The following is a 144179-nucleotide window of genomic DNA, read 5'->3' as shown; positions in this document are numbered from 1 at the left end:
GCCACAGGGTTCTTCCTCCTAAATATCCATTTGCAATACATATTTTTAAATAAAGGTGTTTTACAATTCTCACCCACCTGCTTATAGGCTTTGAATCATATTTTACTTGATTTATTTCTTGCTCTGCACTTTTAGTAAAGTAAATCTGCCAGGTTTTTTCTAACAGGAGCTTTAGGATAGGCTTTGATGGAAACAGAAGTCTAATTAGAACTCATTTTTAGTGCAATAAACTATATAACGATGATATTTTCACCTCATACGTATAAGGAAAGAGGAGAAAGCACAGTTTTGCACACAGCCTAAACCAGTCTGTAGCTCAAAGATAAAATCACAAACCATACTTGAATATTCCACTTAATTTAATCCTCCATTTAAAACTTCTCAATACTCAAGTCAATCACTCTGCATAGGTAACATCTCTAAAATTATGGATGGTATAGAAGCTTTCAAACACAACTCCGGAATCATATGTAACAATATATTTTTGCAACATTCAACGATTTCTGTACTAGAGTGTAATATTATGAACCTTCCTATTCGCTGTACCAGCTTTTAATATTAGTCCCTTCAGGAAATGTCTGTCAGGTTAAAAGTCAGTGTGTTACCATAAGCACTATGTAACACCTCATGTTGTTACGGAACAAAATAATAATAATAAAAACAACAAAACCCAAAAACACAACAAAAACCCAGCATGTGTTCTATAGTAAAAGTGGATGGTACAGATATTTATGATGCACTACAGAATAGAGTTTACTCTTGCATGACTTCAGATTTTTAAAATGCATTTTTCAAAACATTGTAGCGTACAAGTCCATGGTTTCCATAAGCACCATGAACTCTTCCCTTGCCCCTTTTCTGACATTTTACTGTTAGGCCTTAAGAGAGAATTCATCGGTTATCCATCTAATCACAAGAAACCCATACCAGAAAATACAATCACAGATAAACCTCTTGATAAAAAGAAAAGCCAAACGTTTGGAAATTACATGTTACTCACTTAAAAAAGTGTTTCATCAAATGTGAAACTGTGTGTTATTACACAGGTAGGCTGAGATTTTTCAAATCTGCATGTGTACACTGGTTTCTTGAGAACAAAGCATTCAAACCTCTGGAGCATTAAAAATTTTATTCACTTTATGCAGAATTATGGCAAACATTCATTGCGAGAGATAGCTAGCACAGCTAAATCATTACAGTTCTGGATGTCAGTAACATTCTGTTCTCCAGGTGTGAAAGGAAAAAATCATATAGGAACACTCTATTTAGTTTGAAAAATCCAGATAATGCCAACAAAAATTATTCCATTTTATCTTACTGAATTATGCAAAAGAAATAACATCTACTTACCAAATCAGTCTGTTGGAATATGAATCACACTTCAGGTTCAAACATTTTTGCTAAAACAGCTTTCCAGTCATGTAAATGCACTCAGAGATTCTGGGGAGACAATACAGAGGCAACATCAATGTTTTTGCAAGGTCTGTTGTTTAGGAGTGTTACAATATTTCAGTGTATCATAGATGTTAGCCCCATGACAATTTTGAAAACCTCTTTTTTAAACAAATGGCAATTTCAGTATGTGTTTCATACAGAGTCAGTCCGTCAACTTTAGGAGCACCGCGTCCTGGAAAATGTGTTATTCTTAGTTATTTATTTATTTATTTTTAAACAAGAGAACAAGAATTTTCTATTTGGTTACAATACTCGATTTCCATTCGTCAAACAATGAGCAATTCACTAGGGCAACATAAGCAGGAGATTGCTTGTATATATTCATATTGTCTTCTGCCTGAAAAGAGTTAAATAGAGCATATAAATGATGAATACAGAGCATCTTGGGATACAAAACAACTAAAATGGGTTAATTAGTGAAAAACATGCATCAGAGTATAAGGCTCAACTGTCAATGTTATGAGTTGTTTTTTAATCTATTATATCTGCTGTTGGTATTCATCGTTATGGATAATATAAAAATAAGAGATGTTAATTTTCGAACAGGGTTGAGTAGAACATATTGAGGAGTAGGAAATATTCATTGTTTGAATAAGAGTTCAGATGCATTCACATTAAACATACATTAGTGAATACATTTCTTTGACATGCTCATATTTAAGCATAATGTGTAAGTGACCTAGAAAATACAGACACCGTAGAATCAGCGACAAAAATATGGAGACAGATAAGCCCTGAGATCTTTGATCAAATATATTCCTTGGCAGATAAACAAAACATGTTATCCCAAGAAAAAATATTCCTTGGAGTAGTGGCAGGGTGAGTTCTGTGAGGGGCTGTGCAGCAGGCCTGTCAGCAGCGACGGGGAGAGAATCCTGACCTGGTTCATGGTCCCCCCGTAACTGCCGACCCTGTGCTGGGAACAGGCCAGTTCCTGGCCGAGGCTGCCACTGGCAGCTTTCTGAGCAAGGACCCGATATCCCTCTGTGTTTTGTCGTGGTACACAGAGCTGACCTGGCTGCTGGCATTTTGACAAACGAGACATAAACTCTCAGGCTGGTAAATAATACGTTGCATGCAGAGAAATAATGATCTGATTCCCCTCTATTCAAGTACTGGCAAGGTATTTTAGGATTTTAAGGACTTTTTTTCCTTATCTAAAAGGGTCCTCCCCAGTGTTATAGCTGTTAGATTTGTCTATGCTGTGCTTTCCACCAAATTAGTCAGATTTGCAGGTTGGCTGAAATGAATACTAATATGCCATTGGTATTTAATCTAAAATACTCTGATTTTTCTCCTAGGCCTTTCTGATTGGTTTGCTGTGTACATGTGTGTGGGCTTCTGAAGGAACAGGTATCAGAATACTTCTTTAGAAGGGATAAATCTCTTCAAAACTCTGTAGCTGAAGACGAGAGACTCATGAGAGCCCAAAATACACTAATTCAAGATAATAACAGCCCTTTGGTTAAAACAACTTTCTGGAACTGAGAAAAATCACAGCCATAACACTGTTTCATAAAGTCTTTGAAATATAAATCATCATGACAGAATTATGTGGTTATCAATGACCTGTGATCATCTTGTTGAATTTATCTTCTGCATGATGTGCTCATACAGAACCCTAAACAGGAGAGAAGTGCAATGCTGATAGAAAACAAACTTGTCAACAGAGCAGTAAAGTTTGCTGCAGTTAAAGAATTAGTGAAGCTTTCAGTATTTAAGAAATACTTGTGATTTTCAATACCAAGACCAAATAAAAATTGCTAAGTCGTCTTTTTAACATATGAATTTTTAATGTAAAAACCACATAACAATTCGAAACACATAGACAGTCTTTTTTATATGGATGTTCTCCATTTGTGTTAGGCAATTGACATTTTAAATACGGGTTGGAAGAGGATATACATCAGAGTATGCAGATAGAAATGTGAAAATACATATTTTATTTTGACAAGTAAAAGCTCTGTCAGAAGGTCTCTGATTCACAAAGCTGGAATACATTCATAGTTTTGAAATATGATCCTCTATCACAGTCATTTCTTAGGTTAATGTCTTAAATACAAACAAATGCACATCAGACAGAATCCTAGCCTGATTTGCTTGAGGGGCTATAAGAATAATAAGAAAAAACTATTATTAACTAGAAGTACCATGAAAGGGACTGATTTTTTCTTTTTCAATTTTTACCTATTTGTCTGAAATAGAGCTCATGTCATTGTGTCTAGTATATGATGTATCTAATAAACACATTCAAATTAAAACTTCTTTCATTCAAAGGTAATGTCTAAATATTTACTGTTGTCCAAACGCAATTGGACAGTGATATTCCAAACAAATATATTTCAGTGCAACCCAAATAAATTCATCTGACAATATAATAATTATGGTCACTACTGAAATATTTCCATTGGAGAAATCAGACTGTAGCTGACACTCAATAAGAGGCCTTTTTAAGAGAAATATCAAATCACTGCATCTTCTGGAAATGCCACTTTTCTAGTGCTAACAGTATTTCAAACCCTTTTAAAATACTATAATTGCAGATTTTTTTTCTTTTTTTTTTTTTACATCTGATTTTCAGTCATCTTGTAAATAATCCAGATAGATCCAATATTTAGCTAAGTATGTCATAAATACTAAGAACATAACAAAAGTCTGGCTTTGTTTTTTTTTCTGCTCCTCTGCAAGTAAACACCTTTCAAACAACTGAGTATGTGCCACCCTCAAACATGGTGTGTAGCTCCGCATTCCACCCCAGGACCACTCCTTTACTTTGAGTAACAATGGTGTGAACTTTGTACCATGAGCACAAGCTATCAGGTCTTCAGGGCCTTTTATTTGTTGTCTTCACTAACAGGCAACATAATCACATATTAGATAGTTTAAAATTTCTTGTAAAATTTTGCTGATATGTTTATAACAGGGTCTCAAAGCTACAAATTTGAGTAAAAATATACTGAAACCAGAGGCCAAGCTGCACGGTTCCTGTGACTCTGATGTCTGAACAAGATGCAGCAGTACAGTGGTTTGTGATGACAGCATGTAATAAGAAAAATGGATACAACAGACCAGAAGTCTATCCAAGGAATTTGTATTCCCCAAGCACAGACAAAGTCACTAGATAGCATTTTATCTGTGTTATTGTCAAAGACATCCCAATAAATACCAACATTCTCAATGGCCCATGATGGGGAATCTTTGAATTAAACAAATATAGTTAAGTAACAGGCAGGGAATCTGCTCAGATAAAATTTCCACTACAGTTTTCTGTAGGAGGTTTCAGAAATGTGATTATCTGTCAAAAATCTGTATCATTTCCAGCCCTTAACTTAAAACATGACTTGCCTCAAGACAGTTCATTACAGTGTAAGCAAGCACGCACCCAAACCACCAGCAGATGAACTACTGAAAGCAATCTCTCCTTCTGTTCCATGTCCTCGTGTAGTGAGGCATGAACTGAAATAAAAGTACCAAGACACTCCAAAACCAGTCAGAGCAATGAAGGGACTTCCCACCTCACATTTAGGAGACAAAGGTGAGCTTTGCCACACTGATATCGCCTTCTTTAAGTCAAAACTAAAGCCAGGTTTTCAAGAGCAAATATATTTTTAAGTCACAAACTGAATAAAAAGGTCATGCACAGCCCCAAGAGCAAAATCTCTTCTATCCCTGTACAATCAGAGTCAATGATCTGTTTCTTACTGTAAGATTGTATAAGGACTGAAGATTTAGGTAAGCTCACATAAAGAATCCATTGAGATGACAAAAATATCAGCAGGTGTAGGAATGAAATCAGACAAAACATGAGCTGGTACACAGAGAGGTTAATCTGGTTTTATCTCCACCGTAAGGCAGAGGGAAGGCATGTGGCTCAGGCTGGCCAGAGCCCCTGTCGCTGTGCCAGAGCTGTCGGGGCTGATGGTCAGAGGTGGGATGTGAGGGAGGGCTCTTATCCCCAGAACTGTTGCTTGGCTGGAAAAATCAGAGGTCACGTTGATTCTGTGGCCTTGTAGAAGTCAAAAATAGGCAGGCAAAGAAGCAGAAGGATATGAACTGTAATGTGAACACAATGAGGCTTCACTTCTGGGAGACAGGGTGGTGATAGTAGGTTATTTCTGCAGCCATTGGAGAAAGAAAAATTCCCCTGTGCTTTCAGGAGGATTGTTGGATGTAGAGCCCTAGTAAGATGATGGCGCTAGATTGTGTGCCTCAGTGTCAGTTTTTGGGCAATTCCCACACCAAGTACAGTGTAAACTGACATTTTTTCCAGAGGCATGTACAACAAATGAATAATTTTTTTTGCTATGCAGTTAGACAGGAGTCAAGATGCCCCACACCTGTGCAGTGAAACTTCTCCCAGCACTGCAGCACATGTAGCTACTGGCCCAATCCCACGGCACAGCCAGGAAGAACCGGCATCACCTTTCTCAGGTAATGGGAGTTAATGTCTCAGGACATAAGTAGCACCTGTCTCTTTGAGTCAGCCTTTTTTCTATCTTGCTGCCTATCAGTCTGATGACATTGCAGAACAGGACAGCCCTCTACAACAGCTCATGGACTGTATAGAGGCATAACAAGTAGTTTTTTATATTTCGTTGTATCTCAGAGGAGCCCACAAAATCACCAGAAACAGACCTGTTCTCATAGGTAACTGTTTCTTTAGGAGTCAACTAAGTCTTTCTGGAATGGATAAAAACTTTACCGCACAATAGAAGAGCTAAATAACAATAACCTTATCTTATTCTAGGCTAAAGACTCCTGTCAAGTATCAGCTTTTATATTAGTATTCAAAATGAAGAAACAAAACCAAGTGGCCTATATAAATTGTCTACTAGAAACAGTACAATTAAAAATATGACCAGAAATAACCCTGCATTTGAAAAAAACGTTAAGTTTGCCTTATTAAAATGAAATGTCTTAACCACAATGAGTCTGGATTTTAAATAAGAAAATTTTTATTTAATTAAAAAAAAATTCCATATGAAAAACAATTTATTTGCTGCAACCAAATTTCAGTAAGCCTCTTATTAAAAGTAAATGCAATAATTAATTAAATGCAAAGAAAAATGAGAGAAAAAAGAAAACAGGATGTAATGTTAGCAAACTCACACTCCAGAGTGTTGACTTTTCTTGTAGATAATTAATATGCTCATACTATTTAATTGAAACATCATGCATCCTGCCACTTGTTGTTCCTTAACCAGTCAAGACATATGGACTAAGCTTGTAGGATAGAAAAATCCTTGGGAATCACGGGTTTTTATAGTGAGATGAGTATGACAGATGCATTTTTAAGTAAGGAAGGATATATAGGACTGGGGAATTAGCAACGGTCACTTTAATTAAAAGCATGACCATATGATGTGTTTACTTCGCACAGGAGTATTATGAAAGATTTAGACAAATGTTTGTATCTTCAGTTTTCAGACTTTGTCAGATTGCATATAAACTCTAATTCTAATAAAATACATCACAATACTTTGTGACCACTATGACAAAAAGCCTTATAAGTGGCCAATTAATGCTATTATTCTCTCTCAAATTTAACTTCCCCATTAGTGGTGGTGCAATCTGACAAACTAGGGGAACAAGGCAGGTCAAACATTTTGGTTCAGCTTATCATAAATAAAGTGCCAATCACAAAAAGAAAAAAAAAAAAATCAAGTCCCAGGACTGCATTCTAGTAATTACCATGTCTGAAAAACAAAAGGGTTAAATCACAGAATCACACAGAATCACAGAATGTTAGGTATTGGAACGGACCTCGAAAGATCATCTAGTCCAATCCCCCTGCCAGAGCAGGAACACCTAAATGTTTTACTTCATAACATTTTCTACTAATTACAGTATGTTTTCATAATTCTTATATCAGAAATACAGACCCTTGTCTTGGTGTACAGCTACCTCAAGACAAACATGCTGCCAACATATATCCAGCACTATGATCTGAACCTGCACGCTTGAGGACTAGCAGGTGTCTCCTCTGCTCCTATCCCCATGTCCTGAGCCTGTAACCACCATTCACAATGGTGGGATAGGGGCATAAGCTTCCAAGTGGGAAAATGTGTTTCTGCCTTTGCTCTTCCACACAATACAGCCTGTTATCTAAATGTGGTTGGCTTATAATAAACCATCTTTCAGAAAGCTCTATTACATTCACCATGTGAAGACAGGTTAAATTAAATAAGTGCAAGTCAACGATCATATTTTAACTTGGGGAGGGAAAGACTCAGTGATTGATACTAAATTTCCTATAGAAAATCAGTGGCCTCTTTTCCTCTTCCCTCTTGGAAATTTTTTGTTTGTCTGAACATGGTAAGGATTTCTCTGTCCTGTTTCACCAAATACGATCTTCTATAAACATGAATGAACCTTTCCCCCAGGAAATCGTCTGAAACTATGTTTCAAAAACAATCTTTCCATTGCTAACTCAACAGCTGGCAAACTCTGTATTGACCTAAAACCAAAAAAGCAGATGTGAAAGTCAGAGAGAAGGCACTAGGAATAAAAATGCAATGTAGCAAGAAGGAACATGGTTTGTATCCACATAAAGGCAACAAACCAAAAGATGTAATCCTGTTGTCCTGCAGTCGCGTGATCCTCACTCAGAGAGCACCACTGTTGTCATGTAAGAGGAGAAAAGAGGCCCTAGGTTTCCTTGCAGCTTACACTGATGTAAAGGGAGACAGAACAGTTAAACATACTTGGCAAATTTTGAAGGAACTCAGTATGTCCCGAGGGTTTCTAATTTTGCCTAGTAATTTTATAATAAACTGTAGAGAGCCTTTTATCTGTGCTTTGTGTTCAGTGAAGTCACATCAAAGGAAAAAACAGATCATTTACATCCATTTGGAAACTACTCACCATACGCCTGGGCAGCAGATAATATAGCACTGCTAAATATCCTCTCCTCAGCCTCCATCATTGAGAGCAAAACTTGTGAAATCAAGCTTCAGGAAATGCCCAGGCAGCCCATGCTCCCCTTGTTCATCTCTAACTACTACAAGCCTGCATCCTCTAGAAGCCCTGACAACAATCACCACAGTCTGAGCTCCAAAGCATCTGCCCAGCCATTTCATCTTTGTGCTATAGCAAGGTCTTTACATTAAAGCAATGAGATGTAACTGTGTGACTGACACCTTTGACAAGGTGATTGATCACCTTCGTACTGCAGCTGGGTCACACTGAGGTCATTAAGCTCACAAGGTTCTCCTTGACTGTACATGCAACTCCAGAGGAGAGAAGGATGAAAGTTTTGGGAGAAATCTCTCTTAGGAAGAAGTCTAACAAGAAAGGAGCAGAGTTGATGCAATGCCATTTTCCAAGTTCTAATGAAGTTCTTTTTTAGAAAAAAAGATGACCGCTTTTTTGCAGGGGAGCATTTCTCCCTCTGAATTAGCACTGATTTTAGAGCCTCCACTGAAGCGGTGAAACAAGGGGGCTATTATAACCTCTGGAGATCTTCAAATCCTAAGTACACCTCCTGGTCTAGAAGAATCAACTCCACAACTAGATGTAAATTAAATAGCTCATCAAATTAAAAGTAAAATTGGCTGAGTTCACAGAAAAGCTTTTGGTGAGCCAAAATCAAAACTTCAGTTAAAGACAGGAACTTTCTCATTCTCTTAGTTATGAAGGTTACATTCCATATTTAAAAGGTAGTGTTGTCTAAGAAGCAGCTAGTGGAAGCAATAGCTCTGAGAGAGATTGATCGTGTCCCTTCACCAGAGGGAAGAATTAACTTCAAATCCATTTGATCAACTGAAATATTGATGCTAAAAGAAAATTATAATTTTCTGATGCACTGGGTTCCAACATAATTTTTATTTTTCAGTCCAATTCTGGAATACAATACAAGCAATATAATGTTCAGCACTTGAGGACTGAGCTCAAAGAGACCATTTTGGAGACAACAGCTACAGTGACGGAGCAAAGATGATGTTTGAAATTATGAAGTGTTCCCTGGTGCAAAGGTAACTACTGCATGTTCTCTCTTCAGAGCCACACAGAGGATGTAGGTGTTGGAGGTAAGAAATGATGTTTTCTAGTAGTAAGCATGAAGGGACACCAGATACTCCTTGGCCATCTTCCATACCAGCTCACTGTCATTACTACTGAATCACTGATAGCAGCTACAAAGTTGTGACATAATTCTGGGGAATGTGAACTTAGATATATTCTCTGACCCAAAAAGCAGTCTAATTAAAAACACAAAAAATAAACAGTGATGTCCTTCCTGCAAGCCACATCATTCTCTACCCAGAATCCCTTCTACACCTCCAGTCACAAGTTTAGCATTCCATCTACCTATTCAAGTTCCTTGGTGGTTTCCACCCCAAAATTATTAATAAAGCTTGGTCTTTGTCAATGTATGTCTGATAGATTAGATGCATTTAAATTTTCAAATTATATTTCAGATCTCTTCAAGTTATATTTCTCTACAGCCCTAGACAGAATCAGAGTATATTAATATTTCCCAATTTACTCATATTATTAAGAAAAGTCTCATAAGATAAAGGACCATCAAACATTTCTAAATTATTTTGTCTCCATCTAAAAATATATTTACTTATGTAGGTGTAAATGATACTTAAATTTCCAATAAAAGAACATCTTTTGATAATTTTTTTTTTTTTTTTTTTTTTTATTTTCCATTTTTAGAAAGGGGAAAAAGAGTTCTCTCTGTGTTAGGTGAATTTGGTCCCTTCAATCTTATTTGTACTGAAGACAAAGTTTGATAAGTCAGGATTTTAGAATTTTGCTCGGGAAAGAAATATCGATACACTACATTTTAATATACTATTGAAACTAAGTTTCTAACAACAGTAGAAGTTATTTTTGAGATATGAATATAATACAAGTAAAAACAAAATGACAACATAGATGTGAAATAAAAATATTGACTTATTGCTAAAATGTATTTTATAAGTGAAAACAGTTCCATCAAAACTGATTCATTCTTCTTTCCTGTATAACTGCATTGCCTTTCTGATTTCCTGTATATTTTTACATTTCATACCTTCCAATCATTATAGGAATTACTGATTTAAAGAATTCAGGGGACCATTATCGCTATTCACTTTTTTTTTAAACACACATTATTCCATAAACAGTTTCCCACATAATATGAGTGTTATAACCAACAGTCATTCATGAGCTATAACAAGATCTTTCAAAAGGGCTTGAGATTTTCACAGAAAGAGGAAATTTCATACACCTGTAAGTAAAATCACTCAACGTTTACATAATACAAAGGAGGTAAGGTCATTTTCTGATATAGGAACACATATCAGTATGATAATAGCAATCTAAAGAATTAAAATTTATAATTTCAATTTAGATATAAAATATTTATCTATGCAATTTAAAAAATGTAAATAAGTATTATGCTAAAGCTGATTAAAATAGAATATACAAAAATAAAGTTCAATAACTATTACTATAATCAAATGTCACTTTCCTGTAATTCTCTTTTTGACTACTAAAATATAAATTAGAGATGTTGTGAGAATTAAGAATAAACTATGGCTATGCTAAGTATTTTTAAAAGTTTCAGAAAATGATACGACATTTCCCCTAAACGTCAAATAAAAATGAGTGTGACTATGTATGCCCAGAAAGTAAGGCATGTAAGTCTTCAAAAGCCAACAACATTCATAACAATAAAATGAGCTCTTCTGAAATAGCAACAGCTAAACTGTGAGCCTTTTTGGCACTGAGCACATGAGAAAAAAAACAAATGTAACTCCAGCCACGGTAGCAGTGATACGTTTTCACAACTGGGAAAGGTAGTGACTGGTTCTGCTGAAAAGCAGCCCCCGAGTCGGGCTGTGCAGAACAGAACGGCGCCTTTGTTGTGCTTGGTATGTGCTGACAAAAGACTAATTCTTTGCATTGTCAGAAGGAGCGACTGCCGTACAACAAACCACCACTATTCCTACTTGTCAGAACAAGCTTGGAGAGAACTAGATAAGAGCACTTGAGTGATCTGTACACAGAAACAACCGAACTGGAAGTGAAGTTACATACACGAAGGGTCTATTGTGTGGTGCAGCTTTAATTGTCTGAAACAATTCCTTGGTCTTGTTTGTAGCAATGATATTCCATTTACTAAAGCTCTTGTTTGATGGATGTTTCAAGGGCATACAGCTTGCATGCCAGTGGTCTTTAACAAATAGAACACTGGCAACATGTGATGACAGGTACTTCACATACAGTATGGAAATACTCATTTCTGAAATACACAAGCTCATTTGAATTTAATTTTAAATGCTGCAATTTATGATTTTAAGTAACTATGCCACACAATAATCCCTGTACAACACATGATATTTAGGAATGGCTATAGATGGAGCTTTCCCATACAAAAAAGACATCATTATGGACTGCACCTGTTTCTACCAGCCAGACGATCTTGCACTGTAATTCTTATGTTCCACTAATAATTATCAGAGTAGTATTTAACTGTTCTAACCCAACAGTTGGTATAAATTGAGGCACATAACATCTCTCGAGATTTGAGCCAGCAGCAACTTAAGCACATGCGTACTTGTCATTTCATTGGGATGTCAAACAAACTTTAAGCATAAAAGAGAAAGGTATGTTCAGAGAATGAGGGGCCATCTTTACACCTCTGAAGCTCTGGTTGGAAGAGGCCTTCAGGGAAAGTGAGTTTTCTCTGTACGTGAGATAAGGGTGGAGATTTTTATTCAAGTGACATAGAAAGAAGAGAAGTGGGGGGGACCGTGAATATAGATCAGACATAAAGATTAAGAAATAAAGCATAAAATTGTTAGCAGTACTTACTTTTCAGCAAGTACTACCTTAATTAGTTGTATATTATGTGTATATATTTAACTCTGGTTCATATTTATCTGAATAATACATACAATAATTTCTACTGTCTGGGTACTAACACATACAACTGGATCAAAAAATAGCTTTCAAAATAGTTCAATGCACCAGCACTTCCATACCAATAAGGACTTCATGCTTGGAAAACAACTAGAAATGTCATTTGAGCATCTGAAATGTTATGTCAGTAAACTTCTGTAAACCAATGCATTACACTGTATTATGGCCAAATGGGCAAAGAGTCCTGCACACAGAAAGGTGATATAATAAAATCTGCTATAAAGTACCATCAGTGTTTGATGTTTTTTCCCAGCCTTAGGAGAAAACTTCAGACAATTTCAGAAAGGTTTGTTGGGTTTCGTCTTAAGTTCTTGAGGATTTTTCATTTTAGCTATGAAAGGGTAACCTCCTTACCTCATATTTCTTAGTACTTTTCTTATGTGATTGATAACACAAATTCAGGGAGAACAGCATGTTTAGGTTAATACATGTTTTCCTCATTATAACTATTTTCACAGGATTGTAGATGAATTATTGTATTTTAAAGGTTAATAATGTGCAGAACTCTACATTCATGGTACACTTTACAGAGATCCAAGTAAAATAATACAAGTTGAGGCAGGGGTGTGTATCCCAAATTTTAAGGGGAATCTTCACCCAAATTTAATACTAATGTGTTTAAAAAATATATAATTAAACTCTCATCTTATGTTTCATGCCAATTTCCTTTTATGATTCTAATTTGCTTTTATTGTGGGAACATAGTAACTGACAGCTTATTCATGAATTAGGTCCCACATACTGTTTTCGACAGCTGTAGACTTGAATCATCCTCTGTGTGGGGAAAACACAAATTTCCTAGACGTGCATCAAACTGCGTTCAACCTAAATGTGAGTGAGATGACTGTTAAAACTAAAGCCCCCAAGCCTTCAGCAAATGTAAAGCCTGTCATGTGAAATTCAATGTGGATCTCAATGCATGGTGTTATATTGAGCTACTGTACTTGATTCAAAACTAAATTTAGGTATCAGAGAAAGAAATTATAATCACAAATCCTTAAGGAGAAAGAGAAAAAACAAGATTAAAACAATTTTTTTCTTTCTGTAGTGGCAGTGAAGAACATTTCCATATAACATCTTCTCTTTTTTTCATAAAGATCTACGGCCAAGTTTATTCCTAATATTACTCAACTCATTTCATTCTTGCTGCTCCTTTAGTCTGAACTGACAGTGCTAGCATTGACCACCTTTGAAATAAAAACCAAAACAAAACAACAGTGCCTTGTTTCATACATGAAATGAATAGGCTAAGACAGGAAAGAAAAAGAAATAGCCTTCCTGATTTTAGTCATAGTGGACAAAAACCTCAGAGATCTAAAAGTCTACTGTAAGGCTGATTGGAAAAGTGTTCATGCATAAAAAACCCAAGTCAACTTTCTGCAGAAAGCTTGAGTGTTTCCAGAACATCACTCAAACCTGAGATACAGTATACAAACTTAAGATATGGTATAAACTTCCATTGGTTTATGGCTATATTAAAGTGCACAAAAGCTTTGTAAAATTTTACTGAGGCTGAAAAGTATCAGTGATTTTACACCAAAGCTTCCTCATTCCTTCCAATAAAGGGAGAGAAGTTATGTGATTTAATACCACCCCCAGCAAGCAGATAGACATTTACTTTAAATCAGCCATTGCTGTTAGGTGCCAAACACAACTCTGTGCTTCTTAGTTTTCCAATATTATCAGCTTTCCCAACTCTGATACATCTACTCAGTGCCACTATAATTTAAGATCTGAATGCACTGCAATGCCCTCAAAAGTTGTGGGGAAAAAGCAAATAAAAACCCTGCAAAAATTTTAAGTGTATTTCAGGTTTGTTTGGTCTTTATGTGTTTTTAAAATTTTTAAGAATTAAACCTATACTGTCATTTACACCGCACCCATAGTTAACAAATGTATTAATAATTCAGTAGATTTCTTTTCAGCCCTGCAAGTCTCCAGCATGGGGATACCTGGAAGCATAGCGAAGGGGCCAGAGATAACAATATATGAAGCAGGGAAAGTGAATGGAAATGCAAAATAAGAGTAGAAGGAGTTTAGTGATGTGGGATGTAGATCCATTGCATTTACAGGGTCCATAAAACTGCACTCTGTTGTTCATAGAACTTGTCAGGGTAAGCCACATTCTCAATGGCATAGCTTCAAACATGGCAAGATACCTAAATCCTATAAAAATGCACAAAACCGCACTAGATCTATGCCAGCTATAACTGTGCTCCAAAGCTATTTCCGTCGCAGTTCAAGAATCACTATCTTTAGAACTGGAAAGCAGTCACAGCCTATTGTACAACGAGAGATGGGCGATGTTTGCGTCCAGTCCCTTTCAAATCTTAGCGTTTGGCCTTTGTTTTTACAGTGGGTGAGTTGAAATCCAGGATGGAGAGAACTTCTCACATTGGGAAAGGCTGGATTCAGAGCCGACTTTTTGGGATCTTGGGCTTACATTGATTGTAACCTGGTGTGGAGAGGACATAATATTATTTAAGACAGGGATTACAGAATGGTACTAGCGATCTTTTCCTTCCACCACTGAAAGGTTAATTGTTTAAGACAGTGATAAAAAAATTCCAGTCTAAGTGTAAAACCACTGAGTTATATGGCAATTCATATGGGAGCCAAGAGGATTAAAGCCTGGGAACCCCACACTGAAACACAGACCTGAACCAATTTGAGTAAAGGAGCAACTCCTTTATCTAGCAACACCATCACCCTCTGTCAGACACTGCATTAGGAATGTTCCCCTTTGCGCTTCTGCAGGATGCTATATCCCCTTCAGGCAGAGGAACATTACTGGTAAGTTAGCTTCATTCAAAGTTTTCAGGCTGCCAAATCACATGCACTCTCTGAGAATACACATGGAAACTCCTGTCTTAGTCTTCTGCTAAAAAATACACAAATGCTATGGTTTATAGAAGTCTGGGATAAAGACAATTGGATAGAACAACACCACCATCCATCAGAAACTGAAATTAAGCCTTTTTGAACATCTTAGGCAGAAAGTAGGTTGTCTATGTAACTTATCAGGCATTTAACTGATTTCAGCTTATATCAAATTCTTTAAGTCATTTACGGGAATTGACGGATCATTTAATTCAATATCTGAAGCAATGAGAACTAGGCATCTATAGACATGTATCAAACACTCATTGGTTAATAAACAGGTTTTGATTTGACAATAAAGACACATCTAATATTTTTAGATTCAAACTACCTCTGTTTTGGGAAGAAAGGAGTAAAACACAATATGCTTTTCTTCTGCTCAGGTCTATGCAGGTAGAGGAGAACAACACGCTCTATGAGAAGAGCTGGGCTGCTCAGCCCTGTCGTGTTCTTATTACCATGTGTTTTAAGGTGTAACAGAGAAATAAGAATGACAAGTGTCAGGTATATAAAGGTGCTCAACTTCAGTGTTAATGCTACAAAGGTGTTGTTAACAAAGGCCTAATATATGACCTTACCATATGTTTCCTTAAAGTCCAGAGTACCTTACAAAGACCCAAGTCAGGGTAACAGATACTAGTTCCAATGAAGTATCACTTAAAACATGGTGATACTATTAACATATGTATGATTAATCACCACCTCGATAAGTGATTCGGTCAAGCATTATTTATTCCAAAATGGGCTGCTGTCACAAAGGAAAATACTTAATATTTAAGTATCTCAAATTTGCAGTTAACATTTATTTTTAGCTTTTTATTGCAAGAGTGTTTTGGGAAATGTTTAACAAGGAGACTGCCCTAATGATACAAGTGTTCTTGAATTCTGTTTTTTCTTTCAACCATAACAGAAGCCAGCTGCTGATGTTAGATGTGGATTGACTTTGATCATCACCAAAGCACAGGAGAAGCACCCCTTCCTGCATTTCTTTCTAGTCCCACACCTCACGAACACAGAGACTGAAATCCAGAGAGCCTCCCGTGTCTGACCTAACTGCTCAGAGGGAAGGGGTGCAGAGCACAGGAGAGGCAGCTCTCTGCAGACACAGAGCACTTCTCTAAAACCACACAGATTTTCAATACGCCCTATTAGGGTGGTGACAAGATGGTTCAAAAGGACATTTGTGTTAAGCTTGTATTCCACGTTGCTTCAGCAACCTGATTGCTGCAGGATCTAGCAGCTTTTCTTTCCATCGCCTGCTCTTTCCCACCACTTGCCCAAGGTGATATATTACCTAACTTCTGAGGAAACATGTAGCTGTAAGCTAGAAATAGAATGCTTTGGCTGATATAAAAATCTCTGAAACTTGTGTGATGCTTGGCTCAAGTACTTACAGATGGCCGGCTTGCAGCCAGGAAGGCATTTCCCCAGAGGGCTGCCTGGCAGAAGAGCCTCAGCTAGGGGTCTCCCCACTAGCACAGACCCTGCCTTCCATCTCAGGCTCACCTGGAACTTTCCCTTAGCAATCTCCCTGCTACTGCAGTGTCCTGTGATACCGATAAAGCTTCTGAGGTCTCCTGCCTTCTTCCTGGGGCACATTATAATTGTGACCATAGACCTTTTGTCGTGGGTTTTAGCTTGTTACAGGGTATGAGAAGTACTGTGCAGCCTCTGGAAGGAGAAGCAGCAGACATCCCCAGGGCTCACTTGGAATTGTCAGTTTGACAGCCCACTTGGTCCTTCTCATGTTCAGGTTTCTAACCTGTAAATCATTAACCCACTCTAGTAACAAGAAAAAAAAAAGTTCTCAATTTTTCATTGCTTTTCTTGTTTTGTTTTGTTGGTACCATCTACAGACCCATTTTCATACTTTTTTCCTCCTGCACAACAGTTTTCCTCAGAGACAAGTCACGAGCAAACTCAAGCTTTAAAAGAACAAAACAAAAAAAACCCAACAAAAACCCCAGCTTTTAAACAACTCACTCTGTTTAAACAGATAACTTAAAAACAATGGCTGAAAATGCCTTATTAATCAATATAAAACAACATTTTTAAAACGAAGAGCTACATTTCATAACATTACATGTATATCTTGCAAAGCACAGAAATTGAAGACAGAATCCCATCACATAAATTATTCAGTCTCTGCCAAGGCAGTTCCCTCTAAGTTTTGAATAGCTGAAAAGTTATAAAGGTTTTAAAGTTGAATAAGTTTAGAAGTTAGAAAGGTTTTAAATATTTGTAAATGGATCACAGGAATCAAGCTTTCCCTAGCTTCTCAGCAAGATAAACCATATAGATATTAAAGTACTATTCTATTCTCCCTGTTTATGTTTCTGTCTTGTACTGTTTTCTTTTGCTAAAACACAGTGTTTACTCAGAATAACTAAGATTAATTTTTGTTGCTTTTCTTGTAACAATATAAATGAAATATTTGCATGGGATAGATTTATGCTGCCTTCTAAAAGGAGGAGTAGTTTGGACATAGAGCCTGAATACAGGAGACAAAAAACCACAAATTAGATTGCAGACTTTTCTATTTGTCATAGAAACACACCATGGGTAGACCAGACATTCAGTTTCCTGTCTGTTTAGTTTTAGAGAGCAAAGATACTGACAAACACATTTATATATAAAATAATACAATGTTAGTCATCTTCTAGCATGGAATGTTCTCAAGTCACATGACAGTATAATGGCAAAAAAAATTAAGCTTGTACGTTTTAATAGTTGGCCAGAAGAAACAACACTGATCTGACATTTCCTTGCTACCTGCACTCTTTGTATACTTAACCACAATTTTTGCTCCATCTTTACAACACACATTTCTGCATTGCTAAGACCTTTTGCTTAATAAAATCCAAATATCTGTCCAGTGAATAATACAACTATATGTTCACACATCATGCAACACAGTGGCCAAAGAACTTCAGCTTGGGTAGCACCATTACAAAGGATTAAATTGCAGCTTTGCTAGTGGTCTGTGAAGTTTTGTATATTAAGAATGTTTCTGAAAAGATTTTGAGTGTAGCTTTTGAAACTGTGTTGTGAAGAACCCATTCCTCTGGTTAAGAACTAATAGTCTAGGAACACAGCACAAATTACTTCTTTGGTAAATATTGCTTAGGGGTTTAGTTAATCCCTATACATATACTACTGATAAACAATGTACACACTGTGTACTATTCTTTCAGCAGAGGCCATGTCAGCTGCACAGTGTGCAGGCTACATGAGGATTTCCATTTGAGATGCCGAAAAGTTTCAGAAAACAATGTCCTTGAGGCCAATATTCATTTCAATTTACAAAAAAAATAACCCAGAATTTTCAGTGCAAGGGGGAAAAAAAAAAAAAGCAAGCTATTTTTTCATTTCTTAAAAACTTTGAAGCCACACACAGCTTTTTAACATCTCGTTATCTAGTGGGTGAGAAATCCCAAACAATGCATAAGAGTCAGCTTCTACCTTACTTGTACCTCATTTTGGAAGAGTCCATGCAAAAAGCAGAGCAAAAACTATCAGATTTCTTCGTGACTACTATAGTCAAATATGCTCCTCCCTCATTTTCCATGCAGGGAAAACATGTTTGATCTACTTGTCTAGCTTGATCTACACAATCTAGAATCAAAACCCTGCCTTGATATCAGGTATAACTTAGAAAATAAAGGATGAGAAAATAGTTGGCAGTGTTGCATGTTTCTCCCATGAAATATTTCACACGCTGGTGAAGGTGAGACTGCAAAGCTGCCCCTCTGCCCCACCATGTGTTTGGTCAATGCTGAGCAGTATACAAGGTGACCCTGTCGGTGCAGCACAGCAGGTGACCCCCTAGTGTCTTCCCATACCTTTCATTCTCCTGCTCTAACCAGGAACTGAAACTTCTCCTTCACTCAGTTTGTGCAGGATGATACCAGGTTTTATTTCTTTTTCCAACTCTTTACTGTTCCATTTAGAATAGCAGCACAGAGACTGTATGTCTGACATTAATTATACAGTAGAATTTAATGCCCTTCCCAGGCTTGTTACGTGACTGTTATCACGAAAGAGAATTTTATGTTTGCAGTCTTCTGAAGACTTAAGGAAACTGTAGATTAGGTCAAATAGAAGGTTTGTTTTAGATAACTTCTGTTATTACTTCCCGGCATCAGTGAGCATGCTCAACTACATCCCATAAATTCCCTTGAATTCTCACAAGTGTAAAGAGGAGTCTCCATGAAAATGCGATGGTTAAGACATAAAAGATGTTTGATGGCTGTTAAAAAAGACAACAAGTCTCTTTTCTGGATTTTCCTTTTCAGGCTATTTATAATTCAAATGTACTTTCCGTATTCACTTATTTAAAAACAGAGGCTCCAGCAAAAGGAAACAATGCATTAGGAAGAGGCACTGTGCTACATAATCAGTTTTCATCTGAGACTTCATTTACCACACTGAACTAGTTTCACACAGTAAGACAACCTTATGACCAAACAAGACAAAAGAAAATCCCTTGTGGGGATGTAGCACTGATCAAGGGAACTTCTTTTGCCAGAAAAGACAGTTTCATCATGGTAGTTAGGGGTTTTCTGACTAGAAAGAAAATTGTGTTGGACAAACAATTCTTCTAGAATTGCATACACCACATTGTTATGACAGGGACTTTAATTTGTTTTGTACTATGCTGTAGTGTAGCTCTACATAACTAAAGACAATATTATAGGATATACTTATATTCTAGTACTGAAAGGAAATGACATCTTTACATGAAATACTTTTCAAGGTAAATATATATTTTGTTTCCACTTTGATAAACTAATGCTATAAATTATCCTTTTATTTGAAAAAGTCTTTCAGTCCTTTGTCTCAAAATGCTAGATTTAAATAGATCCAGACACAAAGACCCACAAATATCTAAGTGATTCCAAACTTTGTGACAGAATCCTCCCTCACAACCTTCCCATGGTAAAAGACAGACACACGTTGAGGTTTTATCATTTCATACTGCATCAACCTTTGCTGCAAATTCTAGTAAATATTCAGTTAATTTACTAAAGTTTTTGGGTTTGTTTTTTTGTTTTTTTGTGAGGGAGGGGTGCAAATACTTTCCATGCTCAATAAGGAATTTTCATTTTCTAACCTTAATAGAAACACTAGTTTGTGCTACAAAATAAAACCCAAAAAAAAGGAGTATACATATTTTATTGTAGGTCCCGTATTGTTTCTGTAGCTATATCACAACAATGACAGCATATTATCATGCTGGTCCTAGCTCTTGGAAAAAGGGAACTGCAGAACACACATGTGAAATAAAAGAAAACACATATGTTTTAGATTAAGTTGATCTCAAGATGTTAAATCCCAGATCTGCTCCATAGAATAGCAAAATGTGTATTAACACCATATGATAATTACTCAGTTTAGGACTAGACTGTAAATTGTAACATGGCGTTTCTCCTAGATAATACTTCCTAATTTGGTTCCACCTGACTTCTGAGAGACACTGTCTCATCATCATTTATTCAGAGTTATGTTCCCCACACCAGGAAGAACTGCAGCTATTTTTCTGGCAGGCAGTTGCTCCCTTGTTTTATCCAATGCCGAGTGAGATCATTGGTCTCATTTGTTGCGAGTCAAGCAGTGAGCTACATATGTCTCCTGACCTTAAATATTTATTAGGCTACAGAAGAAGTCGATTGAATAGATATCTTTAGTTTGGGCATTCAATTATGATGTGGAAGGTTTAAATATTTGGCTTTTCCCTAGAAAAGTTTTTGTTTTAAATTTACTTGGCTCTGTCTATTCTTCTTCTATTTTATTATAGCTGAAGAACAAAACATATGAGATTTTCATACCTTTTCTTACCATATGGATATCCACCCACAGAAAAGAAAAATATTTACCCTTATTATTGAGATTCTGATAGATTTTTATATTTTTAGTTCAGACTGTAAACCAGCTAGATCACTACAATATTTATTCTATGCTCTTTGGACCACACCCCCCCCCTTCCCAGCTGTGAGTGAATGATAAAAGTTAATCTTCCTAAAATCATTATGGAAGAATAAATACATATGTATCTCTTATGAACATATATTGAAAAAACTAATAGACATTCCTAATTAGAATGACATAATTTACAAGAAATATCAATAAGTAATTCTCTATTATAGTCTAGAGAGAAAAGGAAACAATTCGATGACATAAAGGTCTAAGGTTTTCTCTGACTAGGTCCAGTTGAGTATGGCTGGCAAGAAACCAGAAATTACCATGTTTACAGCATTATTTGATGTTCCATAATTTGGTTTTACTACACATCAAAATAAAACAGACCTTTCACAATCAATTAAAAACACGGGAAGATTAAGAAAAGCGGTTCACTTATGTTGGGATCAAAGTTTAGACCTGAACTTGTATAACCATGTCAGGTAATTAACCCAGATATGTGGGTATTTTGGGCTTCTCTGTTGTCTCCTCCTCATTTCCAGCAGAACTTTCACCAAAGTCATGAGTTTCCTCTAGGGAATTCTGTTTTCAAGTAACCAAGACTTTTGGATAGGAAAACGTTTAGTTAAAATACTTTTGACATAGAATGGTGTAGTTTGGAAAGGAGGTCTGAAGATCGTCTGGTCCAGTCCCCTGCTCAAAGCAAGGCTAACTCACAGCAGCTTGCAATATCAGTGGTTTAAATAGAGATGCTGATAACCTTTTTACAGACTTTCCCTTCTTTAGCTATGGCAGATTCTTGTGTACACCTCCTCACAGCTGTAATGATCAGAAATACTCTGGTGACTAGCAGTAGAGAATTTCAAGCCAGCACCTATAAAAATCAGAATTACATATCAGATACCTGTTTCATTTTATTCCCTAAGATATGTCAGCTACAAAGAAACTGTCCATAGGTCTTACACACACAGAAATGACACATTAGCTAACACTTTATTAAGACCATGTATAATTTCTGTGATTTCAATAGAACTTAAAGCTCTTTTTGTACTAGTGAAAAATTGGTAGAAGATATGAAGAGATTATTTTTTCAGGTAACACTATACCACAAGTTTCTCCGCTAAGTTTGTTAGCATTCTTGGTGGACACCAGCACTTTTCAGTGGCTCAGCTCCTCTCCAGCTGTTCCACCAGGGTGCTGAGAGGAGTAATTTGTGCTGTGTTCACAGGGGGCTGTGTGAGAGGACATGCTGGTGACATCAACCACAGCCCAATGCTGCAGACTTATCTTCTAGCACAGAGCTGGCTCAACCTTTGCTCCAGCGCTCTACATTACTACTCCAAATATTTATATAACTATTTTTTAAAAATTAAAATAAATTGAATCCTTCAAAATTTCACCATTTGTGCTGGAAACAATTAGGGTATTAGCGAGTAGTATGTACTTTCCAATAGATCCACACGTGAACAGGGAAAAAGAACAAAACAAACCTCACTGCACAGACAGTTCATAAATAGTTTGCAAGCAATACAACAAGAAAACTCTTTATCTTATCCATTCAGTGAAATTAAGGAATAATAATTACAAGTGCAGAAACAGAACTCCTTCTTAAAACAGGCCTTTTTATATGTTTTTTTTTGTTTGTTTGTTTTTTTTTAAGACTAATGAACCAATTCTTTAATGCTATCTGAAGTGACTTTAGCAAATGAGTATCAGCAGTTCAAACTGAACAGTCTGTGTATGGGGATATAGCAGAAGATTTGGCGAGGAGGTTAGTTAAATGTAAATACGCTCAAGTGACTTTCACCTGTCTGTAGAAAAAGCACACACATCACACTAATTGTCTTACTGACTTTGTGTGCTTGATGAATAGAACCTCTTTGTTAGATAACACAGGCCTGGGAGAAACTCTGGGCACCTTATCACTATGTCTGAGGTTCCTGCTTTGTTGTGAGAAAGAGCGGGAGGCTGCGCCTGCCTGAAGCCTTGAAATACAGGCGAGCTCAGCAGCCTCAGCGATCTTCCAGCAGGGCTGAACTGACCAGCGCCTGCGTCCCCGCTTGTGTCACTTCTGCCTGGGAGCTCAGGTGTGGCTTCAGAGATCCCCCAGTAGAGAGGTAACTAAAATAAAACTTGCTCTTTGCAAATGCATCCGTGGCCTCTGGCTCTTCCTGCAATGTGCCTGCGTATGTGCACACAGTCTGCCTGCCAGCCTAGCTACTCAGACTCTGAGATTTAAACATGACCTGGACAGAATTTAAAAAATAAGAATTTAAAAACTTCAACTACTAAAATGTTGTAATTGTTGTTCTAAATGACAAATTAGTGGGATGGGATTCAAAACACTTAATTATCACATCAGTTAGCCAGATGGTTTATTTGAAAGCCCAGCAGCTGAATATCTGATTTTTGCTTTATATTGGGCTCAATGAGTTAGAAAAGGCAAAGGACAGCAAGAATATGCTCGTTTTAACAAAATTTTGTCTGCTTATCCCCCTGAACAATGTTTCAAAAAGAATTTATAAAATAGTGGTAGCCAAAGGAATGTGAATGTTACATAAGTCTTCAGATATCTTTGGTCACTTAACAGTTTTGTTACCTGACACAAACTTTCCACTAAATTTTACAAAGAAAGGGATTTAGAGGCTTCTATAAAAATGAAGCCTTTTTTCTAAGTCCGAAGAATATTTTAAATAGTTTGCACCATCTTCTTTCTCTCCCCCAAATGTTTTGGCAACAAATAGGATTCCTTGTTGGATAACTTCGGGATGGTGGGGAGGAGAGGAGTCATGCATCAATAATCACAGAACACAAACTGGCAGTATAACTTGGCTTAACTCTGCTGTTTCAGCAGTTAGCTCTCTAGTGGCTTGTTCAAATGGTCTCAGCACATTCACAAGAGTTTCCATTAGTGTCTCCTTCAGACGTGAGAAGGATCCATCAATTTCATTTTCAAAGTGTCATAGCATGTAATAACTGCCCTTGCTCAAACAGCTTCTCTTAATAGAGAACGTTGAATTCTGTCTGGTAACTGCATCCTGAATAAGTTTGTCTTGGGCAACAAGTCATTATTCTTGGAAGTGTTTCAGAAGTTTTTTGGCTTTCATGGGCTGCCTGAACTATGGACATATACCATCTGCTCTTATAAGATTATACATCTCTAGTGCTTCATCGTACTCACGCATGAAGCGCATAGACACAAAAGGACAACATCTTCAATCCCATCCCCACTGTGAAAATAAGTGGAAAAAATCTTGGTACTTTTTTTCTTTTAGCAGTTGAATTAGAGGATTTGAAACATTAACAGCACAGCAATTCATTGCCTCTAAATTATTTCTCAGGTTGCCCTTTAAGAACAGAAGTAGCACTGATGCACCCACTTATGTGGGGTCCTTGACAGGGCTCTCTTCTCTAAAGTTATAATACTGCTACAACATGTGGAAACAGGGTGTCTGGCAAATGAGGTGACCAAAGATATTTTGCATGCAAACATAAATACAGTAGCCTCTGCAAGATGACATTTCCAAGGAGAGAAATACCACAATTTTCCTTTCATTAGTGGAGATGTGAGGAACAGAAATATTAAATGACTTGCTCGACATGACATAGGTATCTGTGGCACAGAAGAGAGTCATGCCTTGTTTCCCATGTTTCAGACTACATATTTTTGGTTATCTGCCCGAAGAAGGTAAACCCCTTGTTTTATGTATTGCTCTGATGTCCTAATTAGTGGAACTTGAAAACAAAACAGCCAACCTCAAAAATTCAAATCCTGACAATTTTCAATGAGACTAAAATTTTTTAGTGATGAAATACGAGTAGTTTGAGGTGTTGCCCAAGAGGATCAGCACATGGAAATATTAACACAAGCAAAACATTAAGTAGGATTTCCAGTAAAGACAGCACAGTCGATTCAGCTCTTGGTATCAAATAGCAACATCTGTGCTACAGTAGGTGTATACTACCCTCATCACTTTTTTACTTCACATAGAACGCAGACTGTCAGTACGAGACAGAATTTCTGGGTCAGGATATTAAAGTCAAGCTAATGCATACCAAATGCATCATCTATGTATTTTTACAGTTCTGGGGTTGCTCACAGAGTAGAAAAGTTGCTTCTTTTCCCAAGATTTTTCTTGCAGAGGTTAGATATCATGGAAAAGAACTGTGGACTGTATACTGTGTCCTCCTTTCTCTCAGCCTGGGGTCCTTCTCTTCACTCGACACAGAGCTGCTCAGTTTTGCCTAATTGTGACAAAGTTCTTTGGATTGCTGTCACCCTTCAGGAGTCTTTTTCTGAATAATTGCACCATGGTCTCCCACCTTAATGAACAATATCCCTGTAAAATCAATGTTGTCTAAAACCCACATGTGCATCACTTACCTATGATCGTATTTGGGAATGACCAAAGTAATCTACAATAAAACCATGGATTATTTGCAAATAAAATTTCCTGTAAGGCTCCTGTCTATTACTGTCTTGACATCCTGAACTCCAAAGATGATCAAAATAATCCTTCCTGTCTGGCACTGTTTCCCCTTCTTAGTTACGTCCCACAACTCCCAGCTCTAGCACACTGCGCAACTTTGCACCTCTCAGTAGGTGTGAACCATCATGTCTCTACCTTTTTTGTCAGTCTTTGGCATATGAAATTAAGCAGATTAGTACTAGCATACAGATTACTCCTAAATAAAATCTATGCCTGTTAAATTAGAAACATGCATCAATACAGGATGTCACAAGTATCTTAAACCCAATTATTATAAATTAAGATATAGAAATACACAACACTTAGAGAAACCTGAAGTTTTCTGTACATAAGGAGCATGAAAAAAAAAGTCCAGTTCTGTTTAGTATTTGAGATTGCTATAAAAATTAAAGGACAGTTAACTAGCTTTTGGAGAACATTTTTGCACTACGTTTTTGCTTCAAAATGCCTCTACAGACATGCCACCCTAAGTGAAGCTCAGTTTTGCTGTCACTGGAAAGCTGTCCTGTGTGTTTGAGAGACCTGAGAAGAACAGGACATAGCTTTTACATAGGAGATGGGAAGAGACAGGCTCTTCTTTACAGAAGAATGTCACTCTAAGCTGTTACTGGAGAAACTCTTTTTGCATTCTGAAGAATGATGACCAAAGCTAGGACTGCAAGTCTTGTCATCATAAATATGCAAAAACGTGTTCACTACAGAAGACGTAATTTACTGAATTCAGCTCCAAAATATACAGGCCAAAAAAAATTGGTGACCAACCTTGCCTTGGAAAGGACAAAAGCAGACATGAAATATCTTGCCTATGATGATGTAACAGCTCAGTAACAGAAGCAGGACTACAGAACATGCCATCGGTTAAGTGAATCATGTACTACTCTTATGAACTATCATATTGCTTCCCTTAAATCTTACTTGAAAGAAAAACATTGGCTTAAAGCGCATGCTGGTCTGCTTTGTCTCCAAACACACACTTCAAAGAAAAGCTGCAAATATTTATTCCAAGGGTGCTAGTGGGCAATCTTTTAGAAGCAGAATAGCTACCAACAATATGTCATGTGAAATAAGTGTAGAAGTTACTTAATGGCGAAGCACTGGGCAGTCATATGGGAAAAATAGTCTGTAGTTTTTGAGGCAGACTAAGGGGAGTGGAAGAGAAAGAGGAACTTGAACTGTCAGCTCACAGACCTTGCAGATAACTGCAAGGGAAACCTTGCGCAGCCCTTAATGCAAAATACAATAGATTAAAGAGTAAAGAAATCATATGACTGGGTGAAGGGGTGTTACTTACAGTCATAAATGGTTTAAAATGTCATTTTTGTAAAAGTTATGCTGCCTTTTATTTATTGGCAAACAGGTCAGTAACAAATGAAGGAGCTATACTCTGTTTCAAGAAATCAAAGATCCGCTATTTTGTTTTCACATTCTGTGATTTCTTTCCAAAGCTTGAAGGCCATCCTACATGAATTTGATTGCGCATTCACAATTTATTATTTCCCTACTGTTAAACACAGGTTTTTTTTGTGAAAACGCTGAGACTTTGTGAGAGCTGTAAAAGAGTGCAGCTAATCAGTCCTTTTTCTGGAAGGACTCTCTCAGCTAGAAATGAGGTATAAGATCTGTGGCTTTCAAGTTCTACTGTCTAAATTTCCCTTCCGCAACAGCTGGAGAAAATGCTTTCAAGAGTTTTATGCTTCTTCCTGTGTGGTGATGCAGCTTTCCTCTAACGACTATTTCCCATCAATACCCACAGACACCTACCTTCTTAACCACCGGTTTAACGGTTTCTTACCACTTCCACCTTTTCGAAAAAAAAAAGAAAAGACTCGTTTGCGAGAAGGTTTACAAATATCTACACACCAGGCTGTTGAAGGAGATAATATCTCAAAGAACTTAAAATTAGGTGTACAATTCTTGTCTAAAGAAAATAAAACAAAACAGTCCTGAAGGTATGCGGGCAGCAGACGTGACCAAAATGATTGGTACGTAATCTTTCCCTTACTAAGAGCACAACGGTCTTTACTGAAAACTCCACAGCAAGAAAATGTAAGTGACCTTGTTCCATGCAATATAACTGCTACAAAACAAACAGTTAACACAATAAAGCCCACTGTTCTGAATTATACCATATTGTTTTGAATTACAAAAAACTTTAGAAAGTAAATCTTTCTTAAAACCAGCAAAACACATGAAAGCTCGTTTTTTTTTTTTCCAAGACCTGCTATCTGCTGACGGACACATGCTAACATTTCTGGGAAATGTAATGTTTGCTTCATTTTCCAGAAGACTCTGGAGATCCACACAATTGACTTTTTAAACTCATGCTGCATTAACCAAAGTATTTTTTAACCTTATCAGGCTAAACTTTCACCTACACATTTATTCTAAATTGCAGTGAAATATTTAGATAACCGGTGTTTCCTTAGATAGCAACTGAGAGTATCATAAGAGCCCACCAAATTAGTATGCTTTAATACTGACATAGACTCTAAATTATTACAAATATTGTATACTCTCTCACACACATCCAGTTTACTTTTCTGTTATAAAGAAAAGAACAAAGGCTGCTGCAGACCCTGTACATGACAGTCTGGTGACTGTTCATACAGACTGCTATTTCATGAAGCATGTCCGAACTTAATTTAGGATAAAAGATGATGACATGATTCAAAAATTCTAAACTGCCACCTGTTATTAGACCTGCCTCTAACAAAAATACAAACCAGTTTCCGTACAGAATGCTAAGGATTCCCTGCCCCTGGCTGCCCAGAAAAATAAAAAGAAAAAAAAAAAGAAAAAGAAAAAGAAAAGTGCTTTTATTTAAATCAAAACATGCAGGTAAATAGTCTGTAGGGAATAAAGTTGAAAAGTACTCAAGAAGAATTTACTGAGTAGTATGGATACTGTCTGCAATCAAAGGGAAAAGAAACAATAAAATACCTATTTTAAAACTTTTTTTTTCCAGTTGAAAATAGCAGGCTGTTCACAGCCAGAGTATTTCACTCACTCAAATTAATAAGACAAGGTTAAATTTAGATTAAAAAGAAATTCCTGTTATCCAGAAAGGTCAGTTCTGAGGCATTCATGAAGAAGAAAACAAACTGAATGATCAGGATTTAGAGAAAATCATCTGGTCCATGAATCTACATCCAAACAGCCCAGTGCTCTGGCACTCAAACACATGTCAAGCCCAGCACCTCAGCTGCAGTTTGTGAGGCAGCCAAGAGAACTACCCAGGTTGGTCTCTGTGGCTCCTACAGACCCAAAGGGGAAAAGGGCTCTCTAATCAGGTCATGTTTATTAGCATCACTTGATTATAGCACGTTTATGCCACCACTTAAACACAACAGTGAGCATCTCCTCTCCCTTCAAAAAAACAAAACAAAAAACAAATGAACAAAAAACAAAACCAAAACCACACAGAGGAAAAAAATTCAAACAACATATGCATTAAAAAATGCATTAATAAGAAGATGGATAACATTGTTATGTCACTAATACTACTAAATGTGCTAGTTTTCAGGGGTTTTTAATGTAAAGTGCAGCAAAACTTTCAAAGTAATACATCTTAACATTAGAATGAGATGCTGCAACTTCAGTTTGGCTATACCACAGATTCAAATTTTTTAATTCCGTTTTCATAAGCGGTTCTGTATCACAAGAATACAGGAAAAATAAAGAATAGAATTCATAAAGAGGACAAGACCAAATGTTACGTGAACAGCTCAGTAGAAAGTCATAACTAATTTAATTCTTGGAAAGCTTTTTGTGATCTAAGAACAAGAACCATTTGGGCTTGCGTGGTTGCTGACAGCAGGTCAGAAAGGTGTGTTGGATACTGACTTGGGAGAGCTCATAAGACAGAAAGAACAAAAGAACTTACTGTAGGAGGAAAGAAAGAACAGTATCCAGAATATCTCACAAAAATGGTGCAAAGACAATAAGCAGGTGACTATTTTTATTTCCTCTACTTATTTAGGAGGGTTTCTCAAAGAAAAATTCTGAAATCCCAGGTTTGTATTTTTCACTAGAATTCTTGTGATGCAAAAATCTGAAGACTATTATCAGTAATGTTTTTACAGCGTTTAGTGAAAAGAGATGTACTTCTCCTTCCAATACATAATTACAATACTTTGATAGGACGTAAAGATTTTTTCAGCTACTGTAATGCTTGTGTTAAAACACCAGACAAGTTCATCCTATGGTTTATGTTTTCTTTTCACTTTTCTAATTCATGAAACATCTCATTTGTTGTTTTTATGGAAGAAATTCAAATGAGAAGTTTAGTAGAACTGATGCAGAATTTTTCTATTGCAAAAATCCATCTGATTTCTGCATTAACTACTCTCAAAAAAGGAGCTAATTAATATTTGCTAGTTTCATACTTTTTCATTAACTAAAACTATGGATATGACCTAAATTAAAATTAAAGTTTTCATTTAGACACTAAGAACTTATTTAAATATTTTGCTTTAAACAGAAGCATTCTTTTCTAATATTTTTTTGTTTAATGAGAACATTTACCAGGTTTAGAAGACCATAAAGACCATAAAGACTTTTTCTTGCAAAAATCTTAAAATTACTACATTTTAATTAAACAGTGCATCAACTAAATTTTTGAAGAAACAGCCATTTTATACATTACAGTTTCATTTTTAAAACAACGAACCTGTAAAGCACTAAAATTAGAAACAACTCATCATTTTGTTGTAGAAACCATACAGTTGTATGAAATTGAGAATCAGTCTTAAACAGGCACATTCAACAGTAGAAGTACTTTATGCCCTTCTCAGACCAGAAGAATTTGATTGTTTATTTTTACACATTCACTAAGACCTTGCTTGGAAATGTCTCATACATACATATGCATATATTTGTCAGTGCGAACACCAAACACTGGCTTGTTAGCTATCACACTTTCTCTCTCTCCCTCCATGAGAAAATGTGCACAGAAACACCTGTACCCTCTTCCTCTTGCCCATGATACGCCACAGCACACGTCCTCAGAGCAGCGAATCTAGCTCTCATTCTGCATCTCCAGACTGGGCATAAATTCATTTTGCAATATTAAAATAGACTTTAGATTTTGTAAACAACATTTATATACAACACATTAAGATTATAAGAACGTAAATCAACCTTTTCTCACTTCTGTGCCAGCAACTGCAATCAGATGAGGAGCTTTCACTGACATTCCTTTTGAGGCCTCATTCACTGCCTTATGCACTCTGTTGTTCACAATTTATCCCTGCTTTCATGGCTAACAAGAACATCAGCTGATAATACGCCAGACAAATGGAGTCTTATCTCATTCACTTAGGGGTAGCTTGAAGCCTTAACTGGTGTTTTTTTGGTTTTGGACTCAGAAAACAGGGAGGGGGAGGGCTGGACTTTACTGTTCACATGATGAAGAATTAACAGAGGCTGAGATGCAAACATTTTCTGTAAAGAAAAAAAATGAACCTATACAATCCAAGGAGGCAACACAGTAACTTGAATAGCATCCATTCACACAGAAAACTGAGTAAAAACAAATCTGCCTATACTGTAGGTAGTAATGCTGTTGCACTTCTCTAAAATCTCCTGGCAGAGAGAAAAGTTGACTGTCTTTCAGCTGTCTCACCAAACCAGACTGCAGACAGCTCCACACCTTCGACACCACTAGAAGATGCCTGACAATGCCCCTACGGTTTTAAGATGATTTGTCCAAATGGTACCTGAAGGAACATCCATAAACAAGGTGTGCAGCTGCCCAAGGTACAGGTGCTAATACAGCTCATAAGCCTAGTCTCTACTAGGACATAAATGGGAGAAATTACAAAATAACCTGCCATTAAGCTTCCTTTGAATGCATAATTTACAGTTGAAGTATTCAACCTTTGGCCATTCGCACTGGCAGCTGCTATTTTCAGCCCTCTCTGTTTGTATGAATCAAGGCAGGACAGAAATGTCTCATGTTAGTGTCTGTCACCACAAGAAGGACTCAAATCCAGAGGCACAGAATTCCTAAGGAGGCTTACGAAAGTTTGTGCTATTCTACTATATATTTTACATCAAGTTTTCTACCTCATTTTTTTCATCTTTGGTGGGACAAGAGGTTGCTGGTAACATTTAACTGATTCGCACTGGTCACCAGGTTGGCATATACAGCTGACAAAATACATAGTTGCCTTTTTATTTTCCTCCTCTTTTTTCTTTCCTTTCCCTTTGTTTTAAATGTAAACCAAAAAAATATTACTTTTATATTACACAAGCAATCCCTTTCCTGTACAGTCTAGAGCTGTGGGCCTTCCACACTTCCAAAGTGTGTTTTTCAGCACACTTTTAAAGCCACTTCAACATAAAGGAGCTCCATAACTGCATAGCAACTGGCTGGCTGCCAACCAGCTGCAAAATGAACGCCCCTTGTATTGACATTAGACGTTCCTTGATCATACTCAATAAAGCACCTTTGAAGTTAGCACTGTTGGTTTATATCATCTTACAGGGACTTGAGGGAGAGCTTACCGAGTCTATAAGACAGATCATAAAGCCAGAAAGGACCCTCTGGTGTTAGAATTCAAAAAAGTTTGTCTCTCGTGAGGCAAGAACAGTATTTATAGGTGAGAAAATGTCAATACACACACACATCATCTATGATTCACCAGTTTTTGTGTAACATTTGGTGAACCACAGATCCCACCTTGTCTAACAAACACCAAGCGGTTTTCTCTTGTTATCCAGCCTTAAGAGAGAAGTCCCCATGGGACACTAAATGACAAGCTGTGCTTGGGTGCCTTTCTGTCACCCCATATCCTCCTAATCTTCCTCTGCTATAGTCAGGCAGCAGCCTCAGTCTTCCCCTTTCTGGCATGGTCTCAGAGCAAATCTGTCACCCTGCCCACAGCGTGGGACTTCAACACTTGGCAGGCACAAAGCTAAGTTTCTAGTGCTCTAGCACTGTGGGCTGTCTGATTTAGCAACACCTCTTTAAGCACATCAAATTGTAAAAGAGAGACAGGCCTCCCAAAGGTTTCCAAAACAAAAGGGACACTGGTCCAGGAATTAAAAAACAAAACAAAACAAAACAACAGAAAAAAAAGAATTGCAACACACAGTGCCTTGTTTCAGCATCCTCATTGCTGGGGAATGACCTCTGGAACGGTAGAAATCTTTCCACATTCTTTATTAAAATACAGAAAGTGTTCCAGAATGTGGTGGTGGTGGTTTTGGCTTCTTTTCCCTCTGGCTTCATTAGCTTGTGTGCCCAGCCCAACAGTGGAAATCATCTCCACTGACAACTCAGTTAATTCATCATCTTCTCCCATATTTGGTTTTCTGTTCTACTGTGGGGAATCTTTTTCATCTATTGCAAAATTTCACCTCTCCCAGCCCTCTAGACCTGGAACAGAACCTGGCTGAATGTTATGACCTAGAAGGCCCCTTCCAGTACTAAGCTGGAGAAAACAACTCCCCTACTGCACTAGCCATTTCATTTTAGTCTGGGCCAGGTCTGTTTATAAGCAGGTAAAACAATCCTCCTGGAGAACGCCAAAGTGTCCTACTATCAGGCCTGTCTCCACCGTTAGCTATCAACAGATGCTAGTGAAGTGTGTAAGTCACACAATGATAGTCTTCCTATTGTACTCTTCTAGCTTGCAATAACCAGACATTTATTAGCTCACAGATCTCCAAGAACTTCTCTTCCCTCCTTTTTTAATAATAGAGAGAAAAGGCAGAGAAAGACAGTCACAGATCACTGACATGAGAAAATAAGATATTCTGTTTCATTTTTGTGAAACTGCACAAACACAGATGGAGATCATCTTCCTCAGATATTAAATGCTGGATTATGCTCTCATATGGGCCTGACTTATTTAGCAAGGCATAGTCATTCTATGTGACTACATCTAGCCCCCTATGAAATAGTTGACATTAGTCTATTCCTTAGGCCGGCTCCTCTCTCTTTCTCCCCTGTCTCCCCAGCCCAAGACCTGCTGCACCTGCATTCCCACCACGCACCTGCAATACCTGCACCTGGAGCTCAGCACCTTGTGTACACACAGCTCTGCCACAGCTCCCACTCCAGGAACCCTGACAGCACCATGCTCTCTGCTTCTGAGCATGGGTGAGAAAAACTCTCAGACCTGCAAGCTCTGAAATACAACTCACTTATGTCACAGTTAAAGACACTGGAAATTGACTTCCAATGATAAAAAGAATTCCTTATGAATCTGCACACTGGGACAAACACCTATATGTTTATTTACTGATTTCCTAGATGAGACATTCAGCCTTATTGATTTGATGCCATAAGACAGATATTATAAACTGAATAACAGATGTATACACTTCCTTCAGTCATGAACCATTCAAGTTATCACATTGCATTGAAGCAACATCCAAACAAATTTCCTTTTTTTAAAAAAAAAAAATACTGCCTGAGATATAAAAGTAAGTTTCGTTAAGAGAAGAAAAAGGAGCTATCAAGAGTAGCCAGCAAATTACATAGAAGAAAAACAAACAGTACACTCAACAATGTTATCTCAACTCTATAAATTAATTTTAACCACCCCTTACTTCAGATTTGACTACTTGAGAGGAATGAATTCAGTTGAATGTTCTCAATAACTCAATACTTAGGTGTTGTTTTTTTATAAAAATAGATCTTCCTACATTGCATCCATGTGCCCTTGGCGATCAGTTCCATGAAAGTGTCTATGAGCATATAAGCCCAAATTGTTATGGAAGGCAAGTTCAAGGGCACATGTGTAAGAATTCCAAGAAAGCGCTCAGGTTTAGACAAAAATATTTGCAACATGAGTACTTATCCACTTAAAGAACAGAAGCATCATCACAAATTAGCTGACCATCCTAATTCCAACAGCACTCACCAAGTGCTTGCACAGAACACCTGATGATTGAGACAGACAAGGAAATGCTCCCAAACAACTCTAATGCTCCCCAAATAATAAATACATTTTGATAAGCAATTTTATGAGCATTAGAAAGCACTTTTGGTAGGGAGGAAATCCCTTAGAAGAAGGGAGAGAGGGTTGTAGTTGAGCTGCAGTGGAAAAAAGGGATAAAGAACAAGAACCCTTGCAATTGTCATTTTTATTGTATTCAAGAAGGGGTACAGAGGCATAAAAAGCGGAAAACCTGATGACATCAAATTGCCTGGACCTGCAATAATTATTAATGATTTTCACTGTAAAAAAAATTAACATGTACAAAACAACTATTTCTCTAACAGTTGGTCCCTTTTCTAATGGAAACCAAAGGTAAATAAATTGTTTAGCTTAAAGAACATTGATTACTACTCCTAATCATGAAAGCTCACTAGAGATCTGAATGAAGAACTGAAATGCCCAAAGAACCCAAAGAAATGTTCCTCCAAAGACAATGAGTTTCCAGGGGAGTCAGTGTGAGAAGAGAGTTTGGAAGAGCTGAAGTCCTGATACTTCTAAATAACAGGTTTGAACCAAAATAGAGCAAGCAATATGCTTTCAACATTGGATGAATAAAATTAGGTCTTCTAAAAAGGCTTTAAAAGTTTCCTGGGTTTTCTGAGCTCCACTGTTGGTAAGACAGAAAGAAAACAAAAGGATCCTCCTCGTGTTAGATAATATTTGGATAAAGGTTTAAGAACAGAATTTTTTAAAAAAAGTTAGTAAAATGAGATAACCATATTTTAAGCATTACTGTTCCAGAAAATTCAGAGATGTCTCTAACTTATGTGAGACTTGTCTTTCAGTACAGGTATTACATATTTAGGATAAGATGTCTACTTTTACTTTCCTGTTATTTACAATTTATTTATTTTTTTTTCTTTTAATAATCCTATAAAAGGTGCATTAATGATTTTGCACATGGCTTAGGTCTGACAAAGGTTAATATTCAAAAGATAAATTGTATTTATCTGAAACCTGGATGTATAAGAGACAATTTTAACAACTAGAAAGACTTGTAGTATGGACATTTAGATCTTCACATTTCTGTGGACCGGTGAAGTTCCTTTTTATAGTTACAAGTTAATATGACAGTCACATTTACATTTATGAATGGCACTTAAATATTAAATACTAAATAATGTTACCAATGGGATTTTAAAAGGTAGCACACACTTGTGTTCACTAATATAACTACATTAAAGGTGAGGATTTTTGCTTCTTCAGTGCAAAATTACTTTTTGGTTCACATAACAAAAAAACCTGAAGCCAAACAACCTGGGTTTTCCTTTCAAACCTACCATATGTTTTTCTAAAATAGCAAATTTAGGCTTCAAAGATGCGTATGGCATAAATGAGGCAGTCAACTGGTCGTTTACTTTGCTTTTTATAGCCACAGCACTCTTTATTTTCACTGAACAAGGCCGCACATGCTATTTTAAAGCCTGATGGCTCTGGCGGGCTCAGTGTAACCCCTCGGCCCCTCCCCGAGCCCTCAGACTGTCCGGTGGTTGAACAAAGCGTGGCTTTCTCTGCGCAGGCGTCTCCCCCCTGAGTCAACAGCTCAGGCCTGGTCCCAGCACCGCAGCCCAGCCCGTGCCCTGGTGACGGCAGCTTGTCATTTCCTGTCACAGGATACCCTTCTAAATTACCCTTTTCTTTTTAAGAGTTAGGCAAATCATGTTTTAAGAAATAACCATTTGTATGTCCTTTTTGATTTAATGTGTTAAAAATAAACATCAGCCATCTTTCTTGTTAAATCCAGAGCCAGATGAGGCTATTGTACACCAAAAATAAACACAAAATTATTTCTTCTCCCAGCTATAACAACTTACATTTGAAGTTACAAAAGAAATCAATCTTTAGGCTGGATATTCTTAAGGATCTATAGAAAAGGGATTTGAAGAAACTGCAGGGAACCATTTCCTCTGCTTTTAAGATTTTATGTTAGAACATGCATTCTTGATTGATAAAAAACAAATGTCCACAAGAATGCTTAATATACGTCAGATTTAAGATTTAGTTATCCAAAAGATGTTCAAAGTAAAAGCAGTTAATGTTACAGGCTTTCACACCAAGAAGTTTTTCCTCACAGTTCACAAAGTTTTAGACTCTGATGAGGAATTGCCACACATTCTGTACAGTTTTCGCAATTCTCATCTCAGAGGAAAAGTTACAGCCTCAAATTCCAAGCAATGAATGAGAATCAAAATCTGTGGAAAATGGGTCTCCCAATTGAGTGGCCAAACCAAAAACTTTTAAGTAATAATAGATTTAGGCCAAACTGTAATAGAATATTTTATTTGACTTGCAAATAAATTAACCTTTATTAAAACATTTTGATTAGGGACAGTTTTGAACTAAAAGTGTCCTTTTCAAAGCCAAAAGTCTGAAAATATTTACTTTTCCAAAAAGGTCATTGTTTTCTTACAGCAAATCAGCTATTCTTTCACATTTTCCTTGACATTGAAGTCAGAATACCTCTAGATCCATTTCCTTACTGATTCCCAGGTCACTAACCCTGGCAGCAGTGCCATGTGCTGCTGCCCCCTGGGCAGACTCAGCTGCAGGGGAGCAGCCTGAGCTTGCCAGGGTACACGGCTTGGTGTGAGAACATTGATTTAGGACACATGCTTATCCAGAAAAGGCACCTTATACAATCCTAAAAACCTTGGCTTGGCAAATTGAGGACTTCAGTGCAACTTTGCTGTCTCTACAACTCTGGTCATGCAAATAGACCAACACTTTTATAATATCTTGTACGTGAGCAATCTTATTTACTTCCAGAGTTAAGCATATACAGATTCTGCTTCATCGATTTCCATACACAGTTAATTTTATGTGTGTCAAGATAATTTTAAAAACATTTCAGGTTTAAATCAAAGAATGTCATGGTAATCATCCACCAAAAATTACAGCTTTAAAATATTTACGTTCTGAGAATTAAAACGAAAACACAAAGTGTTCAAAGTTCTCCCATTTCTTTAACGAATGCTTCAAAAATAGTAATATTCAAAAATCTTTTTTTGTCTACTAGCATCCCTAATTTCTGAACCTTTAATTTTTTTTTAACATCTGTTACATATCAACCTTTTACAGCACTTGAGAATTAAATGGGGACAGGGGGAATGACTAAAAAAAAATGGTCATTCTTCCTTCTCTGAATCATAAGGCAAAGCATTGACTTTGTAGATCTTCTTCTATGCTCTTTATTCAGTTCTTGGTAAAAAGAAAAATAAAAAAAGAATAAATGTTCAAAACCCCTTTACGATCTTCTGCATAACGGCATCAATGTGAAAAGTAGAACACCTCATGCCAATAGAAACATATGCACATATTTTAAAACAAGGATGTTCTGCACAGTCCCTAACATATCTCATTAGTTCATCTAACTTTTGTTGTTAAGCCTACCTTAGTCTTTTGCTCATCTTCTGAGGTCTGAACAAGGCCTCCTATCACAAAAGTAGAATTTTCTTCTTTTTTTTTTTTCTTTTCTTAAATTTGTTGAAGGTTGTTGAACGTTACTCCAAGTGTGGGAGATTTTCTGCTCTAGAGAAGCACACAGACCATTTTTCAAAAGTAAGCAAAAGCAGGGCTTTGCCTCACGTTGATTAAGGTTAAGAAAATCTGTGGATGTTGTAAAATCAGCCCACAGCTACAGCTGTGTTTTCCACCTTCACTAGATCTCACACATGACAGATCATCATTACATTGGCTATTCTTCATTATTGATGACTGCTGTGGTTTTATCCCCTTTCTTGTATCCAAGAGGCTCGTGAACTTGCAGAGACTGCTTTTCTTCTCTGAGGTAACCACGGTCTTTACTAGCACACTCTTGAGTAACGCAGTGCCTTGTGTGTTACTGCCTGTGCTTATTTTTGGTAAGTGTTGAGATTTCAGTAAAAGCATTATTGCTGCAACAGTGAACTCAGCATAGGAAAATGTGATCATTGGTGTTTCTTTTCATTAAAACGTGAAAGAAAAGCTTTAGGGTAAAATATAGCTTTTCCATTAAGCCTCTTTTCTGACTATACAAAAACAATACTATAAAAGCTACAGTGGCTTTTGCTAATTCAGTGGCTGTTAATTTGCAATCAGATCAAAAGGTTAAGATTAGGCTGTATTCTAAGTAATTCCATCAAACAAAATGTCAATCTTACTTTCTTTAAAGAAAACTCATAACTTGCTAAAAGAAAAATTGAGCAACTTTCTATTTGGCTCCAAAGTACAATGAGGTCAGTAAAAATACTCTCATTAAGTTCAAAGATGCTCTAGCTCAGCCATTTGTATGGTAATAACTGGACAACCAAGAAAGATGGATGTCTTTTATAGAGCTAGGAGCATTTTACATCAGCTTTTGCCATTTATCATGTTAACATATGGATATTAATGACTTGGAATACAAACAAGAGACATTACAGTATTTCACTGAAGGGACTAATAGCTATTGAATTTCTTAATTGATTTGATGAGAGTCCCACATTTTTTAAGCTCAGAAAATCTAAACAGATGAAAATCCTGTTGTAATACATATGGATGAATATGGACTTGCACTCAGAATAACCACAGACAGAGACATTCATAGATACCTTGTATTTCACCTTTAACTGCACAAACGCTAAACATTCTGGTGGTTGTTTCTGCCCTTCCCTCCTTCCCTGTCCCTCCCCTTCCGTGTTCTCAGCTTCTACATCAGAAGTGTTAGTTTCAATGTGGGTTAATAAGTGAAAAGTCATAACTTTTTTTTTTAATTAATGCCAAACAAAATCAATTTGGATTCCAGTCAATTTTAAATACAAGAAGATCTAGCTTTGATTCTGAGCATATTTCAGCTTTGATTTTGAATTTCTTCAAGTGAGAATAAGATGGCTACAGAAGCCAGGTAGAGCGAACAGAGGCTTGGACTGCAACAACTAGCAGCATTGGCCATAGACTAATTCACCTGCTGCTAGACTCATACCAATAAATAAATTTTTAAAAATTAAAAGAAAAAAAAAATCACTAACACAGTAGCTAGACTTTCAAATCCATAGTGCTTCTGTGTAATCCCCTCTTGCAATGCCAGCAGAGTGCAAAATAAATAAATAAAAAGCTCATCACACTTAATGCCAGTCAGATGAAAAAGGATGCAAAGGAATGGAGAGGCAGAATCAAAACACTTTACCTACAATTTGTAAATTGAACTTTTTATTTTGTGTTTGGAAATTATTTTGAAATTATTCATAAGGAAAAAAACAAGATGCCAGTGTCCTCCTTTTCACAGTTCCCAGAAAGCACATACACATTTGCTCAGAAGCCTTCACTGTCCAGATTTCCCTTTCCTGTCTCATTCCTTTTATACCTCTCCTCCATTTTTCAGACCTCCCACTTTTCCTCTTTTACGGCTGCAAACCCTCCAGATCCTGACAGTTTCTTCCCAGTCATCACCCTTTCCTGAGAGGTTTCTTGTTACCTCTAAGGCTCACTCTGCACAGACAGCTTCTGTGCCACCCCCCCACCCCAGTGCCAGTCAACTGTGCTAAATCCAGACATTCCAGATGCCACAGATACTTGTCCATTACATTATCTCCCTTCAGCCCATCTGCTAAAATCAAATTTGCTGGATCGAGGGCTAAACAAATGCTTCCCCTTCCATTCCCTCTGGTAGCACTAAGCCAGCTCTGGGTCAGTAATAACAACAGAACTTTGAACTCAGGACTTTTGGTTCTGCCTGAAGATGACCAACTCAACAAATCAAAATTAAATGAAAAAATGAGCTGTCCTGTTATATTAAATACTGTTCTACTGTTGAAAAAGATTTCAAAAAACTGATTTTTGCACTATTTTAGGACCTAAAAAGCCTAATGTTCAAGCCCTAGAATGGAATGAGAACTTGTTAACAAATAAACAGTAGCAGTAAGTATTTATCAATGCAGTTATCTTTGTAGCCCTCAATAACCACACTGCTATTTTGTATACACATGCACTGCGTACCATCTGCTGATGTTTATTTTAATTCACCAGGAAAGGCCTGTGTTTAAGTTGGAATTTAAGTGACACAATCAGAACAAAAGGAAAAGGGCAGCAGAAAAAACTGAATAAATTCCAAATATGACTTGTAAAGGCAGACAATATAAAAGCTATAATCTTAGTTTAATCCCCACACTTTTTAAACATAGTAATTACTAGACATCTGCTGGTAACACAGCCTTGCTATTGGATAACCTTAATTACCCTGTAATATTTCCTGACACTCCCCAAAATATGCCCTATGGATAATAATTCATTCACGGTTCAGCCCCATTATTAGCTACTAATTCAAACAATCAAGACAAAGACAACGAACAGATGACCTTGAACAATTACCCACTCACTGAACAGAATTTATTTCATGCTTTTCAAAGACTTTACTGCTTTCCTGGCTTTATGAGCAGCACTCAAAAATTAACAAAACACAAGCGAGAAAAGAGCTGCAGAATAAAAGGAGATTTGCTGGGGTACCCCCGCTTCCTTAAACATAATTTGCTTGCATTAACAACATAATGGCTACTACAATATATTTCATTTTCTAAGATTAAATAGGAACCCTAGACAGACTAGGTGCAAAACCTGATACAATTGTTTTATTAGACTGGATTTGTAAGCTGTTTAATTATCTGCAAGAAAAGTATTTGGAAACTTGGAATTAAAAAAAAAACATATAGGTAAAATGAAGGGAATTCATGCAACTGTTGCAAAAGCGATACAATATCATTGACTTCAGTGCTGAAGCAGATGGCTGCAAATGTCTGAGGCTTCTCTGTGGGCTGCCCAGGAAATATTTCAAGCCACAGACCACACTTTGTCCTCATCTGAGCTGCCATAACCTGGCACCCTTCTTTCTGATTGTATAGATAAAATCAAGTGAATAAGATGGACCGTTATTGCCAAACAAACCTAATCTTCTGTACTACTTTGGACAATTACTTGTCTAGTTTATTTTGAGAAATTATTGTTGTAATGAACATGAAATGGGATATGACTTTTAAAATTATTATTATCATCATCAGTTTGTGGACATTTTGTCTTCAGATTAGATAGGAAAAAGGTACACTGAGGAGTGTAAAAAGCTGGCATCCCTTTTTCTCTGCCTCAGTTCATTCTCTATTTGAGGGCCTAGCAGTTCCCCTGCAATCCATCTGAAAGCCAAACCCCTAAGGTTCAGCTGGAAATAGGTCTAGAATCACTGAACTGGTAGAAAAATAAGGTAAAAGCAGAATACAGGAAAAAAAGGAAATGTCAGTTAAAAGTCAAAGTGAAAAGTCGAAGCCAAAATGAAACTGTTTTCTGAGATGGTTCTCAGAAAGACATTGTCACTGTAGGAATATAGTTGAAATTCTTGAACATTTACAAAAGCAAATGGCAAAAAGAATATACCATAAATAAAATAAAAACATAGACACATGCTACAAAATTTCCCCATGCCAAAAGCAGAACTATGATAAAGAATAGCTTCTAAATCCAATGTATTTTTATTTATTTTTATACACTAGTCACAATGACTTCAAAGATGACGGTTTTTTAAAGTAAAGTTCCTGAGAATTAGCAACCTTGTGAAGTTTAGGGCAGTACAGTCAGTCCTAGTTCCAACCAAACAATCTAAAAGCCTCAGGTACAAGGACAACTATAGTTCTCCTTGATCTGAAAAGGTATGCAGTCTGCAAATATAAGGCACTCCAGGAAAGGTGGAGCGGAAAAGGATTTTCTCCTCCAACAGAAAGCATGAGACTGCAGTATCTTCAAAGGAAAATATTTGTTTCAACATGACTTTCTAGAGTACTGGAGGTTTCTCGTTGAAGCGATGGTCTCTGAACATGCTTTGCTTATCAAGAGTGCCTAATGAAACAACTGAGATTTAAAAGTCCACCCCCCAGAAATGAAGTATATGTGATGAAATTTCTTCTCTAATACCAAACAGATTTTTTTTTTTTCAACTACCCATCTGAATGTTCTCTGCAAGGATGGCATAAAAGTGTTATTATTAGCACATCTCCCTATGATGTTGTACTTTTCTAGTGTAGTAACTTTAACAGGGACTCCTTCCTGAATCTTCACTTCAAGATTGGACGTATTTCCAAAAGATAGTCTTGAAACATTTTCATTAGCAATATGCTAGGTTAAACTTCATATAGTTATCTTCTGGCCTCAGAATTAATTACATTAACATTCCTCCTTAATTTCTTTTCTTGAGGTCATTAAATGATCCACAATCTGACATTTGGGATTTTCATTAGGAAGTACATTTTTTTTAACATCTAGAACTTCTCTAGAAATTGACACCTGACATTTCCTTTTCCAGATCAAGAGTAGCCTCTCAGGTCATAATCAAGCACCTAGGAAACAAATTTATCCAACCTTTGTAAGAACAGTGTGCTCTGCTCATGTTTTCCAAAATCATTCATGTAATACATTGTCAACATAAAATGTTTTCCTGTGAATAAGCCAACTAAATAAACTCTTGGCCACGGGTCAGGAATAGCCTTTTCTAATGTTTGAATATTCAAATTATTATTTTTGAGGGGAAAGTTTGAAGTACAGTTGTTATTAATTTCTGTACAGACCAAATTAATGCAAGTTGCCTGAAGCTCATGTCCTTGTTCATTCAGAAACTGAAATGTCATGTACAGCAAGATAGTCTTTTCTTCTAATGAATGTGGTCATGAAACAAATGAAACACAATATGCAAATAAGAGCTATGATGATTAAATAAAATGCTGTCCCTCCAGGAACAAAACACTCAGAATAAACTAGTTTCATACAGTTTCGTTTGAAAAGCCCATCTGTTAAAACTGAAAGCATTTCGCTTAAATTACATCTGGTTACTAATAGGTACTGTGTTTAAATTATTTCAGGGAAACTTAAAACACAAAAGTTTTTGCTACAGGTCAGGTCCAGAACGAACTGCATATAACCGGGTTTAATCTTAGATGTTACGCCAAGCTAAAAATTAAATTAACATTTCTGTTCACATCTGAAAAGTTTCCTAGAAAGTCAATATGAATCTAGATAATTTCACTTTGTGAATGTTATACAGCCAAAAGACATAATAAAGATCCTAGGACCTCATTTTTAACCTCTTCATTTTATGATTGCAACAGAATGTCATGAAGTCAACACAATACAACCAAACATTCACAGTGACGGGTCCTTGCAAAAAATACGATTCTAAGAAAAATTACTGGTTTACATCGGTGATTCCATTCTCATTTAGCATGTTTGATCCAATCTCCCAGAGAAACAATAGTGTCTTGTGTGATCATTTGAAAAAATACCATACCTATTTATTAAATTAATATTAGAAACAGGGCAGAAGAGTGACCATATTCACTAACAAGAATTCTGATTCAATAATTTCTTTACACAACTAGTGCAACAGGGAAGGATGTCCCCTTGCAGACTGGAGAGCGTCAAGCCAGTAACCAATGTTTGTAGCAGAAATTAGACCTTCCTCTTTGTTATCCAATGGGACTTTTGACAACGAATCTACAACCACCTTCACCCACTGGACATTTCTGGGGTGAGAAACCACATCCTAGAGTCAGTAATTTCCTGTTCCTCATTAAAGCTTCAGAGAAAATGGCTCCTTCATCCTGTGACCCGGGAAGTTTTTATTTTTCAAAATATCCCATTCCAGTGATCCCTTTCAAGATGAAAACAAGACAATGGAGAAGATGACAATTTTCCTCCAGAAAATCCAGAGAACCAGAGCACTTCCCTGACATGTAGGAAACCAGCATTTTCTGGAATGAAGGTACAACAAGACCTGGCACGCAACCTTCTCCATCATACGCAATTGTTCTGACCAAACTGTGTTCTTAATTAGTTTTGTCCATCTGGACACAAAGATCTCTTCCAATACAATCTCCATCAAAACTGTTCAACTCCCATGATAAGTTTAAGTGTCAAGTTATTGGTATTTTTCAGTAACATGTATTTCTGCTTAACTTGATTTTTCAAATGAGACTATAAAGCCCCTTGGAAAGCTACAGGTACAGAAAGCATTGTTATTAGACCAATAAATAATCAACCGTATGGGCAGAGATGATATTCTGACAGAGCAGACCTTTCAGATGCGGAAGAACTGTCCAGACCCAGAGCAGCAGGATTTTTTTTCTCAGCTACACTGTCAAGTAATCAAGGCTTTAGACCTACTAAGACCTAATCCACACAATTCTATAGAAGAGCTGAACTTCAAATGCAACCACCTGTATGTGGGTTTTTGTAGTTTTTTTATTTGTTTGTTTCTTCTCCCCCAGCCCCAGCTTCCCTTCGCATGAAAGCTTATTTTTCTTTCTTAGACTGAACCCTTTTTCCTGCTTATGTTTTCTTTCTCCATCCTGGAGTCATGACTGTCTGCTTTTGTCTTCAATGTAGTCAATTCCTAGCTTATAGCTAAGATTTTGACTACAATGTATTTTTTTTTTCTTAATGGAACTAAACAAACCTGCCTGCTTTTTCACTTCTTCTGTCTCCTGATACCTACTCTGTGCTGCCCAATTCCTCCTTCCTCTTTTCTTAGCTTAATCTCTACTTTTATAACCTGCAAAATTCATTTGCTGTGTTATGTATACCTTTATTTCTTATTATATTTCCCTCCTCTTATTTTCATACACTGTCTTCAATGTCCAAACTTGGTTTAGATTGCAAAGCTTCAAGGATTTTATATTTTCCAAAACAATACTTTCATTCCTTAGCTTTATAATGAAGCAAAATCTGTTTGGTTGTTTGAAACTAGCAAAGACCATCCCATCTTCTGAATGGTGGATATCAACTTGAACCATACAATCTTTTGTGTCTGAAGCTGAGTGCTAAATTCCTGAAGCATATTTAGAACTTGCATCTTTAATTTTTCCATGGATATATTACACCAGTTTGTTTTCTAGTTGCCTATTTGATGTGAAATGAACATTCATCATTTTAACCTGCTGCAGTCTGACTCGAAACATTTTTTCTTGATGATTTTTACATCTGCTCACTGCAATATAACCTGTACCACTGCAAGGGGCAGAAATCATCATTGTCACATTTTTATTACATATATTTTCTATCTGAAGTAGAAATTAAAGCATGTGTTAGAAGCCATTGTTGGTATAGGGAGGCAGTTTTAGCAAACCCAATGTTTTTTCCATTGCTCTGTTGCCCACTGAAGCTCAAACATTGTCTGGCAACTATCCTCAAGGGCAACTGTCTGGCCAACTTAGCAGTGGGCCCCCTGCCATCCCAACAGATGGGCACCAAGTGTAAGTAGCCATAAGACCATATAAGTGCACTTAGTGTGAAACTTGGGGCATAATTCCCAGCCTTGATCACCATATGGCTTTTCCATACTGAGTTTGTGATAAATTGGATGTGCAGCGCTAACCTAACTCCGAACACAAATAATATTAAGGAAAATAATAACAAGAATAGCTCCCACCATGTGATAAGCAGGGGCTAAGTTTGGAATTAGCAGGAGCAGCAGAAAGTAAGATTATTATACACCAATATCTTCCCCACATTTTGATTTCTGTCGATCCACTAAGCTTCCATGACAAACTCAACTTCTGAAAAACCAGGAAATCAGCCCCTTCACTCCCTCCATATTCCTGGAAAAGAAAACGAAAAATTATGGAAACAAATGCCTTCAAGAAAAAACCCTGAATTGTTTCACAGTCTTGTAGTTGAGCTAAATGTACATTTCTTAGTAACTTCAGTACCATAAACTTATTAACGCTTTTATTACGTATACTTATTGGCTATGATAAGTATTTCACATCCCCTCAGCACACGTTGTTTCATACAACTGCTATATCTGATCGGATGCTCAAAGAAAAAGGAAAACCAGCAGAACCTATAAGTGTGTTTGTGGCCACCATCGTTATTCTAATTCCAAGTAGCGCATGCCTCAGCACCTGTGGATTTCTGTTATTGCAGCAAACTTTACTGAGTTTGTTAACAGAAAGGATTGAAAATAAACAATAAGTACTGAAATAGGCACTACGTTCCCAGAATGTGAATCTTGTAAAAATTCATACATTGGCTTCAAGTATTTTTAGACAGCACTTCTGAGTTTTAGTTATTGTCAACAAAAGATGTCATCTGTGACCTTTAAAGAGTGAAAAATAATCTTACCAAGTTTTGAGAAAAGTATGAGAACTCTCCCATCCAAGAAAAGAGAAGAGGAGAGAGGAGAGGAGAGGAGAGGAGAGGAGAGGAGAGGAGAGGAGAGGAGAGGAGAGGAGAGGAGAGGAGAGGAGAGGAGAGGAGAGGAGAGGAGAGGAGAGGAGAGGAGAGGAGAGGAGAGGAGAGGAGAGGAGAGGAGAGGAGAGGAGAGGAGAGGAGAGGAGAGGAGAGGAGAGGAGAGGAGAGGAGAGGAGAGGAGAGGAGAGGAGAGGAGAAGAAGAGAAGAGAAGAGAAGAGAAGAGAAGAGAAGAGAAGAGAAGAGAAGAGAAGAGAAGAGAAGAGAAGAGAAGAGAAGAGAAGAGAAGAGAAGAGAAGAGAAGAGAAGAGAAGAGAAGAGAAGAGAAGAGAAGAGAAGAGAAGAGAGAAGAGAGAAGAGAGAAGAGAAGAGAAGAGAAGAGAAGAGAAGAGAAGAGAAGAGAAGAGAAGAGAAGAGAAGAGAAGAGAAGAGAAGAGAAAGAAGAGAAGAGAAGAGAAGAGAAGAGAAGAGAAGAGAAGAGAAGAGAAGAGAAGAGAAGAGAAGAGAAGAGAAGAGAAGAGAAGAGAAGAGAAGAGAAGAGAAGAGAAGAGAAGAGAAGAGAAGAGAAGAGAAGAGAAGAGAAGAGAAGAGAAGAGAAGAGAAGAGAAGAGAGAGGCTTAATCTGCTATGGACTAACACAGACTTTGCTAGAAAGAGTTACAGCTGTGCAGCTGAAGGTCTAACCCAATATCTCTCCCTAGGTGCAGTTCCTAGATCTGAAAGAGCAACACCTTATATGAATAGGTATTTGAATCGACTTGCTTTCCAACAGTATTCAAATAATCAACTCCGTTGGCATGAACACTTGCAGAAAGCAAATGTCAAAGTTGCTTATGTGAGATTTTCTGAAAGCACAATTTAAATCTGGCCCTCCAAAAATTTAGTTTGGAACATTTATCTCATTAGGAAGAGAGATAACTGACAGGCAGTATTCCATCAGAATCCTGAAGCAACCATAATAGAGAATCAAACACAGTCATGCTTTCGGTTGACACATAGAAACCCTTTCTGAATTAACTTACTAGTTACCTGAAGAAAAAAGACTTATACTAGCGCCTCTTAGTATTGGTTACATAGGCTACCAATACCTTTTCTCATATATGGTTACATATGATTAGAGCACACCATGTTAATTTCCTCTTAAGATGATTGGATCTCTTAGTTTTCTTTTTTCACTATTAAATATTTTTTCACTATTAACATATGAAGTCTGATGCTGAATCAAGTAATGTTTCAATAATCAGAGAATTAACCAGGCAACATTAAATAGCATATTTTTTGTAGACCTATGTGTTAACAGGAGGCTTATTTAATAGTTGAACAGGTGAGAGAGACAACACACCAGTAGAAGATGTTCTAGTCAGAATTGGACTATAATTAATAATGTAAAATCCCCTTGGAAACACAGAATCTGCCACAAGTATTAGGAGATCAAATTCACAACAGAAATTGTGCTTCAATTGTGGCTCCGTGAAGAAATTAGTCTAAAAGTTGCACAGTTTCCTGTTTATTATCTTCTAGAAACTTCCAGGTCTGATTCACTCAGTTTATCTGAAAAATAATTGTCTCAGTTTTCAGTCCTGCAAGACTGGCCTTAAATATGAGAGTAGAAGCAAGGGCTCTCCTTCTGGTGAACACAGCTATGAATACAGCACTGAAAATCACAGTTGGAATCGTTATGACTTCCCCTCATGATACAAATTACTCCATGATCTGTCCATTGTGAAGACATAAATATGCCAAATTCATACCGCAGAAAGAACAAAAGAAAAAGGATGCGAGTAAGATGAAAGTAGACATGAATGAAGTAAAAATAAACAGCAAGAAATGCTCTAATAGTCATTTATCAGCCTACAAAGCAGAAATAGTACAATTCAGGGAAAAAAAAAAAAATGAAGTTACAAAAGTTACCTCTTTGGGTTACATTTTTATAACATTTAACCAACCTGCAGAACTCACTACCCACAAGCAATTAGACACACTAAGAGTTTCATTTGTTTCATGGCTCATATTTGCCTGGATAGTGAAATTAAAGAGGATCTTTACAAGAGAAGAGTGCTCATCAAGCTACAAATCACAAGCCTGGGTGAGGCCAAGGCTACGTGTACATCTCCCCAGTGGACAGCAGACATCCAGAAGTGTCCAACATTGGCAATTATAAGAGCAGTGAGAGCTGCATGCTTCTCGGCTACGTGTACAGGGTTTCAGTTTCTTCACATTCTCCACTGAGCTGAGGTGTGCAGCCTCACTGCCAGCCAGGTGGTGACACAGAACCACTCAGGAGGGACGCAGCCCTTCCTCTGCACCCTGATGGTCGTCTGCAAAGCAGCACAGTACACAGGCAGCACCCACAGGGCCTCCACAGTCCACATCAGAAAACAAGTTCGGAACTTACTGCAGATCTGAATTAGAAAGTATTGTCTGCATCTTGAAAGGAAATCAGTTCTGTTTTGCAACAAGCACATTCAGAATATTAGCCACATATTCAGAACTAAGGACTAACCAACCGTTTTAGAGAAAGCAATACATCTTTGATTGAAACTGCATTGCATTCAAAACTATTAGAAACACATTTACAAAGTTGTGGTCACTACAGAGGTCTCAAAAATGGTTTATTTCTGTTTGTGTTTGGTGGTGTGGTTTCGATCCTTGTCAGCCTAAACAGAAATGCACTGTGAGTTAAGCTTCTGACTGCTGGGACCCAGCCAATGGCCCAACTAACACTGACAAGGGCTCCTCAGTTTGTTCTCCCTCAGGTCACAGCTGTACTGAGGGCTCCTGGGCACGACTGTCTGCCCCCACCGTGGCTGGGAGCTCGAAGTGGCTGCCCCACTGAGGCTGCACTGGTCTGGCTGGTGGCCGTGCTGGCCTGGGGCTCTCCCCACCTCTGTGGCCTCACGGTGTCCTCTCGGCATCCCAGCACCCACATGCTGCAGGGTGCTGCTGCTCCTCACAGGTCCTCTGACACAATACACAATCTGACCCTCATCAGCCTTTCCAAGCTCAAAACATAGTGAAAATAATAGGGGAATTCTGGGTTTTGTTTGTTTACTTCTTTTACAGTATTCATCTCAGGTCATGGTTTTATGAAAGTACTGAACAACCTGGTATCCATAGTCATTTAAAATGGGAATGAAACCTTCTGAAGCCCTTTTGGAAAATCAATTTAAGAAAAAGTATTTCCTTACTGGCTACCTCGGAACAAATTGGAGATATTTTAAAATGTGTCCAGATTTTACTGTAATAAATCTTGTTGTAAAGTGTTAACATTGAAGACACTGAATTCAGAAATGAATGCAAAAGAAATAAGTTGGTTTTTTGTTGTTTGTTGGGGTTTTTTTAAAGTGAATTTCTATTACTTGAGTTCTTCTTCCCAAAATATCTTATTTTCTAAGGTATTGATCATTTGTTCAAAATTGCAAACTGGACAGTGTAGTGCCCCTTTCAGATTCCACTTTTATAATCCACAGAATCTTTGTGTTTAATCTTTTGTTAGACCCTAAAGTTCTTTGATGTATGCACATTATTTTCTAGTGATTGCCACCACATGAAAAGGGTGTTAATCCTCTGCTAATTAACAACTTGTTTAGGTCAACGGGGGTCAGCACTTTACATTTTTGGATTTAGTGAATTTTTGGTTCATTGGAACTTCTTGTTATCATCAGTTCAGCTATTCCATCATTTTTTTTCTCGGTGTATTTTGTTCCACGTCAGCGATGACACCCTCTTGCACTCTTAGCCCACTAAGAACATAGTAAAATCTTTGGGTTTGACATGACATTCAGTTTGCCTATATTTTTGAGCAGCCATACTACCTATTCTACAACAACTTTGATTACAAAGCGGATTGCTTCATGCAGTTTAGCTGTTTTGTCTAGTTACAAAATGGAGTTTCCACTGCTTTGACAGTCATACTACATGCCTCACTGCATACAGCATTCCTCAATAAAAACATACTACTTTCACCAAATCATTAACAAATTAGGAAAGGTATACAATCTTTTTCCTATAGGTGGAAAAAAAATGAAGGTCTTGCCACTTTCATTTATTCAGTAATATTTATTTATAGAAATATTTCTTCATTACCTTATTAATCTGAAAACCAGCTTAATTTACCCCAGACAATTTTAATTTCTTTTACCATTAACCTCAATGAGTGCAATGGCTTACATACTTGAAATTCTGCTAAACAGATTTGTGTCTCTTTTCACCTGACATCAAGAATTATTAAAAAAAGTAGCTTTCTTTAGGGAATTTATGCACACCAAAACCATTTTTGTCTAATCAGCATTTACAACATCCACCGTATTTTTTCACAGCCTGTTGGTGAATCATGCTTATTTTCTAAATGACCATGTAATGACCTTTCAGAATACTGGTGAAATATAACTATGCTGCCCTATCTGTGTATTTTCTCAAAAAGATTCTGCAATTTGAAGAAAAGTAGGTAACAAGACAGTAGATGTTTTGTTTTGCAATCAGTTCCCAGAAACTGGAAAATGCACATGAGAAAAACAAACAAACAGAATCCCACATAGAAACAGATTAAAAAAATTTCATGGGGTTGGGAGAGAATATAAATGAAGAAAAAATGGAAGGTTATCAAAACAGTTCATATCCGTACAGTAATTAAGAAACAAGGTCTAGCCTTAGTAATCTTGCCAGTGAGTTCCACAATTTTATCACACATGGTGTGAAAAAGTACTTCCTTCTTATGAAAAGAATTTGATTTTTCTATCTTCAGATTAGGCAGAAGACCTCTCTCATCCCTTGTGACAGAGACAAGTGACAGACATTCCCAATCTCTCTCCTCTGCAAGCTTCAATACTTTGCAATTTTTTTCCTCATGACCCATTTTAATTCTTCCGCTTCCTTAAATGATTAATCCTAATCTTTGCAGTCTCCTTTACCAAAACCCTTGCATTTTACTGACTATTTTCATCACTTTTTGAACACTCATATTTCTAAAATACCCTAACAAGGATGTGGAAATTCTCTGCAGAAGCATTGTTTCTTAGTCTGGTTAAAATAAACTGCTAAGAAAGGTAAGAAAATCCCAGCACAGCCCTGTGTCCAACACTCGTAATTATAATTCCTTCAAAAATTCTTCACAAAAGTACAGAAACACCTGAAAGTGAAGTGCAGACTTAGCACATGCCTGTGTAGGCACTGTGACTAATCACATGTTATGTAAACGATATCTCACAGTCAGCACTGTATAGATGATATACCATTAAGACAGTTTACAAAAGGAAGCAAGTGATCTTACCCTTTTGAATCTTGATTAAAGGAAAAAAAAATAATTGTATAAATTGCTTGGTTTAGAATGATTTTGTTATCTGAAGCTCAGTAAAACCTTAGCACAAGAGTGATTCATGATCCAGGATGTGCCTATTTCTTTGACAAACGAAATCCCTCCAGGGTGCTGAAGTTCTGCGGCTCTTACTGCGCCGTCTGAAGGAGGGGAGGATTAAGGTTTCCCTGGGGCACCTTCACATCACCACGGAGCGCACACCTTGGGCTGCTCTGACAACAAGGCACTCATCAGCTCCAACATTGCTTCTGAATCGGGATTTTGACGGCTGAGAAGCAGCAACTTCTGAGATTCCGTTTATGCAGATATATGTTAAAATGACAATATCTGAAGAAAGAACACTTGTCTTTCTTTTTAGTACTTTCAGAACTTTATCAAAGAATTTTCCCTTTTTATTAAATTATTAACACCATTTTTTATAATTTTTGTTATTCATGTGTAATAGTAGATTTTCATGCAGATTAACTAATAATTCACTTGAAAGTCAAGTCTTCCCTTAGCCAATTAACCAAGTAAAGAATTTCAGTGTAAATACTGTCATTAAAATAGTGCTGTGACTTTAGCATTTGAAGAATTTTCATTACTTGAGGAATTGAAGTATTCAGATAAAGTTAAATTAGGCCACAGGAAAAAATATTTTTTTAAAAGGATGATGACCTAAATGGTGAATTGTGACAGCAGCCAAGTAAATAACTTAACAAGAAAAAGCTTTGCAGAATATTGATTTAATGCATCACTTAAGCAACAGAATATCTCAAACCCGCATTATCCATGCTCTATTTCCCTGTACCTTGGACAGTTTATCTATTCACCTCTCTCAAAGGAACACGCACATATTTCTACATGAATTGTTTGTCTATGATGTACATTTTTTTACAGGATCATAGATTCACCTTCAGTATAATTCTACTTTTGTGGAAGATACTAGTTTACAGAAATTTTAGCTTAGTGGTATTAAAAAGCTACAGAAATTTAGCCAAGATATCGTATACATTAATTATAATCTTTACTTCGTGAAAATGCGCCACTGCAAATTAAGGATTTTCACTATGTTAAAGGATTGTAAACTGCATTTCAACTTCACTGCACAGAGTTTCTAAAAAAGGATTGCAAGAATGCCAGAAATCTGATACAAAATTATACAGATTTTAAATTTGCCTTGAAAAGTTAAATTCAAGACAAAGACTGTAAAGGAAGTGCTGTCTTACAGAAGGAGGGGCAAAAATGAGGAAAAGTAATGATTTTCACTTTTGTATTTATTTTTTTTAATGAGTGAAAGAATCTTTTTTTTTTATAACAGTTTGTCTTACGACCCAAAGTAAAATCTGGTGCTGTGAAGATTACTTCAGTCAAAATTAGCCTTTATCAGTGGCATGCAATTTAAAATGCATGAATGACAGCTTGATGGCCAGAGAGGCATCCTGTTTGATTCCTGAAATTTCCTCTCTGTGGCTACAGAGCTGGAGCTACCGCTGCCTGACTCCATGTCCCCCAGCTGTCACGGCAGGTTCTGCACGTAGACAGGGCTGTTTTCACAGCATATGCTTAAATACTTCTACCAAAGTCCTACATGGATGATGAATATTATGAATGAGGCCCTTTCCTACACGCCTGTCCTGAGGAAGCATTTAAACAGCCTTTTGTCCAATGGTTTTGGTTTTCCCTGATTAAGCACTCAATTTTATGGAAAATGGGCAAGAAGATGGAGTTACTCAGCAGGTGGTACAGGAATTGCACAAGGGAACAGAAGTCCAAAGGAAATGATGATTTTCATGGCATTTGCAAAAAATGAACAGTCAGGACATCATCCCCAGAACAGAGTTTGAATCACTATTTAGAACATCTTCAGCAATTTTCATCGCTGTTATCTACTTTCAAAGATACCTCACCAGAGACCAAGCAAAGAATATGGAGATAAATTCAGTACTGATTAAATGAATCACAGCTGAACTCCTTTATAAAAACACCCATTTCACCAGTAGAAAAAACTGTTTTAAATTTCAGGTTCTTCTCAGTCTTAGAGGAGGTGGTCATAAGGTTTTACTGATTTCCCTCCCTCCATGCTGTGGTAAAAAGCTCCCAAGCTATTGGTACTCTACCCTTTGTAATATCTGCAAAGCAGCTTTAAGGAATTATAGAAGTTACCTCCTGGCCAGTTTTATTTATCTTTTACAGCTAAAGAATGCTCTAAGAGCATCGTTGGAGCCTATTTGACCACCCTTAGCGATCTCTCCAGCTGAGCAAGGCAGGGAATAAGACTCATCTGCTCACCTCATGTTGATTTGTCATTTGACATCTGTGTCAGAGCAACACTCTGTAATAGCAGACACTTTGATGCCACTGCAGCTTCATCTCTGTCAGAACTAGAGCTGGGTGCACTATTTACTGTGAATAATTTATTCAGCAGATTTTACCCTTTCTTCAGTTTAAGGGTTTCCTATACGTTTCCTAATTAAAAGAGATAATTGGCTTAATACTCAAGCACTTCATTCTTACTTGCTCCTTTTGTCCAGAGGTGTCCTGGAAAAAGGCAGAGGTGAAATTCTGGTGCCACTTAAGACACTGAAACCCACTCTCCTCCTTATTTCACTAAGGTCAGGATCTCAGTCAAGGTCCCTCAAGCAAAAAACCTCTAGTTTAGATTGTGATATACCACAAATGAGGTCCATAATTAAACAGTGGAAAGGAACAAAAGAAAGAGAAGGAGGGATGCAGTACCAGGATACTTAGACACCATCATGATGGCTGTATACAGAAAAAACAAACCAAACCAAAACAAACAAACAAACAAACCAATCAACCCAGATCAAAACAACACAAAAAAAAAGCAAAACAAAACAAAACAACCAACAACAACCACCACCACCAAACAAAAAAGCCCACAACCAAACCCCGCCCCCTGATATGATAGAGATTACTTAAAGTAGAAGGACATTTAGGAGCGCTCAGGGTAACATTTTATTCTCTTACAAGAATCACACAAATATGTCTGTGGTGACTGCAATTACCTGAACAATTGCAGTTTGCATGGACCTCCTCCCCTCTGCCCCCCACAGTGTTGTCTCCTCTGCCAACACCTTAACTAGATCAAAATTCTTTGGTCTTTAGTGTATAAGAAATTTATTAATCAATATAGAATATTTAATAAATGATATAACCAAAGATAAAATGTCATGACTAGAGTAGCAGTTCTATTCAACTCTATAATAATCTGTTTCTGAAAGTATCTCTCCCCCGCACGCACCTAGCAAGGATCAGTGCCTGAAGGCAGTATTGAACTATATTCGCCGAAATGTCTAGTGTTTTGCTAGCAATTTTAAACCCCTCTGTTCTTCAACATTCATTCACTAACCTATGCTGCTTAAATTATTAAATCCCTTTAATTTAAATTTTCATAAGCTACCAGAGGAAAAGTGCCCATCCTTAAAGTAACAGGTCTGGCTTCTTGCAAAGAAAGCTATGATGTTATTATTGCATTTATACAGTATTAACTCCCTTTAAGAAAAGAACGAAATAAACTATTTCATTAGAGAGTAAAATGTGGAGGGCAGATTTTTTTTTAAGAAAAATCCTTTTGAAACTATTCTGGTTTAAGACCACCCAAAATTGGAACAGAAATGGGGCAAACTACCTACTGAAGGAAAAAATGGGAGATCTCTTTAGAACAAAATCATTGCAAAAATAATCTCCAGGATTTATTATATTTGTCCCCAAACAATATGTCACTTTGAAAAAAAGTTTTAATATATTTTAACTTTAATATATTTTTACCGAAAAAAAGATGTTGCAACTGCAACTTGCGATGCTTTAATCTCACTGATAACATCGCACTTCTGTTGCAGACCGTGCTGTAGGGGTTGGAAAATGGAGGGGAAGCTCCCTTTAATTTTGCTACATACGGTGTGAAATACTCAAGTATTAATCTATTTCCTCTGTGAAAAGAGAGATGACTAATCTCAGGGAATGATATATTCAATAAAAATAAAATCAAAGTTAGAACTCTTATGACTTTTACATCAAAAGACTTCTACATTTGAAATGTGAACTGCTAAATACTATCATTCTTCACTAAATACTGGATTGCACAGAATTTTGATTTATTTCAAATTTTGAAAGCAATAGAATATCTCACAAGAGAGGGAAATTAGAACATAAAATGCCAGTTTGATAGATAATTTATAAAGTATTTATGTTTATATATAATTTTGGGTTAACTGGACAGGAAAGAACTTAACCTGAAGCCAGAAAAGAACTCTATAACCTTGTAAGAGTAATCTGAGGGAAAAACACCTGTTATGGTCACCAAGTCAGACCGTCCATGGAAAACCCTTCCTTTTTTTTGGTGAAAATTGGACCCACTGAGTTTCAGGCCTGTGTATTTCATGGAAAATAATTTGTTTATACTGAAAGGAGTTATGGGAATAAGCGGCTAAAGAAAAGGGATAAAAATGTGAGGAGATTCAGCAAAAATTGAGGAAATCGTCCAGGAAAAAAAAAAAAAGAAATCATTAGACTTTCTGCAATATGCAGGTGGGGTATAAAATTTTTTCACATATCTTTCACTTCAATGGTACCTTAAATGGTTGCAGGTGATTTTGCATATTTCAAACTTGACGCATATCAGTTAAAAAACATGGTTGGTTCTAGCTTTGTTGATCAAATCTTTCTGGGTGTCATAATTCTATGGCACCCTAAATATAGCCAAGCTTTAAAATGTTTGTATCACTCAGTTCCATCTGAACACCACACTTACCAACCCACTGTTTACATAATGTTCTATTTTATCTAGAAATTCTCTCCTACAAATATGGTTATTAACAGATTATTTTAATTTTCATTTGTATAAACCTTCTAAAAATTTTAGAATCTATTAGCTAAAAATCCTGGATCTTTTCCTCATCTTATCACTTCATTTTTATGAGATATTGATGAGCTCTGAATTCCTCACCAACAGTCCTGTAACAAAATCAGGTTTATAAACATGAAAGAACTAATAGCTCAAAGTATGCATAAATTTCAGTACATACAGATCAAGAACATACTGATGGTATTGTGGTTAAATTGCAACTAGATTATGTAAGCTAGCCACCAAACTTGACCCTAAACAGAAATAAGGCCTGCAGAGAAAACGGGAATCACTTTTTCTGACTTTTACTAGTAATGGGATACAAAATTCCTCTCTGCCTTCTGAAAATCTTTCCGATATCTCATGTGGTTTCATTTATTTTATCTACAGAAATAGCTAGAGGAGGCAGGAAAATGAGAGAAGACTTTGGGGAGGAAAAACAGAAGCAGAATACACCCCAAACAAACAAACAAACCACAAACAAAGAAACAAAAAAAAAAAATCAAACAAACACTCAAACAAGACATAAACCCTCCAAATCCCCAAGAAATCAGTGACACTATTAAACAGCTTTGCTGGTGATTTTTTTTTTTTTTTAATGTAAATGGTAGACACTGCAGCCTGTCCAGCTGGTTCATGTACAGCACAGGTGACACTCAGCATTTCAGCAAGTTTCGCCCCTCCTGGTACAGGAGATGAGAACAAACCTTCCTTCACAGCCCTCCTGTATTTGCAAAACTCTTTGTGTTAGGGCTGTTCTTCACTAGGCTATAAAAGCATTTCCAGAACATGTGCACACACTGCAAGTGATTGTGCCTGTGTCTGGGCTCTGGTCATTCTTCTCTGTGAAATGGCTTTTGGATGTCGCTTTTCCACTTGCCTGCCCTCAAAGATTTGCAATGACTTTGCTGCTTCTCTGTCTTTTTCCAGCTTCTTCAGTATGTTGTGGGTTTTTTTACTGATTTCTTCTTTACTTATGCATTACCAACATTCAGGGATTTAATGAGCAGTGACTAATATAAGATTTAAACTTTAGCAGATACCACCTACTGCTGAATTATAAAAAGCAAAGGTGTATGGAACAGCAAGAATTCTCTGGCAAAGTTGCAAGCAAATACACAGCCAATACAGTAAAGTTCAATTATTTTCCACAGAAAGAAAAGTGGAAAGGCTTATAAGTGTCAGGCAACATGAAATCTACATCACATGCAATAGAACTGAATTGGATTTTCTAAGGAAACAGTTATGTTTTCAGAAGTATCCATTTATATAATACAACATATCAACACAAAAACCGCTCAAGTGCCTTTATTTTAAGCGTTTCTGAAATAAACTTGTCCGACTTTTTTATTCTTGCCTTTCTACATGTAGCACACATTGCTAAAAAGAAGCCAAAGGGCAAATCTCCTCTTTCCTGCAGACAGTCACTGAGCTTAGATTTACACAAGAAAAAAATCTGTAACTGTTCTGTTGTTTGGGAACACACCCCATGTGAGAGGACCAAGGCCATCCTACTCTTCCCCTCCTCACACCATATGCTCCCTAATAACACCAAAGAATGAAAAAGGGCTATTTTAGTGACTACCATTTCTAACTTCAGTCATCTCTTTTCTTTCCTAGTGACGGTGAAAATTCTTAGGAACAGGACTTCTGTTAGACAGGAGTTGTGTCTTCGCTAAATCGGAGCGGGGAAATCCCAAAAACTCTAACCCAAACCCAGAAATAGAAGTCCCATCTGTCAAGGGAGGGAATCACAGAGGACGGTAACAGAATGGCCTCCGGCCTCTGACAGCCCCATTCGTGCAGCAATGACTTGTCTCAAGTCTTAAGTGTCATCACAATGACAGTGTTTGCAAAGTAATGTTACCACACTGTGGTAATTTTATGATGTTCTCATTCTTTGGCTCTTGCAGTTATGAATTCTCCTCTAGTAATCAATAACGGAGAAAGAAGCATCTATTATTCAAAGGAGAGTGAACCTGATGTAGCTAAATCTTCATTTCTATTTGATTTCAATAGAAATGATATGGAAAAGAAGATGTCCATTGAAACATCTGTTTCAATGCAAAGATGCTGTTTTCTCTCTGCAGACAACAGTGATGCTAAGTATTAATTTGGTCTCTGAAATACTAGGAGTCACAAAACTGTCTGCTTATATCACTTAAGTCTTTGATTCATGGCTTAAGAAGTGCAGGTAAATAATCATTGCTCCACATTCCCTAAGTTTTCCTGAAATTCACTAATGACTTGTTTGAGAAAAGAGCTAAACAATACTACATTAATTCAGATGTTTAGTCCTCTCTTTAAATAGCTTTTCAACATTTTCAAACCAGAAACTGACGTTAATGAAAAAGACGTATTTGAGACAAAACCATGTACTGGTCTTAAAACTGAAGACTTTACTGCTCTCTGGAGTAAGGTTTCTTTTATTAGTATTTCTTCCCACTTTAAATGAATTAAACAACAACAAAAAAAGTAACCAAAATTATGAAGACCACCAGCACTGTGAAGAAAAGAAAATGTCTCCCAGGGTTTTCAGTTCTCTCCCCTTAGTGTTCTGGAGTCCAGATGTGGGAAGCCCAGTGGAGCTGAAGACATTTCTGGAGGGAGGAGAGAAAGTTTTGATGCTACTGCTATAGCCTTATTTTATCCAAACCAGACAACTACCTTTCTTTATGAAGACTAAAAAAAAAAAAAAACCACACCAAAAAACCAAACAAACAAAACCCAAAACCAACCAACCAACAAAAAAACAAAACAAAACAAACAAAAAACACAAAAAACCCAACAAAAAACACAAAACAAAAACCACCACCAAACCCCATCTTTTATGTATTACTACTAAACATTATTTTGAAGTGAGTGTGCTAAAGAAAAATAAATGCTCTGCATCTTCTTAGCACTTACAAGCAAAGAAGGCCCTACAAAGCCTTCTTCTTAACTCAGAAAAGAACATATAGTGTATTCATCTTTGAAATCATGTTTGTCAGGTGTGTAAATACATTTTTAAAATCTATTTTTTCCTGCTCACATATCAAGGAATCACATATTGATTTGCTGCAGTGCTAGCAGGTCATAGTCTGCAGAGGAGCGTTCCCATATCTTATGCAGCTACACCTAGTCTATGGTGTTCAGCTAAGCGATGACAAGGGTGGTCAGTGAGGTGATGATAAAACTCTATATATAGCTTAAGAGGGTGAACTCCAAAGAGGAAGAAGCATTGTTTTAAGGTGGTCTGAACAAGCCTGACTGGTAGAGACAAAAAGATGTCCCGATACCCATGGCCAGGCATAAGCTGCTGAATGGGAGCTTGTACACAGTACAAACGCTTGCAGTGCAAGTCTGCCTGTGCTTGGCTTGCCTATGCCAGAGACGTATAATGATTTTACTGTTCCAGAATAATTATTCTGATAAATTTCCAAGAATAGTTAAGCTCTTCAACTACTAAATTAGGCCCTAAATTCAACAATCCACCAACAGGAGCCACACGTTCAGGGTGTTTAAAAGTACATTAGGCAATGCCTGGAAATAGAAGAGGAAATAAACTTGACCAGAGAGGAGCACAGACACAAACCCTGACAAATCTGTCATACCTCTACTTTCTGTGGTTCTAGGAAAACATGCACGTGGGATTTGGGAAAGGTCTTTTTAATAAGGGTTAATTGGAGAAGTATGTCACACACGACTGAGTACCGTTTCAAATTACTGCTCACGCTGGCATAACTAAATCAGGCAAATGACAGAACACCAAATTGGGAATAGTGAATCTTCTTCACTCCTATTTAACCTTTATAGTTTCATTATTCTCAAAATGACCCACTATCAGCAATTTTAGATTTCATGGAACTTGTCGCTTCTTTCAAAATATTATCATGACCACATCAGAATATTTTTTCAGAGACCTAATAGTTCTGTAAAATCTATTTTCTCTTGTCATTCAAATTATTAGTCTAGGCTTTGGAGCTGCTGGATTCATTTGTCTGGCTTCTATGATGCAAAAACTCAAACCAGATGATCCTAACATAGCCCTTTCTGGGCTTGAAAATAATAATAATAAAAAAATATATATTAAAAAAAAATATATATATATATGCATATACAAAAAACAACCACACTTTAGCCAGTCAAAATAGAGTTATTCCCATAAAAATCATTGCACTTTCTGTAACACTGTGTTACTCTAAAAGTCAAGTCCCTATCTCTAAACCTGAAGAAAGTCACTTCAGTTTCTCTGTGCTGCCCAAGTGAACTGCAAGCATTTCCTGACACGCAGAACGCAGGCAGAAAAAGGAAAAACGTCAACTTGAGAAAAGCACAGCTTCCAATCCCCACCCACGAGCTTCAGTCAAAGGGATGACTTCAGTCCCTTTCTTAACTAATCCTGTCACTGTAAAATCCTACAGTCATTCTTCCACACATAAAGGGAAAACGGACTCACTAGGAGGACCTAGACTCGTTCAGCTTGAACTGTTAACCAATGGTGGAAATGCAAGAATGCTGAAGTTGTGCCTTCGGAGCCAATAGAGTGGATTTGTGTGTCCCACATGACTATGTTTCCCCCGTCTTTCACATGGGCAGTATTTAGTTCAATTCAGAACTGCAGATAGTATAGTGTGCAGAGCAGCAATGGGATGTCTGAGCACAAGTGGCTGACTTCCAGGCGACTTCAGGAAGCACATTTATATATTTCTCCTGAATTAAACTGGGATTCTGCACCCTTGACATCCTCCGACCCTCCTTGCTTCTGCAGAAGGAGACGGTGACCTGCACAGCACAACAAAACTGTGAGTACGGGGTCTATTTATTTTTATTTTCACACAGAAATGCAAATCCCTTAAGACTGTCAAAACGCTACGTGCACTAAATCAACGGTTACTTTTTCTTACGAGATGAACGACTATCTAAAGCGCTACTCAAATTCAAAAATATTTTTTGCATGCTTAAAGAAAAAAAAAGAGAGTTCTCCTCCAGGGCAGTGGCTGCACGCACGCTGCATGCCACACTGCCTCCTGACATAGCCAGCATGCTGCTTTGTTCATAAAGAAAAACAAAGACAAAAAGCCCTACACATGTACGTTGTTCACTTTTATTTGTACCCTGTGTCTAATCAGGCCTGATCTGTCCCCAAGGGGAAGAAAATAAAGGCAAACTTTAACTCCGCCAGCAAGGGCAGCCCAGACTTTCCAGACATCTGACAGTTATTATAATTAGCTATGAAAGACAGCGAAGACACTTTGGGGCAAATAGCTCTTACATTTGGAACAATGAAGTCGAGCAAGGTTCCCATCCCACCCCTTCCAGGGGGGAGGGGGAGAGGCGAGCCAAGGGGGGGAGTGCTGGAAAAGGGTTATGGCTGGACTGAAAAAACACAGCTAGTGCAATATCTGGACGGGCTCAGCATGAGGAGAGGCTTTTCGATAAGCAACTTTAACTACCCTAGATTGCGGCTTGCACTCAGATTCCTGGCGGGGTGAGAAAGGGTGTGGGGCGTCGAGGCGGAGGGGGCAGCGGCGACCAAGGGGGCAGAAAGAAGAGAATATCCATAGCAAGAGACATTGCAATTGCTTCCAAGAGCTTTGCTGGCCAGATCTCCTTAAGCCCAAGTTGCTTTCTGGGCAAGATTTATGAGAGTTCTCAAACAGAAGCAACAGACAAAGCAGAGCTTTTTTTTTTTTTCCCTTCTTCTTCTTCTCCGGAAAAGAAACTGAACCCAAATGGATAACTGCATAATAAGAAGCACTGATCTGTATATTTTTCTTTCCTTTTTTTTTTTTTTCCCCCACCTCACCCCATATTCATAATACCTTTATTAAGAGCTTTCCCCCACCGCCTGCACACTCCTTTCCACCACCCTCTCCTACCAAAAGTTAGATTCTGAAAACTACAATCAGAAGGGAAAAAGCAAAGACAATAGAAATCTGACTCGGTCCTGGCTGGGCTGGATCTCTACTAAAGCATGAAGTGAAAACAGTTCCTGAGTGAAAGATGAGCAGGCTCCTTTTAACCAAAAAAAAAAAAAAAAAAAGAAAGAAAAAAAAGAAAAGAAATAAGTGTGCAATAAGGAGAAATTGTTGAAAGACTCCAGACGCTACTAATTATGGCTTAAATAAATCTTCCTGGACAGATGTTTGCTTGCTCCCACTGCAGTGAAAGGAATGTTAAAAGACGCATTTTTTAAAAAAGGATTTGACGCGAATTTTTTACTTCTTTTTTTTTTTAATTCACCGTTTTATTCTTTGTCTGCCCTCCTGTTATCTCCCCCTCCCCCACCGCCGCCCACTGTGAGCCGAGACACCTGAAGGCTAGACATAATGATCAACAGAGCGCTGCGCTCGCCTGTCTGGATTCCAGCCAGATTTTTTTTCCCCTCCACAATCAAGGAGCCTGCACGCAAGGCACGGCAAGCCCCTTGCTCTGCTATGTGCAGATCAGACAGAAGTCTGAACCCTGCTGCAGAAAGATTAAAGACAAACGCAAGCCTTTCCTCCGTATGTCGGCCAGGCTCGGTTTCAACTTCATTGTGATTCACAAATAATACAAAATAAGAAACTTTGTAAACGTGTACACGTGTTATTGTACAAAACACAGGCATACGCACACACGCTTTCCAACACAACCTAACTAGGGGCATCTGCTGTTTCCCATTTTACAGTGGTTTCTACTTAAGCTTTACAGTCAATGTTGTATTTTAAGTTCATGCATCAGTTGTGTAATTACCGTGTATCTCTCAAATACCATGTAGAGATGTTTTATACATGTCCAATATACTACATAAAGGCAAACAGCTAGTGTACAGAGACCTACATTCAAAAGGCAGTCAAATTGAAATATACTAACATATTCAGCTTTAGAGAGATTAGCAACATCTCCCAGGCAGTTTCAGAGAAGGCGGCAGTGCAATGCTGTGGAGTGGGTTGTGTTCAGGCGCCGTGGGGAGCATGGCCGGGACCATTGCAGCTCGCTGGCCCTGCCAGCCCTGGCCTCCCTGCTGCCACAGCCCAGGGAAACGCTGCTGGACATCGTGTCACTCTGCCAGAAAGTTGGTCCTGGGAATGCAGTGCTCCCCAAAATAGTCACCCCCGTTTGGTGTGGCTGTGGGTTGGGTTTGCAGAAACATCCAGGGAAAAGGGAGATTCAAAGCATTTATTCTATTTATTTTGTAAATGTATGCCGTGCAGACACATTTTGTAAAAGTTCTTTGGAATTGCATTGTCTTTTGCTACAAATATGGTGTGATGCAAATGGCGATTAATTTCAGCTTTTCTGTATGGACTTTGTGTAAAACAGACTTGAAAGAAAATACATTTTTATACACACATGTACACTGCTTTTAATTTACTCCCTGAAAAGGCTTAAACTATATTTTAGTCACACTAACAGGTATCCTTAATAGAAAGATAGGACTTTCTTTAGCATTTTTCTTTAATAATTCTAATAAACACTATTAAAAAAGAAAGAAATCAGCATACGTGTCCCATAAATTTAGTCTTAAAAATAACTTCCTTTTCAAATAGCAGCAGAGACACACAAACAAAAGGTTGCATGCAGTGGCAACAATGTCCACAGGCAAGGTAAAGATTCTAGAAAAGAGATTACAGATAAATTAAGAGAATGAACCGAAAGCTGTGGTCAAATTTGTATTCCTGTACTTTTTTTAAAACAAGATGCTTAACACTTCTCTGAAGGAATGTTTTATATACCTGAGATGAAATAGACAAGCTAACTCAACACAACGGTCATATATGAGAAGTATATACTTGTAAATTGCATGTATATGTATATACACAACTTTGCTAATATTAAGAGCTACTTTCTTTTCTACTTTTCCTGGCATATTATGTTTAAAAAATAATTTTTGCCATTTATGGTTCACAAATGTAATTCAAAGTAATGCCTGCAGCTACATTTTGAAGTACTGACTTTTATTTTCTTAAGGTAACAACAACAAGCAATCATAGTTTTATCCATTTTCTAAAGACTGAAATCCTATGCATATCAGTTCCTCTAAACTTCAGAAGTGATCTACACGCTAACTTGTATTAAAAGGGGCATTACAACCACCAATTTCTGTATTGTTTGTCAATGCAAAAGTAATGACTAATCACATAAGAGTTGAGCATTAAACCTGACTGTATGAATACAGGCCCCTTGCTTCCATGTTCAGTTCACAATTCTCCCCTTCTCCCAGTAGGTTCTCTTGGTTTTTGTGGGTGCTGGTGTTCAGCAGGTCTGACTGAAATAGGTAGATCTACCCAGCCTTATGCATGTATGGCATTATCCTCCAGCTGCTGTCGTCCAGGCTCCTGAGATTTGGAGTTATGTGCTTTAGCTTTTTACACAAAGAGTTTATTTACCTAAATATCAAAAATTCTGACCTGTGGGTTGTTGATTTTTGTGTGGGGTGTTTTTTTTTTTTTTTTCCTTTAAATTTTTAAATACTTGATGCTGAAACAAAGCAACCACAGAAGCTCATACATATGAGTCTATTCCTTAAAAATTAGGTGTCTGTTACAGCTCATCTCTTAGCCTATGGCCTCCAATTAGTTGTGCAAACTCCATGGTGGTACTCGCAGAAACTTCAAGTTCTAATTTCTTTTTTTAAACTCTCCTCTCTTCCCCCCATGCTTCCTGTGCTGCATCTACTTGTTTGAGCCTTTCCTAGTTTAAGCAGAAGTGTAAGGTTTTGTCATAAGAATAAAGTGCTCGGATTACTTCCAAAACTCTCAAAATATTGGTTGTTTCACTTATAACTTTACATAGCAGAAGTAACTTGAGAGCCTACCAGAAACATAGGCAGTCTCTATAAGGTAAGGGGGTCAAATGAGCTCATGCATTACAGATAGAAAGAGAACTGTGCATTGCATTTTTGTAGATAAAAAGCATAGAGTGTTTTAATGTAAACAGATTTCTGTTTGATATTTTGGCAAACTGTTGCAAAGACCAAACTACAACTGAGCCAAAATGACTTTCAGCATGGTACAGTTAGACCAGATGGCCACGTGTTCTTTTCTTATTTAGATGAGACTTTTCCTTTCAATAACATCTTTCTTCCTGACCTGCTTAAAAATTCCAGCGAATGAAATCAGCACAGGATTTTCAATTCTAATTGACCATGTGCAGAGGAAGGGCCAGTAGAGAAATCAGTAGGGCCATTGTAAGGCACACTGCATCAATCTCTCCTTTGTCCTGAATCTTTTCTAGCATAAGCTAAAATAATTAAGAATATTTAATTTATACTATTTGTACAACAGCAAATCTAGTTGTGTTCAGGCAAAAATCATTGCAAGTTCCTCTTTTGCAAATCCATGCAACAAGGCATATGTGTCTACCACACACCAGACAAACAGGTACTTGGACTCATTTCACTGCCAAATATTTAAGAGAAAGAAACAAAAACCCTCAAGCAGAAGAAAGTGGAAAGAAAAAAAAAAAATGAAAGGTGTCGGTGAATTAAAACACAAACTGCTTTGTTTTTTCTTGTGACGTCAGAAAACGTGAATATTATACTTCTCAAATTAAAAATGTCAAAAAAATATAGATTTCCACTGTCCAAAATGCTCATCCTTAAAACACCTCTAATCTTCAATTGCTATTAATTTGCCTACATAGATTTTACACACACACACTCCACTCACACTATGTGGGTTGATGATCACAGTCTCGCTTGTGACTGTGTGATCTACATGCGAAGTACAGATTGTAAATAGTGTATGTACCACACAAACATTATCTACAGAAATATGCACACAGATGACATCATTACAGTCTTACCTACTGTTTTGTTTGGATTTAGTGAGATATCTGTGGAGTAATATAACAATATTTATTGAGATTTAGCAAGTAGAATATGCAAAACATGCATGAGGTCCTACCCATACGTTTGCATAACCCATGGATAAGGTAGGACGGTAAAATGAATCCCTTAGAAGAAAAAAGAAGGTGGGGGGAAAATCAGTTGAAAGCAATACAGAGCAAGTTTGGTTGATTGGTTGGTGTGTGGGGTTGTTTGTTTTGTTAGTGGTGTTTTCTGTATTTTTGTGGGTTTTTTTCTCCACACAAAAAATTAAGCAACAGATTTTTTACTCCTGTAGTATTTTATACAAATTCCCTTTGCTATTCACAGTATTCAGTGTTTAGTTTAATATTATGCCTGAGTGGCTAATGGTTTCAGGTTATCACTACAAGCTTGAATCAAGAAACAACCAAACAGCTCTGGAAAAATAATTTCTGAAAAATGATTATGAAAATAGTTTCAAATTATTTTCTCCAGCTGAACTAGGTTTTCATTAAAACCCCAAACATTTTTTAAATGTAAGGTGAAAAACAATAGAAGAGAAAAGGCAGTGGGCAGCATGGTCTTGCTGTATGTCAAGCATGCAGTCCAAGGAACATGTGCGTGAAGAAACATGCCTGAGAACATAAAACAAAGCACAGACTTTGGGACTGGCCAGGCAGACGTGGTAAAAGGTCTGGTTTCAACTCTCCAGTTGAATGCTTTGTAGCCTTGGGGAAATAATTTAACTGCCTGGCTTCTCATCTACATCATATTAGCAGCATTCTAAGTTTTGGACTGGTGACTACTATTGCAAGGTTGGCATTGAGATACCACAGCAAAAGGTGCTGAAGACACCTCAGATACTTGAAAAAAATACAGAATTCCAGACAGAACAATAATCTTTTTTTTTTTTTTTTGGTTGTTGTTTTTAAATCAAGTCATTTCTGGTGTGGTATTTCTGTAACTAGACAAGAAACTTTATAACTGCACAAAACCTGTTCCTCAAGAGGTTCAGTTCTAGCTTAATTTTCTGAAGTATTTGAACATTCACTTTTTACTTTTTGCTAACATGCAACAAAATGCCAGAATGTAGGATAAACAGAAGACTCTATTCTGTCTGTAACGATGTTCTATATTCACCATAAAGCGCTGTCACACAAGGCCTAGCTCTAAAACGCGTTCTGCTGTAGAGTAATGGCTGCCCAGGAGTACCAGTGCTCAGCCCTAGACATTTACTGCTCCAGTATTTGCACACCAAGGATCTGATCTTCTAATGGTGTTGAGCACATTCTTACTTCTGAGGCTTGAAGGCAATGTAGCAAACCACACTCAAATTTCAGCACATGCTTATAGCGCTCTGTTGAAATAGGACTTTAATTTCTATGGAATCCTTTGCCATGAGAAATAAATACCTTTGCTGGGTTCTGCTTCCTTCACTGGCCATCATTAAATTGTGCTCCCAGTTTCACCTTTCTGTTTCTGTTGACAATTCTTTGATTCCCACCGTTGAAGAAACCAAGTTAGAAAACCCTTGGGCAGCAACTCTAAAAATCCCTGCACAAGAACAGAAATCAGTGGGTCTGGAGAGGATCAGGATATTTCACAGAAGATTTTTTTTCAGGCCGCCATTTTGTGACTGACTGAAATGGTGTCTCACACATGGTACTGAAAACTGTCTTCCCTCATGACCAAATACAAGGGATCTCTGCATGAAAGAAAAAACAATGTGTTTCTGCTGAATGTTTCTATCAAAGTATAGTAATGCACAGTATGAAAAAAATACTCAGACTTTCAGCTATCTTTTGTCAGTGCTGTTCAAGAGCTGTAAAAATTGAATAAGAAAAAGACAACGTGGCAGATCTGCTGGTCGTCTCAGTGGGTTTGCAGAGGGGTTGGGGTAGCAAGAAGTAGGCAAAAGGGAAATATCCTGCATGGAAGTACAGCCCTGTGCAGTGCTCTGAACAAGGAGAGGAAGTCAGCAAAATGTGCACAGTTACGTGCAATTGATGGGCTGTATTTCACCAGCCTATTTTTACTGTCAAGGCTCCAGACTATATTAGGAGTCTATCCAGTCTCTTAAGCCATGGGATGTGGATAATGGGATCAGATAGAACTATTAAAATCAGTTTGGTCTCATGATTTCAGCTAGTAAGCATAACAGATGCGAAACTGAAAGACTTAATTGTATGATAAAAGTACAAACACCCCTTTGTGTTTTACCTCTACAGTTTTCCAGTTTAGAGAAATAATCAATGAGGGTGGAATTTTGTTTGTTTGATTAAAAACAAACAAACAAAACCCAAAAAATGAAACAACAGTGGTAAGCAAGATGATTGCCTTCTTGCAGCACCCCAGTTAAAACTGGTTTCATCTATCCAAACAAATAAGTGCAGAAGAAGCTGTAGAAACAAATTTTATACTCCATACCATGAAATATTTTACATAGTCTCTGGTTAAGAAGCTTCAGAAAAAAGGATGCATTTAAGTTGCCTACAGAGTTTCATAACTGCCTTTGTTTAGAAATAAAAATCAGATTATTTCCCAGGGTGTCTTATCCATACATTGAGTTTGCACTACTGTTTTCAAGCATAGAAAGGGTTAAAATTTCAGATCTTTATGTAAGAATTAAAAATGAAAGGAGAGTTACAAAGGGGGAGAAGCGGGGGAAGAGCTAAGCTGCTGGTGACTTGAGTGTATTTATGGATTACTATGTCCTGAAAAGAAGAAAACCAAAGTTATAAGATGACACTGCAGGGGTTGTCTGGACTTTTCACCGAGTGTAAAGTCTGTTTAGTCAGTGTCTTAATGCTCAGGGCTGACCTTTGCCCTCCTCACTCCTCCCTGCTCCAGGTGCAGCATTCGTACGAGTGCTCACAGTATCACAGCGTTTGTGCAGGTTTCACACGCTCCACAGTGCACAGAGCATTTCGCACAACAACATCCATTACACACACCCAATATCTAGGCTAAGCAGCTTTTTTGTCCTAAATACACACAATTTGTTTTCCACATTTTTCCATATTAGTTATTCCTGCGTTAAATTAATAAAAACAAAAGCCTCTTTGGAAGGGTATGCTATTTGCATAATTCTATACAAGATACAAGACGAAGTTTAAACTCATGTCGTGTGCTCCCCAGCACTGTGAATTATAGCAGGAGTATGGAACGTATGCTGGCAAAGCTATTGATCTCTCTCAAATTAATTCTCTTTGCTATGGAAATGGAAGACAAAACCAGAACCCATTGCTACAATACAGCCCAGGCACTTCAGCTGATTTTCCTCAGAAATAAATTGATTTCTTGTATATTTATTAATTATATTTGGACTGATATAAATTTTAAAGGAAAACACAACAATTTTATGGACTAATAATAAAAAGAGCTAAACGACAAAGTCTGTATAATTTCAGTTTTGATTTACAAATATCAGGAGTGTAGTAAAATGTAGTTAAATGTGAGATGCTATAAATTCTACAGTTGTCAGTGAGACAGAGAATATAAAAGACGGTACATATGTACATAATATTTGTTAGTCTATGCCTTGTGTTCACTAGATGGTTGATTTTAGAGGCTTGCAATTTGACTTTGCTGGGGAGAAGGTATAAGCTGGGTATCACCATCTTCAAGACCACTGCAGATTTTGTCTTGTTTCCAAAAAGCCTACCATGGGCGTTGCCTGCCCTGTGGGCAAGGAACCATTTTCCCCGCTCATATTATGCTGCAGGACTGATGGCTTCTTCAGATGTGAACCTGGCATTTAAAATACATAAACATTCTGCCTTATGATACCATGTACTAAAATACACTCAGTATAACTGCAGTATAAAACCTACTGGGAATGCAGTCCTGTCCAATACATGTTTTCGGCACTTTGTGATCTATACCAGCTAACTATGGCTAAAAATAAAAAAATAAAATCTGAAATTATGATCTAGGTATTTAAAGTCTTTAAATAACTAACTGACTTCGCCCAGAGACCTTCCTCTCTGAACTATGCTGTGAAATGTTCATTAAGCTGATGGAAAATAGGAAAAGGATTGCTTTAAGAGGAGAATAGCGGCAGGTAGTCTTTGTGGAGAATCTTACTAGCCAGAACTGTCTAGGCCAAAACAACCTATGATAATGCCTCTTCTAGGTCCAGCGTTACTTCAAGGTGACGCCTGCATAAAAAGAGGTCTGATGAGGGTTTACATTGAGGGAACTTCCATGACAGAGATGTGTTTGGATCTGGACTAAAGCATTTATTTTACTTCATTGTCTTACAGATATGGCAAGCAGCCTGCACTATACTGTGTCTTTCTAAAAGAGCATTTTGCAGTTTCCCTATGATATTTATACATAAATCAATTTAGGCCATCATCGTTATCTAGAAAGCTTTAAGGGGCTCAGATTTGAAGTTTTTTCTTTAAAATCCAACCAACCACACAAACACCAAACACAAAACAACCTTTTACTTCATGGATCATACTATTAATAACACTAGGTTATTCTAGAAGTAGGCGCAGATCAAGGAATCAAAATATCTTGGGAAGTGCCGTGTAACAGTTTTCTTATGTTCTTTGGTTTCATTTGTAGCATTTGGACTACAAGAGAATCAAGGGGAAAAAAAAAAATGAAAAGTTGTTTATTGCATGACAGACTATTTCTAGAGCCAGGCAGCTTTATCTCAGCACAAAGACTGCTCCTGTTCACAGTGCAGCTGCTAGCAACTCATCAACACTCCTTGTTTAAGACTAGCGTACAATTAGGAGTCAAAACTTTAAAGCAACCTGAAATGTTCTTGTAGTAAGCTATGCAACTGGATTTGATTTCTAGCCAGACTGTATCCCTTTGCTCCTGACACTGTTTACAAGACATGTTTAGTGCAGGTGGTACTTGCCTTAATTTCACTGAAGGTCAAGTGTACTTGTCATAATTGTATTTTTTTGCACAGCTGAGAATTCAACTACTTCTCTAGACTGAAAACAGACATTGTTTCTGTGAAGGAAACACATAGCTCTGAAGAGTTGGATTTGAAATAAATTGAAGTAATTTTTCTTGTAATGTTTGTAAATGACTGATTTTACAATGATTTGCAAGTACAAAAGTGAGTAAAACTGAAATTAGTCAAGTTTCCAATTCAAGTAGAGAAAAAGATAGATTACCAAAATATAAATTCGTTTAGACTTCTGCAATTATGGAACATCAAAATCATGTATTTTCAGAGAAAACTAATATAAAACTTATGTTCCATAAATTCTAAGCTGATTTGTTCCAACTACTGCACACCATACCAAATTTTCAGAAAAAATAGCGTGATAGAGGTACGACACTATTCTTAATGTCTTGATTCATTCTTCTCTTTTTTTTTTTATTTTTTTAAAAAATTCATTTATTCATTCATTACTTAGTCCCTTCTATGTGAAATAAGTGCACCTAAAATACAGGAAATTGTCCACTGAATCTGCTTTTTCTGTGAACATGTATTTCCCTCATGCTTTAACTTACAATCACTCTTAATGCCTTCAATATGCATTTTACCTGAAGAACTGAAATTAAAGCAAGTCATCTTTGTGTTTGGTTTTTAAGTTCTTTTCCACATCTGTTAAAAAAAACCATAACAAAAAACCAAAAACCACAGGTGTCTCCTTCAGTAATTCTTATATAATACTTCAGTCTTGCATAACGCTTAAAACCAGTTGTTTTCCAGTAAATGACCTCGTAGTGTATCTCAGACATGGAAGAGAATAAATCCTTCCTTCCAGATCCTGTGCACAGTCAGGATCAGAGCTCAGATTCCCCTCATGAAATCCATTCACTGGTGAACGGCTTCGCACCCAGGTCTCCTACCCCCATTCAGTCTGCTACTTTGAACCACACTGCCCTGAATTCCTGTATTCCTCTACAAAGAGCATGTAAGATCTAAAGATTTAAAAACTGGAGCTGCTTGCTGTAAATATGAAAAGTTACTCTAGATAGGATAATATCTTTATTTATTTCATTCTGCCTTCTTGTGGGGCAGTTCATTTTCAAAGATACATAAATGTTTTTATTAAATTGGTACAAGAAAGATTAGGACTTCAAATCTGCTTTTTCATTATTAGTGGAAATTTCCAATAAATAACCAGCTCTCAATGTGGTTAGTCTCTCATAATTTTCCTATTTGCAATATTAGAGATAAATTCCCTCAAAATGCAAAATAGTTCAGTAAAGCAAACATTGTCTCATGAAATTTCACTGAGACAAAATATGGGACTTTGTTACTTCAATCTGTGGGATTCATCTGACATTTTGTTTCTAAATCCCAGCTTCCTCTTTCCTCATCTCACTCATGACTCATACTTTATTTTTTAGTTTTATCTGTTTATTTTTACTAAGTTTTACTGTTTTATGGTTAAATCCTTATTCCAACTCTAGAAAACATCATTTATAAAAAGAGAAAAAAAGATCCTGCTAGCCAATATCTTCTGTCAGTTTTGTACCTGTATTTGGAATACAAAGTTTACGTAACGTCATTTAGAGAGTCATTCATCATGACTACTCTATCAGCATTGGTATTCTAGCTGAACTTTTCAGGTTCAGTGGCAAAATTTAGGTAACTTAATTAAGAACCTTTCCATGAAAAAAAAAAAAAAGAAAAGAAAAATAAGAAGAAATCTGTTTGCCACATTAATGAAGTGAAACCTGAGTTACTTAAAAAACTAAATAAAGCTCATGTCTTTTTCAAAGAAGAATTAAGCAGGTTTTTTGTTTGTTTGTTTGTTTGTTTTCAGTTTTGCAGGGCTTTTTGTTTAAATTTGTAGGATATGAAAATTCCTGAACTTTAAGAAATATGTCAAAGGAAACAGGTACTAACATTGAATGTGCATCAAGTTCATGAACATATTTCTTGATCGCGTAACTGTTGGACTTGGTTCCCCAAGGGAGATGGCAACACACCTGTACCCATGCAGGTCGCTTTGTAGCAACTAGCCCAGGGGATCACACTGAGCATCATCCCAGCAGGATTCCATGGGTTAGGACTCCATCACGTGTTTCCAAGACACATGAACATCCCCAGGAGAAGGAGACTGATCCCTTGCATACACAGATCATGAGAACATCAAGGCCATTAAAATCACCAGAGGGACTTGGTGGAATTCACAAACTTTTCATTGCATTGAGACCTAGGTCTCTACTCTGTTCTCCTTCAATGGCTCTCTGCTGAACACAGCACTACGCAGTGCCCATGTCCTGTCCTTTTCTTCCATTCTTTGGGATTTACACAGTACAGACAGCAATGATTTCCTGCTGGATGCCCTCAGGATTCACTGTGTGGTTTTGGACATTGCAAAGGGAGAACAGACATTCAAGAAAACTTGAGAATTTTATGGGAGATGGGGTTGTGGCCTTTGGCTACAAGATCACGAAGAACTTTGTGCTCCCTTTTTCTCCTTTTCTCTACAACAAGAGGTGGCTAGCATAATGAAGACTAGAATTGTGCATCCCTCCTTGCCAAAGATCTATCATCCAGTATCTTTAAATTTAGAAATGAAACTTGGCTGGCATTTCTTCTACTGTAGAAATGTAAAATAAGTGAGGTTAACATAGCATAAAAGAGAAACGTGGGGGAGAAGACCTGCTTCTCAATTGTTCTGTTTGAACACTCATACTTTGTGACAAGTAATAAGATCCACTGAAAAAGGCCTTCTGCATTGAAACACATTGGCCATTTCTCATTATATGAGAATATTTCTGAATTAAGAACTTCTGTATTGTTTTCCATTTCCTTAAAAAGGCCTCAAACTGTACCAGCTGTCTAAACATATTTACAGTCTCTCCACACTGCTGCAAGCCCACTGTACTGGAATTTGTGTAAGGGCCAAAGGTAGCATAACTGAAAAGTTTTTGGTTTGGTTTAGTTTTTAAGGCTGAGAAGATAGCCATGCATTTTATGCAAACATAGCTACACATATAGCTGCCTCATTATAGAAACATTAGTTAATCTAATTTAGAGATACAACCTTTCTGAGTGACTGCTCAGCATTTTTTTTAATTCTAGAGCTTACTTTCAACTCACCTACTTTGTTCTCTACTGCCCACTTTTCCCATTTTTTTTTCTTTGTAAGATGCTAGTTAAGCCACAAAAGCAAACCCTGTATCTCCCAGTGTACTTGCTAAGTTAATTTTCCTCTTACTTAAGTTGTGGAAGGAAGAAAAACAAAATGAAAAAAAACCAAATCCACCAAAACAAAAATCACAAAACAAAATAAAACCACACACACATTTTTGATCAGATGATACATCTACATCTGAAGCAAGAAGATGAAATCAGACCAAGCTTACCTAAAAACAGATAAGCAATTACTGAATAGCCAATAGCACATATTTATCACTTGTACCAATTGCTTAAAATTTGACTGTTATCTTTTTTGACATTGCTATTTGGAAGATCCCTCCCCCATCCTCCAAGAAAGACATCTGGCTAGGACTGAATAGAGTTTGGTGTTTGAACCTCCCATCTGGTTTCATCATGTTAACACGATTCCAAGTTATTCAAGAATTATGAACAATGGATATTGTATTCCATATAGTGCCATGTGGATTTAATCTTTAAAAGATGGTGGCACTGTAGAACTCAACCTTCTAGTTAAAAGTCAAAACATTTAATGTACTGAAAACTTATTTCCCATAGCCTCAGAAAAGTCTCACATTTTATCCTGCTCTAAAAAAGACAAGCAGACAATGCCACCCTCATACAGTGCCATTCATTTTCTTAGCTGTCATAATACCTATCTTGATAAATCAAGAACACATTTCCTAAACATGGCGGTGAAAAGAAACATTAAAACAGACTTTTTCACAAGAACGCTCATTTTCATCCTCAAATTGCTTCCATATTGTTTAAAAATGAATGCGGACATTTGCCATGAGGCAAATGGAAATCGAGCATCTTTGCCTTCCAGAGCTGGTAACTTCACCTTTCACCGAGATTAACAAAAATCTACACAGTATGTCCTCAAAACAAATGGTGGGTAAGCTTTTTCTACAAGAGAGCAACACTAATCAGTCTCATTGATGCTGGAAGAACATCTCATTTCTCTCACTTCTCTTGAATGAATATTCAAATTCCAGTTAATAACATTTCTTATTCAAACACTTTTTACATTTATTTCTTCACAAGTATGGTTCACCCATTGTCCTGTAACAGGTATTTCCTGTATTTGTTAAAGGATTGCTAGTAGAAGCAAATATTCAGTAAGTGGCTTGTTGTGAAAAGTTAATAGAACTGGTTTCAGGCTGAAAGAGAATCATAGAAACTTCAAATGTAAGGAGTTAAGTGTTTGTTAGCTGTCCTTTTAGCTGTCTAATAAAACAGGTTTCTTCATTTGAGCACTTGGGAAAGTGAATGGATTTTACCTGCTAGGCAAGAAGATGGAGAAGTAAATACAGAGATTTGGGAGATAAATATATTTTCAGTGGAATGAAGCAGGGCAAAAATGATTTAAAATTTACATATGGGTGATCATATCATTTTAAAAATCAGGTTGCTGAATCTCAAGTCCCATCTGATTTTTTGGAGTTACGATTCTTCAAGATTTGTTTTCCCATTAGAAATCTCTGGAACTGGACCAGGAAGAGGGACTAGCCAGAATCAGAGCTGTGTAACAAGACTTTATAGATTTGGCTGATAAGAACAGACAAAGAGAATTCAGGGGGACTGGGGGACTGATAAAGGAGATTAAATTACACCATTTGACTTCTTCTGAACTCTGTTGAAAAGTATTCACTCTCTAGTGTTACCATATTTACCAGCCAGCTCACAGGTTGAAGTTAGATAAAAGTGGGCCAGAAAAGCATATGACATCAGGATTTTCACACCAACACCTGGATCAAAAGGATTTAAGAGGCTACTGATGATGTTTAAAAGATCACTTTATTGTCTGGAAAATTTGTTTACCTGCTGTGTTGTTTCAGTTGACAAAACCTATCTAGAAGATCAGGGCTGCTGTATTTGGAAATAAAAGGAGCAAAGGAGGAAGAAATGTGCTCCAGTTTACATTCTGGAAGTGAATGAGTTCCTTGCAGGAGGAACTGAATTATTTCGCAGGAAAGCTGGGCTTAAGGTTAGCTGTATCAGTTGGAGATTTTATTTAAACCTATGGAGATCATATAGATGGTTAAACCAGTGGATTATAAGGACTCAACACTGTCGCTTCTAGCTGATTACAGCAGGCAAGCTACTGAACACCCTAATTAATGATAAGTACTATTAAATGCAAGATTGGAATAGAGACGATCAAACTTTGCTTTTTTTAATGTAGCACCCCACTGTTCCTATCATTCTAATGATATCGTTAATATATTAGTGACTAAGTTTCATTGATGACCACCTTGGGTTTGCAGAACTAAGAAAGAATTGTTTGTTTCATTTGGCAGTACTTCTATCAACTCTTTTCAAGTAACTGTCCTTGAGTACTCATTCAGCACAGATTTATGCAAGCTATGGCAGACAGCCTATGTCAGAAAGTCTTCAAAGTCTGTCTAATTCAAATACTCTGTCTAGAAAGGCATTGCTTTTGAGTACTCAAAATTTACTCATTCAGTTCCTTATGTTGGCAGACACAGAGTCCAAAATACACAATACTTTTCTGTCTGTAATTATTAACAGAAAATGTTAGGTACCTCGCTCCATCATCTGAAACACCTGAATGACTATAAACACTTGTCATGCACTAAACAGAAAAAGGGACTTCAGGAAACTGAAGTCCTACCTGAAAGCACTTTTAAAAAGATTTTGGGTTTCTGTGGCTTTAAGACAAGAAACACGTGCAAGACTCTTGTTTAAAAAGAATAAGTACAAAAAATCCTGACTTCTAGAATTTGGGCATTTGGTTAAATATTTTTGGTTCCACATAAGCTATATGTGCAAATTGACTTTTTATAGTGGAAATGTTTGACTTCTCAGACAAGATCTAGAATTAGTTGGTTCTACTAATGATCGGTGTCACTTAAGACGTAGCAAGAGTTTCCAAGGAAGACAGAATTCATTCAAATTATTTACTGCAAGTTAGACCATGCTGGCCAAGGTAGACAACACAAACTTGGTGCCAAATAATCCTCAAAAAGATTAGAAATACATCCATTTAAGAGGGCAGTAATACAGTGCCTGATAGAACTCCCGTTACTACACCAGTTGTTCTCAGATTTGTGAGAAAGTGAGAGATATTAATGGTTGTATTCAGTCAATTTGCTTCTACCTATGATGTTAACTTTATTAAAAAATAGAATGTCTTCACTATTCTATTTGGCATTTGGGGGAGAGGTGTATCTCACCAGTTTAAGTTTCAGCATTAAGAGAAGGAAAATTTGCTTTATTGAATGTACATACTCTTGCTAGATACCTACATAGAGCCACCACCGTCAACTGAAACTAACTAGTAAACCTTGCATGGGTAGTCCAAGTGCTAACTGGGACTTGATTATTTGTAGCTCTAAGCACTTTATGAGCCAAATAACTAAATTCAGACTTAAATATCTTAAATATCTTCTTTCTTCATTAATGTGTTTGTGCACTGCAGACATTGGAAATCTCAGTCTCCCTCTTGCTAATACAATATTGTTTTCCACATTTAAATGGCAAGCTGCCAATTAGGGAAGTACACGTGCTGCAATGCAAAGGAAAATAAGTAGATATGTCTGTATGTATTAACTACAAGTCAGAGTATTGTCTAGTGCAGCTGGAGTGAAAAACACTCCAAAAACAACTAATTACAACTCCAGTCTTTATTATTATAAGCAAAAGCTTTTGTGAGCTAGAGTTACATTCCTCACTACATCTTATTTCTTGTTTTTACTTTGTTTCTCTTCTTCCACTGATTCAAACTCTTGAAAATAAAATTGTGCCAAAGCTATTGAAACAGTAGCAAAAAAATGTTACAGCGAAGCAATTTATTGAACTATAGAACAAAGAACAAAATCCTCTTGATTTATTCCATTACCTTTTACTTTTTTTATTCATATGCAGAACACAATTTCAACACTGGAATTTCATTAAAACATCTAATAAACAAAACCTATCAGTGTTGATTGAAATATTTTTATAAAGCTTCATTTTCCTCTTTTTGGGGAAGGAAAGAGCAAGTTACTGGTGAAGCCAGCAGGAGACCCAGGTTCATCTGGGCTCCTGTTCCAGATCCAGAATGATGAAACTCCTCTTTGTTTATTACCTCACTGCCACTGTGCGAGAAGGTATATTAAGATTGTTTTCCCTTTATTTGTTCTATCATAAAACAAAGCAAATTGAGACTATTTTGGACACTGCTGTACAGTAACAAAAAAAACTAGGCAGTTTTATAGGGTATATCATACATACAGTTGTATATCACCTTCAATATTTAGCGGTAGTAATCTAGGTCAGAATACTGATAAAACACATGAAGTTAACAAGCCAAGTAAGCATCTTGACGATCTAGAAGATCGCCATATTTGTTAAGCCGGCTAAAATAAAAATATAACCATAATTATATGTTATTAATCCTTCTCTCTAGTTAAGAATTAGAGACTTGGCATAACTAAATTTGGTAGGCTCTGTAATCTGCTCACGACTGTGCTGCATTCGCTCCTCATAAAATGCTTCGCATCTTCTGGTGCCACACTACTCAGCATAAGCTGCTTTTCTGTAATTCATACATCACTTCTGTACAGGACCACTGCCATTTTGCATTTTCAAAAGCAACTATATGAAGTGATAGAACCTTCAGAAATGGAAAAAATGTGTCCTACTTTTAACTTAACAGAAAGTGGCATTTCATCTTATAGCCTTGCCGGTGCACTCGTTAGTGATGTGATGTGCCATGTAGGTTGAAGTTGTTTGCCTCAAGGATCAAGTGCCACTTCTCACCAAAAATGTAAGAAGATTTCACTTTGTGTTCGCTTCCTAATTCACAAGTAGTGCAGTTTTTGAATATCAGCTTTTCTGTCAAGCTAGAAGATGGTGATTCATGAAGTTAAACTTCATGTGTGGTTGTAACATTTATAAAGACAACTCCTGTGGAAAACATTTCTAAGGATTAAAAGGGAATTTATAGTCAAAACCAGACACATTGACTCCAAAATAGCTGTTTCCCATTCAGCAGCAAATAGACTGTTTTAGACAGATCTCTTCATTCTTCCTAAATTTCACTGAAATTTGGTGCAGAACAGAATTGGTTTTAGTGCAGAACAGAACTAGTTTTGAACTCTATGTTTTGTGGGCTGGAAAAAGTAAGTTTCTGCTTACCTGTGGTCAGGAAATATTTATCAGTTTGCCAGTTAAAAAATAGCAGTGAATGGTACACAGTGATTCATTTCTATATGTGAAGGTCTTCAAACAATTTAGCAATCTAGCATTCAGTGGTCACGTGTATTCAACATATTGAGTCATCTTACTTTATCTCACCCTCATACAAGCATAATAACAACAGTTATTCTGCATTTAATAGAATGGATCAGAACTACCTCAAAGTTGCTTGGTGTAATTAACCACCCAAGACAGAACTAAGTGCCAAGTTTGTGGGGAACTTCTGCGAGAAATCCTACGTGCAGGAGTACTTACTGCATAATCTCTAAGCTGGTAGTCCATTTTGGACAAACACTTATGCAAACTTTTCAAATTAAATATCCAGAAACATCAGTAAATATAACATAAAAAATGCCCTAACCAGTCCTCCAGAGAAAGGAGTTAATTTTAATAATAGAACTATCACGTCACAGAACCAAATCCACTTTTTAGGTATTTTGAAATATTGCAGTTGTTAAGAGGTATGCAAATGTATTCAGGGGATGTGAAGGATGACTTTTGGACTTTGATTAGTGTAATTTTGAGGGCAAGAGGAAAAGGAATGACAGAGTTGACTCCGTATTAATATAATTCTTCTACTACCAGAAAATTCTACGGTCACAACATAGATGATACCCGGAACAAACCAGAGAAGGTAAAGATCTTCTCAGCCTCTGCTTATGACCAGAGACAAGCAAACGCATAGCCGACAAAGGGCACTCGATAACTTTCTCTGGGGTCTTTAAAACCTTCATCATAGTATTACAGATAACAAGGCTTAGAGATGCTACTCTTGCTGAAAAGCATCTTCAACAGTTATTAAAATTATGGCAGTTACGGGACTGTGCTGTTTGTATGTCAGGCATTGCAGGGGACTTCTCACCCAGAAAACCCCCAGGTTTACAGGAATTTGACAGAACAGCCCAGCTATTAGCACAGCCTTCACCTGCCATTTTGTATCTGTTTAAGAGGGGTAGGTATGTGCTTAGGAAAAAAAAAATAAATAGGGAATGCTTGAGAGGATCAGTAAAGATTGATCTCTTTGAGGTGTGAAATGAAGAAAAAATTCTAGCAAGTACAAAACTTGTGTGTATTTCGAGCTAATACTTTAGACAAATCCCTTAAAAGAAATTTCTTACTTTGAATCATGTACTGGACTCACTGTTGGTTTGTTTTTTTTTTTTAACACTAGAAAGTTGCCTCAGAAGATAAAAAAATGATAGTTGTTTATTAGAGTATCATAAAAATGAATGTTGTCCAACAAATGATATAGTTATTTCTTTACAAAGACAAAACCCCATAAAATTAGAAAGGTTTCTATGATTAAGAGAGAACAATGCAAATATTTAACAAATATATGTCTTCCTCTATCAAGTGCAAGCCAAATATACGACAATGTGCTTAGGAATAAAAGGTGGAGATTAACTAAAATTTCTTCTGGCCTCAAATTCAATTTAATAGGTGTCTCATGAAGGTTAGACATCTTCAGAGGTTTTTTTTTAGGAGAAAAAAAAATCACTATAACTTGAATACATTCTACTTTTTTATATACTTCAAATCATTCTAGTAACCTAGGTGTCTGTTTGGTTTGGTTTTTTTTTGTTTGGTTGTTTTGTTTTTTTTTTTTTTTCTTTTTATTACATGGATTTTTATGCAAGGTTCTGTATGCATTTTAAGGTAGAAGGAGCACTATAAGAGTTTTAAAGAAATAATGACTAAAAATATACATAGGTATGTATTTAAGAAGAAAGAAGTTATTAACAGCAAATCAAATAAAGTAACAAAAGGAACACAGGGCAGGTCTCAGTTCATGAAGAACTACTTGTGTTTGCAGAAAGAAATTTTGTCTACAGCCATAGAACACTCCAGTAATGTCAGAACTCAGTGTCATGAGGTACAATGTTTTTTATTAATACAGAATTATTTAAAGTGTTTTTTCCTATTTAAAATAATTTAAATGAACTGTTTAAATCACTTGAATGAGCGAACATCGCTACTATAGTATCTGAAGTGGCAGTGACATTTGCCAGGGTGTGCACTGTTCTGCCACCATCATCGGAGCAAAATGTGATGGAGGAACAGAACCAAAGACCAAATTCTTTCAACAATTCAATATTCAGTTTACAATAATATCTGCCCCCATAAGTTTTTGGTTGTCACCTTTTTGACCTAATTGCAGAGGCACAACAGAATTAAATTCTGCAAGTTAAGCAAGATGGAGAAGAACTGTTGAAAAGTATTTCATGTCCTAACTTTAAGGCATGGAGCATTTACATGGTAATGTCTATATATGCTAATTTAATTAGTAAAATGAAGGTATTCTATACCCTACTACCCAGAGCAAGACTCACTACACGCACCAAAATATTACTTGATGCACTGCAAAGAAAATTATTTACTCAAAATTTCTTGTTGAAGAGTATGATTAATGTACTCATGAAACAAGTTCCCATACCAGTCCCACTTGCTGTATTAACTTTACTGAAGGAAGAAGCATCACACAGAGCTTGGCAAAAAAAAAGACAAAAAAAAAAAAAAAAGGGTCAAGTCTGTGGTTTTCTTATTTACCAAAAATCCCTTCCTGTATCATCAATGAAGGCTTCTACTGCATCTGTGTCAAGTATGCAAGCTAAGAAAAGATGCAAAAAAAAAAAAAAAAAGCTGGCTAATTACAACAACAAAAACAAAAACCAAAACAACAAAAAACCCCCAACCAACCAACCAACAGCAAAAACCCCCCACCACAGTGGAAGAGGAAAATATGCTTGACCTTTATCCTGCCTTCCTAGATGCTTTACTATAAAAACAAAAAATCCACTTATTTAACAGGTCACATTATGTTTAGGTTACCTTGGAGAAATAATGCTCCTGGATAGAAGCAAACCAAGGTAGTTATAAAAAGCGTTATGAAAACTTTTAAGCAAGCAAACAAAAAAACAGTTTCATCATCACATATTCCCATCTCCTGGTTTTTCAATAAAATACAGGAAGTTGTATTTAAAGGAGTATGAACATCATACACATTGATTTGATGAGTCTGAGCTTAAAACAGGGCCTGAAGACATCATAGCAGGCATTCCCTTACTGTGCTGTCAGAAAAAGATGCAATTTCTTACTGTATGAGTACTGCCTCCTCTGATTGACTGTTGTGCATGTAAGTTTGAGTCTCTGATGGTTGAAATCAGTATTGCAAGAAATTTTACTTTTGTTTTTAAATTATTGTTGTATGTAAAGCAAAAGTCTTTCCTTTCAGAAGCAGCATTTAGAATAACGGAATTTCTCTCTCTTCTGTTTTGACACTACGACTGACTGTCATAGTAGAGAGAGCACAGTGAAGCCTCCCATGGCATTGCCCCTCTTTGTCAACCCATTCTAGGTTGTATGACTGAGGGAAAGACTTCAGAGAGCCAGAAACTTGTGTCTGACGCTTTACACAAAAAGAACTATTTTGGAAAAAATCTTTTAATGTTAGCAGGTATCTTCCGTTTCATATTTTATAATCAAGAAGCCGAAAGTTAAACCCATTTTTTTAACTGAATCTCTAAAGTGAAAACCTTTGAAAATAAAATGCCTGATCTCACATATCCCATTGGCAATCCACAGTTTTTATTACCTGCTGGTAGCACAGAACATTTTTTTTTTCGCACTGCTTACTACCAGCCTGGACTGCTCCTGCACACACTAGAATGAACTTTCAAAGAGCTGGCCAATATTAGTTGTGGTAAAAGTTACATTTCAGGCAAATTCTTTAAAAACATAATCCATCTCTATGTGTCTACTTTCACATGTTCACAGTAATTTACAGTATTTTCAACTATACAATCATTATTTCCTTTAAAAGAAGGATGAATGGGAATACCTTCTTAAAATTGTGTGCCAAAATTAGGGTTTTGCTTGAAAGAAATAAGCAGAGCTGCTCAACTTCTGTGAGTTGATTTGAAAAACCAACTATGAGGGATTTGCAAAACAGTTCCTACCCTAATGCGAAGCCCTATAAGAATAAACCCTTAGAGTACATAAATAATAGTCTGGAATGTAATTAGAAACTTTGAAGTTGAATGCAAATGCATTTTCCTTCCTTTTCATTCTAGTAAGGTTTCATATAAGGAGCCTACCACTGAATCAGAAATAAACTTCTCTTTACCCTTCAGTAAATTAGACAATCGAAAATATTTTAAAATACTGGAGAAGGAATGCATTAGGTCTAATCCCAAATGCACACAAAGCAAAATATGCTCAAAGTAACTGATAATCCTAGAAGGTAAAAAGAAAAATGGTGTTAAAAGGTGTGATAGTATCAGGGTACCTACAGTTACTTTGAACCTTACAACTTTAACAGAGTGAGCTTTGCATAATACCCTATAAAAAACAGCCTTCATTCTTTTGGAAAAAGTCACAAGAATATACTTTCAATGCCACATAAAATAAACAGGAAATCTAGATAATATCCTGGAAACTACTAGTTATCAAGAGAATTTCATTTGGCAACTATGTACCTATAAGGTTTAAGATAACAGAATTCTGCTACCAATAGCCAGCCCTGTTAGGACTGTAGTTCTTCATATTAGCATCTTTTAGATTAAACTGGGTCTATATCAGTAACCTTATTTTACAGTATTCTATTATTTACTATACTTGTTAACCCCTCTGAAATATGTATTTCATTAATCTACATGTACCAGTACACACAATACCAGCAATGTATAATGTGACAATTTGGAAAATTCAAACTGTCCACTGATGGATCACCTTTCTTTCTAAAAGAAGTACCCTAAACAGGAAAATTTCTCCCTTAGTTATGCAAAAAACACATCAAAAGCTGAATACAAAGATTAGGCTTCACAGGTAAAATTCTCTTTGGGATATTCAATTGAAGATACTCAAATCATTTATTAAAGAGTCTTGTATATTGTTTTATTTTTGATTAGTGAAATTTGTAACCCTAGATTTATCATGTGCAACATACAAACTCCTGATTTTCAAGGGTCCCAAATAAATGAAAAATTCACACAATTTTCTTCAAAGCTTTGTTGCGTAATGTGACTTTTGTTTGTACTACAGAAAATGCACCTTGTGCACTAAAAATGTCTCTCAGGAGCCAGCTAGTTATTACATTTCTGAGCTAGCAAAAAAACTCGACATAATAACTTACAGACACCCTGAAAGAAGACCTTCATCAGTTGTCTTTCTGACTTTTTCCTATTACTATAGTCATTTGAAGTGACATCAGAGATATTTATTTGCAGTAAGAACCCAAGCACTTGTGTCAAGTAGCACCATTTTCTATAAACTGTCGCTTTTAAGAGCTGTAAGTCTAGTTGGATACTGGCGTGCATGATTCAATGGGACAGAGCTCAGTACTCAGCAGGGCATGGAAATGCATTTAGAAAATAACAGAAGTCCAATTATGAACTATGAAAATATATAATCTCATTGAGTTAAACAGAAAAAGCCTGTGCTTAAAGTTAGGTAGACATGCTCAAATCTCTCATTTACTCAGTGAACAATAAAAGTACATCAGACAGTAAACATTTTAACCTGACAAGGTATTGTAAATACCGTTTCTTCTCTTTGGATATAGTCTCTTGCTTTCATAGTGCTGCTATGCATAGTGCTTTCATAGTACTTTCATAGTCAGTGGAAAAAATAAATGAAGTTATGGGCTACAATGTCAGGATATCTTTGGATTTACTGAATTCCTTCCAAAATGCCTTATGGATGGACTATTTAGTATTCATCACCATGCTCCTGTACAGCAACGGCTGTTAATCTTCTAAAATGTACAGAAAAGGGAAAAACATTAGCTCTACAAATAGGGTTATTTTGGCCTATCTTGTCATTTTTAGTAGATGAGCTGTAGAGCTTTCTACAGGGAAAAAAAATTAGTAGTTAACTGTAAATTAAACAGCTAAAGTAGGAATTTACTGTCTAGTGTATCTATGAATCAGTGAAACAAATTCACTTTTCTTTTCAAGGCCAGCACTAAGATGACATGTAGTCTGCATTATACAGTTGTATCATATAGTCGACATGCCCATGATGAACCCATAATTCAACAAGATCAGACTTAAGGTCCTGCACAAACAAGGAGTTAAATGTGCTTCTGAATATTCAGTCATTGCTGTTCCCCAGGAAAACAACCACCCCCTCCTAACCACCTCTTCCTATTTCACTCCCTTCAACCTCCCCTCCTTGTAGCCCAAAAACGAAAGAAAGTCGTAAGTATGGCAGGCAAGGGCAAGACTGAATTTTTGTCATTGCAATGTGGAGTTACTGAAATGATCTTAACAGCTCAGTGAGATAAATAGCACTGCCCTGGTTTTACACTTGTACAGAAGAGATGAGGATCTACCTCCCCTTTTGTTGTTTAACTGATTTTAACAAGAGGACCTGAGGAGGGGGAGAAAAGGGTTCCAACTACTTTCTGAAAAGGTATTTTTGAAGGGAAAATACTATCTTCAGAAGAGAAGAAAATTAAAAGCTTTTCCTCAAGTTTCCTTTCATTTCTTATCTTCCCAAAATATATATATACACAGTTTGTTCCAGGAAATGTCTGAAATGCTTTCTGGTAGCTTTTAAGTAAACATGAAAATCTCCTTTTGAGTTCAAAGAGTTTCAAATAATGATGGGGAAAGAGTTCTTGGTCTATAACACAGATGTAAACAAAGGTCAGGAATCACTCTCAATAATTAAAATGCATTATCGTTACTTTTGGACTTTCAGACTGCTATCACATAACCAAATTAGACTTGAGCAAAGCTCTAATGCATTTCCACAGCAGTCTTTTCCTGTACACTAAACCAAACAGAACTCAGTTACATTTCTCAGCTAGGAGCTAATGTTTCTGGGTACATGTTACTGTTGCAGTTTCATTTGTCAGTAAAGCCTTATTTACTTGCTTCCTGTTATTAATTATGGGAAACAGGATCTCTTCAAACTGCAGGAGAGGTTCTTTTATCTCCTGTCTAGACTTTTCAAGACAAATATTGATGAGCCCTTTAATGTTTGTGCAAAGACACAAACTGAGCAAAAAAACATTGTTACCTCAAACAGCTTAAGACTCCTTATCACACATTCACAAAAGAAAAGAAATCCTTTCAATCACTCGGGTTCCCATCCTTATTGTTAGTCACCGAAGTTAGGTTTTCTTTCATAGTTGGATACTTTTTTCATCTGTCACACTGATTAATTAACAGCTCACAGTATGAGCCCCAAGCTTAAATAGCCTACTGAAACGAAGAGGAGAATTCAACATTAATATTCCATAAAAAGCTGAAGACGAAAAATGTTTTCTTTAGTATGAAGAGATCTGTCCTCTAATAAGAAAAAAATTAACAAATTGGTTACATTATACAAGGAGATGAAAGCACAAGGTCTGAGAAGGAAGATTGCAGCAGAGGATTAGGACAAAAGTTAGAGATTACTTTAAATGTTTCCAATTAAGCTGGTGATTGGGAAGAACCAGGTCTTGAACAGCAACAAAACAAACACACAAAAAAAACACGCCAGTTTATCGACACACAATAAACAAGCCTATAAACACAGCTACCATTGGCTGTACAGGTATATGGGGGAAAGGCATGCAATTACATCAAATGGAGAGTTGCTAAAACCTTGAACCAAAAGCTGTGTTTAGACGAAACATTGGTAGTTTCTCCCCCTACACACCCCTTCCCCAAACTGTTACAGTCCAGCAATTATTTCAAGAGTTTAGCTTTCAACAGCTACGAGCTCTCCCCCTTTTCTAAGCCCCTCCAGTACTGCTGAGTGGACAAAAATTACAGATGCAAGAGAAGCTGACAAATGAGCGCAAGGCCCCTCCTCTCCAGTGCCTCGACAGCCAGAGCGCCTGCCAAAACATGCCTGAAAGCTAGTGAGGAGACAAAGACACAAAGATTCCATTTTCTCAGGGAAAAGAGATTTCATGTAGAAACTACCAGGGAGAAGAATTGCACACTAGCACGTGTGTCATTTCAAAAGCAGAGTAGGAACAAATGTTTCAAGAAAAATGAAATCATATTTGATTATTCAGTAAGCTCAACAAATGCTGTTTAACATATGGCTCTTTTTAAACTGCGAAGTGCTACAAGGGGTGGGAGGGAGGAAGCTTCCATAAAGCTAGAAAAAAAAAACATTTTCAGTCATAGAGAACCTCCAGTTCAAGACGATCCACGCTAAGAGTTCACCACTGTTGCTCTAAATCATCTCCTGATAATGTTGCAGTACACATGCAACCAAAGCAAAGTAAATCCAGCTTTTTCAGCTCAAATCTGTTTGAAAATGTTTACTATTAAAAGATTCTTCCCCCAGGGTGTCATTAATAAAGTTGCAATGAGTTTAAAACCCTGGCACCTAAGCACTTCCAAGTTTGCAAGCTTTTCATAGCAAGTTTACTACTTTTGGCTTGTTATGTTATCGTGACTGGCACCCATCACTGAGCTGGAACAGGTCTGCCTGTGAGCAGGGAGAGCAGGAGTGAGGTGAACACAGGCAAACAGAGTGGAAGGAAAAGCGAGAACATGATTTCTCTTTGAATCTGGTCAGAAAATTGGGAAAAAGTGAAACTGATTGTGGGAAGATTTGAGACAATCAAAGTTTCTCATTAATTTAAAAATAAAAAAGAATATTTACAACAACAGCAAATAAGATTAAAAATTATGAATTATTTAGAGTGATTCCAATCCATTAGGACTCAGTGGCAAAAGTAGCTGCTGTTAAAAATAACATGAGCTCCCACCAGACTGGGAATTGGGAAGCAGAGGTGTAAAATAGAGGCTTAGTCATCAGTAAGGTTTTCAAAACGCTCACCAATATACAGCATTCTTACAAACTCTCTGCTTTATAATAGCCCTTTTTTCTCTTATGTGAGGCTGTTTCTACATATCTGGTGGCAGAACCACTCTAATTCAGCCAAAGTCTTTCAGCAGAAACACTAATGCAGTATAAAAAAGAGACATAAGAAACATTACATAACAAAAGTACCAAAAATGTGATCGATGCCCTGAATTAACAGGTTTGCAATTGAGGATAAAACACAAATGCCGAGAGCTCTCTAGAGGAGGAGAGCATGGTGGGCAGGCAGAGTAGCGGGGCAGCTCCCCAGGCCACGAGGCTGCGACACACATCTCACTTCAAGCACATGAGCTGCCCACCAGCCCTCAGCCTTCCCTTCTGTCTGCTCCTGGAGCCTGCTCTGGTGATGGGCTTCGGAAAGAAAGGGCTGATAATCCTTTGAGTAACTACTAAAACCACATCACGAGATCAGCACTGATCGTTACTATACAGAAATTGGGATAGTCAAGAACAATATAAGAAAAAAACAAAGAGAAACAACCCTGTTTTCCTTTTTATACCTGAGGTGAAGGACAAGGAACACAAGAGCAAAAATTTACTATTATATATTTAGTTACAAGTTGACTTTTTTATTAAATTTGTATTTCATTAAATTTCTTCACATTCCTTTGTCTGATGCCACTATCCTCCTGTTTGCTAAGACCAGACATTTTTTAAGTCTTCATAGCCAGACAGTATCTAAATGCTTTATATTCTTTTTACACGTTTTACTGTCCAACTATCACTTAGCCTCTCCTCATCTCATGTTCCTGCTGCCACAAAATCCTCTCATCTGCTCTGATAAAATGCCATCCTTCTCATGCACAGCTATTCCCATTTGGTCTCCATTCTCAAGCAGACCAAACCACTATCACATTTTTGTTGTGCTAGCATAAAGGGATACTAAATGTTGGCTCACTACAGAGATGTGAAAAAAGTCTACATCTGCCAATTTGATCCTCTTACTGATACTTTTTTTTCTTCCAATTTTTATAAAGTGAATCCCAACCTTCCCATGTACTCCACCCACAGAAAGTAGAACTGCTGCACTTCAACATGTAGATCAGGAGTGATTTGATTGTCTGATTTCCAGAAATACTGCAAGAGAAGACTTAGTTCTGGAGTCAAATTCCAGAAGGACTAACAGTACAGATGTATTTAAAAATAATAATAATAATAATAATAAAATAAAAGGTCTACAGTTACTGACTAGGTGACAGATATCGAGCAGAGAATGAAATAAGAAACTGGATTTGTGAATAAGGAGTTACAAACATGCTTTATCTTATACAGCTGGTAAACTCATTCTTCAGGCTAACATTACAAAACAATCTTTTGAGAGAAAACTCAAATCATATCAGATTATAGAAACACTGCGGCAGTTGAAAAATATTGTCACTTGATTTCACGTATATAGTGGCCTCTTCCCTCACTCAGCTGACACTATCCCATTTGAATGCTTTTAAAGATTACTTCAAGATCAAATCCTAGAATTATTTTAGCCTATGAAAGCTGTTGAAACTTAAAATGAAATCTTGCATCTTTGTCTAATGCCTGTCATTGCAACCCACTACATTTTAATGACTGCATGTCCAGGCACCAGGTTTGAAAAGGAAGGAGACTTTTGTTTTAGTTGGCACTGGTACAGCATAGGTCTTTAGCATTAAATTTATTAGCATTAATGGGCATTATGTAATTAAAGCCCTATGCTTTAATTCCCTGAGGGATGTCAGCGTTTTTTTCTCATGTCCTATAAAGCAGACAAATAACAAATGTGAGATTTTTCAAAGCTATTCAAAGAATTCAAACTTACATGTTCCTCTATTAATCATAATGGAGAAGGTATAGCTGAAGGAAATAAGCCAGAGAGTTGTGGTCAATGGGGCAGAGTCTAGTTGGGGGCCTGTATCTAGTGGAGTGCCTCTGGGGTCGGTACTGGGACCAGTACTATTCAATATATTCATCAACGATTTGGATGAGGGAATGGAGTACACTGTCAGCGAGTTTTCTGATGACACAAAACTGAGAGGAGTGGCTGACACACCAGAAGGCTGTGCTGCTATCCAGCGAGACCTGGACAGGCTGGAGAGTTGGGCAGGGAAAAATTTAATGAAATATAACAAGGGCAAGGGTAGAGTCTTGCATCTGGGTAGGAACAACCCCAAGTTCCAGTACAAATTGGGGAACTACCTGTTAGAGAGCAGTGTAGAGGAAAGCGACCTGGGGGTCCTGGTGCACAGCAGGATGACCATGAGCCAGCACTGTGCCCTTGTGGCCAGGAAGGCCAATGACATCCTGGGGTGTATTAGAAGGGGGGTGCTTAGTAGGTCAAGAGAGGTTCTCCTCCCCCTCTACTCTGCCCTGGTGAGATCACACCTGGAGTATTGTGTCCAGTTCTGGGCTCCTCAGTTCAAGAAGGACAGGAAACTGCTTGGAGAGAGTCCAGCACAGGGCAATAAAGATGATTAAGGGAGTGGAGCATCTCCCTTACGAGGGAAGGCTGAGGGAGCTTGGAGGAGACTGAGGGGTGATGTCATTAATGTTTATAAATATGTAAAGGGTGATTGTCAGGAGGACAGAGCCAGGCTCATATCAGTGACAACCAATGATAGGACAAGGGGCAACAGGTACAAAATGGAACCCAGGAGGTTCCACTTAAATATGAGAAGAAACTTCTTCTCAGTACGGGTGACAAACACTGGAAGAGACTGCCCAGGGAGGCTGTGGAGTCTCCTTCTCTGGAGACATTCAAAACCCACCTCGACGCCTTCCTGTGTAACCTCATCTGCGTGTTCCTGCTCCGACAGGGGGATTGGACTGGATGATCTTTTGAGGTCCCTTCCAATCCCTAACATTCTGTGATTCTGTGTGAACAAGATGGATCCAAAATTCTCAAAATGTCTTCCACGAAACTACATGAAAATTACTTCTATGGACCATTCTTTTTAAGCATATGTTGTATAATTACAGTATTTTGCAGACCATGAGTTCTTTGAAAAGTAATCATTAGACCACTGGATAGAATAGATTTGAAAATATTTCTTTTTAGATTTAATATAGCATACTTCATTGGTACTAAGCTTATTCAGATGAACACATTTTAATAAAGAGGGTTTAAAACAAGGAACTCAAATATTTGTTACTTGAGTCCTGGCATTTTCAATCCCAAATGCCAAGAATTTTGAAGGCTTTGGGAATCCCATCACCTAACCCGCTGCACCCTGGGGACGGGGCATGGTCATTTATGTAGTTCCTTGAGTGCCTTCGGACATTGCAGGCTAAGGATGAAACAATTTCAAGAGCTATTGAAAAACTGAAGGATTTTTTGCAGATTTTATCAGGATTGATGCATGGTACCAATTGGGAACAGACTATTACCTAAGACCCATATTTGAGTATTTAAATGGGATTGTTTTTCTTTAAGATAGAAAATTAATTCAAAGCTACACTACAGAAAGGGACTGATGCACACAGGTTTAATATTTGAGTTTTCAGAGAAGGATCTTATCAACACTTATCTGCAGCACTGAGAGTAACCCTAGAGCTTATTTTCTGGGAAATTTCGATTGTTTTATGTGTCTGAATAGTCTCACAAGAACAGCAAACCAGAACAGCATGAAACGAAACACCACAGACATATGTATTTATGAAGTTTAAATTATTGAAAATATAAGGCTTATTCACAGTATTGTGTCTCAGTTTAATATTCTGAATAATCTAATTTCACTCAGAGCTAGCTTGAAGCACAACATATTTCATCTGAAAAATCCAAATGAAAGAATTAGTACAAAACCACTCAGACCTCTACAGTGTCACTAGCAATTTTTCCTTGGGTAATGTCAAGACCAATTATTGGCTGATCTACTGAGCATATACTAAGCTATAACACAAAATCTTTTATTTCTTTGTCTTCTAGACAAATCACCACAGAGCTGGAGACCAGCAAATGAAGTGAAAGGAGGGCAATTTGACCAACATCTTCTGTGTCGGTTACCCAGAAGTAGACGAAACATGTTATCGGGTCTCCAAGGTACCTCCCAGACATTAGCTGGTTGTGCCATACAATTAGTAATTGATTAAAATAAGCTGGTTTAAGATACTTGCAATGGTGAAAGCTACTAACTTCTACTACCTTCTACAGAAGGGTATACCTTCCCAGATTATGCTGCTTATTAACAACGTGCCACCTCAGCCAAATGATCAGGCAGCACAGTGGTCTTAGGTACAAGGAAAAGATCATTATGAAACTCCACCTGCCTCATTTGGACAAATCAAATAAGTATATCTGAACCACAGTTTGCACAGAAATATTTGAAGAGTAGTTTTCATCTCAGGTTCTTTGTGTCTTTCACGCCAAGCCCATAAGCCTTCTTCAAAATAAACACCACCACAGTGTAGAGACTGAATTAAACAGATGAGTTTTAAACAGCTAAGCATTTTTTTTTTCTAAGAACAGGACCTCAGGTAAACGATGCCTTCTAATACAGCACATGAAAATCTCAATTATAGAAATCATTATTCTAGGCACTATGTACCATTTTATACTCCCAGCAGGATGTTTTTCATCTCATCAAGAGTTTCCAAGGCTATTTAGTGTTTCTGTATAAGCAAAACATATTTAAAGGCTCCCAAAAAGATCTGCTAATTAAAAAAGCCTAGTCAAGTGGTCAGACAGACTGGAACTTGAGGATTATAGGTAAGAGGTATGAAATGAAGGCTTGGAAACTATAATTTCTCTTTCTGTGGTAGCAACAGAAGTAGTTGTTATAGACTGGGCAAATTAAAGACGTGGCTGTCTAAGCCAGCAGTCTGGAAACAAGACATTGCAAAAACATCACAGCAAGTCATCTGCACCTCACTTTTAAAAAGGCAGAAGCGCTGACCACTTCTTTTTTTCCTCTCTCTTCCTGTTATTCTTATCTGTCACAAATATCCTCCAGCTGGTACCCTTCCAGCCCTTGCTCACCAGTTCTAATTTCCCACCCCCATCTTGGGGAGTTAACAGCAATTCCCAGGACCGGGGACAAGTGCTCCATAGTGGGAGTTGTCAGCAAACAAGAAAGGACACTTCTAAAAGAAGAGCAGGTGAAATAACAGAGTTGCAGAGTTCTATTTTTTTTTTCCACATTTGGGAGTTGTTCCTCAAACATGTAAAAACAATCTTCCCATACTGAACGATATTTACTATTCCTTGAAAGCAGTTTCTTCAGCCCAGTAAAACCAGTATCCAGATATAGAAAGTTTGTCAATTAAAAACCAGGCAGACAGCCACCACATTTTTCAGATACGTTAGTTAAGTGTCTTGTAATTGACTATTTTCAGACAAAAAACTTTTCAATTTCTAGTCTGTTTCCCCTGAACCTTTTTACAAAAAGTTAAAAATCACTGTGCCATGAACTTCGACTATATATTGTTTTCTATATCAGATGTGATGAAGGATCTAACAATTATTGCAAAAACCAACAACAATAAACCACACCACCACACTCCAAACCAACCCTTTGTCTTCCTTGACAGCAGGTATGGACTTCCTATTAGAATTAGAAGAAACATTAGTTGCTTTGCTTAGACAGCTTTTAGGTCAAACAGCATTGCCAACCTAGAATTTGTCTCAATTTATAGTAATATGAATCTGTGGACTATTTTTGATCTCAGTTTATGCATCAGATGAACGAATATCACCCAATCTATTTCCCCTTTGTTTATTTGTACTCAAACCCATCATTTCAGATTTGTGGTAGATGCATTTTTTAAGAGCTGCCATTTCAATACTACTCTAACGATGTTAATAACGTTGCTGCATTGAAACATTGCATCCGATTTGAGGCACGCTCAAGCTCTTTGAAAGCAATTATTCATTAAATACATTTCAAAAAACGTTTATGAGATTCATAACAAATCTTTAACAGACACAAAATTTATACAGACAAATTAAGTGCCCCTTTTCTTATCAGAAATTAATTTTAGGTGTCATGGGACCTTCGTCTGATGCCTTTACCTGAAACAAACCAATTACTATTTTGCATTTTCATACAAGTCTGTGAATGAGAGAACAGCAAAAGAATTCTAAAGGTTAAAACTCATATTCAGCACAGTCTCTCCCCACCCCCCTCACCACTGGAGTGGGTATTTGAGGAGGTTCTTTACATTCCCTCCCACATAGTTTCTCTGCTGCATAAGCAGAAGCCAGCTGCTGGTTCTTTCAAGTCTAGCAGTTAGTTGACATTTACCATTAGTTTATGGTTTCCATTCTATCCTAGCAAGGAAAAGTGCTGTAAAGTTACTCTTAAAGAGTGAAGATTCAGTCTTCATATTTTGAATTCCCCCTAAACTGGAGGGGCCTGCAGCAAAGATATTTTGGGGGGACATAAGGAAAGGAGAAAAAGAGAATGCTGTGCACCAGCACAGAGAAGAGGATCAATGAGCCCTGGCTTTACTGTGACTGTTCTTTCCCCTGGAAAAAAACTCATTGCAACTCTTGACTAGCAGTGCTGATTTTGTTAATTGTTTCCTTTTCAACCTCAGTTTCCAGAAAATCTGTGTAGAGCACTGATTACATTTCTGTCTCAAACTTGGCAACATTAGGCACATATACCTATGATGTAGGAATTTGATGGTAGAGACGGGAGAAACGAGGCAGACCAGGATGTGCCACAGAAAATGCTTTTCCAGAGCTAGAACATGAAACCCAGCTGAAACCTATACAAAGGTATCAGGTCCTGGAAACAACTGCAGAGTGAAAGATTGTCACTACAGTTTAACTCCCCGCTCCAGGTGCAACCTTAATCACCAGCTAAGTTCCCATATAAGCACACTGATACAGGTCTGCTTAAGGGTTATCTTTCTGAAATTTACCTTGGAAAGAAATTCAATTAGGAATCTTAAATATATGAAATTCTTATACTAAAGTACAGATACAAAATAGCAGTGCTGTGGTCACTTTCTAAAATTATTATCGGATTAATAGATATTTTGAACTCAATATAGAAAATAGATTTAGAGATGGCTCTTCTTTTGGGCAAGTTCATACATGAAGGAATCAGGAAAACAGAGGTGGTCTGATAAGCAAAATTGCCTTTCAAATCAGGAAATCAAAAAAGCCATGTAGCTGTTAACAGCACACTAAAACTCTCAGTAAAACTAGGCTCAGAAGTCAGCTGGTAACACTGTGTTTACTTAATGGGCTTTTACAGAGCAGAAATCCAGAGTACATAGCCTTTTATCTGATGATATTTCCTAACAAAGAGCTTTAAAAGAGGTAACATTAACAGGATTGCTGTAGATATGAAAAGGAACTTGGAACATACAGTTACTGGATGGCTCCAGACTTTATCTGATGCGTTTAGGAGCCACAGAAGAAAACCATCCCAAACAGCTCAGTACAGAGTGTGCCAGAAAATACCACACTGTTTTTCTCTAGATCAGGACATTTGAAGACACCTATGAGAGAACATGATTTTTCTTTTTCCTAAATCAAGGCTTCCATGATGGAACATCACAGAGGCAGTTACAAACTCACACTGGCTCCCAACATCTGCAGGAAGTCAGCAGTGCAGCTGTTCACTGCACACATGTTAAACAGGCACCACCAAAGACTGTAAAAGCAGGTCAAAGCAAAACCAAAGAGGACACAAAATGAAAAATTTCACATAGATAACTGGAATAAAATGTAGAAACTACCTTTTCTCCAGGTCAGCCAACAGCAAGCATTAAGACAAAAAGCAGTCTGCAGCAATCCATACACAAAAGGTTGTGAGCATTACTTCCTTTTATTGTGTATTGCACTTATGGGGCACTGGATTTTTCTCAACAGTATCCAAAGCGTACTTTCAAGTCCAGCCAACAAATATCTGAATGTCACAGCAGCCTTTCGAGAGAAAGTTACAGCCCTGTAAGTTTTTAAAGACAAGACTGAAATATTTCAATGAGATCTAATATACACCAATTCTAACTCCTCATGTTCCCTTGAATTAAAAATGAAGAGCATCTATCCTGAATGAAGAGTCTAATAAAAAATGATATCTTCTAAAAAATGAAGGAGAACAGCACCAATCTTTAAGCAAGGTGGAAAACCATCTGGAGGTGTAGGGCAATGTCTGTTTCTTTTTGAAAAGCAATGATTCAGAAGCACACCCAAAAACTTATTTCAGTGATGAATATTAAAACAAGTACTAAAAATGAGGTGCATCCTATGGGAGCATGATGCGACCATCACCTTTCTTTCCACACTCATAGAAGCTTTTTTTTTAAAAAAAAGACAAAGTTTTGTTCAAGTACATAAAAATAATCTGCAATATCTTAGCATGCATGCTGAACTTTTTGAAAGACACTTTACTGATTTCAGTTAGAATTCGTTCTTCAGAAGAGATACCATAATAGTCAACAATAAGATGAAGCTAAGGTTTTGCATGGTTTTGTATGAATGGGAGAGAGATTTAGACTAATTATTTTTTATTATCCCATAAAGAGTCACTTTGGCCTTATGAAGACGATTTGGTTTTCCCCACTTTTTGTGTGTGTGTCATGGTTTTTGGTTTTGGTTTGGTTTTTTTTTTGGTTTTGTGTTTTTTTAAAGCAGCCCTCACACTGTCAACATTAGTTCTAGCTTTCACTATGCAGAAATAACGCAAAATATTAAGTACATACACAAGTGCACAGACGGCAAGATGCTTCTTTGCAAGACTGAGTGAAATGAATGTGATGATTTTCCATTGCTCCAGAGCTCTTCAGCCAGAGATATGGCACCTTTCTCTCCATACACAGACAGTTCCACTTCATTGCTAAGGGCAAACTCTACATTGTTATTTTCTTTACTAGACAACATGAAAAACAGATTGATGCATTACAGTTAAGATTGATTAGAAAATAATATCTTTCTCACAGATTTTGATTTTGATTTTTTTTTTTTTCTGTGTTAGACTACAGAGAAGTGAGTCTAAATTATTTTCATTTTATTTTTGGGAAAGGAGGTCATAGCAAAGGAGAGAGGAGGAGAAAAACCAGGCAGCATGATTGCTTTCCAGATAAATAGTAGTCCAATCATTCACACAGAGTATTGGAAATCCAGGTTTCCAGGTCCTTCTCCAACAACAACAGAGCTATGACATTCTGGAGACACAGCAAACACACCACGCTATCGACCATTCTGGGGCAGCAAGGGGTATTTTTTTATTCTTCTCACACAAAACGCCTTCCCAGGAAAAATGTCCATTGAAAAATATATATTTCTTCAAAACAATTTGTGTTTTCTCCACGGGGGAGGGGGAGGGCGGGGGAAAGATTAAATTTTCAACCAGATGTAGTTACAGTTTTGTGTACATCTGCAATCACAGGGAAAAATTCCTAACAGAATGAGAATAAAAACATTCTTTATAGAAAGTTCTAGTAATACCTTTAATCATATTACAAGCTTAATGCATTACATTAATTTGTTAAATTAACACAGTTGGACTTTTAGATCAAACAGAGAAGAGAGACAAGATTGCGATCCAACAAAAGCATGTTATAAAAACACTGCTGTTCAAAACAGGCCAAGTATTCTCTGGTGCTTGAACACTAACAAAGGGGCTTTTCCTTCAGGCCGTTGTTAGGTGTTCTGCTTTCATTTTTGTTACTTTTTTTTTTTTTATGGAAACATGTCAGTTCTACTGCTTTGTTGAATACAATCTAATCTGTTGTTATTCTTGTGAACAACAATTTTCTTAGGACACTTCTTTGTATTAGTAATAGTTGTGATAGGGTCGCTTTCTCTCAAGTTTGTGTTTTTCAGAAGACCACAAGCCTCAGAAGTTTGCTGTGTGGAAGAATCACACTGGGCCAACCTATGATTTCAATATTACACAATGCACAGCCCCATTTAGTATTCTTTCTACTTTGAAGGAGTCTCACATCAGGTAGTGGAAGATAAGTCACTTATTTCTTTGTTGTTCAATGATTTATTTTTTTTTTACCCCCCAGTATCATCCTTTTAAGCACAGCTTACATTTTAAGATTCTGGAGAGATACCTGCAGCTGTCAAAGGGCCACGTGAGATGCAGCCATTCCACCGCACCAAGGAGAAAGAGGGGGCTGGTTACAGGGACCCCCACACATTCTGTTTCTCCCACAGCCAAGTAGAACTTATTCTGAAACAATATCACAAAGATGAGAAAAACCACAACTGAAGCTTTTCTCCCATTCTTTGTTTTCACTGAATCCAAGCTATGTTAAGCTTTTAGTGTCCTATAAAACAGCCCTATGAAACAGTGAGAGAAACACTAGAGATGAGCACCTAGAAACACTTCCATAGATAGGTTTTTCTTCTTCCCCTCTATATATACACTATAATCATACAAGTAGCATGGTGAGGGATCTAGAGAACAAGTTGTACAAGGACCATCTGAGGGAACTGGAAGTTTTTTAGTTGCAGAAGAGGAGGCCGAGGGGAGACCTTATTGCTCTCTACAACTGCCTGAAAAGAAGTTGTAGTGAGGAGGGTGTCAGCCTGTTCTCCCAAGTAGCAAGTGGTAGGACAAGAGGGAATGGTCTCAAGTTGCATCAGGTGAAGTTAAATTGGATATTAGGAAAAATTTCTTCACCAAAAGATTTATATCATGTGCTAGAACAGGCTGCCCGGGGAAGTGGCTGAGTCACCATCCCTGGAGGTAGTTAAAAGATGTGTAGACATGCTGCTTAAGGACATGATTTAGTGGTGGACTTGCCAATGTTAGATTAACTCTTGAACTCTGTGGTCTTAAAGGTCTTCTCCAACGTAAATGATTCATATGGCAGGTTCATATCATTGGCTAGGTTGCCTTATATGCAGCTTTAGATACTAATTTCCCTCTTACATGGGATTTGAATAGCCATTATTATATCCTCAAATCTAAGCATTTCTTGCACTCACTTGAGCAATATGAATGCTTTTAAAAAACTGCAGTCCATAATATATTTTCCTTCATGGCATATATACACATCACTACAGCCACAGTGAAAGTATATAAACAGAACATTTTCATGGAGCCAAATCACATCCTTGCTTTCCAACAGTTACAGCACCACTCCATAGAGCAAAATGGGAACATCTGGAACTGAGCTCTCCTGAGGGCAGCTGGGGCTGCACCACTGCACCCGGAAGTGATCTGTGCTCTCCTCGGTGTTTTAATTGGTACAGAATATACCCTAGGGTTTTGGCAGAAAAGTAAGAATCATTTTAGTTACTGAAAAAAAATCCTTGTATACAAGGCATTTATTAGGAAAAAGTTATCTAAGCGCATAATAAGCTTGTATGACAAGGAGAAATTATGCATGTCCACTCTATATTTAAAATCCAGTTGAGCACGAGGAATAGTTCCCTTTCATTTCAGTAATTATTTCTTAAGTACCAAACCATCCAATAAGAAGAGTTTTATCACTAACTCGTGTCCTGATCTTATTTAAAAAGCAGGTTGAGAAAACACTAGCCATTACTTCTTTCAAGTTGTGCTTTGGTTTTATATTTTCCTTATAGATGCTTTGTGGCAACAAGTGCAAGGAAAAAAACCCTAATTTTCCTTTGGCCGAACTCTGTTATATGACAGGGAAGTGACGATTTGGAACCTTGATCCATATGAGGTAAACGAAGCCAGGTCAGATTAACTTCTTACCATAATAGCTCTCATACCCTCCCTAGCTTTTTGCAACATCCATGCACATCTTTATACAGTTTTCTTTTCTGTGCAGGTAAATCACAGGACTGTAGCTCACTAAATATTACATCACTGCTTATTTGGCTCCACAGATTCCCCCAGTACTAGATGCTACTCAAATACTATCTGTGTGTTCTGTATGAAATACATGGAAACCATCCTATCATTTCCAAATGCTCTTAACTAAATTGTTAATCCTTGAGCTTTTGGTTTCTTCATATTTATTTTTCCACTTCTTCCAGCAACTGACGAATTTTTCTGCTGATTATGCTGTTACAACAGTTTTTAGAATACAGAACAGGACATGCAATATTAAAGACCATAAATCCTTCTTCCATTCAGAGTCTTTGAAGCAGTATCAGTAATACTACTATGGTTAAGATATCAATATCAGTCCATCTTAATGAATTATATATTTTCCAATCTTGAGGGCACAATTTACGAAGAGATCAGAATACTGCTTCTGTGTTATTCAAGCTGATAGTTTCAAATATGTTAATAACTTAATATGGGCAAATATATGATCATTTCTGAAATATCCTATTCAATATTTTTAATTTCAAAGTTTCTTCTGTTCTTAAAAATCATCTGATACTTATGCTCCATCCCTTTGAGCATTATGAAGAATATTATGGCAAAATAAGTGTGGGAAGGTGATTTTTCTGGCACTTCCCCTAAATTTCCTACTACAACATATTGCAATTTAAAGACCTGAAGATTATAGCTGTAATATTAAAAAAATAGGCCTTTCTTTCAATTTCTGTGACTCCTCAGAGGTATTAGCAATGTGGTTTATGAGCAGCTGTCACAATAGTCCTAAGCTCCCCCCAACTTTTACTATTCTTTCAAACACTGTCACTAACTTGAAGGAGATTCTGGCACAGGTAATTATGCTCTAGGTAAATTCTAGTTTTCTATGGGTGGCAAGAGGGAGAAAGAATTCATAGCCCGATAGGCCAAGCTTTTGTGACAAGAATGCTAAGAAAGCAATAATTATTTTTCAAAAGTCTGTAAGAATTTCAAAAGCAGACAGTCCTCTTCAACACTACTTTCAGCAACTGACATACGTAAATTCTACATTTACAGGAAAGGCATTTCCTGTCGTTTTTATCTCTCATAGAAACACATCATAGAAACTAATGATGGAAAAGTTTACCCCGAATTCACACCTGTAGGTTGCACATCTGTGTGACTAGGACATGATAAAACCTGACACACGTGAACAGAGACACACAAGCCTGTTTGCAAAACACTGAATTTGCAAAGTTCAACGCACAAAGTCAGAGGCCTCTAGTCATTTGAACGAGTGTTCTTTTCAATACTGAGTACACAGTAAGTTGCTTTAATCACCATGACTAACCATACTGAGAAAGGGTAGTCACACTAAGCCAAAGGATTCCTTAAGTAATGATTTGTTTTAGATAGCAAGGAAAAAATGTACAGCAGGAATGGAAAATAAAAGTCTCATTTCTGCTTGAGTGATTTCTGTTGTACTCTCAAGCAGAAAGACAAATTGTAAGAAAAAGTGCGGTATTAGTCAATTGGCAGGACAGTTACAGAAGAAACTAGCAACAAATACAGGAAGAGGAAACCAAGGGAAGACAGGTTTTCTTATACCCCAAGACACAGAATTTCTGTATTTTACTCATGACGCTTCCAAATAATAAGAAAGAAAACAATGATCTCTGCAAGACAGAAGCTGGAAATGGTGCAGTTCCCCAACATACTCCAAAGTTATATCTGTTGCATTTGCTGTTAGAAGTTGAGAAAAATTAACCTGAAATTTATAAATTATAGGTATAATTTCTAGTTGAAATTCTTGGGCTGCTCAACAAAGAACCTTTATTTAGAGTCACTAAATACTTCTTTGAAGAAGTACGTTTGCCCCTTGCCAAAACTAAAAATCACAGACTACAGTGATTTAAGGGAAATCTTACTTGATTAATATTCAATAGGCTGTTATTTAACAGAGACAATTGCTTTCATTTGGCCAACGTACCTTGTTGTATTTTATTGACTGCTCTGATCAAGATTCCTTCTAAAACCAAAGAAATCATAAGATTTATTTTGCACCTCCCAGTACTAGATTTTGGAAGAACCTGAGTTGTTATATGAACGCACAGGATCAGTAGAAAGCCATTTCACAGATTTGAAAGACCCTGCTCAAAAGAAGTAGATGTAGCTACACATGAAAGATATCAGATAACAGCAATTCTCAGTAATTAACTTCTAAGATCCAAAGTCTCTCAATTAATGCAGCACCTTTATTGATCCATGTCATATTTTGTAGCAGAGAATTTTAGGTGCTATTTGGTTTTAAGTGAGGGAAGACATGCCTACATGCACACACCACGTTTAGAATATGAAGCTCATACTATAAAGAGAACTTTTCTTAAACCCCCTACTTTTTCCTTTAGCTGCTATTACTGTTTATTTTTTATTTATTCACAGAACAGAAGCAGGATTTAAACTTTGTAAACACTGCATGAATATTTTGAAAGGATCCCACGCACTTAGCCAAAACTAGATATACCTAGTATATACGTGGTATAGTATCAGAGAGATATACAAAGAACAAGTTTAAAGGAAAAAAACCCAAAACCTCTAAGTGCAATTTACAAAGGCTTCATCCTTTCCTTTGCATTCTATCAGTGTAAAGAAATAATGTAACTATTACAACAGTCTCCTGCTATAAATGACAGAGTACTTTAAATAAGTTTCAATTACACAGCATTTCTTCTCCTCTTTTGAAGTACATGCTTAAAAAAATCTTCACAATTAACATATTGTACACATTTTGCAAGGTTCTCAAAGATCAGGAACTGTTTCTGGAAAGACTCACTCCAACTTGGCAAACAATTAGAGCACGTTACACTAAGGTGCATTGAATGTTTGGCTTCTGTGAGGGTACGGAAACATGTGCTTACCCATAGTTAAGTTCAATAAGCAAAACAAAGTCAGTTACAATTTCAAATAGGGATAAAGAAAGAAAAAGAAAAATGGAGAGCAAGGGAAAGGACAACAAATCTGAAAGGCAGAGAACATTACAACAGCCGAGTGGAAACAAGTGTGATATTATAACGGGGATGCAGTCACAGGACTATGTGTAACTCTGTTACAGCTGAACACCAACAGCTTCTGGTGGAATTAGTTCTGTGTGCTACTTCAGTAAAAATATAAAGAAGCATATTCAAAAGCCAACGAGCACAAAGAAAACATAGTCATGACTATTCACAATAGCGAGTTCTGTACTGAATGTGTGAACGGGACATGAGTGAGGCAAAGCACCAGCAGCCTCCCTTTGCCTGGGACCTTTGCAGTGACACGAGCCAAACGATCTAAACAGAAAATGTCTGTCTGTGATGGGACGGGGGGAAGAAACAAAACCTCACCAAAACAAAAACTGCTTTCCTCATGAAAGAATGGTAACTTTGGACAACATTTGGCACCACAAGTTCAAAGGGCTATTTTATCTGCATTGTAAGTACAGGCCCAGAGATTTTACAGTATTTCTGTCTCCATACTTTTGCTTTTTCTGACATTAATGGCACTTAAATTACAGACCTGCTGCAGCCATATAGTCAAAACACCCACATCACCCAATGAGACACTTTATTATAATGTCAGTGTGTCTGTGTTTTAACTGTTCTTTCATATACTGTACTTCTCGTCAATCACTCTCTTCTCTGCCAAAGAACAGATAAAAGAGATGAGTCTATCTTTAGACTCCACTGAAATTTCTTACTCAGATTGCTGCAATACTTCATTTATCATATGGCAAAGGCTCCTATTTACACCAACAAAATTTTTAGAGGTACAAATAATAGAGAGACAAATAAAAAACACTAAAAGAGAACTTAAAATGAAAATACAGAAGTGGCTAGGGAGTCAGATAGAAATAATGTGCTTTAAACAAACTACCTTCTAAACTAGATCGGGCTGGATTTTTTTTTTTTAATATTAGGTATTTTTCATTTCCACTTTATGTAAAATATTCCAGATGTACTGAAACACTATTTTGCAGAAGTTAAAGTACTCATATGAATTCACAAATAGAGCTGGTTACCCAATCCAGATTTTTAGTCCAGATTTAAAACTTTTTTTTTTCATCTCAAAAACCCAAGGAAAGCTGTTTCAAGGTCACAAAACTGCTTTTCTGCGGAGTCTGCCTCTATAAGCTTGTCTGCTGCTTGCAGCCCTCAAACAGTTAGTTCCACTTAAGATGAAAGAATTCATTTGTCTAAGGAAGAATTTTCAGGATTTCATGGTTTCCTATTTTCTGCAATGTAAATTATGTGCAGTTCATCAGTCTGAACATTCAGATCCTCCAGTTAGTGTTTCAAACTTTTCACACTAAAAAAAATATACATTATTAAACTACAGTTAGTTAATCGTATTCTTGTTGGTTTATTTCTTATTTCTAATACCACATGCAAAAATACAGTGGTTTTTGTTTATTAAAGATATAGTCTCAACTCAGAAGAGCTAAGTGTCAGGAATCCATGAAGTTTTTTGAGCATGTTCTGAACTTGCCAAGATTATCTAGGACAACTGAATAGATTCAGCAGTTCAGCTAAACTTCTAAAACTGTTTCCATTGGTTAAGAGAAAAATCAGCCTGCGACTTTCTGTTGAGATGTTGAAATTATTTTATTTTTTTCCTGAATGAAAAGAGTATTTTATATTTTAAGAGTGACCTCATTTTTTTTATTTTTTCAATTGTATTAATTTTATATTTCCCCTCCAATGTGATGTCTTTTATAATATTTCCCCCCCTGCACACCATTTTAAATATCATCCAAAGCCACTATGATTTGACACTGGATAGCAGAGTATCAAAGCAAAACAAAACTTCCCCCAGCTATTCACTCATTCCTTCTCACAGTCGAACCACTACAACAAAAAACTCCACCACACTATAGACATTCGAGGAAGTTACGCACACATATGAAGATCCCAAATATTTTTTTTCCTAAAGTGTCAGTGCTCTAAAAGGTATATCTATTATTCTTGACCTTTCAAGCAGAAGGCCAGAGCTCCCTTTGGATATACAATTTCTTCTCCAACAGCAGATAAAACCATGCAGAAATAGAGCTACTTAAAAGTCGTGAGCTGTCTGAAATATCTTCATTAACAGAGGTACCTCTAAAGCAGTTCCATCAAGCCCCATCAGTGTATACTCAGAATGATCAAAATCAGAGAGACTTCTGAAATCAGTGAGGTCAGAACAGACCTCAGTACCTCACCCAGTTCAATGTCCTGCTCAAACCAGGGGAAAACCTGGCGTTACCCTGTGCCACGTGCCTTGTCCCATAAATTTTTACATACCACCAATCACTGAGATACTAGCCTCTACTGACATGTCAGTAATAACCAGACACAAAACTTTGATCATTTATTTGATAATGACTCTACATATAGGCTTATGTAATCAGCCAGTGACTAAAGTGGAAGAATATCTACATTTTAGCTATAGTATTTAACTGTCTTTCATGACTTATGGTCTCATTTGTAGAAAGAATTAGTTGTGATATGTCCAATACTAACCCATGGTAACTCTTAGTAAATGCTCTCAATTTAGTCTAGACCACTATGTAATGGTGTATTAAATGACTTATTAATGACCACTGAATCTAGCCATGGATGATCCTTTGAAGATACTTTTAGCATTTGCATCATTTTAATCTGACCACATTCATCAGTGCCTTCCTAATATTTCATTTCTTTTACATTAACATAATTCAGTGGAACTGCCTCCCAAATGTTCTTCAGAAGCTGGTGCAGTCAGTCTGGATTGGATTCCTTCCAAGTACTGATGGTTTGTTCTGACAATTTGATCTGAAAATCCTCCTTGCACAGAAGTAATTAGCCTTTCCTGAATTCAACTCTAAAAGTCAGCATAAAAAAAAATCCATTTAACTTCATTGAGAGCAGAGTACAGTAACATCAGGCCCTTTTGAGAATCTACTTTGAAGACAAACTGTTTAGCCCAAAGCTAACCCTAGAACAATTCACCATTTATAAGTGGATGACAAACCCCCAGAAGTATCTATTTAAAAGAAACTGGAGATCTTCTGCATGGTATTTGGTTCCTTTAATTAGTACAATAAAGATTTTCATTGCTGGCCTTTAAATAAGGATAAGAATACTAGATATTCCCTTCAGACATCTACTTGAAAAGATGTGGTATTATATGGCAAAGGTTTAATATGCGCTTGACCGCTAGCTGGCTGTAATTCGTGTTTCAGGTGAAAAATGAAAGAACTTGCTGGGGAAACATTAGAATACCTTCCTCTCTAACCCTGCTCTGAACTGGGAAATCAGGTCCATTATTAAACTTACTGATATATATCCCCTGTTGACCTCATCAATAGAAATTCACTGGTTATTATGACAGAATAGGGAGAGCACTGCATTTAAACACAAACCAAAATCAAATGAGAATGGTCTGTGCCCTCTGTATGCCTTCTTATAAATCACAAGTCTCAAGTTAGACTGCATATATCCATGATTGTCAGGGATATTAATGATTAAATACATTCCATTTTTACACCTTGCTATATATTTATTTTCCTATGTTCTTCTTTTTCAAATCCATCATTCAATTTAGAATGTATTAAAGTGAAATAGGTACGCTACTTTTTCCAATGCGTGCAGTCTTCAGTATTTACATTAAGAGACACAAAATTGAATGTTTAAGTCTGTACATTTTCAAACAGATATTATTTATGGAGTGCTGGTGGAAATGGGTCTTTGAAAACAAAAAAACAATGCCAGAATATTTTGGTTTGCATCTCAACTCCATAGAAAGTTTTTGCTCTGTGAGGTTCAGCAAACAGACCGAAATATATGACGCTGTGAAACCTTTTTCATTCTTTACCATCAAACAGTCTATCATGCTTGTGTCTCAAAGATCTCCCTTTTTTAAAACCTGCTTACATTTACTCATGTTCATAGTGTTGAAATTTTAGATTTTCTGACAAAATATCCATGTATTCAATCATTTTAAGTTTTTTAGACATTTTTGCCTGTTTTTGCTAAATAAATTCCTTGCCTTCTTTCATTTTTCAACTTGCATACAAAAGTAGCACAACTTTCTGTAATACCTAATTTATATATTCAAAAATCCAGCCATACATATTTCATAATTTCCTTGCATGGTCAAATAACAGGCACCTATATTCAGAGAGGGGATGAGACTGAAGGGGATGATGAAATGGAAATATCTGTTTTCTCTGGGCTTTTCACTGCTTATCACTCAAAAGCATGGGGCTTTAGAGACACTTGTAGCAGGGCTACCATATCTATGATTTTTAAATACTGTTGTAGATTTGATGATATGAAAATCAAACAAATTAGAATAAAATTTAAGCCACCATAATAAAGTGTTTCCATATTGGTTTAATAATTATTTTTATAATCAGACAATTTGCCATAGATACTCTCTAGAGTGAACGTCAATTAGCATAATCTGTGAACTATTTTGCTGAGCTCATCCAGAGACCTCTTTTTAAGCTGCAAATTTTGACACGCATTTTTTATCATGTGCCTGGCAGTTCAAACATTATCATTTTTCATTATTAAGTACCTACAACTGATTTGAAAGAAATTTGGAGAGCCCTGCTCAGGGGAAAGAAACCAAAGCCAGGCACAAGACCAAGCAGATTTCTCAAACCCATTGGAACATCTGTGCCTGTATTCTGGTCCTGAAAAGAGTATCTCTATTGCCTAATTTAGGACAAGATTTCAGACAATTTTTTTCCCCAAACATAAGAAAACAGGGAAATAATGTGAATACAGTATGATGAAAAAGTCAAACCTAAATAGAATCACACCTCAAGCAAATATCCATGACAAGTTTAACAAAAAATTATATATAAACAGTGCACTGAATTATCTTCAGTTTATAATTACCATCTTGTCAGAAGCCACAGTCACAACCCCTTGCAATGCAATCTACATTGCCACAGTTCACTACAGAAGGATAACTCCTGAGGCTGTTATTTCTCTTTTTCCCTCTTTGCAGTGCATTTTAGCAACATATTTCTGAGTGTTATCATTAGACTCCAGCTGGAAGCGTGCTTCTGTTGCCAACTAGTATTCCCCCACAAACTCTTCCTCCCCCATGATGGGAAAATGTAGGACAGTGCTGCAGCAGTGGGAGAAGCAGCAGGGAAGGCAAAGGGAAGAGAAACTCAAATAGAAGCAGCAGCTCTACCAGACCTGTATTAAGCAGCACCCATCTTAGTTGTGTCAGCTCTTTAACTGCACCTCATAAGCTATTACACACCCCATCTCTCAAGAACAGGCACATTTTCCAAGTTTCCACAAGCTCAGTCTCATTGTACATAAAGAACGTTTCCCTTCATTGTCTCAAGTTCATGAATGAAAAAAATCAAATTAAAGTCAGCAAGATTCATACTACAGCAAATTTTTGCAGTGAGGTTTTCCAAGTATTCCCAAAGGCATCTAGAGAGGAGTAATTAGACTATTTTCAATTTCCCAGTCTTCTGAATAATAAACAACAACAAGAAAGCATAAAGTTTCAGTAATAAAGCAGTCTAACAACAGACTCAAGCAGGTGAACATGGATAAGGAAGCTCAAAATACACAGTTAACTCCTGCCAAAGTCAACTGAAAAGGAAAATCCTTTCCTAGAAAAATCCCGCTTTTTAAGACAGACTCTAGTTAGCATATTCAGAGTAGAAGAAAACTGAATAGCACTTTTTAAGGTTCAACTCTGCAGATAAGCAAAGCTAAAGATTCCCATACATTGAAGGTGGATCATAATGTTATCAGAATAAGGGTTATCAAAGCTTTTTTTTTTCTTTCCTAAACATACAGGAGAAAAACTGCATTGAAATTACAGGATGCTCCCATTAGTTGTTCTCCGTATTAATGTTAACACAAGAAATTTATCTCAGAGCTGTTTCACATCCTTTTAAATCCAGAAAAGAACTGTAAGATATAATGAGCCTCCTGTATTCATCTGGGCCATCTGACTGCTCATTGGCAGAGTAATAAATAGAAATAAACACTGCAGTCTGGTACATAGGAATATTTTCTTTTATCTTCTCAGGTTTACTTTCAGGGTGGTTTAGCTAAAAGCTAATTTGCATAGTAAAAATCTGTCTCAGACCCTCAGATTCATATGCTAACATTTTCAGCCATTAAAGTCATATGCATAAATACTGGGTTCATACAATAGATGTCTAGAATTAACAGCTGAAGCTAAACCCTTTGATAATGGAGAGAGACTTTGTGGCTCTGGCTTACCTGCTAAGCCTCCTCCTGGAGAAGGGTGCAGCTGGAGAAAACACATGCCATATCTTGGCTCTGTTGTGTCACACGTCACCCAGGAGCTGTCACTTTGGCAGAAGGAGTAACGTCAAGTTAGGCCTAAGAAGAAAGCAGAACATCCAGCAAAGAATATATTAGCCTCTTAGTTACAAAGAGTAAACCAAAACCCACAATAATTACATCCATCTCCTAATTGGGGGAGGAAGGGAGGTTAGAGAAAGCAAAGGGCTGACGTTATAGAAATAATAAGTGTTGAAGTTATCTTCCAAGCATCTATATCCAAAATGTCCACAGAGATTTATATCTAGGCAGCTATGCATATTATTTAAAGAAGTATGCACATCATTTAAAGAACTATGCACATAAGAGGGCTCTCAGAAGTCAGCAGGTTGAAGAGAGTGGTCCGAAATTAGGTAGAAGAATAGTGAGAGTCAGAGGTCTAGAGCTGCAGCATTGAAAATTTGGGTTTTATGTTGGTATCATTACAGCAACATGACCAGGAACTCTCTTCCTGCAGTCTGACCCTGAAAATGCTCCTCACCCCGTCTTTAGGACTTGCTCCAATGACTGCTCATAGGAGCAGAACACACAGGGAAGGGAACCACATGGTCCTTCATCCTGTTGTGCAAGACACGCTGCAGTGAGTCCAGTGGGACCCTCCTGCTGGGGGGAGCTCAGCGCCAACCTGGCCGGGACAACGGGGAACTCATCTGGCAGATATTTTGGTGGTCAGGGTTTTGGGCACATCCATAGCAAGACAAGCACTGAAGAATGTGTTTTGAGGATTCAGATTTGGAATTTAGTTGGTATGTGCTACTTAAGCACCCTAGCCAGCTGTGTACCACATTTAAGCAAAATAATACAATTTAATCAGGTCTACATTGGACTAATTTTGTAATGATTGTTTTAAATGCCTACTAAAATTATTTGGATATTTTAAGTGTGATTAGAAAATGCATTCTACTCTTTCTGATACAGTCAAATGTGTCTCAGTGTTTTTGGGAAGGCCCCTGTATTCTATAAAAACCGGAAATGCCATTAAAATACATTTGCAATTGTGAAAATGAACTGTTTGCATATTAGCTTTGCCATTACTTTTTCTGATTTTAGTTTTAATATTATACCATTTTAATTTTCAGTATGCCAACTCTGTAGAGACTTCATCTGGCTGGTGAAGCTGGAGGCAGCTGAACTGCTTTATTGGTACTCTCGTCGTTGGCATTCTGTGCATGTGCAAGGCAGTTTGATGCTGATATTTAGATGTGATTGGCAGCAAAACACTTCATTTTAAATAGAAGAATTCCTATATTCACTAAACTTAAGTCTTGGCAAATCAAGAACTGATTGACAAATACCATGATACCTGAGCATGAAGGCATTCCGTGTGACATAAAACCAAAAGGAAACAAAATAGGACCTTGCTGCCCTTTGAGACCAGAGACCAGTTTAACTCCTTACCCATGCAGGATGGCAAGACATTAGTTATGTAACAGCAACTTCAGACAGTGTTTTTAAATCCATCTTTTCACTGAAGAAAAGTAGATTAGACTTGTACAGAGTCTGAGAGACAGGGAGTGGAGCCAGCAGCAATATTTAGCACAGAGTGACTGATTTCTGGCACCATCTAGCTTCTGTGCATCAGGAATCTGGCAGTCTGGTAGGTGCTTTTCAAAGACGCTGATGGAATAGTTGATACTAGTGCTATACAAGGGCTCAAAACAGTACGACAAAGAATAAGAAAGAGTAGGTCCTAAGCCCCAAGACTGCATTATTTTTTCTAAAGACAGTGGGGAAAAAAATCCTGGACAGAATGCCAGGGACATTATTCATCATTCGGCTTCTGACTACACATCACTGACAAACATTTAACATATATCAAACATCCTAGGGCACAGAGAAGCCATAATGCAAGAAAGACTGTTGGTTCTTAATTTTCATGAAGCATGGTACAATCTGCAAAGTACAGGTCTTTATTGACCAATAAAACTATCTGTATTTCTACTCAGAGCTGTGAAACTCCGACAAGCCTTTGTAATTATATAGTAAGTGAATTTGTACTCACTCACTACACTTGTAAGGAATCTTGAACTATAGAAACTCCAACTCATCACCATCAGCTAATGATCACTTGAGAAAAGCAGCCATGTTTTTTTCCTCAATGCCAAAGTGGAATCAATTGACAAGATGTATAAGTTTGAATGTTTGTGCACTGTAAAATTTTGCAGAAATATATTTACTCATCAGTATAAAGACATGTTTACAGACTTAAACCTGGGCAAACCAGAAAGGAAGATAAAAAAAGCTTGGTTTGTGTCCTCAGTAGAGGACAAAAGCATGGAGAAAGAGGGAAAAAAAAAAAATCTTGCTGGACTATACTAGGCAAGCAAGCACACTTTGTCCGGTACAGAACTTATTTAATTCTCAGTGAAACTTACATTCCATTTGTCTGAAATAATCTAGAATACACTTTAGGAGCTAATTCCTTCACATTTGGTTTGCTCAACATAGCAAATCAAAGCAAGGGTTCTCTAAAGCATGACCAGTGCAACTCACTTTCTCATTTACTTGATCTTCTCAACTACATGCATGCACAGCTGGTGAAATAGGAAATTAACTACATTTACACACAACTAATACGTATGAGTTTCCTGATGGAAAGAATGGAACAGTTACATGCTTTTTCCTATAATTCACTTAAAGTGCTATTTCTCTGCCTCTCTCCCAGTTTCTTGGCTCAACATACTCCATCTGTACAGAAACAATTTTTCAGTGAAGAGGTCTAGAGTTGTTCTGCTGTTGATTCATTCGTGATCGGCTTTTGCATCTTGTGATTTCATCCAATAACTGAAGTGGAAATGCTGGGAACACATCACTGCCTATTCTTTCTAATTGTATTTCAAAGATTCTCCTTACAGAAGAGTCTTACATTCTCTTCGCTCTAGATATTTAAGGTGGGTTTTGTTGTTGGGTTATTTTGGTTGGTTGGTTTTGGTTTTGTTTTCTTTTGTTTTTTGGGGGTTTTTGGGGGTTGTTTTGTTGTTGGTTGTTGTTGTTTGCTTTTTTGACTACACATTTTCCACTTCTTTTGATTTTATGAGACTATGAAGGACAAATGTTTTCCACAGCATAAGGACAGCTGATGTCTGGACACAAGCAAGTTAATATTTGATGTAGCATAAATAAGAGTGTCCAAGTGGGAAGTAATTTAAAGATTTAGATCTGAATAAGAACTCGAACCCAATCTGAACTGTAGGCAGAAGTCCAAACTGAAGTTTGAACCTATTGTCAAAATCAGTACCTGTTATCTAAAGACTCATTAATCTAATTGAACAGCTGCAGATCAAAATGGAAGAGCAAGTAAAACAAAATTAAGTAATAGGAACAAACCAAAGAACAGATTCCTAAAGGGGGAAGGAAAACTGCGACATCTGTCAACAGCCTATATCTTGGATTTCTGTTAATAGTTTTATATTCAGTTATACGTTATTCAATTGTAGTTACTACGAAGCATGAATGTCTACATAGTTTGCATGAACCACAGGTACAGAACTAAAGAATCTTAGGCTATTGCATACTGGTCATCTGAAAGGTACATTGCATTAAATTTAACACATTTCTACGGTATTCTTGTGCTCGGATTGCCCTTTTCAGAGCTGCACAAAGAAAGCACTGGATTTTTTAGCAGAAATTCCACTGAGTGTCAAGGGAAGGGATTTTTCAAAATCCCTTGGTCCTGATGAAATCCCCTGCATGGAGTTTAAGGATAACGTGTTTTAAAAGTCTGGAAGGTAATTTTCTAAAAAGTAGTAAAGAACTTTCACTATTCCTTTCTCCCTTCCTTTTTCCTAATGGGCTCTTAGGTACAGCTAGCCTGAAGCAGAGTGTCTTGCACGTGTGTAAGAACACATGCGCACACACACACAAACTCCTGGCTGCCTATATTGGTGTTGAATTGTTCCAGTGGCACCATGCCCTGTTTGAAATTGTCTGCCCCATAGCTCCTCAAGAAAAATGCTACCATGGGTTTGATTGAGGCTGTTATGACATTGCTCATGTCCTCTTTCTAGAAGGCAGCTCTGCTGTTTTCTTTCACATTAAGCTAGGTTGCCTGGCAGGCACATATGTAAGCTCTCCCCCAAAAGAGTCAGACATGACCTTCCTCTCTACTGTATTCTCAATGTTGCAATAAGTTGCAAACTTGGAAAAAAAAAAAAACCCAAACCAAAAAAACCCAACACACCCCAAACAAACCAACCCCATATCCAGCAAGTGCTATTAGATGACATTTATAATGTGCAGGTAATCCAGTATAAGCATAAACAGTTGAATGAGATTCTGATCCTAACCTTCAGGTACTCAAAATAAGTGATTGAGAGTAACCATTGGAAAGAAAGCCTGAGGAGATGGAGAAAGTGTTAAAAGTATTATAGGAATGGAGTGGTGCTACCCTTATTTTTAATATTCAGGAGGAGTTTGTCATCACTACATTAACCCACTCCCTTTTTGCACTGAATAATTCCCAGTGTTTCTGTATCACCACAACTCAGATACATATTTTGAAGACTTGAATTTCTGATCCTGCAAGTGTGGGTAGCAAGAAAGAAGGGGAGAGCAAGAAACACCAATAAGCTTCCCCTCCCCTTTGACCTCACCTTACTGAGCGATATTTCTCTTTTTCTCAAATACTTGAATTCGCTGCCTCTGCAACAGCAGGAGGAGAAGACTGAAAGGAGATGACCAATGCATCATAAGCTAACTTTTTATTTTAGAATTTAAAAACATATTTAATATTCATATATATTTTCTCAAATCGCAGGAGTGAAATTGCAGTTCCAGAGGAAAAAAAAAAAAAAAAATTGACTAGGATTTGTCATTCTTTTATCGCCTCATTAAATTGATTTTACGTCTCAGAGAAGAATCTAGATCTTCAAAGCCATTTGCCTTCCATTTCCCTCCAGGTTTTGCCCTAGGAAAGGGTATTTGTTACATAACAGCAACAGAGAGTTTTTGAGCTGCTCTTCATTTGCCTTCCACACTTCACTGTGTCTTACATTATATTAGCAGTGCTGTGAACAGCATATGACAATACCAGAGCTCTTATGCAAGACACTCAGACTGGACTCTCACACGCCTATTAAGCATGATCCACATTTCACAACAAGAAAAATAAGTTCCGGAGACATGAACAGACTGGTTATATCCTTTCTTCAGTCATGTTATATTCTTCCTTCCATCTTATTTACAAATTCATTTCTTCCCCAGTCTCATATTCTGTCTCCCACAGCCTTAAGGGACAGTGTTTGGAACCTTAAACCAGTTTCAATCAATGGAATGAGGTCAGCCATCAGATCCATGGGATTGGCAAGATTAGAACATATTTATCCCAAATCCAAGAGCAGTGCCCTATTCAGACAGCTATGCTTCCTGCTAGTTATCAGGTTGAATTGAAAACAAAAGCTATATTAAAAGACAGCAGGATCGTTATTTCTCCCTTCTGCCCCCCTCCTCAAGTGCCTGAGGTCATTTTCCACAACAAAAATGAAAGCCCTTCTTGGAAGTGTTTTTGTGCTTAACAGCAGTGGTTAATTTCTTGCAACTAATTAGTTATTCAAGTGAAAGTATAATGATCCTCCAACATGATTGAAAGTGCTTCAGCTGAGTTTCCTGCTAACAGTATACTTCTAGAAAAGACGCAATAAATCAGCAGGGTTATTGAGATCTTTAAACAAAGCAAGTCTACAACAGGCACCCATTAAAAATATAGCCATGTAATATTTATGTACCTAGCTGACTTGTGCTTTTAACCTAGCACTTTCAGATATAGCTTTTTAGCACCTGGGTCATATTCCCCAAGAATGAAATTCACCCTATCTCCTAAAAGCCAGCATAATGTCTCTCCATTAGGTGTTCAGAGTATAGAGTTACCAGAGAACTTAAAAGATGGAGCCTTCCCATCAAATGGAATGTCATCCAGATTTTCTGAAGAAAAATACCAGCAGAACACCGTTAAGCAGCACAGAAATTTGAATCTGTGAGCCTCAAACTCCTTTATTACCCTTAGCAGGAAAACTGGTAGGTACCTAAACAATAAAGGTTTTATAAATCTGATTTGATGCAGAAACCAAAGTTCTCAGAATAGCCAATATCACCTACGGTGGTTCAGATGATGATTTGTTTTTAGAGAGTGGTTACTGAGATGGTAATAGTGGATCCCTAGATATTTTTAGAGAAGGTGCTAACTGCATAAAATGCCATCCACCTACTCCAAAAAATATTAATTCACCACAGGTTCAGTGTTTAAATGTATTAGATACTTAAGAAAAACAAGACCCAGTTGTGTAAAAACACACTTTATGTTTGAGCCTTCTGGATGTTACAGATCTACAAATCTGATCCCCTTAAATCTCCAGAAGAAAGAGACATTTCCCTGTCTTCTATCACATTAAACTATGTCTACATGAGTGTTCACATGTATTTTTGAAACACACATAAGCACATGTTAAGCAAAAGGAATGGTTTAACAGTCTCCACTTCCTTTGCCTATACATACTTTCCCTCAGCCCATTCACTCATTTACTTCATTGCCAGTCTCCCAGTCAGTCTCCCCACTGTTTTAAGAGGCAGGATTTGGATTCACAACCCAGTTTCAGTCAAGGTTTCACACACTGCTCCGTTTCCTGGCCTACCTTCTTTACTGCATCGGGTGGCTGCAAAAAGAGAAACCTGGCTGCTGTGGGGCTGGAAAAGGGAAACTTCAGGAAGGGATATGGGAGCTGCAGTTTCCCAGGACTCTGGGAGGGGTGAGGAAGCAAGAGGGTTAGAAGAAATTAGCAGGAGAAGGGGACTGAAGGACAGAGAAAAGAACACCAAACATCATTCCCCCTTGCCAATAAAATCATCTTTGCTCTCACCACAGGTTTTTGGGCCAATGACCACTTTCAACTCACACTTTGTTGGAAAAATAAATGAAGAGTCCAGTTTAATTTTGTCAATAGAAAGTTTAAAGTGGTCACTGGAGCACAAAGTGCTTTTCAAAGGGCCACCGAGCTCAACAGGGACAGGGAGGAGGATGTTGAGAACGCCTCAAAAATACAAGCAGGGTGCACCATTTCTCATAAGGCTTTTATAACAGTTCCTGCAATCTTCTATCTATTTACTGTGGGCTATTTTCCTTTAGAAGAATATATATATTACAGGGCAGAAAATAAGTAGCTTGTGTGTGTTGGTCTTTACAAATACAAATAAACCCCATCAACAAAACCCAAACCAACAGAAAACAGTAAACAAACTGGCATTTGCTCCGTGACTACACAGGATTATGCTTCACATTTGTGCTGTAAATCATTGGATCCAGTACAAGTAATTTGTATTGCAATGGGTTTTGCTATGCTAAATATTTAAACTGCATGCCCAGTCCTTCAGAGTACAAGCTTATTCTGTGTTCAGAGCTTTGTAGGGTTGAGTCAATAGCATATTTGTTTTAAATGGTTGTTCCTAGATAACAGTAAAAAAAAATCCAAAACTTGTTTACGTCATTTAACATGCCTAAAATCTTAGCTCAAAACAAAAAAGAACAGAAAAAACAAACAAACAAACACACACCAGAAAAAATGCAGTTCTTTAGAATGATCTTTGCTGTTGAAAATAAGAAGTTACACCATCAAAAGGCAAAAAAGAATGTTTTGGCAGCTCTGGACCAAATACTTTTGTTTTTAAACTGGAGCAATGACTGGCATAAAAAGATTTCAAGGAATTTCCTCTTCTCCCTGAAGGTAGCTATGAGCCTTTCTACCATCCCACACTGCATACTGGAGTGATTGCATGATAGGCTTGTATTGAGAGACGTAAGCAGTAGCCTTCATTTATCAGAGCGTAGAGAACATGGGATGGAGTCAGAAAAAAGCAAATCAGACACTTCCACCAATGCCATGAAAACTTTGTTCCCATTTGAGCAGTACCTTCAGCTCTAACAGACAGATATTACGTCAACTTTTGAGCAAGTGCCCCCCTACTATCTTCTTAATTTATATTTATATCTTAAGAAAAAAATTTCACCCACATTTACACACAGAAATCCGCAGTATTCACATATTCTCAAGCTGCATTTGTAGTGTAACTTCTGTAATGTATGGTGATATTTTTAGGAAGAAAGATGAAACCTAATCATCTGTTTCAAATTACGCATGAAAAATACTGAAGATATTAGCAACAAGTAGATTTGCATGCACAAATTTCACAAAGGAAAAAACACAAGAATGCCAAAATGCAATTTCAACAAAGGAAATAATGCAAACAGGCAAGGATTTACCATCCTTACATTTTCAGAATCTCAGTTCTAACTGAATGCTGTCTACCTTTAGCTAGTATTCAGTAATGAATAATAAATACAGTATTTGAAAAAATATACTTTTTTTTTTTTTTTCATATCTGCTGGCTACCTGAAAAACTCCTGATACTTAATCTGGAAGTAGACTGAGAATTCAAAAAGGTGCCTCTTTTCCAGTGAAGATGTGATTTCCCCTCTAAGGGCCTGGGGCAGTGTGCCTCAAACGCTAATAGCTTGAGTTGTGTGCAATAGCCCTATGTTGTTTATATAGCACTTCACATGTTCAAAGGACTATGAGATATCAGCCATCACAACACTTTTATGAGGCTGTAAGTATTACCCACTAAACATTAGGGTTCAAATGACTTGCTCTTGATCAAAAGAAACTTTGTGCAGCAGGACCATAATTATTTGAATTTGGGAATTCTCACAGTCCATTCCCATGGTGACTCAGAAAGAGGAAGGTGATGGGATATTAAAGCCAGTTGCTCCTGCACTCTGCTCTGGCAGCGAGATACAGACATGTGGAGAATCCCTGAGCTAACTTGCACTCAAACAAAACCTTTTCTGGTAACTTCTGAAAAATAACAAAAAATCAAAAGCACCAACTAAACAATAGTTTTTAAAGCCCCAAACTTGCTTTTCTGAATATATGTATTTCATATTTCACTGTAAAGAACCTAAAAGACAACAGACAAACTGTACTGAAATACTCCAGAAATCCTAAGATGAGGATCCCCATTCATCTTGAAGCACTTGTTTTTGGTGGTTTTTTGTTTTCTTTGTTTGTGTTGGCTTTTTTTCCCTTTTAAAAAACAAGAGGATCAATAGGCAAGTTAAAAGTAATCAGCCCATTTTCTGCAGACAAAGAACTGCAATCTGTTGTTTAACACTTGACTACAATAGGACTCAATAACTTTAAGAAATCTAGAGTATTTTTACTCTCCATTAATAGTTTAATTCTATGAACATTGAATTGCTATGCTGACATAACTTTAGCATCAAAATATCTCTGTTCCCATAAAATAAATACAAAGACAAGGAGATGTTGAAAAACAACCAATGAAACCACGATCTCGGTACATATGACAAACAAGTAAATGCTTGATGTAAACACAATACATCCTGAAGATTCTTCTCCTTATAGCTGATAACACTTCATGTAAAAATACTAAAACAGATAAGAACATTCTTATCCTCTGCCTTTCCATCCAGTACCCACCGTATCATACAGTATTGTCTTTCCCACATCTTACATTTTAACTTGTACTCAGTCTTGGTTTCCACACATACCATATGTTTTCTGAGAGCAGCTTCACAGTTATTTGTCTTAGAATCTTGCTTGCAGGATCACACGGGAAAGATATGCTACTAAGACAAAAATGTAGACCTCTGCATACAGTCTAGATTCATCAAATAAGAAAAGGATGCCTGTTTAAGGGTATCACAGGAAGAAGGAGGGTAAGAAATTCCCTTCAAAGGCAGTAATGAGTATGTAGAATTACTAACAGAAGCTCTTCGGTTTTAGCTGAGTTGATAGTGTTGCTCTTAATATTTAACCCCTCGATCATACAGCTTCCATTTGACATTTTTTGGGTACAGGCCACACAGAACTCTATGCCAGACTGTGTTTGCAATTTCTACTGTTTTGACTTACATTACCTGAAATGATAAACTACTGAAATATTTGCTAAAATATTAAAGTTTGAGCATAATGTCAGTGGGTGACCATTACTTCATGGATATTAATGTAAAAAACAGTTACCATACTCCATCTACTGATCTAAAGAACAGATGTTTGCATCTGATTTATAGACACTGAAATATATACATATCTTCCATAAATAGTAACGTGCTCCAGTGTAAAAGAGTAGAGAATTGTCATCCAAAGGGCTGGGAAATTATAGGCAGTATTAGAATTTATTCCCCAATTTCTTGGCTTTAAATAAAAAGCAATGTTTATAGGTCCAGTACCACAATCCTGTACGTTGAAAAAGCTCTGACAATTTCAAACAAGGCTAACAAAATGAAGTAATAAACTGCAAAGTCAGGCTCAGTAGCTCAGATCTAAAGTCTATTTAGAACACATGAATGCACCTATGACTTGGTAAGTAAGAGTAACAATTTATATTGATGAAGTCTAAAGCAATAAGTAAAACAGTAAATATTGCCTCGGGTGTTTTTACACTAAATTTTGTTTTGGAAGTGTCCTTAATATCAAAAATTTAACAAAATATTAATCAGATAAAATTCTAATGTGCAAAGCACAGTTTTTAACTCTGCAATTATATTATTTCTGGTAGTGCAATCAAATATTTGATTGAACTAATATCATTGCTGCTCCTCACATGTGTTCTGTTCCCAAATTAACTTGGCTAATCAGGATCCCACCTCACTGCCTGTGTTGTCAATATGTAATGCTATCTGATGGCTTTAATTTCAAGAGCACAGTCAATTTTTGGACTAAAAAACTAAGTCAGCTAAGACTACAAACACATGAAGTAGCATACCTGGAGGTGTCCTGGTTTCTGGGCCAGCAGAACTCTGAGAGGACTGAATGAACTGTAGATTGATCTGTGATGGATGAAAGTCAAACAAGTTTGTTTGTTTGTTTGTTTGTTTGTTTTGGTTTTTTTGTTGTTTTTTGTTTGTTTGCCTTGTTTTTGTTTTTTGTTTTAAAATCAAAAGACAGGCTTGTGGTTATTATTTCAACCTCAAAAAGCGCTTTCTGGTGTGCCAGAAAGCTTGCTTATTTCATAAACAAGAACAACAATGATTCTGCATAACTTTAGATTTCTTCATATAATAATGTACAAAAAAGCAGCCTTGTAGAATGCAGAATTTAAACAAGTCGATTGCAGTTCTCCCTCCTGTCTCAGGCTTGCATGCCATACCGCTTCAAGATATTATGCAGCTGCTACTTTGTCCAGAGATGGCTGTATTCCAGTAAATCATTAACTACTCCTTAAAACATCTTTTTATTCCAGCAGAGGTTTACAGAGACGTTTCCATAGGTTGAAGGCAACATGGAAATATTTGATTGTCTAGTTGGATTTCTTGAAAAATATTTGCCTTAGAATTACTGCATTAGTAATTAAAAGCTGATTCTACACTCCAACACACTATAGAAACAACTGCAGTTAGCATTTCTGGAATACAGTGAAAGTCTTAGATTGTAATGAGGGTAATTGGATTCTGTTCTTGCAGTTTTTAAGTCCACAGAAGAAATGAACACTTTTCATTTTGTCAGAAATAGGACTTCCTCTTGATAGCTGCACGGAGTTTTTACTTTCAGTATATAACTCAAAGTCACCCAAGAATAAATTGAATCTCTAATAACTACAGTCAGCTGGATTTAATTCCCCTTGAAAGCACAGCAGTGTCAATACTTACTGAGATTTAGTATTACTGCTAATTTATTGTAGGTAAAGTGTCAATGCAACATGAAAATTTGTCATTTGAGAAAGGTTTAATAAAAGAGATGAACACACAACACAAAAACCAGAAAAGGTGATAAGAACTGATAACTGATCATTCTACTTCACTTTTTCCAGATGAATATCCAGGTGCCAGCTGGTGTAAACGCAGATGCCACTGACGTCAGCGGAGCTGTGTCAGTTTACGCTAGCTGAGAATCTGATCCCAAGTGTGTTAGTTCCATTTTTAGACACTTCCACTGGAATTCACTTTTGCAACACAATTAAAAATACATCCACGCATTACATTTCTTCCTGTCCCCAAGTGTATAACTGGAAGCCTGTTGACAGACTGTGGGAGAGGGCAACTGGGAGGTGGATGTAGCCAACAACTGTATCCATGAGATAACTTTGCAGTATGAGTATTGTTCTGCTGTCTTCCTTTTATACAAATGGATATTTGCCTTCAAAAGGTATTAACTCCAGTAACAATTCAATGCCAGCTAAAGAAGATGCTGTAAACAATGCAGAGTATCCACCATATAAATAAGTTAACATGCTATTTTAATCAGTGTACAATCTGAATAGAATGTTTGAATGCATCATTAAGGAAGTTATCTAAAATCATCAGAAACTCCCCAAACCTGAGATTGTTTTTATTTACCTAAATATTTTTTCCTAAGTGATCTCACCACTGTGCAAGCAGTGACATTGTTTAAAGTACTAAAACAGCTATTTGAAGTAGTCTGCAAGCCAGACCTGACATCTATTATTTATATTTCATCAAGTATTGGGGGGAGGGAGAAGGAAGAAAAGGAAGAGGTGGGGCACCAAGCAGGGCAGAGCAGCACTTCGCCGCTCCAGCCACTATTTCTACGTAAGGAGAGGGAGCTTTTGTTATTGTTTTACATAAAGCAGCTGCTAAACATGAGTGTACTGTATAATAGTTGCCAGTATTAACCAGTAAAATGAAGTTGAACATTAGTCTTTTGATTCAAGAAAGCAAGGCCAAAATGGAAAGGCTGACTATTTAGAACCAAACATGCAGTTCACATAGCACTGAAGTAATTGTGCAGTGCAACACGCATATCTTCAATTTAGGTCAGGCCATCAAGAGAAGGAAAAGGACTGAAGACTGAGGATGAGATGCTCTACTTCACACAGTTGCCCTCTGGAAGGACTGGCAAAGGCAGTCACTTAAATTAAGTACAGGTCATCAGACAAGATATCTAATCTATTCCTAAGACAGGCAACTCCAGCAGTCCAAATCCCTATGGCCTTTACAGCAACACAACGAACTACTTCCTCACGTATCTCTGTCAATTCATGTTAGCTTCCAATTTTTTTAAAGCGATATTTCATGTACACCATGACCCTATTGCTCATAGCAAGGAAAGTGCTTTGGTTTATTTATGACCTACTAACCTTATATAAAAAAAACCATACATCAAATCTGAATGTTCACATAAGCCTGCAGATCTGAAATAAAACTTAAAATAAAGCTGGCATTTATAACAGCTAGCTAAGACTGGTAAGGGATTTTTTCTTTTTTGTTTTTTTAATTAAAACCAGATGAGAGAAGATGAAAGCATTTTTACCCTGCATAACCTGCACACATCAGGGTTCAGAGCTGGAGTTCAGGAATACTGTTTTGTGGTTTTGTACTTACAAGTTTCAGCCTGTTTCGACAGAGGTTGAGTAACCAAGGAACTGAGGTTTTTCTGTTATGGGGGCCAGGGAGGGAAAAACCTGTGGAAGTAATTCCTTCTAAGATGCAATCCACCCAGTCACAAGCTCTCCATAGCTCCTCTCCTTCCCTGCAGCCCATCCTAACTACCAGGTATCAGCCAGGCAAGACCCCATATGGAAACATGAGGTGCTAGATGGAAGCACAGAACAAGGGCATAGGAGTAAGTACTGAAAGAAATGAGTGTATGGCAAGACAGCTTTTAATAGGATGGGTGTCAAACATGAGTGACCCTGTTGAACAGGTGCACAAAATATTCCTGAGTTGGAGACCCTTATTCTCTCATCACTCCTGCAGGTATGAGGAATTCCTTTTGTAACACCACAAAATTAAACTGTCAAAAAGTAAGTACAAATAAATGGAGAAAAAAAAAAAAAAAAAAAAGAAATAATAAACTTTGGAGCTTAAGACAAAACATCTCATGCTGCTCTATCGGAAAAAAAAAGTTGACTGCCACATTTGATTAGAATTCAGATATATTCATAACCACAGTGGTTTTCCTATACAAAACACATCTAATCTACCATACAGAAGAAAATTAGTTGATTCCTTTCTTGTCTAGTTCCCCAACAGGCTATATTAATGACACTCCAGCCTTTAGATATACTGTGATTTTTTAAAATAATCAGAACTGGATGAAAAAGAGTACAAGGCATCTTTCACCAAATGACAAGATAAACAACAATGCATAGAAGACAGTCATTTCTATACACCAAGCTAAGAGTGGACCTAGCAAAAAAGAACTCAGACCAGCTGAGCTGCAAGATGACCCTCTGCAGAACTCTGCCCACAAATGCAAATAAGGTAAATTTCCTAGTTTACCATGTTTTGCCTTCTGATCCAGCCTCTAAAACTCTTCCCCTAATACAATAATCGCAATCCCACAGATGTGTATATTTTTTAAAAAATATTTATTTTAAGAATAAGGACAATTAAGTTGAATGGCTCAGAAGACTGGAAATTGTGCTAATATGGACATTTTTAAGAATAAGCACTTTATTGTGTCATGATGAAGGTCTGGATATGGACAGCATGTTGTCACCTAAAAAAATAGATGAATAGAAATTTAAGTAATCAATCCTTGATGTACAGTTGTCTTTTTTCCTCCTGAAAGCTACTATAACAGGCTCTGCATGTATGACAATCGGTAAGGAAGAAAGGCCCTCTTTCTCTATAAGATGTTAATGGAGAAATTTAGTCTTCTTAAAAGAAAATATAGTTTTCACCAATCCTAAGCAAGTTTAAATCCAATTGAACCATGTCAGTCAATTGGACAATCTATGATTGACAACAGTAATTCATAAAACTTTTAGCCAGCTCTGCTGATACATGGGATCTTGTGTTTTGGTTTGCTGTGAAGTTCGGTTTTGTGAAATAACAGACAGAATTAATCCATTTGTGCCTGGACCTCTAACTTCTGTTCCTAAAGCCTGAATGAGTGAAATATCTTCTTTTTCATAGAAAGAAGTTTGGAAAACTGCCAACTCCTTGCACGAAGACAGAAATAGGATGGGCAGAGAAGGGTATTTGTGTTGGTAAGAGAAAAGTGACTGAAGCTGCATCGTTTGCATGACTGAAATTGTTGCGTCAGTGTTGATTTCCCCCCCTCCTTTCAGACATTTTCAGATGCTGTCAAGTCAATGGAGTTCTGTTGTAGTGGTTGCTTCAGTGAACATTCAACGCTGTCGGTGAGTTTGGAATTAAAGTGAAAACCATCGACCGTTGATTGTACCCTCCAGCTAACCATCCTCCTCCTTACTTCATGCTTTCAGGCCTTAACATCGAAGATAGCAACCTAACCACCACATGATATTTCTCCCCCACCCTGCAAAGCTTTACAAAAAAAAAGGTCACAATCAACATTCATTGCTGTCGGTGGGTTTAACTATGTGGACAAGCTCACTGAACAATGAATGCAACTGTGGCCCCACATTTTACAGTTGCCATCGAGAGGAACATCAGCTCTGAAAGCAGTAATGAGAAGCAAACACTTCTTATAGGCTACATTTTTCTTGTAAAAAAAATATATATATATACATATATATAGTTTGGGGTATTCACTTTTTGCTTGTTTGTTTTTAAATGTTTAATTTAGCTGTAAAAAAAAAAAAAAACCAAAAAAAAACACTGCCTTTTTCTTGAATATTGTCTTCCCAGGATTCAGCATCATTGAAGCCATAAAAATTCTTATTCTTTCTTTATGTTGAAATAAGCAATAATATGGGGAACTTTGTGTGTATCCACTCCTAAGGACTCTGAGCATAAGAGGAAAAAAATATTTAAATCTCATTTTAACTAAGCGTTGTGGAATATTTCAAAAATATCCTCTGTGCTTGTCATGACAAATACATATAGGAGACAGAGTTGAAAGATATAGATAAATTGTTATATTAAATAAAAGGTTAAATCATTTTACATTATTTATTTTAAACACCTAAATAAATACTATTAGACAGTAAATACTATTACATTTGTCTTTTTTAGGGATCTGAAAGATGGCAGAGAAATGTATAGCCAGTAATAGTAACAGAACCGTAGTTAAACTGTAAAATTGCTGTAAACTTTGGGTACCTGTGTCACATTCTCAGTATTGCTGATGGTAAAAAGAAAATAAAAGCATAAAAAAGCTCACAACTTTGTTCTTATTTCCTTACAATCCTTTGCTAATTGAGTCAGACACACAGATGGAGCAGTCTACATTTCTCACATCACACAGTCATCCAAGGTAAGTTCAGCCTTTAGACTTAGTGCAACTAAGTATTCTGGAGTAGGAGTTACTTCCAAAAGTTAGGTAATCACACAGCATTCATATTGTTCCTCCTCACAATGGGGTGTCCATTAAGAATGGTTTAGTTTGATTATTTGCAAAGTTTCCGCAGTACATCAGTTACACAACAGTCACCTTGCATACTGTACTTTGCTTGTTTTGCTGAGATTTCACCATGCAGAAACTAAACAGGATAGAAGTATCAAAGCTGTCATCTGAGAATACATCTGTAGTTGCTTCTTGTCTTTGTGTTACCTGTCTCCTTAAATGAAAAAAGTATATTTCAAGCATGTAAGAGGTAGGTCCTCAATACCATGTGAGACTGATATTTGAGGAGGGAGGGAGAGAGAGTAAAGGAAAACCAAAACAAAACATCAGTTCCTCAAAGACATATCCATACTGACAAATTAAATCCTGGAATTGTTTGGATATTATTTAAAATTGATGTTTCAGAAAATTATATTTTTTCATTGTAATATTTACTAGAGAAGAACCCCTGGCGTCTATGGCTCACTGGATACTATTGTGGTCAGAGAAACCTGAGGTAAGTATCAAAAGGATCGGTTGCTATGGAAGTATGACTTCTCAGTAACGCTGTTCAGAGATGAGCTTGTATCTTTAAGTTTACTCATTTCTGCAAAAATTAGTACCAGCTTACATATTGCAGTATAGATAAAATCATATTAAAAGCAGGACTCAAAGGTATATATTCTAGATAGAAGGAGAAGCTTTCAAATTAAGTTGTAGCCAGTATGTTCTTGCAATAGTATGCATCAAGGTTCCTCATTGGAAACTAAAAATGTAGGTCTTCTATCTGCAATACATTTATTAATGTTATAGTTCTGTTATTTCTTTTTAACAGAGAAAATACTTCTCAAAATAGAAGATTCTGGAATTTGGCAACAATGGAAAGTATCAGCACCCTGGAGCATGAATGGTTCTGTATATATGTTTTTGATGCAAGTTGATAGCACCTGAATGATTAGCACTGACAGGATAGATCCCTGCGCAGGAAAAATATAAAGTTAGTTATAGCCTTTTCTAAGGTGGTACTTTTCCTCAAAATACAGGTTTTCCCCTTACTTCTAGCATAGTTTTATTTCTATCATAATTTTTTTCATGCACTCACTAAATACTAAACAGCAACAATCCATATCCTACTAAAACAGGGTGCAGATACCTCAGCCAGCATGGACCTGGGCACAGATTGTCAGTCCACACTCAACAAATATTTTCACCTGGACTGCAAGTTTTCACTGGTTTCTGACAAACAGACTCTACAGCAATGATCACTTTTATTGGTGCCTAGTATAAAATTTATCAGTTATTTTAGTGACACTATGTTTTCATATAGAGACAGAAAAAGGACTTCTTAGTGTATGGATACACAGTATTTCACACAACTCAACTAGAAGTCAACTTCTACAGATCAGTAATTTACAAAGTGTTCACTGGCAAAACAATACAGTTATTCCACACCTCACAAGAGATTGTCTCACATACATCTTTCCTTATGCTGTAGAGCCACAGAACAATCCCATTTTGGTAATAGTAGCTGTGAAATACTGTTGAAAGGCTTCATGGTCATTTTCATGTTTGTGCTTGTTTGTTTGGGGTTTTTTTTAATATGATACATATGTACTCAGTGCAATGCCCACAGGCCATATAGACATTCTAGAAAATTGCTCCTCAGTGTCACTCTAAATAATTCACTCACAGCAATGTTTTTAGGTCAAGCATATCAAAGTTGCAGTAAATGCGATGGACCTTGACATAATAGGAGCACTAGTTTTACAGCAGCAGAGAAGAAGGAGAAGGAATATACTTCCAATCCATGAGACATCAATTGCTGTTCCCCAGTGCACGTGACACCGTGCTTGAAGATAGAGGTCATACTGAGGGTTGGTTAGAAGGTTTGGAGTTGTTGTTGTTTGTTTATTTTACTTAACCTCTAAATGCTCATTTTCTTTCCTGACTTCTGGCATAAGATGGGTCAAAACATCTAACCCAACAGTTTCTGCATTAAGTCTACAGCTTCTGTTTAGCAAGTACAGAAATACATTTGGTTCTACCTCTAAAACTACAAGTTAAAGAATTCCTATGATAGAAATAGTCTGTGATATTCAGGGCTGTGGCAGGATGAATATGTTAGACTCACTTTTTGGCACAGCCTAACACTACCACACTAACATCTCTTGCTTTACAGATGGTGAAGTGACATAGAGCAAGTTAAAAAGTTAAATATAGAAGTAGTCTATAGTTGAACTGGAAGCAGTATCTAGATGATCTTGGACTCCCATCATGTCTTTCTGGAAACAAACAAACAAACAAAAAACAACAAACAAAAACAAACAAACAAAAAAGTACCCTGTAATCCTGGCTTTTCCCCTAATGTGAACACCATGTTTTTCTTGCTGACCACCCCCTGGTTTTTGTTTTGTTTTTGTTTGTTTGTTTTGGTTTTTGTTTGTTTGGTTTTGTTGGTTTGGTTTGGTTTTTTTATGTCTATATTTGTTACTTTGCCAGAATTGCATGATAGCTTTTTATAAGCACTTGAATAGTGACATTTGGCCCAGATTAATTCTTATCTCTTGCCCTTCCCTTTATTTAGGTTTGTATAATTTTGTCTTCTTTTTTTTTCCCTGTTAGTCTTCTTGTGCATCCTCCTTAAGTGCAAGTGCCAGAAACGCAGAACACATTCCAAACAGTCCAGCCAAGGCCAGCTGAAACAGTCTAATGTCTCCTTATTTTACAAGCAATCACTGATCCTTTTTAGCCAAAAATAGCATTTGTAATGGCACCATACAGTTAACACATTTATATTTATCTAACATTATTCCATAGCTACATTGGTGTCCACACACATTCTTTCTTAGTTTGAAATACATTATTTAATCCCCTTAAAATGCAGCACTTGCACGTTTTTGAACTTAGAGAAGATTTTTCAAAATACAGCTGCTACTCCCTCCTGGAGGAAAAAAAGATAAAAATAAAGATAAACTTAAAGATGAAACTTAAAATCTATGGCAGCATGTAATAGTAGGAATGAACTTTGAATACAAGCAGAAGCCAATCATGTTTTAGTAAAAAAGCCATTTAAACTTGTCACTGTATTTCATTTCCCCCCGTTATTTTAATTTTAAAAGTACAGACTGCAAAAGGGTCAATAGAAAAAAAAAAAAAGAAAAGTTTTTCATATATAAATGAGTTGTATTTGCAATGTGCATAGACATAAGAGAACTGTTTTACACTATTTTACATTATGGCATCTCATTCTTTGTTCATATGGCAAGCATAATGGTTAACTGCCCTTTCCGCTGTCTGCATCCAAAGTGTATTTACAAATTTAGTATTTTACATTGCCGTGTTAGATCCTTCACTTTATAACAACCAATTGTCACAATCTGAATGCACAAATATGTCTGACAATAATATGTAAGATAACATTTATGTTTAAGTTTAGGAAGTACTGATCTGAGGAGGAAGCAGGGAGAGTATACAAATTGTGCAGCTTCCAAATACAGCTCTTCCCAAAAAACTGATAGAATAGGCCAGTTTCTACATCTGCTGGTTATGAGACTGTCTTCACACTGTCACTGGAACAAAAAATAGTCTCCTTCTCCCAAGTATGGATCTGAACCGATACAAAAAATTTAGGGAATGCTTCAGGTGCATAAACTCCAATCCACACAAACCACAAATTGCAACAGAAACTTTGTCTATGTTTCACAGTAGATCAGAAATAAGCCCCCTATCTCTGCAGCTGGTGTATACACCCATGATACGTATTCTAACCTTTCCTCACTGTTTCATGAGATACAGCATCTTCCAAGATAATCCTAAAATTTTTGATGATGTTTTAACAAAGCCACTGTAATGTATTTTAAGTTCGAAAACAGATTATCATGCGATCTGGTGATGGAAGTTGTTGTGTCATCTTTTGTTGGTTGCTTTGTGGTTTTGTTTATTTGGTTTGGGGTTTTTAAAATCACCATTATTTTCTCTATTTGAAATGTCACAGTAGGTGTTGGTGATGAAAAATGAGTCTAAAGTGGACTGGATACCACAATTCTAGGATACCGATGTTCAGACACCAGGTCAGGCAAAGAGAGAAGATACGTTGAAAGTAACGTTCACCTGGCCATTAAGATAGTGGAAGTTTCACTTTGCACTCAAGATAAACTACAAAGTACATAAACTATTTATCTAAACTACACTGTCACCTATGGGTAACAGCAAGTTATCCAAATAATCATGGTATTAAGCTAACATTCTGTGATTCTGTAATTGATTGCATGGATCTATTATTTAGTGATTAAACAGTTAAAATATTTTATCATAGGCATTTTGAAACACTGAAACAAATAGAAATACAAAAATATTAATTTTAGCTAGTGAAAGCTGAGTCCAGGTGGTTGCCCTCAAAAGTCAACATCACCATCTGATGTGTAAAACATGCCTAATTATCATAAAGTACACCCTGTGCTAATTACCGTGTTTGCCACAAAATAATGAGCCATGATAAGCCTGGAGTTCATGATGATAGATTTACGTGTAAATGCCATCCAGCTCACTGTCTCGGTATCAATATACTGCTGGTTACCACACTGACAGGCATGATGAAATCACTGCGTCCACTGTCCCGCAGACTACGGAGACCAGAAACCGCTAGAGTGATAGCAAAACTAACAGCACTTTCAGACAGACATTCAGGAAAGGGAAAAAAGACAGTACTTTAAGACGGCTGCCAGCTGTGGCCTACAGAATATCTTCAAGGAATCTTTGTAGCCTCTCCAGGAAGATATCTGTACATCCCCAAAATAACTGCAGGAGATAATTCCACAAGTTCATGTGGATTATCACCTGCTAACTAATGAACTCAGATTCTCTGCTGGATTCAGTCAACATGCTTCTATCCATTTCAGTGGAATTATGCCAACTTGTACAAGCTGAGGATTTGGCAAGCACAAGAGAAATGTAAAAATACAGTCACACATCTTACACTAAATAAAAATGTAATCAGAGGTAGATGTCACTCTTGGGGGAATGCAGAGAGAAACAAAAGAACACATACTCGAAAAACACGTGTTCCCACCTACAGAGCGCGTTTCTGTCCGCAGAAAAACTGTGGGTGGCCCTGGACACACAGCATTTGGATGCCTAAGTACTCCATTTGTGCAGATTACTGCTTTGCATGTACCAATAAGGAACTTCAGAACACAACAGGCAGGAGAGTATTCTGGGGCAAAAACGTCACACCCACACTATGGTAATCTGGCCTTTGCCACCACATGGCAGTCTCCTTCTCTTCATGAAGCTTGAGGTATGTGGGTGGGAAAGAGCTCACAGTGTATTTTTATCTGACGATGGCTCCCACAGCACAAGTGTATCTGCTTCAAGCCATGGTAGCTAGTTTCCTCCCTCTCCCTTCACATTGTGCGGCTTACGTCATTGCACATTATTTTCATACAGAGCTAGTAAAATTGAGCCATTCATTGGTTGCAACTGAGAGAAAGAAAAAAAGGCAAAACATCATTACATCATTTAAAATATCTCTGTCAGAATATCCAGGATATTTGGGGTGCAGCCCCCTCTGGTCCAGAACTATGTACTGACTTCAGACAAAAGATGTCTTATATTCTACAAAATCTTAGACATTGCAGGTATGTGTACAAATGCTTAAAACTGCTGACTTGAAGTGTCTTCTGGAATGAAATCACATGCATCAAGAGTAAGACAACCAAACTACAGGTCTGTACAAAGTGAATACTAAAAACTGATGGTTAATAGTCAATTTAAAAAAAAAAAAAAGTACCAAAAATGTTAATACCTTCCTTTTTACCCCTCTCTGTGTTTGTTACACCATCCATCCCATGTGGATGCAGTCAGACACCTAAAACACTCCATAAAAACAAAACAAAACCCCACACACCACCACAAAAACACCAAAACATTAGGCTTCCTTCTTCCTTGTACAGACTTATCTGTGTGGGAGTGTGACTTTTGCTTTAAACCTTGTACTGATCTCTCGGGGACACTACTGTACCTGTTGCTAGTTAGTCAGGCACGTTGCTGAGGAGTAATCAAAGCCTGAGACATGCAAACCTCCACACTTTTTTTTTTTTTTTGATAGAGCTTAGGTGCATAGCATTCCAGCTCATTTTGTCTAGTGTTAGTGGTTCCTCTCTACTCAGATGAGGTACCTGAGCCATGCTTTCCTGAAGAAGTATTCCTGCCTTATTCGTTTTCTATGAGGACTCTGCCAGATTAGCTCAGGCTACCTCTGACAGAATCATCTACAAAGAAATTCTGACTTGGATGCCCAAATCAATAAAATTACATTAGCAGCTTGCTGTGCTTGAGCTCACAGGGCACTGGTGCCACTATCCTCCTCATAACAGGAGGAGCCACAGTTTTAACAGGCCCTCCTTTCTTGTTGAGCAATAAAGTCGGTGTCTCTGCAGTGCACATAGATGAAGCTGTTGGGTTCCTGAGCTGACTGCAGTTTACATATCTTTGTTGTCACCTGAAGCTGTAACAGTTCTAAAGGGAGCGCAGAGCCTGTATATTTACAAGCACAGAAAACTGCAATGTGTGCTGAGGCTCTATGTTCACTTTTAGATTGTTGGCTGCTACATTTCATCAGCTCTTTTTAAAATAAGGTTGCTCACTAACCGCTTTCCAAGCTTTCACATATGTATCATTTCCATCAGCTACAAGTGTAAATTTGCAAGCAAAGGGAACACACACACAGTCTGATGGAATCTGTATAGAAGGTAAAGCTCTCACCAGATGGCATTTTTAAGTTTTGTGCAGCAAGATATTCAGAAGCAGCATCTGAATTTTGGACGCTTCACTTTATTTTTTCGGATACTCCCAAAACACAGCATTTGTTCCTAGAAATAACTTTTGTGATATTTTGCGGATAAACCTCTAACAGCTCATTTTTCATGACTACATACCTAGATTATAAGAGCCCTAAATTAGTACTTGGGTAGAGACCACTCAAAAATTCAGTCCGTAGTGTCAGTAAATAAACTTTTTATGAATATAATTTTGAGTCAGCCCTAACAGTAGCAAAAATAAGTAGGTTGCATGTTCCTTTCCTACAGGGAAAAGTTGCCAAAAATATTTAACTGTCACTTTTCATTTTCAGAACAATGTCAGCTACTGAAAAAAAAGATTTGCAATGAGCAATTATGTCTTCAGCTTTCATGTCATTTTACATCATTCCACTACCAGCCATGCTCAAAAGCTTAGAGGCAACATTCTAGGTCAGTGACTTTTGCAGACAGTGTATTTGCTGTTTGGTAATTAAATTAGATACCCTTTAAATAACCAGATTCTGAAACAGACAGCCACTTACAAACACATGACCAAATGTATCACTGGCACTCTTGACACTGGATGAGGAAAATTAAACATGTTAGCAATCATTATCTATCACTGAGGATTATGCATTTAAGGATTATCATATTAAGAATAAGTGGATCAGCAAATCACTGCAGAGAGAAATCTTTAAGATGAAGCTAAAAGCCAGGCTGAAGGACTGACCTACTTTTCATCATCCAGTTTCATTTATACATATATAGAATTTTTTCTTATGTTATGATTATCAAAATACTTCTCCAACCAAGAAAGCTCTCAACTGTTAATAAAACTAAAAAGAGAATTAAGTACTGCAGTAGGTGCTCAGCTTTTATTTTTAATAAGGTCTTGGCTTGCATCTCATGCAAATAACCACTGGTGCTGTTTCAGCTAAAACATTAAACAGCAAAATAGAGTCATTCATTTTCACTTGAAATAGAAATTTTTGTGAATAAATTAAGATATTAACTTTCAAGGTAAGACTTAAAATAGAAATTCTAAAAAAAACCCCAAACATGTCTTCCATACCCAAGAGGGCTCAGGGGTGTCTACTGTGGAAAAACTATGTAAGTTTTTTATGTTTTCAAGACCTGGATTTGGAGATGAACATTAAAAAAAAAAAAAAAAAAAGGTCAAAAAAAGATCTGATGGCTGCTACAAGATATGTTCTGTATAAGAGTAGTTTTCATAATTTCAAGGGACAAAGAGACCTTTCTGATTTAAAAAAAAAAAAAAAAAAAGACAAAGCAATTAAAGCAATTTAGAAATGTACTATAAAAAAATCATTTGGCCTTCATTTTGTGTATGTTTAAGGAGTGATGTTAATGGATCAAGGCATGCAAATGATAGCAGAACACAGGAAGAACACAGCTTCAAGCTGCAGTCTGGTAAGTCATGCAAGTGGTTCCACAGCAGAGGCTATTGGGGTTCTCCAGTTCAAGCATTCATTCTTCAGCCCACCCACAAGGTTCAGCTCAGAGCTCTTGGTAGCTTAATTCCCTTATCATCTTGCTGACAATCAGCATTCAAGTGGAAGTCCTCAATTTGCAACAACCATGCAAAAAAAGTCCAATTTTAAAATCCCATTTATCTTCTCTTCTGGAGTCTGACCAATTGGCCTTTTATTTCAAGATAGACACAAACTACAAGACACTATCAACAGCCACAGATTATGAAAATACCCAATCTACCTAACTGTGCCTGCCCACCACTGTAAGGTCATCAAAACCAGCCCCACAAGCTGAAGATGACATGGTACGATTGTAGCGTTGCCATAGTTTCTTCCAAAGTATTGAGCTAGAAAATCAGTCTAAATGTTTGCTGGCATCCCTTTGGTTGAAACACATGTTAAAAAATCACTTAAGAATGAGGAAAATGCAACCTACTACATGTATATTTCTGACTATTCCAAAACATTGAAACTGAACAAGTGGTTTCTGCGTCCCACCCAGTGCCATGGGTAGAGGTTTGCGGTGCTGCCACATCAGTGGCCCACAGGTGTTGCAATGGGTGGCTGTGTAAAGCATCTATTCATTGAGCTCTGTCACTCCAGTTACATGTTCTTTATGGCAATGAAAACAGAGAAAAGAAAAGCCAGTTATGCTTTAACTTCAGAGCCTTCATACACAAAAACTTCAGCTCTGTGCCTCGGGCAGTGCAGCCCAGAAGAGACACGGTATTTTTCTGCTCCAATAACCTAGTCTCTGTAGTGCTTACAAAAGATTAAAAAAAAAAAAAAACAACCTTGATATAGGTACACTGATAGCAGAAGGTCATCTGACATTTGTCATTTGACTGACAAATTTTATTCTTAAACTTTCCAAGTTCACAGGAAAGGCTTTTTTTGTGAAAGGTCATAAAAGGAATGCTAAATTTATCTGCAGGTGCTGCAAGAATCAATGCACAAGAAGCTAGGAGATACTGTTCTTTCCAGTTTGCAGTTCCTGTTGGAATTATCCTCCAGTTGCACCAATTTCCTCTTTGTCAGGGTAAATCTTTTATGAGATCCCTAAAGTCTGTGTGCAATATTTATTCTGTTGGTCTAATTAAAGGTATTACTACATACAAAGTTACTGAATCTGTCCACAATGACACTTCATCTGTGTTTTGTTCCCCCCTCAACTGTAAAGAGTTCATTAAAAAAAATAATCTGGCTTCCAGCAAACTTATGTTCTACTTTCATCTAGAAAAGCATAAATGTCTTGAGCCAAAAAGATGCAGTAACCACAGCACTCACCTTTCCAACTGTCTACAAACATCAGCTTCTAGTAAATGGAGTAATATGTAGCATCAGTCTGTGGTGACTTTTATGACTGGGATCAAAACAGCTCCATCAACTAGCGAGTGTATTACCTTTACCATCTAATCAAGTGAGATTCCAAAATTAGAATTACAGAGGGTATTTCTGCTGATCAGAAAGATTTAACATCTCTCTTCTCATGGAAAATTCTATTTGAAATAAAAAATGAATGCTTCTGAATATAGTATTACTGTACACAATGTACAGTAATTTCGTATCTCACTAAATTTTTCAAAAGGACATTGAGGGAAAAAAACCCTCAGTTCTCACCAAAGAGACATTAGGGAAAATTAAAATAAGGTTGTGTGATAGGTTCATTTTTTGTGTCATTTGATATGGACAGACCTGGTGTAACTTTAGCTAAGAAATCATTCTTCTCTCAGATCAGTCTTGAGGAACAAATAACAGCAGTTAAACATGCAATAAATGAACCAAAGCATTTAGTATAGCAACTGGACTTTCCTGTCCCCTGACAACAAATTGATGAATCGACCTGAAAACACATTTGCTCCGAAAAACAAGCCTTTTCTGATTTTTCAGTCAAATTGCATGAAAAATGTGAATCAAAACAGACAGGAGAAAAATTAGAAGCTTAGAATCATTTGTTTTAGTATTTTCAAGCAAAAACATGGAACATTTTTCATCTAGAATAACCTCTTTTTAATGCAGATTAAACACATATAAAATAATTCCTAAGTTAAAACATTATTTTCAGACCATGTATTTGAGTTCACCCACAAGTAAGTGATGGGAAAGCTAACCCCCACCTTCTCCCATCTGGTTTGGTTTGTCCTGAAACCATTTCCTCTCTCTTCCTCCCAAATGCACTAATTCAATCACTGAACTGAAAAAGTCTAGCTTTATTTAACATCTGTACTTCAATGCACATATGTAACTGGGAGATTGCAAAGCCTTTTGCTAAGCAGTATTCAATTATATTTTGCAAAGAACACCTTTACATTTGTTAGGATTTTGATACATGTTGACATGGGTAGTAAACATAACTGGTAGTCTGGGGACAGAATACATATTAATTTTCTCTAGACACCACCAAAGAAAAATTTGGTAGTGGACAAACCATCACTTCAGGGAATGTACTGCACAATAAATCGAGACAGAACTGAGTTACTGTCTTGCTCCTGTTAGCCTCCTTCCACTGCAGCAGGCTTTGCCCCTTGTTGCCACCATGACACCCCAGATTGTATATTCTTCACCCAAAGAGTCATGCAGGACTTCCAAAAGCATAAGAACCAATATCCATGTAAAAAGTCAGCACTATTATCACTTGGACAAGTTAAATATCACATGGTAAAAGCTATTTCATTGGATCCAAAGGCTACAATTGAGGCAAGCAAAGCAGATGTCTATTTGCTTTATAAACACTATAGAAAAGCCCAGAAGCATAAGCAAAAAGTTGATGTCAATGCAGAAAGAAATTTCTGCTATGTTTCGACTTTCCTTCATACCAAGGAATTACCAGAATCTATGCAGTTTTGGTGTACCCATAAAAATAGCATTTACTCATAATGGAGCTTAAGAAAAATGCGAAAGGCAATGACAAGCAAAATATGAAGATACAAGGATAAAATATGCCATTCGATGATCTCTCATTACCACTCATTCCCTTTCCTCCCAACAATTTCCAGGCATATTGACAAGCAAGTCTCTCCTTCCTGTATAAATCTTAATTCAAAATCTGAAAAGCCTGTTCAAACTACACAGCATATGTTAATCATGCTTTGGATCTCCAAGGTAGAGTGGTGGTTGCATAGTACAAGGTGATACAGAGCAGCATTTTTATTCACTTGCAGCTTGACCAAAATTAATTTAGTTTCTACATTTGTCAGTCTTAAGAAGTTTGAAAAAGTAAGGTCCTTATGAGAGTGAGCTAAGCCTTTATCATTCACAAGCAGCAACATGGAAACCTGTCTCACAAAGCTATTTGAGGGTAACCAGGGTTCTACTGTGTTCGATAAAGAATGAAGTCAACTGTGGGATGATGAAAGCTGGCAAATTAAGTAATATGTTGCAGGGTGATTTCAACTACCATGGTGGTCTGTGTGAGACACAGAAAACTTGTTGTTAGTTTATTAATTTACTTTTTGGGCTGGGATTTTCAATGTTTTAGGAGTAAAAACGTAATACATTGCTATCTTAGCCACCTTTGAAAAATCCAAGTAATAATAAAGTAAACAAGAAGAATCTGGATAAACGCAATCCATTATTTTAGCTCTGAGAATCCACTATTTGCTTTTTTCCACCCAGGCAATTGCTCAGGTACTGGAAACCTGGCAAAATGACCTGCTCGCTTTCCATCATGCAGGGAAAACCACCGCATTCAGTCTCATTCCAGAGCTGTTACCCTTACTCTAAAAACGGAAACTGAAATGAGATCAGTGGTACTTCTTTCATCACTGCTTCTGGAAAATGTTTTTGCTTGATGCGTAATAACCATTTCAACATTCCATCTGAAGGCTTTTGATATGAAAATCCCCAAATGATAGCACATAGCACAGAAATCTGGACTGCAATTTAATGTAACTTGTAGTTTGTTGGGTTTTGTGTGTGAGGTTTTTTGTTTATTTGGGTTCTTGTTGTGGTTTTTGTTTGGTTTTGTTTGTTGTTGTTTGTGGGGTTTTTGTTTGTTTTGTCGGTGGGTTTGTTTGGTTTGTGGCATTTTCGTTGAGGGTTTTTTTAGGGGGGCAGTGTTATGATCAAAGAGTGAATGAACATGGGATTCTAGGTAGAGCTTCTTTGGCAAAGTACACAAAGTACACACTTTTCTCCAAAAGAAAAAAAAAAACCAACTAACAACAACAACCAAAAAAAAAAAAAAAAACAAAAACAAAAACAAAAACAAAACAGTCTTAATTCCTTAACACATCCTGAAAATACAATGTGGAAAAAATGACAGAAGTCAGACATCAGAAAATTTTCTGGAACCTGGTTTGCAACAGAGAATTTATCATGCATTCTTGTTGCATATTATCTCATTACAGTATGTATAATGTTGTCCAAACTTACACAGAACAAGATTTTGAATCTTAGAACACTTTATTCATTGCTGAGACATAAGGGTGGCCCAAGGCATCAGTGAACATGCCTGTACTGGTTTCAGCAGGGAGTTTGCCTTAGTGACTGAGCAATCCAGCACCCAAACACCCTGGGCATGCAGGGAAGTTAAGGACATAAGTTTGCTGTTCAGGCAACCTTCTTCAACTTGCACACACACACACACAAGCAGCATCACTAAAGAATCACAGCAAGTGGTGACCTTATCAAAATGGAGACCAAAAGAACCTGACAGAGGATGTTGCAAACTGGAATATTTTTGCTGTGTCTGCCACGGCCTCTACCCAATCAAGGAAGGAGTTGTGCAGCCCCTTGCTGGAAGACTTTCATTTCAGCCCATGAGTAATACCAGGAGCACTTCAGCACATTTGGGTTTGCTGGCCCTCCAATCAGCTTCCAAACCACAAACGGTGAAAACACTGGCAGCTTGTGTTCCTGAGAGAATCTCAAAGCTTTTCAACAAGAAGCCACACAACCTCATGACATAGACAATATCATTATGAACTTCAAACACATAACAGATCTATTGAAAAAAAGAGCAAATATGAAATGCAGAATGTTAATTTTGGAAACAAAGTAATTGTACCACAGACTACCCTTAAGCCTATATTTTAACATGTCATTGGAGGAGAAAGATATTCCTGAATAGTCTTCCCTTAAAGAAGTGCCTGCAAAATGCACATGGTAAACAAAGTTGAAAAGACAAAATACAGGAAATTTTTTAAGTGTCAGCTACAGCAATTTTAATGCTATGCAAGATTCAGGAAAAAAAAGGTTAATATAAGTTGAATTAATCATGTTAGGTTCAATAGAGTATGGAAATTAAAGTCTGAGGATTCAAAATAATGCTTAATACTACATAAGGTTTACTCTTAAAGAAACCTCAACAACCTTACTACTCTTTGATAAGTCTAAGAACTTTTCAAGCACAGAAAATGACCCTGTTAAAACACAGATAAAATACCCAGCTTTCAAGTAGTATTTAAATATGTGTTGTATTGAATTGGTTGAGCGGGAAGCCAAATCTTTATTGGACTGCTCACCATGCCTCAAATGCACATTATTTAAAGTAAATCAAATAACCAATTCAGTTAAGTCAAGGTATGGCTGATTATTATCAATAATTATAAATTTGATTATGCAACATTCCAATAAACCTTTATTCAAGAGCTCACAAGTTCTTATTGCTCATCAGGCATGCAGACTTAGGTGTTAATTAAGAAACTCCTCACTCACACAACAAGAGCTGCTATAACTTCAAAAAAACGTGTCTTTAAAAAGAAAGAACTATCACTTAGTATTTTTAAACAGCTATTAAAGACAGGGTCCCATTTCTAAATCTGTATTCTCAACAGCTCTCAGAAATGACTGGTACTTCATATCACACACTAGAAAACTTCACCCCTTAAAGCAATCTTTCACACATTGCTTCTGTGCTTATCTATAAATATAATGAGCAATCAGCTCCCACAGTGATGCCTTGCTGTCTGTCTAGAACTACTCTTCTATTATAAAATTTTCAGACAGTGCTTTTGCCCGTTAATAAACAAAGCAGTCAAGCTTGCTTCTTTTCACTAGTTTAATCTCAGAATATCTAGGCTGCACACAAACTCATATATCTTTATGAGCAACTATTTGGCACAGAAACAAACTTTATTAAAGATCTGAATTTCAAGCTACAAATCAGAAATTGACTTTTTTATGGCCTTTCTTTATATACATAGTACAAAGCACACCATTAATAAACAAACATATGCCCTAAACTCCCAGAGTCAGCTTTACAGCAAAGCTGTCTTTATGAACATGATGTTATATCTCTCTCAAAACCCACATTTGCTGACAAGAGGAAGCTGTGTGGCAGACTACATCTGAACCCATATTGCCAGAACATACATATATAAACCAGAGACTACTGTAAATGTATATGCACAAAAATATCTCGTGATACAATGCTTAATTTCATATCCTTTCAGCCATCCCCCCTATGGAGACATGGCTGCGGATCTCTTATTTCTCTTGAGTTTGTCCGTCCATGTTCTAAATCTGATATCTACTTAAAACTGTTTTGAATCTAATCCATTAGGGGTTAAAAAAGCTCTTATGAAGAGGCTTTTCAAGTTTTAACCATTGGAGCTCTTACCGTGGCATTGGAAACATGGGTGGCATATTAAATAGTTACACCACCAGATCCAGACAAAATCCCATTTGAGTCAGAAGCTGGGACCAGCTACAGGAAAATGCTAATAAGCAGTCAAAGACAAAGTCCCTGGATTCAAGCAGGGCAGACATTCAATGCAGCTTTCCACTTCTTGCAGATGCATTTAGGAGAGGCACCACCTGTTTCCCCAGATGTTTACGAGCTTCTTTAGAAGACAACTAATCAACCAGTTAATCAACCCTAATTGTGTTATGCGAATTTTACAATTAATGGATAATCCACATGGAAAACAACCCTGAAACTTACTGTGTTTTATCTACCCAGAGTAGTCCCATGAATTTCTAAAAATTACAAGTGCATCCACGCTTAAAAGAAATTATCCTGGGGCCAAACTGAAGTAAAACTGTTGAAATGTTTTCAGGGAAGCTATACTTTATGTAACTTATTGTACAGCTTGGCCCTCTTTTTTCCAAAGGAGTTTCTCAATGCCAAGAAAGACAGCACTCTGTTGGCTTTGCAGGGGCTACACTTATATATTATACACTATTCTAGTCACACAGCCTGAATTCAGTGAGATGATTCAGGTTACATAGCTGCCCATTTTCTTTGTTTCCGCTATTAAAGGCAAACCAAATGTGTGATATAATGAATGAAAACTGTGACATGTTACGAATGTAAGCAGAAATACCTAAAGAAAATACAAAAAAGAAAAATCAGCTAAACAAATCTTAGATGCATATGCCTAGGTTTAATACAAGCACTTTCATTAAAGCATCAATTAGGCAAGTTTGAGAATATTTTGTAGTTTAGGAACATAAGCAAGTATTTCCACCCTGTATAATGAAGCAGGTAACTTAAAAAACAGATCTATCAAGAGCCAGTTGATATATGGGTACTTGTGCTTCAGACACACTTGCTAGCTTGTAGTTGAGATCACCTGCACTCATTTAAATCTATCGCTTTGCTTTGTAGCAAACAGCAAGAAGAAATTAAATTGGTGTTTGGTTTAGGATATTTTTTTGTATGTATTAATACATTGGTTCAACTTCTTGTCTAAATATTTTTTGACCATCCCTTGCTATAGGGGATCTGAACACAAAGACAAACTGAATGCATACCATTTTATTTACACAACTTTTTGTATGTTTATCACCAGCTTCTAGTTGAAGGGAAACTTACAATAGTTATGGAAGAAACATACCCTTTCTGTCCCAAAAGCATGTTTTCACGAATATAGGAATATTCAAGTTACATATCTAATTTTTTATCCCTGACCCCTCTTTTTTCAGAGCCCTTTTCTGTGTCTCTTCAGGTGCCGAGTCCTGTTCTTTTAATTTCTCCTGAGTAATAAACACGTTTATTTGGTTTTGCATTTGTCAGACTTTTTAAGCCAAACTGTGCTCAACAACAGCTACAAGCAGTAGATTCCAATGAACAGTTTTCTTCAAACCCTATACTAAAGAGACAGAAATTTAATGCACGCAGGCTATTTGTCTTGTATAATAAGAGGGATAAGGTTTTTTGTAATGTTCATTTCATACACTGTTTATTATTTGTTCCCATAGCATACACACAGTGTTTGGTGGCTGAGAACATAAATTATTGCAGTATTCTCAGAAACCAAGTTCACAACCCATCTATGTTAACTAATATGTTGATTTTGTTTCTCTAATTTATACAACAGTCACTTCATGACTGAATTTTTCTACCAATAAAATATCTTACTGGAAAAATAACAAGGAGTAGATAAACACCATCATATTTAAGTTTTTGATTATTTGTAAGACTAGGTTCTCAAACGTGACTTCATACCGTAGACACAATTTAACTCCACAAAATGGAATAAACTTGCTTCCCACTCCCAACCCTTAATCGCAGCAACTGCAATAATGATTTAAGGTGCAGCCCTGACAGAATGTGAATGCAAGCTGGGTATTCACTATTTACTTTACACTTCCTTGTTCATGCTGCAGAGGTAAACGTTGAAAGTTTTGCAGTCTAAATAGAACTTCTGGCCCTACTGGTAAAGAAAGGAAAATAAAATCTTCCTAGTACCAAGACAAATTGTATATACAATTAGATTATCAGCACTGCACACCTTCTAGAAGGAAAACCACATCGCTGAAGATTTATCTTCCCTAGAAAGCATTAAGCCAACTTCAGCTACTTTTCAGAGGCCAGTTTGGTATAAAAGAATGTATCTTACCCAAGCTCATCATTTTTAACACCACCAGAAAAACAAATGCCTGTGAGACAACCAGTGGTACCAAGAGCACACACAAGAGATAAGGGCACCATTCAAACTTCCTTCACGAATATTTGTTCAGAAACACATCACTCTGCAATTCCAGCACAAATTCTTCAAAACGTCCCCCTAGTTTCCCTATACACGCTAGTTAAGGGCCCAAACCTCCTCTCCACATCCCGGCCCACATATGTAGCCAAAGTGGGTTGCTAAAAGTTTTCAGAGCACTTTTTGATTCATGCAGACATTGAATTTCACCTCCTGATGTAATGCCTACAGGGATTTTTTTTGTGTGTGGTGTGATCAGTCTTTTGAGTTGCAGTAATTCTTAGTTAAGCACATAAAGAATCTGCTTTGCCTGGCAGCTCTATCCTACTGTGACTTTAAAAAGTATCAATTCAAAATTTTTTGAGCACTGCAAAGAATTCAGAATGTTTCTGCTCCTAATAGTCAACATCTGTCTAGAAAACCTATCAATCATATGATCGCAAACAGCTGTTGCATTAGACTTTTAATCAGCCATGATTTTCAAAAGAGACAAAGAATGTTGGAAGGGATGATGGAAAGTTATTGCAGAGAATGCCCTACTTGAGAACTCCAAAATCCAGTTTGAGGGAGACAGAACTTTACCAGGCACTGTAAAAACTCTTCATGTATAACATATTATGTTAGAAACAGACTGATATAAATAGAAATAAAATACTCAGGCACAATACACATACAAACGAAAGTGTAAAAAGTGCTCCGGGCAGGTATTTTGTTATTAAATATAAAAGGTATATATCACTAGCTTGCTCAGGTTCCAAAAAATAAAGTTGTTGCCCAGCAGTCCATTTTCTCTTCAAGTTCCATAAATCCCATTAATGAGGGGATATGAAGCCTTATGGGAAACACAACATATCCCTTTACATAGAAAATGTTGTTGTCTAAAAATGGCCATTTTCTCCTCTCACTAAATTCAGTGTAAATCTCCATTAGCTCTGTTG

The 144179-nt window shown here is 37.0% G+C and overlaps 1 long non-coding RNA gene across 9 annotated transcripts; it reads left to right on the top strand.

Annotated features, from left to right (window-relative positions):
- Positions 1-61329: 61329 nt before the first annotated feature.
- On the top strand, positions 61330-125318 carry LOC136103793 (uncharacterized). 9 transcript variants are annotated; one of them, XR_011739760.1, is made up of 7 exons: positions 61330-61728; positions 92747-92860; positions 98603-98723; positions 100319-100422; positions 112521-112746; positions 123847-124088; positions 124746-125318. It is a non-coding gene; the product is annotated as an uncharacterized lncRNA (long non-coding RNA). The 9 variants fall into 9 exon arrangements; XR_011739759.1 differs by having other exon boundaries at positions 98600-98723; XR_011739755.1 differs by having other exon boundaries at positions 98586-98723.
- Positions 125319-144179: the final 18861 nt, after the last annotated feature.

This window comes from Patagioenas fasciata, chromosome 6, assembly GCF_037038585.1.
Source record: "Patagioenas fasciata isolate bPatFas1 chromosome 6, bPatFas1.hap1, whole genome shotgun sequence".
NCBI lineage: Eukaryota > Metazoa > Chordata > Aves > Columbiformes > Columbidae > Patagioenas > Patagioenas fasciata.
The sequence above is the reverse complement of the archived record's forward strand: the minus strand, read 5'-3'. Positions and strand labels throughout refer to the sequence as shown.